Raw genomic sequence first — 144179 nt, 5'->3', positions numbered from 1 at the left:
ATGCAATTAAATTACATGAAATCTACACTCCATATAGGGTTATTGCAAATGTGATTTTCTAATCAAAGAATCCAACACTTTTTATCGACATTTATTTAGATGTAGTAATTAGCATGTGTAAGTGTCAACGACGACTGGTAGGCATAGTTATTTCCACGCTCCTAGAAAAATAATGTTGGGGCAAGGTCTTGGATGTATGTGAGCTTGGAAATTTTTTAGCATGTCCTTGAGACTTAGAAGCAAGGTCACACTCCTACATGTGTGATTTCTTGCTAGTTATTATTTGGTGTATCCTTGGTATTGTGAGGCCATTTGTCGGTGTTGAGAAAATACTTGTTACTAAAGGGGGTTATAGGTATCAACTTTGTTTTAGTATCATCTTCCCAACAAAGAATTGTTGCTTTTCCTTGAGGAATTGTAAGATTTTCATGTTATTGATTGCATTGATTATGCATTAGGCTTTCCCTATCCACCAACTCCCTCCAAGGATGACTGTTAGACCTATAGGGACTACATGGAGCTTACAACTAAAGGGTTAGCTACAATGTGAATGACTTGAGTGAACACCCTAAGCTTTTAACTTTTTACAACTAAAGGTTTAGCTACAATGTGAATGACTTAAGTGAACACCCTAAGATTTTATTTTTTTACAACTAAAGGGTTAGCGTAAATGGCTTGAGTGAAACACCCTAAGCTTTTAAATTTTTCTTATCGAATATTTGGACATTGGTGTATACAAAAGAGGGACTCCATGTCTCCCATGGAAAGATGTTGTGGCTAGATTTTGTGATATATGCAACTCGTCCTCTTTTCACATTTTTGCCAAATGAAAAGTTCGTAATGCGTGGGCCCTTGGAAAAATGTTAGGGTTTTAATGTGGGAGGAAGGGAACTCAATGTGTATAACAAGGCAAAGGATTTTCCATCGATATTAGCATTCAAGTAAAAGGGCATCAAATTACCCCTAAAATGCACATCTAGTATCTCTATTCTTTTGGATTAGATATAAAACACAATTCGTCCTCTTGATAGCACATCCCTACCATGGGCGATGTGTTTTTCTTATGATTAGTTGGTCCCATTACATTTAATTGGTGTTCCAATCATCTGAGTATGGTATGGTAAGATCTTGCCTGTTGAAATGCCTATTGAAAATCTATAATAAAAAAATTATTATACGAAATTCATCCCATATGTTTTGATTTTGACATCTTATAGAATTCCCTTTTATTTGTTCATGTGTCATTTAGATTAATCATTGTGTTTTTTTTAAAGGAGGGTAGTGTTTCCCATGTCTCCTAGAAACCTTTTATGATAACACTAACATTGGTACCACCAATGTTAGTGTTAACATCGGTGGTTGTTTATTTTTTAAGGGTAGTGTTTCCCATGTCTCCTAGAAACCTTTTCTGATAATACTAACATTGGTACCACCATCTAAGATTATAATGATCTTTTTTCCTTTGTATATGAGAGGCACATGAGAGGTATTACAACATTCATATCCTCACCCTTGAAGTGTTCCAGTTTGATTAGAACTTTGGGTAGTCCGCAGTGGCATCCCGAATAGGAGCTAGAGAGTCTTCAATATCTCCATGAAGGTTTTCATCCATCCAATCTTTAAGAGCTTGTCACAGATAGGGGTTGCCTTATAACAGAGATTGTATGGAGATGTACACTTCTGAGGGACAAGAAATCTAATCCCATGATGTCACTATTTGTTAAATATTTAGAATTATTTGTGTGCATATGAAATATATATTAAATTTACCAAATTATTTGTTGGATACTTTATAAATGATGAGGACTTGACAGATTGAGAAGGGTACATTTAAAATAGTTATTTTAGAAGGCATTCACAATTTTGAGCAAGCTTTGTATGTATGTGCAAGATTATGCACATTATTTTGTTCATTTTCTTAATCTTAGACTTAAAGCATAGACTTTGACAATATTTATTTTTTGATATTTTGTAAGTCTTAAAATTTTCCCTCTAGCCTCAAGTGATTTTATAAAAATAGAGCTCTCTGTTTTGAGGAAAAAAAGAGCGATGTGCAAAGTAAAAGCACCACTTTTATATTTTTTCGAGGTTACGGCCTATTTCTGGCATTGAATATATATAAATTCTCATGTATGGAGATAGGCCACACACATGAGGGGAAAAGATTGTACTACCCACTACGGGTGTTGTGTGAGAGCTAAGTATTTTTATGTGTTTTCATGTGTTTATTCACAAGCTTGATTTTTGTTGAATATTATGCAATTGCTTATGTTGAATGTTGATTAAATAATTTGCTGAGAATTTGATTTCACAAATACTTGATGAAGATTCTTGTGTCCTTGGTATCAAAGCATGAGCTAGGTCAATTTGTGAAATAGATTGAAAGAGATGGAAGTAAAGTGAAGGTTTAAAGCTAAAGAATTGAAGACTATGTTATTTTAACCATAGTCAAAGGAAAAAAGAAAAACAAGGGTGCAAAACCATCTCTGTGCATTCAAAATCACCTTCTTCCACAAAACACTTTCTTCTTCTCTTACCCTCTTCTTTAAAGCTAAAGAATTAAAGACTATGGCATTTTAAGTATTAGCCAAAGAGAAAAAGGGTGAAAAACCATCTCTGTGTACTCAAAATCGCCTTCTTCCCCAAACCACTTTCCTCTTCTCTTACCCTCTTCTTTAAAGCTAAATAATTTAAGACTATGGTATTTTAGGTATTAGCCAAAGGGAAAAGAAGGATGGAAAACATCTCTGTGCATTCAAAAACACCTTCTTTCCCAAACCACTTTCCTCTTCTCTTACTCTCTTCAAAAGCTGAAGCTATGGATGTGATTTATAAGATTTAATGATTGCTAAACCACTCACCAAGCCCCAGAATGATCTACTTTATAACACGGATCCACTTCTAGAAAAATAGAGAAAATAAATACTTGCAAGAAAATACATTATTCAATCCGATCAACTCATCAAAAACCACAAATTCAATATATTCAAAAAATTACTTAGCTCATAAAAAATGACTCAAAATTGGGTACAATATTCCCCCTTGTGTGTGACCTCCCTCCACACATGAGTATTTACGTAGTTTTCATTCCAAGAATAGGGCATAGCCTCCAAAAATACAAAAAGGTGTGTTTTCTTACATGGCACATATGCTCAAAATAGAGTACCCATAAATTGAGGCTAGAGTATATCACGCTTTACAAAAGTATTAAAGTTCACATCTAAGCTTTATAAATCTAAGCTTTCAAAATAAATCAAAATGTGCATAGCTAGCTGTAACAAAGTATTCTTAGGATGCATATGTACATAGGATGGACCTAGGCACATTGACTTAAGGTCATTTACATGTGGGATTAGGGCACATGGACCTTGGGACTATAGAAGGCATGTGCTCTAAGAGTATTGTATCTTTGAACCTTTTGACCTTTTGATAATCATGAATACACGTCTCTTGCTCTCTCTTCTCTTTCTAAACCTAAGCTAATCATCTTAATCTAGACTGATCCAAGACTAATTAGACTAATTCCAAGTTAATCTAGATGCTACGTTCTTTCATTCAAAGCTCTAGGCTAAGATCATGCTTTGATTCATTTTCGGATTACTATTAACTCAATTTTTTAAAATGCATTTTCTTGATCAAGATTAATGTTAATCATTTTCAAATTTGATTTTTACATAATTTTTCAGACTTGCTAATTTCTTGTTTTGATAAGATTAGTAATAAAACTTATGTTAATTATTTTTAAATTTATATTAATCACTATTTTTAAAATCTTAATCCACTTTCTTGCTTAATTTCTTCAACTTCTTGATCTTCTTAATCTTGATTTTCTTGATTTTTGAAATTAAGATTTGCAAAGATTATAGAATTCAATATTGAGAGATTTTCTTGCATTATCTTGCTTAGAGAGCCTACAGTTTCAAATACTTATTCTTTAAGCTCTTATTTCTTCAAGATCAAACCCTAAATTGTCAAATCTTTGAATTCTTGAAGAAAGAATTGCAAATTTTAAGATTTTATATGCAGTTGATATAGAGTTTCAAGAAGTGTGGAGAATACCAATTGCTATTATGTAGAATATTTAGTAAGTCCATTGATATACGTTTCTAAGTATCATTAGGGATTGATAGAGGTGTAAGAAGTCCTAACTTCTTACCTTTATAGCTTTTCATTTTTTCACAAATAGAACATTCAGCCATAAATTTTACATAATCTTGTTTAAGATAAAGCCAAAAGCCAAAAGAATTCTCTAGAGACTAATTATAAAGTAGCTGAAATACCTCGATGACCCATGTATCACCAATAGAATTTCAGTTATTATCTCTAAGCTCAGTCCAAACCTCAGAGAATTTTGGATCATTCTCTTAAGACTCTCTCGTAGACTCAAAGATTTTCACTCTAAATCATAAACATATTATGGACACTCGGATCTAATTAAAGCATCTGTCACAACGTTCTCTTTCCTTGGTTGATATTGGATCATGGGTTACAAACTCTAGATAAATGAAGCCCATTTGAAATGTCGATCAAAAATCAAGGATTGTGTCAATAAATGACGAATACTATGTTGGTCGGTTTTGAATAAAAAAACATATCCCATTCAATAATGTTTCCAAATTCTCAAGGCATGAATGACAATAACTAATTTATTGTCATAAGTACTATAATTTTTTTCTATTGGTTTAAGCTTACGACTTTCATACACAATGGAATGTCCATCTTGCATGAGAGCCATCACCAAAACCATGACCACTTACATCAATAACTACAACAAAGAATGGTCATAGAAAATCTAGTAATGTAAGAACTGGTGCATAAGTCAAAGCTTTCTTAAGCTCAAAAAAAGAATAGTCATGTCTACTAGTCTAATCAAAGTGTCTAGCTTTCTTAAGGAGTTTAGTAGAAGAATGTACAATATATGCAAAATTTCTAACAAACTTTCTATAGTAGCTACACAATCCAAGAGATCGGAGTTCTTGAATATCATATGATTTACGCAAGTTAGCAATGCTTTCGATCTTTTCAAGATTTACTCGAATCCTATTAATAGAAACATTATGTCCTAAGCATTCAATTTGCTCTTAAAAGAATTCTCTTATTAAGGTTGACAGAGTTTTTTTTTTTTAAGTGAACACTTTTTTCAAATGTTGTTCATGTTCTTGACGATTCTTACTGAAAAGTAAGATATCATTAAAAAACACATGTTTCAAAAATATTATATTCATCACTCTGTTGAAAGTAGCTGAGGCATTAGTTAAACCAAATGGCATAACTAAAAACTCATTAATAAATGACCGGTTTGGATTCTAAAAGCAGTCTTGAAATGTCCTCTTCATCCATTCGAATCTGATGGTAACCGAATTTGAGGTCAATTTTGCTAAAAATTTATGCTCCCTTGAGTTGTCTAGCAAGTCATCCACTCGGGATATCAGATATCGGTTCTTGATATTAATCTTGTTTAAAGCACGATAATTGCTACACATTCGATATGTCCCATTCTTCTTTTTAACGAGAAGAATTAGAGCACCAAATGAAGAACTGTTGGGTCTAATCAATCCTTTAACAATTCTTCTATTTTTCTCTAAATGACTTCTACTCAAGCATCTTAACTAGATAAAGAGCTTTATATGACAAAGAGCTTTACGATCTTCAGGAAAAGGTTTAGGTAAACCAGGAGGTAAGTCATTTAGAAAGCAGTTAGAGAACTTAAAAATGAAAGAATCATGAGACACATTTGGTTTAGAGTGAGCCTGAGGACTAAGCTGGTTGACAAGAATAAAAATTATCTTCTCCTTCTTTCTTATAGCTCTTTTAGCTTGGGTATGAGTTAAAAGTGGACCTAAGTCACCCTTACATTAGAGATAAATTTTTTTGTCATCTTTCATTAACTATATTGTATGGGTGTCATATTCAATCTAAGAATTATGCTCATATCTCCATAGCATTCGTAAAATGACATCAACACCTTGCAAATGAGCAACTAAACAATGAATCCATTTCGAGGTCTAAACTTAGATCCTTGAAATACAACTTTCACTTTCTAACTAGAGTACGATGCATCTAAGTTAAGCCACTACAATGCCTTCTCGAAAATGAAATCATGAGAACTACTATCATGCAAAATAAAAATTAGTTTTCCTTTTATTTTTCCTTGAATTCTCAAGAAAGCATAAATAAAAATCTTATCTTTATCCGAATAGTCAGGATCAGAATTATCCTCCTGCTTAAATGATTCCTCTTCAACCATGTTGAGACGAGCCACAGGTACGGAATTCTTTTTCTTCTCTAAAATTCTTTGGTATAAGGTGACCTTCCTTGTAACATTTAAAACACTTGACAATATGATTCTTCAACTGATCATTTGAGAGTTTGTTATTATTATCTTTGCGAACATATCTCCTTTGACTACATCTTTACCCTATCACATCTTGGGTTTATCAAAATTGCTCAAAGAAAAAGATGGTTTAAAAAACTTTATATAAGACATTTCCTACATTCTGGAATCTCTAGAAATGGAAGTTTTGCGTTGAGAATTGATACCAAGATCCATAGCAGAACTAAGACTACGAGGATGAAACATATTAACATCAACCCTAATAGTAGGCTTGACACCGACAATGAATTTTCTTCTTTGCTCTCTTTCTTTGACCTTCTGGACATTCTTTTTTTGGACTTGGCATAGAGTATCCCATCGTCGATGAGATTTAGTCTTGTATTACGAAGAAAGAAAATATTTATTTAAAAGTTTATAGAACTCTCTCCATGTAGTAGGTTGATATTTGCTCTTCTTGATCACATTCCACCACAAAGTAACACTTTCAATCAAATGGTTACAAGCACATTTAATCTTGTCCTTTTCTAAGAATTAAATAGTCATCCAGTTGACTGAGCCATGTAATAAGCACTTGTGTATCTTTCTTGCAATTATAATTCTAAAAAGTGAGCACCTTTCAACTAGTCAGTGAGTCTTTCTAAGAACTATGGGCACGCAAAGTAGCTTTAGTGGTTCACCTAGCATGATCACTTTCCTCCTCGTCAAAGTCGAAAGAGTCACCCTTAATGCTTAGAACGCTTCATATATCGCTTTAGCTCGAGTCAAAGTTCACGCTCACTTGCAATTTCCTCTTGAAGTGTAAAAATTTACTCTCGCATAGTGGGTTGTGCAGGTAAATTAGCCATTGCAAATAAATAAATGTAAATTTTATGATGCGAATAAAAAAATAAAGATGAAAAACTTAGCTTTTGAACCGTGTTGAATTCGGGTTTGAAATTGTCAAACGTTGATCTTAGCACCATCCTTTACTTCAATTCCAAATGAATCTGGAGCATGGTCAAGAGTCTAAAGTTTTAGTTGACTTTGGTAAGATCTTTAAAGGCACTTCAAATCCGAGAGTATCCAAAAATTGTGCATAAAGCTTGATGTGATGAGAAACTTACAAAGAGCATCTTCAAAAAAAATTGGTTGATCCGCTTTGGTATTACCCAAAAATTTGATTACAAGAGGCTTTCTAATTTTCAAAAGGAGGACATAGACTTTCTCTGTAATTTTTCTACACTAAGCTGAAATTGGTGTAGAGCTCTCTCCCTTTTTCGTTTTAGCTAATGAGGGACTTGAAGCTTAAATAAATATGAGATTTTTTCTACGCCTATGGTAAACATAAGCTTTTTAAAGCTTATAAAGCTTTGTAGTTAAGTTTTTAAAAGAAAAGCTTCCTCGCAACAACAAGTGAAAGAGAAGAAGAAATCGCCAATGCCAGAATTTTCGCTGCAGCCCTTTGATGAAGGAAGAGAAATAAATTCAATCAATTTTTTTCTTTTAATCCATTTGAGAAATTGCCTCCCAAAAGACTTGATTAATGAAGAAAATTACAACTTGTAAAAGAAATCACTTTTTTCCCTCTGGATTGATTTATGGACTAACAACTACCGATTATGAAGAATCACTCGTGCTCTTGCTTTGTACTAGTCACTTTTGCTTATTCTCTTGTTAATCAAGTCAAGAACTTACCTTAGCCTTGATGAAGCATGTGTTGTTGGGTCTTGCCTTCAAGCCGTAAATGCAACTTTCCATTGAGGATGTGCTAGCTCGTCCGTCATGTTCACACTGTTGTCACACCAAAATGCTTCTTGCTAAAGGAGTGAAGGGAGAGCTCTCAATGTTGTTGTCACACCAGAATTCTCCTTCTTCTCTCATAAAAGGCAGGGCAAGAAGAAGTTATTGCAAGAAAAAAACCTACAATCAAACCTATCTAACATGCATCCATCAAGCAATCAAGATTTAAGGGAAGAAGAAGAAGCTATTGCAAGAAGAAAACCTATAAGGTAGAAGGAGAGCTCACAAGAAAACTATCACAAGGGAATTATTGTGTATTGCTTATTGTCAAAATTGACTTATATACAAATGACTAGATTTCACTCTAGGTCCAACCTCTAATACTAGTCTTAACGATAAGAAGTAATGTGCTTACTAGCACCACTGTCAAAATACCATACATATACATCTATAAACAGCCATGCATACATCCTTATGCGAAGGGTCATAACTGCATTGCATAATGAAAGCCCAATCATCATGTGCATAGTTTGTAGATTCTTTGTTTTGTGCATTGGATGTTGATGCATGCTACAGCCATACCTGAGTCTTTCATTTTCTCTGTCTCCTTCTCCAATCGGTTTCTACACTCATTAATGTAGTGACCAGGTTTCCTACTGCAATAGTTGCATTTTTCCTTTTTCTTTGGCTTGTCACCTTCCTTATCTGTAGGCTTGCCCAATGACTCTGATTTTAGCTTGTAACTACCATGCGGAAAGGATTTCCTTTGCCTCTTTATTAACTGGCAGCAAAAGCTTGATCTCCTGTACACATGATAGATTCTTGTAAGAGTACAGAAACCAACTACTCCAACTTCAAGGCATTTGGTATGCCTTTCATCATGAGTCTGATGATAGAAGCAAAACCTTGATACGAGTCCGATAGTGCATTCAAGACAGTAGGCACCAATGAATCATTAGGATATATTTCATCAACAATGGCTAATTGCTCCGTAAAATCCTTGATTTTTGTAAGAAAACTGTCCATGGAGTCTCCATCATCTATATGCTCTGACTCTCATTGCTTGCGTATATAAGCAACACATGCTTCATCTCGCTCAGACGATGCATTAGAGAGGATGAGTTTGTCACCATATTGAAAGAGGCTCATTCAGGGATAGCAGGTGGGCATTTTGCTCGAGAAATCATAGCACGAAAAGTGCTTCGAGTAGGACTATGGTGGCCTACATTATTCGGGGACACCATAGAATTTGTCAAAAGATGCGAAGAATGCCAACGCTTTGCTATCCCCCACAGCAAAAGGACAAGATGCCGCTCACCCCTATTATTGTAAGACAACCATTTGAGAAATGGGGGATAGATTTTGTGGGACCGATTAGTCCAGCAACACATCCATCCCAAGCTTGATACATAATTGTGGCCATGGACTATTTCACAAAGTGGGTAGAAGCTAGAGCCTCAAAGAGAGCTGATGCGCAACAACTACAAAATTCTTATATAAGCAAATCATCTCGAGGTTCGGTTGCACATTAGGATTAGTGAGTGATCACGGTTCACATTTTATCAATTAGGTGATTGATCATTTACTTGTAGGATTCTTAGTGATATATCAAAAATCATCCCCTTATTATTCACAGGCCAATGGTCAAGCAGAGAGTACAAATAAGATTTTGTGTACTATCTTGACAAAAATATTGGAAGTAAGCCAAATAGACTGGGAACACAAGCTAACAGTAGCCCTATGGGCCTATCGAACATCATATAAGGTAGCGACAGGTTACACTCCCTTCCGTCTAGCTTATGGTGTGAAAGCAGTTATGAATCATTGTACAAGAGCAGCTAACGGAGAATGCATTAGCCAAAGGCTAATTGATTTAGAAACGCTTGATGAGACCAGACTGATAGCATCACATGGACTCATGGTTGAAAAATTACGAAGGAAACACTGGTTTGACAAAAACCTTAAGCAAAAAGAACTTGAAATGAGGGACCTTGTCCTCATGTATGGTGTAGGTAGCGCCAAAAAAAAGAAACTTAAATACCGAGGCCTGGAACCTTTCCGAGTATCGAAAATCACACCTCAGGGGTCTGTCCAAATTGAGACAATTGTCCAAATAAACAGTTATGTCAATGGAAGTAAATTAAAAAAATATTTTGGACCACTAACCCAAGAGATGCTGCTGTAGGAACATCTTTTGAAACAATAGAAACAGCTTGCAAAAGAGAAGATATAGTAAGCACAAGAAGAGGCTAAGGCTAGAGAGATCAAAGCCAAACAATTATTACACAAAAGACTACTACATGTTAACATGGCTTCTTTGACCCTTTTGGATGAAGGGGAACTAAACATCAAACCAGCACGACTCAAGGTGGGACTTACTTCAGCTAAAGGCCATGCAACAAGCATTACATTAATAGACACGGGGTGAGTCATAACTTGATCTCATATGAAACCTGGGTAGCATTAGGTAAAATTTTTAAGTGTTCACATTTCCATCAAAAATAATTCCTTGGTCGGGAAGGTGTTTGTCATGCCTACAAGTTCCATGGAGAAAGAGATGATTCTAGGAAGATCTTGGATCTGTGCTAGTAAATGCAACATCCAATGGGAAGAACAAACGGCAATAATAAGCACAGACAAGAAGGTCATGTCCATACCCTTATGGAGCTCGACAAACAAAGGAAAGCACATCATAACTGATGAGAAAACAATGAGTGCAATGGGAACACCTCAGAGGATAGGACCAGCACAACCGTTCCACGACGCTTACCCACACAATACCCTACATCTAAGGGTACATAGAAGTGGGTGCCCAAGAATCAACTAACAGATCAACCAAGCAAGATGGACACCATAAATGATATAAGGAAGCCAAGAGGAGCCTACAAACAATTAAAAAGTCAGACTCTGTGGACTCAAACCAAATTGCATGACTCCAAAAATCCAAAGAGACTTCAAGGAGCACGTGAGCAATGGATCCGAAAGGATCTACTACAGGCACAAGGGTACTACCAAGGCAATGCAACAATATGGGTACCCAAAACAAACTCAATGGCCAATACCACAAATAGATCAAGTCATCAAAAAGAGGGTGGTAAAAGTGTGCAACATCTACTCCCAATCCATGCTAGCCCCACACCAACCCTTGAGTGGAGGAAAAAACAACCTCAGCCAAATGCGTTGGAAACTCCCAAAGCCACGAAAGTACCCACTTTGGCTACATAACTGAGCAGGGAACTTAAGGGTAAAAACAAAGGAATCCAACAAGGAGATGCAGATGGAAGCCCCTACATCAGCAAATGCCCAAAAGTGCCTAGGCGACCCCTCGGTTCTCATGATGGCGACTAACACTTTCACGCCTAAGCGTTTCATGACTAACACTTTCATGCCTAAGCATTTCATGCCAAAGTGTTTCACGACTAAAACTTTCACACTAGTGCATTTCACCGCGTGCCTGAGCGTTTCACGGAACAATTCCTTCACCTTCATAGCCTCACCTTTCATGGCCTACACATTAACTGACTATTAACCAACCAATGGATTGCTCATAAACTAACACTCTCTTCAACTATACTAAATTATTCCCACTGAATTACTTACCCAAAAAAAAGAGAGAATAATATCAACCCCACCAGTCATTCGATTGATCTTATGTGCATGATAAACAGATGTCGGCTTCGTAGTCTAAAGCCCATGAGCACCTATCTACCACTCAGGCAAGCAATGCCACTGGATCCCCAGGCAGCCAGAAACAACGAGGGACACAAAAACCAAAGCTAAATTTCTTGGATCCTTATGCCCAACCGCTCCATGGGACCCTCATCCGAACAGAAGCTGTTTTACAGCCTATGGAAAGGTAGCTCTCCAGTACCATAGCCCGACATGTCTACCGATACTGGAAGATGCTGAAGTGAAGGCCAAATTAGACAAAGTCGGTCTAGAAAAATGGTAGAGATACTCCCCCGGACTATTGACACAGTACTGCGCGGAGTACTTGAAGACATATGACAAGCAGACCAAAAGAGGGAGGATCACCAAGGCAAATGGCACTACTGAAGAGCTTGTTGAAATATACAAGTGAATATGGTGTGTGCGGGAACGAGCCCTTGGTTAGAGGCTGTAAAAGAGAATGTGTAAATGTGAGAGGACCTGTGAAAAGGTGAGAAGAATCTACTGGGAGAGAATAAAGGGTAGCATGAGAAGATTTAGGAAGTGTGGAGATATTCTGGGAGAGGTGGAGAGAATCAAGCAAAAGAGGTGGAGTGAATCAAGGAGAAATCAGTGGGATTAGATGCTTGGATGTAAACTCTATAAATTGAGGGATTGGCCTAATGAGAATTTGCTGGTTTTTTATTATCCATGCCTACATTAAGCTATTTGTTAATTACTCACTAATCACATCTTAATTATCATCTAATCACTTTGTTAATGATGTTGATTCTAGCATTTGATCCACCATAGCTCATCACATTGCTATAATTTTAACATGGTATCAGAGCCAAGCCTAGAATCCATCAAGTTTATGAGCCCATTATCTAGTTAATCAAGATTAGTAGATAATTAGGAAATAATCAAATTTTTCAAGAAGCCTTCTGTACCCCCAGCTGGTGGAGGAGCTTTATCTCCTTGCACACATCAAATTAGCCCCATTGCTCCAGCCAATTGAATCAGAAGCGCAAACCGCCGATGAAATGAGGAGAAATCGTGTTTTTATCAAGCGTCATTTTTCTACAGAGCAAATCAGTGATTTCCACTTCATAAAATCAAATGGGTCTAATTCCTCTTAGCCCCATGTGTTTTCAAGCATGCTCTACAAGCTGGTGAAGTCAGAAATTAATTTGATCAAGTCTACAGTGAGATCCAAGCTCTTCATCAAATCTGCAGGTGACTTTGGTAAAATAGAGATTAAGCATTCAATGTTTGGTCAAATCTTGTGTTTCTTGGCTTAATCCTCTACTAGACTAATTGCTATTAATGGATTTGAAAGGATTTGAGCTCATTTGAACTCTAAGGCCTCAGATCTGGGCTCCCCGCATACTCTATTTTTTGTAAACAAAACAAAGGATTAATTTGCTAATCGATGATTAATCAATGCTAATCACTATATTTTGGTGCAATTGAGGGTTCAAATTAACCATTAGGTATCTGATACAGATTCCTATAACTTCAGATTGCAATTCAGAGTTGGTTTGATACTCCAACCATTCCGTACAAATTGGTTACCCTTGATTTAATGTAATTTCTGGTAAAATTATGCTGATAAATTTGTGGTAATCATCATTTTGCATTTAACCCTTGGTTAATGCCTGCAAATCTCACTCAAATTCAAGATTATTCATAGCCAGAGTTGCATTTGGGAATGTGCATAAGAATGAATTGTTGAAGTATACAAGTGAATAGGGTGTGTGCAAGAACAAGCCCTTGGTTAGAGGCTATAAAAGAGGATGTGTAAATGTGAAAGAACCTGTGAAAAGGTGAGAAGAATCTACTGGGAGAGAATAAAGGGTAGCATGAGAAGATTTAGGAAGTGTGGAGATATTATGGGAAAAGTGAAGAGGTGGAGAGAATCAAGCAAAAGAGGTGGAGATATTCTGGGAGAGGTGGAGTGAATCAAGGAGAAATCAGTGGGATTAGATGCTTGGATGTAAACTCTATAAATTGAGGCATTGGCCTAATGAGAATTTGCTGGTTTTTTATTATCCATGCCTACATTAAGTTATTTGCTAATTACTCACTAATTATATCTTAATTATTTATTAATCACTTTGTTAATGATATTGATTATCCATGAGAAATCAGTGGGATTAGATGCTTGGATGTAAACTCTATAAATTGAGGCATTGGCCTAATGAGAATTTGCTGGTTTTTGATTATCCATGCCTACATTAAGTTATTTGCTAATTACTTACTAATTATATCTTAAGTTATTTGTTAATTACTCACTAATTACATCTTAATTATTTACTAATTACTCACTAATTACATCTTAATTATTTACTAATCACTTTGTTAATGATGTTGATTCTAGTATTTAATCCACCATAGCTCATCACATTGCTCTAATTTCAACATGAATGCTAATGCATTATGTATTGGACACATTACATCAGTGTAAAAATGGGATCAAACACTGCCCTTGTCCAGAATAAGGCAAGAGGTAATACCTCCCACACATAGATTTGGGTTTGCATTGCATAATGATACAAGATAAACATCAAAAGCCCAAAAGAACTATCAACAAAACATTTAAACATGTTGCTCACACATGGAGCAAGAACTGACGGAAAGATCTAGAGGAAGCATTGAAGGAAGACATGGACATGAGAAGAGAAGCTACCACAACAAGAAGACTGAAAGAAGAGACGGACGCATGAAGAGAAGCTGCCACGACAAGAAGATTGAAGACAAGAGAAGATGTGAGGCTCCAAAGAGTGAGGAGCCATGTGAAAATCTCAGAGAGAGAGAGAGAGAGAGACCCCACAACCCAATGTAACCTGCCCCAACAAAGTAAAACCACCTCTGAGCCATCGATGATGTAAGCCATGTGGTAGATGTATGTGTGAGCAATTTAGTCAAGGTCGCGGGCACTTGTAGTAAGCCTTGGACATATAGAGAGAGAGAGTGTGTCAAGGACTATGAGTTTAGGGACTTGAGGCACTAGTCGCGTACTATCAAGTAAGAGAGAAACTTGGTACAAGGTCTAGGTGTGCTAATTACTTGAGGGGAGGTGTGCTAGACACTGGTCAGCGGACTATCAAGTAAGAGGAAAACTTGGTATAGGGTCCAGGTGTTCTAGGAGTATTCACTTGAGGGGAGGTGTTGAAATATACAAGTGGATAGGGTGTGTGTGTGAGAACAAGCCCTTGGTTAGAGGCTGTAAAAGAGAATGTGTAAATGTGAGAGAACCTGTGAAAAGGTGAGAAGAATCTACTGGGAGAGAATAAAGGGTAGCATGAGAAGATTTAGGAAGTGTGGAGATATTCTGGGAGAGGTGGAGAGAATCAAGCAAAAGAGGTGGAGTGAATCAAGGAGAAATTAGTGAGATTAGATGCTTGGATGTAAACTCTATAAATTGAGGCATTGGCCTAATGAGAATTTGCTGGTTTTTTATTATCCATGCCTACATTAAGCTATTTGTTAATTACTCACTAATTATATCTTAATTACTCACTAATCACATCTTAATTATCGTCTAATCACTTTGTTAATGATGTTGATTCTAGCATTTTATCCACCATAGCTCATCACATTGTTGTAATTTTAACAGAGCTCCTCATTTAATAATGCAGATAAAGCTTGTAGACAGATACAACAGGGTGGGTCTCAACAGAATCGCCAAAATACATGAAGAGAAGGAAGAAGATTGGGCATTCTATTTACATAAAGAGATGGAGAATTATTTGAAGGCCCAACAGTCCAGCTTCCTTCACTATGGGAGCCACCACCTGCAACGCTTGAACCACCCAAAAAAAGTACACTATTTTTGGTGCCAAACGGGTTAAGAAACACAAAACACATGTTTTGGAAAAACTTTCGCCAATCCAAAAAAAAATTCTAGAAACAAAAAAAAAAACCAAAAAGTTTAAAAATTCTCAAACTTGTCCAAGGCATATGTAGGACCTTCATGCACCCTATAATCACATGCACCTATGATTTGGACTTGTATTAGAGGCTGAAATAGACGATAGTAGATTAATCAAACTAGGTACGTACCAACGTACAAGCAAAGCATTATTCCTCATATTCGGCAAAGGTACCTTGTTTCATGGCCTATACAAAATGGATGTATTTGAGAAGTTGCAGAGCAGCATGATGCTTGCTCAGTCTCTACGACTCGTGCTATGAGTGATGCAGAATTATGGCATGCACGATTTGGCAATCTGAATTATGGTAGTTTGTTATGCCTTCAAAGACATGATATGGTGTCTGAGTTGCCAACTCTTGAGACCCCTACTAGACATGTATGTGAGGGGTGTATTCTTGGTAAAATGCATTGGGCATCATTTCCAAAGGATGGATCTGTGAGGCATCATTTCCAAAGGATGGATCTGTGAGAGCTATTAAGAAATTACAGCTTATACACAATGATGTACGTGGTCCTATGAGGACACCATCTATTGGGGGATATCTCTACTTTATCACTTTTATTGATGATTACTCCAGATATAGCTAGGCGTATCCATTAAAGTAGAAGTCGGAGGTTTTTATGTGCTTTAGGCACTTTGTATCCATGGCTGAAAATGCATGTGAATGTAAAGTTGGCATTCTTCGTGAAGATTGAGGGGGGGCGTATATGTCCAAGGAATTTCATGCATATATGGCTAAAAAAAGGCATAAGGCATCAATGTATAGTGCCATACACACCTCAGCAAAATGGTGTGGCTAAGAGGAAGAACATGTCTCTCATGGAGATGACATGATTTATAGTGAAAGCCCAAGATTTACCTCATGGTTTTTGGTTAGAGGCAAGTATGTGTTGAACAAATGCTCACTAAGTGTAGACTAGAGTCTACCATCTGGCCTCAAAGCGGCTTTTAGTAAGTAGAGATGTTGTTTTTGTTGAAAACTCAGTTCAACCCATGCTTTCATCCATTTAACAGCAGAATGTATGCTCACAGGACATGTTTGATTTGCTCCTATCTTTGTTTAATGGAGAGCAGCCATATGTAGAACAATTGAATGCTCAACCAAGTGTTGAAATTCAATCTTTGCAGGTGCAAAATCAACTTGCAAATTAGCTTTTTGATGAGGCAATTATAATGTAGTGGATGAGGAGAGAGCAGCCCATAAAAGAATCTAGACATATGCCAAAATGGCTTGTTCAGACATTGAGGGATAGCAAGTTGGCAGCTCCTTTACCTAGCAGAACTCGTGCAGGTTCTCATCATGCAGATTATTCTTATGTGGATCATGTTCTCATTTCTACTTTATGTAATGAGGATGAACCTGTTTCCTTTGAGGAAGCATAGGATGATGATCATTGGATGCATGCTATGTGGGATGAGTATAACTCTATACTCAAGAATGACACCTAGTATTTGACAGATCTACCTCATGGCAAGAAGGCCATTGATACTAAATGGGTTTACAAGTTAAAACGCAAAGTAGATAGTAACATTGATCTCTACAAGGCTAGAATTTTTTTACAAAGGGGTATGTCCAACAAAAGGGCATTGATTATAATGAGACCTTTGAACCCACATCTCGTATGGCAACCATTAGGTGTCTCATTGCTTTGGCAGCACATCATGGGTGGAATGTACATCAGTTGGACATTAAGACGGTATTCTTGAATGATGATTTACATCAGGAGGTGTATGTATCGCAACCTCCTGGTTTTGATGTGAAAAGAGAAGAGTTTTATAGTACGCAGATTGAAAAAGGCTCTTTATGGCCTTAAGCAAGCTCCTAGAGCATGGTATGAGAAGATTCATGCATACTTAGTTGCAAATGATTTTTGCAACAGTCCAACAGAGACTACCCTCTATGTGAAGAGGAGTAAGGATACATTTTTGGTCATCGTTCTATACGGTGATAACATGCTGCTCACGGAACCCGATATAGATCAGATTTTATCCTTTAAGGCTGATTTGCAGTCATCGTTTGAGATGTCATATTCGGGGCCCTTGCATTATTATTTGGGAATTCAGTTTATGCAATGCAATGATGGCATTGTTATGCTACAATCTAAATATATAAAGAAGCTATTGAAGAGGTTTAATCTTGAAGACTGTAAACCTGTGGCTACACCTATGGAGACAGGTACTCGACTTAGTCTTCAAGATGCAAGAGACTCTTTTGATGCTAGTTTGTATCAGTAGGCTGTTGGATCCCTTCTTTATGTATGCAACACGAGGCCAGATATACAATATGCAGGAGACTCTTTTGATGCTAGTTTGTATCAGCAGGCTGTTGGATCCCTTCTTTATGTATGCAACACGAGGCCAGATATACAATATGCAGTCTCACAGTTGAGCAGATTTATACATAGCCTAGGTTACGAAGCATTGGCAGGCTATCAAGCGGGTTTTTCACTATTTACAGGGCACTCAGTATTTTGGATTGTTTTATCCAAAGGGGAGTGAGTCACAACTGTATGCTTTTAGTGATTCAAATTGGGCTGGATGTTATGACACACGAGTGTCCACTAGTGGGTTTTGCTTTTGCCTTGGTGATTCATGTATATCAAGGCTCAGCAAGAAGCAACCTACAGTGGCCACTTCCAGCTACTATGAAGCTGAGTACATGGCAGCTTTTACAGCTATAGTTGAGTGTGTGTGGCTCAGACGTCTTATGGTGGCTGATTTGGGTGTTGAACAGTGGTCTAGCACTATGATTTTCATTGACAGCCAGAGCGCATTAGCAGTTGCAAGAACCCAGTGTTTCATGCTCGCACTAAACACATTGAGGTGCATTACCACGTTATCAAGGAAAGGCTCTCTACAGCAGAGATCAACTTGGTCTATGTGCCTACACATGATAACATGGCAGATTTATTCACGCAGGCTCTTCCTCGTGAAAAGTTTGAAGCTTTTCGTAAAGCTTTGGGCTTATTGCCTTTTCAGGATTGATTGGCCATACCCTGTACATATTCACATTATCACTCCAAGGGGGATTTGTAGCATTATATGGTAGTGATGTGTGTGAACACACTTAGGACCCTTGGGATAATTTTTCCTTCACAACGAGGTTTTTTTCCTCGTGCGTATGTACACCCTCTTATCTACTCATTTTGGGGTGTGTACTTATCTCTTGTATCTGGCACACATTTGTTCATTCTAATCTAGTGAGTTTGTGTGCTCTCAAGCTTCTCTATCTTGTGTGTGTGCATTGTTGCAACCCTAATCCTAATTCCAACAGCTGCAACTGTGACCATCGAACCACCCCCTGTGCAAGTGCTTATGCCAATGGTAGAACATTAGAAGAAGTGCATGTAGGACAGGCATTGATCCAAGTTGCTAGAGCAAAGAAGGAAGAGACCTTGCAATTGGCATAACAACGATTAGCAGCCCAATACGAGTCCCATGCCATGATTGTGCAAGTAGTGTCCGATAGTCTCAATACAAGTAATAACATTGCGTTTACCTCGAGGAAAGAGCTAGGCATGCAAATCATGGATCAACGTCTTCTTATTGAGAAATGTGTGCCAAAGAGCACAAGGAAAATATGGAGTGAGTGTGAGAAGCCACATCACCAAGTGAGAATTATCCCACATGCAAGAGAAAAGCCATGTTGTACTCTCCTCATATAAAAGGAGGACATTTCAAAACAATGAAATACAAGCACAACATCTCAAGTCTTTTTATGAGTACAAGTTTCCATCTTGTAACCTAACGTAACTTGGGTCTAAACTTAATTAGCACACACTCACTACCATGAGTATTGTTCATTTTTATCCAACTTATATTAGTGTTATCATTAGTGTAGGATTAGTTTATGGTTAGGTAAAATTCTTGTTATTAGGAAGTTGTTTAGGAGAGCTTGATCCATGATTTCAACATGGTATCAGAGCTTACGTCTAGCTCTCTTAGTTTAGGTTTAGTTCATTAGGAAGAGATTATAAATTTCATTAGCAAGTGATTAGTGTCCCATTAATATCAAGGTTTCTCCTTTTAGGGTTGTTGCCCTCGTTCATTTATTTGCAGCCAAAATCAAGGAAAGAAAAGTGGTATGGGAGAGGTGCCAACACAACAACAGCAACTAAATGGAAGCATGACAGGGTAAGAAGTGTTGAGTGAAAAAGCATTGCCATCAGCCCGAGTGAAAAGAGGAGAGGCTATCCAAAGGCCAAGATAAGGAAAAGGCACAGAATCTACACAATAGAGTGGAAGAGAGAGAGGCGTTGTGAACTACAGCCGCATCATGAGAAAGAGAAGTGTCACCAGCGTAGGAGAAAGAGCAGCTGCTGCGTAAAGCAACAACAGCTTCAGAACGACACATCAAAGCAAATGCAAGCAGCGTCATGAACAAGGCATAACTAGCATTCAAGTCGACGAACACTATGGGTAACGGTATGAAGGGAAGAGAGCAGAGGAGGCGTTGATATACGTGTAGAGAGAAGGTCAAGAGATGCCGTTTTTGTAGTGTAGTAGAAGTCATCTGCAACACGAGCTCATCAGGCTCGAATCCAAAGCAGCTGCACAGGCGGGCAGCATCAAAAAAAGAAGAAGAAAGAAAGAAAGAAATAAAAAACGTCGACCATAGCCACACATTTACTTTTTCCTTCTTCTTTTTTTTAGGGAAAGAGATAAGGTTATCTATTGGCTTAAAAGAGCCCTTCTTAAGGGTTTGTTTACATGGGCATGTCATGTGTGGCTCATTGGCATCAAAGATCTCATTGACAAAGTCTTCACCGACACAAATATCATCAATCTCAGTAAAATCTTTAACAATCTTCATCAAAAGAATTTGTGCAATCCTACTTAAATAAAAAAATTCTCTTGATAAAAATCTTTGTGAAAGCGGCCAAATGAGCATGCTAGAGTGTGTGAAAATGAAGAGAAAATCCCTCGTAAAAAACCCTTGTTAAAGGCAACACTTTAGCGGAGATGAATTTCACAGATTTCATGAAAGCACTCCAAGAGGGAATGAAGGCCAATAGAGCCCATGACAACGTACATATGTACCCAAGGCAAGAGCTTCAATGGTGCTCAATCTGTCAACAAAGGACATTCAACCAGTGAGTGTTCAATGGTGCTCAATCTGTCAACAAAGGACATTCAACCAGTGAGTGTCCAATTCTAAGGGCACGTTATAATGGTAATTGTACCTTTTGTGGATGTTATGGTCACGAGTCTTCACAGTGCCGCATGCGTTTGCAAACCCTTGCTAATGCTTCTAGAACTCAATAATTGGCTTTACCAGCCCCATCGCAGTCACAAGCCATAATGCCTCCAGCAACATCTTAACCCAATGCAAATCAAATGACACAACAACCCATTACAAGGGGGATTTACAATGCATAAAACGTGTCATTACCTCCACTAGTCCTGGGACCTCAATCACCTCCCCCGAGGATAACACCTCTTCATCAAGTAAACTTTTCGAAGAGCATGTTGATTACCAAGAATATGAGGTAGATGTCGAACCCACCCCCACCTCTTTGAGGACCCCACAGAGCTTCATCCTAACTATTATGTAGTGCATGGTAGAGGGGGAGTCAAGCTAGTTTACCAACTTGCTGCAATGGGCACGGGCCAATACATTAATGCCACAACCAGAAGAATGCCTCTTCAATGCTACAACTATCAAGGTCTCCATCGAGTTTCGGAGTGCCGTCTTAAGTTTCCTCATCTCAACCAAGTCTCCTCAAACATGCCACCAGCTACATGTAACCGTTGTGGCATTGATCATTGGATTAAGGACTGCCCCAGCAAGATTGTGGTGACAAGTCCACAAACATGATCTATCATCACACCCCTAAACATGATTGGGTAAGTAATCAATCTCAAAGGTTGATCCTTAAAAATCTAGATCACACACCGTTGAATGCTATCACCTGGCTACAGGCCCAAAACCAACATGTTCTCAAGCAGTGATCTGTAGCCTCGGTAGTAGAATCTAAGAAGAAGAAAAATAGGAGAAAAAAGTATGTGATGGGGATGGGAAATTAAAGGAAACCAAAAAGACAAATCTTGGGACGCCTCAAGAGCCAGTCTTCATTAGGGACCTAGTGAGGACTCGGACTCCTTGGACACAAGGACTAATTCTAAATAGGGTAGGGAAATACCCTCCAAACCAAGAGCATGGGGAAGAAGACCCCACGGAAACATGCAATTTTTGAGACTAAATCACATATGACAAAACTTGGCTCTTATCCTGACCCTTTGAGGGAAATTGAGCAACTCCAAGAATTTGGTGATTTAGTTACAAAAACCCAAGAGGAGCTTGAACCAAAACCCAAGCAAGTGAGAGTCTCACATATTGTACACCCCACTAGCACCCTGATTCCTACTGCTGAGATTCGCAAATCTCTAGATGTGATAAGTGTCATCATGGAAGAGATTGAGACCTCCACTTCTCGTAGTTTTATCCCTGATCGGTTCAAGAGACAACTACCATACAAAAACGCTAAGACCATCTCAGAAACGGATTTTCTAGTCTCACCAGCACCTACTTATGGAAAGGAGGTCATGAACACATCTCTAAATATCCCCAAATTGTTAGACTTTATGGCCTCACAAACGAGTACGACTATGACAGCCCGATTGAGTGAAGATCTTGAATTGTTTGAAGTGATGAGAGCTCTACTTAATGGAGAACTCAATGTCGAATTACCACCATTTACTGACATGCATAGGGCACGTCCCCAGTATACAATGGAGACACCTCGAGTTGTACGTGAATCGATAGCCCTAGTGGAAGAAGAAAATACCAAATCCATTGTTAAAATTCCACTTAATAAGCTGGGACAATATTTTGAAGGTGATTAATCCAACGCACTATTATTACCAATTATGGCCAAGGGCATCACAATAATGGGAGTCCTAGATGGTGGTGCAAGTGAGAATAATCACCAAATGCTTAGAGAAGATGGTCAAGCCACGTCTAGAAGTCTCAAACATCACTTTCAAGATGGCTGATGGGGCTGTCGCCAAACCTATTGGGGTGCTACGAGATTTGAAGATCAAGGTTCGTAAACATCGAGTAAAACATACCTTCATTGTTATGGACTTTTCCAAACAACAAGAATCATATGAAATGATCTTAGGACGCCCGTTCATGAGAGAAGAAAAGATGGTACACGATTGGTCTAAAAACCATGTCTACCTCCAATTCGATGATTCCATCATCAGGTTGATCATCGCTCCTAAGGACCAAGCCAAAATAGCCTTTGTCACTTAGCATGGTGTATATGCTTACAGAGTTATGCCATTCGGTTTAACCAATGCACAAGCCACGTTCCAAAGGCGTATGAATACCGCTTTTAAGGACTTCTTAAGAAAGTTTCTTCGGGCTTTCTTGGATGATTTGTGCATTCATTTGTCTTGGAAAGAGCACCTAGAGTGCCTAAAAAAGGTGTTTGAAAGGTGTTGATTTTATTGCATATCCTTAAACCGTTACAAATGCTAGTTTTGGGTGAAACACGAAGTTATTCTTGGGCATATAGTGTCCAAAAATGAGATTTCCACTGATGAGAGAAAAATCAAGGTCATCTTAGAATTACCCCCACCAACAAACTACAAGGGAGTCCAAAGATTCATGGGCCATGTCGGCTATTACTGTCGGTTTATTATTTTCTCTACAAAAATAGCTCGTCCTTTGTATAATGTATTGATTCGAGGAGTGTCAACAAGCTTATAATGTCCTGAAGTAAGCCTTAGCTAGTGCTCCAATCTTGCAAGCACCTAACTAGGATCTCATCTTCCATGTGCACATTGATGCCTCTAACTTCACAATTGGATGTGTCCTCGCACAGCCAAGGGAACACAAATTAGACTATCCTATTAGTTTTGCAAGTTGGCAACTAGATGAGGCTGAAATTAACTACATCACCACTGAGCGCGAAGGGTTAGCAATGGTTTATGTTGTAAAGGAATTTTGGCATTACTTTCTTGCTAACAAATTCGTTTTCTATGTTAACCATCAAGCCTTTTTGTATCTAAACAAACCATGCTCTAGGAAGGATCACAAGGTAGTTGTTGATTCTTCTTGAGTCTTCTTGAGTTTGATTTAACAGTAGTTGTGAGGCTTGGTAAGAAACATGTCATGGCGGATCATCTATATACCTGATGGGGCAAAACACCAATCGAGGTTGATGAGGAGTTACCAAACGCCACGCTATTCAAGGTTGAGGCTATTCCAGAATGGAGTGAGAAAATCGTTAACTTTTTGGCTAATGGTTTTCTAGAAGGAAAGGAACTAAGGAAAGATTTAGCAAGAAAGTTGCTAAAAGAGAGTGCACCTTACCAACTTATTGTCGGAACTCTTTATAGAAGAGGCAAGGATGACATACTAAGATGCTTCCCCAGGGAGAATGAATACTTATACATCATCGAACAAGCACACCAAGGGGTAGTTGGTGGACACTTTGCAAGCGACGTTACAGCAAGAAAAATACTCCAATCAGGGTATTGGTGGCCCACACTCTTCAAAGATTGTACACTATTTATCAAGGGATGTGGCAAGTGCCAATGATGTCCAAAGCCACAAAAGAAGGACATGATGCCACCGCATCTTGTTAGACTCAACCACCTTTCAAAAAACGGTGCTTAGATTTCATTGGTCCTATTAGTCTTGCTGTACGTGGCACACAAGCACGTTTCATCATTGTTGCCATATATTATATAACAAAATGGTATAAAGCAAGAGCTTCACAAAAAGTGGATGCCATGGCAACTGCTAAGTTTCTCTATGAGAACATCGTGACACCCTTTGGATGTTTATTTGAGTTGGTGAGTGATCAAGGTAAGCATTTTATCAATGATGTAATGAAAAATCTCACTAGCATATTCATGATCGCTCACACTGTAAGTCAATGCCATATTACCCACAGGCAAATGGCCAAGCAGAGAGCACCAACAAGGTTCTTATTTCAAAATGACAAAGACTATTGAAGCTCAACGCACTGAGACTAGGAAACTAAACTCACAACAGCTTTATGGACCTATCACACATCATACAAAGTTGCAATTAAGTACACGCCTTTTAAGATGGTGTATGGACTTGAGGCAGTAATGCCTTGAGAGTACATGATCCCTAGAATAAGGGTAACTGTGAAAAGCTTGATGGTAATGAATTGGCTGACCGGCTATTTGTTTTAGAACAACTCATCGAGGAGCGACAAATTGCAATGCAAAACATGTTGAGGACAGAAAAGGACCAAAGAAAGAAGTGGTTTGACAAAAATCTTAAGGATAAGGAGATCGAGGTAGGGGATCTTGTACTTATGTATGGCGTCCTTAGTGAGAAGAAAAAGCTTAAATATACCAGAAAGGGACCATTCAAGGTTTGTGAAGTTACTCCACAAGGTACTATACGTGTTGAGACTCTTGACATAGTTGAAACTGTTGGTTTCCTTAATGGAATTAAGTTTAAAAAATACTATGGTTCTCTTACCAAAGAATCCTTACGTGCTTCACATGACAAGAAAGCTGCCAAGAAAAGGGCCACTCAAAAGAAGACACAAGTCCAAGAGGAGGCAAGAGAAAGACAAGCCAAACTACTGTAAAAACAACGAGAAAGAAACCTTATACCTGCTACAGAAGCCTTTGTGGGGGCAAAGTTGAAGGAGACAGAGAGGAGCACATAACGCCCCTATAAACATCCATACAAGTTCCTAGCCCTTATGGTAAAGTGCTTTATAATGCCTTACTTGATACGGGGGCTAGTCACAATCTAATTTCTTTCAATGCATGGAACTAGTTGGAAAAACCCCAACTCAAAAATACATCCTTAAAGGTGAAAGGTATCCATGGTAGAAATACCAAGGTTCTTGGGATATTATAATATATTGTGATGGCAACAAGGAACTGGTGGGGCAAACATCTTGGTTATGCCAGGCAGAACATTACCTGGTTATGCCAAGTAGAACATTACCTGAACCAATAATACTTGGTCACACATGGATGAAGGCTGCGGGATGTATGATTGACTGGTTGATAGGAAGGGTCTCTGTGGGTGATACCACAACTAAACAATCTACTCAGACCCCTGCCACCTCTCACTATTCTCAAGGGTCGCAAAGAGGAGGAAGCTTCAACATCTACAAAATCTATGGAAGCTTCAATCCCCTCCACTTTGGCGTCCAATATCCAATAGACTCTCGATCCTTCTACCTCCACACAGCAGACCGACACCTGTATATGAAAAGAATGAGTAGAGTCGACAAGCTACAAAGTGGCAACCCAAATCTACCTGGAAATGGGTCCCAAAAATTCTCAATCCGTACCACCTCAACCGACCAAGAAAGGAGGACCACAACATAAGAATCAGTGCAGGAAGTCCAAATTACAAGTTACCCCAAAATGGATCCCCAAACGCTTATTGAAAACTCAAGGTTACTATCTACGAGGGTAACCCTTGTATTTGGATACCATAACATAAAAGTATACCCCTAGTCTCACTACTGCCACTTACCAATTCCCAAATCTCCTCATCAATGATGGATAAAGGCTTCAAAAGCTCAAATGCCAACAAACGAAAAGCTATTGTAATAGAACCTTCACCACCAACACCCAAAAAGGTATGGATCCCAAAGAGAAACCCTATCACACAAGACATGGTGGTTGATGTGTGGTGAAGCCTCTACATCGCTAAAGGTTACAAAACCATTGATGGCTATCCAAGCCCTAACCCCATTGGTCTCCCTATATGAACGACCCACTACGCAAGTGTCAACTCCATTGCTCCTCGATATTGGTGAAACCATAAGCTCCATCGAGTCTTATGAGAGCCCTTTACCGCTTATAAAGCTGGAAGTTGACCTGTCACCACACTAAGGAACAAAGAGCACTCCTAGCCAACAAACATTGATGGAGCAAAGTTGTAAGCAATGGTTGCAAAAAACCTACAATACCTTCCGCCGTAAGGTCAAGGTATGATAAACAACAGGAAGGGGGGACTTATGCTAATATCATTACTTTTGCCCTTCATGTTTTGCTCCCCAACAAAGTTTATGTCCATATCAAGAGGGAGCCTATTGAAAAAAAGCTAACCCATGACAATCTAGCTTTAACCAACAGTGTACAACAATATAGCAACTATACACATACTAAAAAATTGTCTAACTATACATTTTTATATATAAAGATGATGAGAAGGGGCACATACCAAGTAAAAGAATGAAATCGACTCTGTTGTGACTACATGCCGTGAGCATAGACTTTTTGTGGACTGACATAAGTGACCCTATCCTGGACCTGGATTGCTAGGAATGGTACTATCAAGGATAGCTAAGTATTCCCTCTTTCTAGACCCACTCATGCTATTTTTATGCACCACTAGGGGAGAGATGTTGCAGAGCCACCTTTGTGGATATGTTCTACCTACAGTTCCATCCCCTTGCACTATGCATTACCTGTAGGCATCGCATGTTCTACACAGCGTCCCACTTATGTTGGTGGTGTAGAACTTGGCTCTACGGGAGAGGACTATTGCAGTCCATGGTAGAAGAGACACCACAACGACACGATCACGAGAGTGTTCGTTACCCAATGGAAGGATCCCAACAAGATAGAACTGCACAAGAAACAGCTTGTAGAGTAGTGGAGGAGGTCGAGAACTTATGGACTTACACCATTAGATATGGCATATGCGTTTTCACTTCCTTATTTCTTCTTGGGTATAGTGGCTAATTTCCTAGACAACTTAGCTCATGGTAGCTACTTAGCTAACTTACCTATAGTACCCATGCCTTATCACAGTGAGGAGGCACTCATACCATTACCTAGTAGACTCGAGGACACATATACATATATATATATGGAACACACCCTAGTGAGGGGGAAAGTCAAAATGATGACGAATCGAAGCATGCTTATGCACTATGGTTATCTAACGATGAGCTTGCTAGTAGATAGTATGATCTACAAGTTATTGAGGTGCCCTTGTGTAGACCAGATCTAGAATTACAAAATGCGGTGGATCTGCAACCTCAATATGGACATAATTTTCCTCGTTGCCAAGGTGTATTCTAACCCATCATTACCTTTTGTTTACTGTTTGTGATTCTCCATTTACTTTTTGTTTAAGTGCTTGCATGCATTGCTAGGTATTTGGTCTATCAAATTTCTAGTTGTTACTTGGTAACATTTAGGCTTTGGTCATAGTTCTATCTATCCTAAGATCAACCTTAGAGTATGCCAAGTACTCCACCTTCCTTAGTGTACCCTCTTTAGTTAGAATAGAGCCTCCTAGGTGAATTGTAAGGTGACATTAGTTTTTTTATTAAAAAACCAAAAACAAAGCAAAAAAAAAAACCTACAAGAAGATAACTGTCGCCATGTGCGATCTAGGTAGGACTTTTGGCTCTTAGTGATGGAGCCTTGAGACTGTAGCCTTGATTTCCATGGGATGGGACCTTGTGGCTAAAATCTATCAATAAAGGACCTTTAAAAAAAACCATCACTGTGGAGGTACTTACCAATTCCTAGATACTCTTGTATGAGGTCTCTGGACCATTGCTTCGGTCTCTACAGGGTGGTGCCCTACTTTTCTATTTTTTCAATAAAAAAGAAACCTTTTAATAATCACTTAGCAGTTCCATTTAGGAGGCTAGAGATGGTTTCACCAAAGGATAGTGTGTCAAGACAGGTCATAACCTGAGGCATGCTTTAGCTCCTTCTTAGCTTAGATTAAATTTGGACCAAGTTTCATAGTACCCTTGTCTTAACTAGAAAAATTGACCAGTCATTAAATATCATTCCTCACTGCGTGATTAGTGTTTGCATTATGCTTAAATGCACCTTACTCGTGGTACCATGTTACTTTACAGACCTTCCAGGACCTCTGACATTTCATGCATCTAACAATAGCCTCAACAAATCTTCATCGACATATTTCGAGGATAGTATTTGCATTAGGAAGGGGGGCATGTTAACCCTCATCTGACACCTCTCCAGCATCATTGTATATTTTATGTGTGCGATCACCGCTTGTCAATGAAAGATCTTTGCTGGCACGCCACATGATTAATAATGAAGATTGTATTCTTAGATTAGGGTTTTGCATAAACCTAGGCGGTTGTGGATAGCCATGGACCTATTTTTTAAGTATGGCCACCCAAGGTGTGAAGGCTATGGACCAAGATAAGGAGTTGAAATAGATAGTACTTCTAGCAGTAGATGGATGCCTACATTTGCTAATTGTTGCTTTAATACTTCATATACATTATCTTTCATTATTTCAATCTCCTCAGCAATAGGAGGACGACCGTGTCTGCTTTAATTAGATCAAACAATATAGAAATAGTTAATACACTTAAAGTAATGCTAACAAAAAAATATATTGACTTAAAAATCTTGCTTTGAATGATTTTACTCCTCCTTTGCCAAAATGATGTGCATGTGTGCATGTGTGACTCTCTCACATAGACGCATATATGTGTGTCTCTCTCACATGCATTCCCCCTTCTCAATGTGTGTGTGGGTGTGTGGGTGTGTGTGTGAATAAGAAGAGGAAAATGGGCTAACCTTTCTATCACCCAAGTGTGGTAGATTGGTTAGCTCATTTCCCTCTTGAATCAAAGGTCTTGAGTTCAAATCTTGTCGGATAGATCAATTTGGTCTCTTGGGATAGTTTCCTACGACGTTAAAAAGTTCTCTTCTCTTCTCTCTCTTCTCTCTTTCTCTCCTCTCTCCCCGAACACGTGGCTCCTCCCCTCCCCCATTACACCCCCTTCTTTCTTTCCTTTAATCCAACCACCATCTGTCTCTTCCCATCCCAAAAACTTGTGCATAATAGATAGTATGAATAGATACATTTACATATATACATATACATATATATGAGTATTTATAAATGTATAAAAAAATACATACACACATGCATACATACATAGACATATATATTGAAATCTACTTTTATTCTCTCTCTCTCTCTCTCTCTCTCACACACACACACACACACACATGCAAATATATATTATATATAATATTATGTTTTATTATATTTAGAGACATATGCCTAAACATACATACATGTGTGTGTGTTTAATTATAAATATAAATAAATTTATATACACACATACATACACGTATAATTTTGATTTAAATTAAATTTTAATGGGTGGGTGGGAAGCCCTTGCACCATAGAAAGTGTGTAGGAACTAGCCAATTTTGTGGGGCCTTGCCTCACCATACTTTGGGAGCATAAACAGCTCAAACCGAGAGGTTAATCTACCATAACCTAGCCTACAATTGCATAAACGAGATGTGTCACTCACCTCATTGATTGCTTGTGCTGAGATTCTCGTAGGAGAGCTTGTTGCTGCGTAGCCACACTCCAAACTCCGCTCCAACACCACCCACCGCACTCCAATGGAAGCTCGACCCTCCTCTCTCACTCAATCACACACTCACTCTCTCTCACACACATGTAAGCAAGCACACAGGAGCTCAAACATGTAAGAGGCAAGCAAGAAAGCAATAGCATAAGAGTATAGAGAAGAAGAGCACTCTCTTGAATTAGCATAAAAGAATTAATGGTCACTATACTCACATATTCACTTTTTGTTTGGTGTGCAAATGTAGCAATATTTACGAGAAGGATATGTTAACCCATGGTTACTTTATTAGAAATATGACTTAGATTACAGTAGGCTCATGGGGCAAACTTTTCCACATATTTACAACTTTTTACACTGAAATTGTGGGGAAAAGATGCATAGACTCCATGCCATTTCCTGGTTTAGGTATTATCCATGATGCAATAGGGTAATACTTCCCAATTCACACCATTTGAAGCAGAGTGTTTTCTAGTGTTACACCAAACTTATTTGGAATGTAATTCTCCACCATGAAGACATATGCATGCTCAGAGATTGACTGGTGATAGATATACATTCTTTTTGAGATTGCCTTGACCATAAAGAGCGTATAGTTGTCGCACCCACGAGTTATTTCTTCACATGAAATGTTGTGGTAGAAAAACTTAAAATGGCTAGTGTGAAGATTCTTCATATACAGTACCCAACCATACCTAAAAAAATATACATACGTATTTGATGTAATGCTCTACACATGACTAATCCTCCTTCACATTTGAAAAAATTCCATTGTATGTATCTTTTTATGAATTTGCCAATATTAGGGTGCCATCGAAGAAACCACCATTTGGAAATGAAGATGATTTAGTGTTCCACCTTTTTCCAATGTAAATATTCCTTTGAGGCATTCCATACAAACAAATTCTTTAAGAGGTTCGGTTCCAAGTTGGATACGTCAATATCTCCATTTCCAATGTAAATATTCCTTTGAGGCATTCCATACAAACAAATTCTTTAAGAGGTTCGGTTCCCAGTTGGATACGTCAATATCTCCATTTCCAATGCCTACTGTAATTGATGCATCAATAAGTTTTGTTTTTTTCAAAGTAGGGAATTTTGGGCAATTACTCACAGAAGGATCTGATTTTGCTGCTTCTTGCCTTTTCTATCAAGAGTTACAAAAGACCCTGATGCAAAGCGTAAGTACATATATCAGAATAGTGTATAAAGCATACAAGCATGGATGGTAATTGTGGTTTAGTGCTAGGATCTTCAGGTGGCATAAGAATCCTTCCTAGTAGGGAATTCGGAGCTACATTTATGGGAATAATGGTTCGACTTGGTTTTGGTTCATGATGACCGAAAAGCACAATTGATATAGGAGCGGGCGCTGAGTTTGTGACATCACAAAGAGGGATCCTTTTAGGTAGCATGATTACAAGTAGACGTGCAATGGCAAGAAGGTGATATTTATAAACAATCTAGCGGAACTGCAGGCTAGAATAAGAAACAAGAAACATGCAGGTATAGTAGCAGGTGCACCCACCATGGAAAAGCATGGAACAACAAAATAGATAGTCTCTTATGAATCATCAATAGGCCATACCCTGGAAACTCGTCGTTGTAGACAAATCCAAGGCAAGAATTGCATGTACAAAGACTCTGCCATTGGAATCTGAGAGTGAGCAACATCCAGGTCGGAAGGCATCGATAGATGTGGAAGAGCGCTGTAAAGACTAGTGTGAATCATTCCCCAGGCCCATGTGATGGAGGAGCCACGAACAACAACAACAACAACAACAATGAAGAGCACATGGATGACCCACAAAGAAGCCTTACAAAGAGCGCACGCGTATGAAAAAAAAACGAAGGTAATTAATGCACGCACGAAAAAAAGAGAGTTTATGTTAACTTTTTGGTTTGTGAATAAGGTTGGCTGGCAATAAGAAATTCCAATGACGCAAAAAAAAACCCTGGAGACCGGTTTTGTTTCAAGGTTTACGGAAGGTTAGTCGGACAGTGAGGGCTATCTGCGAGGATGGGTAGCGTTTCGCCCGAGTCTGCGGAGGACTCCGTTCTGAGCTACCTTCAAACGCACGAGGAGATCTCTAACTCAGAGGATTTTGCCCTCTCGCACGGCATCGACCATGGCGAGCTACTCAACGTCATCAAAAGCCTTCACGGATTTAGCCTCGTAGAAGCAAAGGTATGCCGATGGATGCTTTTATCAGTAGTTCGGACTAATCTTTTGCGCGTTTCTTCTCTTCATCAGTAACTTGGATTCACCATTCTTTTGCGTTCATCTGCTTCGTCAGTAGCTTGGATTCACTGTTTTTTTGCGTTTATCTACCTTTTGCTTTTGAACTCTTGTAACGGACTTACCTATCTAAAGCCTGCTATTTTTGTGCACTACTTTGCTCAAATGGCACGCTCAATGTTGATTTCTGCTTTCTCTTTGGCATTGTTTTTTATTTAAGAGATTAATTATAATTAGGTTCTAAGTTTGAACCCTGAACCTGCACGCCAAGTCGTCACCACTAGCGCTGGCATTTTCTTTGCATGTTTTAAATTGTTCTCTATGTTTTCTTTCGTTAGCCTGCTGAAATGGTCCCTTTTTTTGCATTGCTGAAATGGTCTTTCTGCTTCTTGTGCATACAAAGGGAGCCGTTTTTTTTTTGTGTGCGTGCTTGGTTGCCTTTTTTTTTTTTTTTTGGCTTTCGTCAGGCTTGCTCTAATGGTGCTGAAATGAGTCTTTCTGCTTTTTGATCTGCAACTGCATGTTGGGAGGTCCCTAATGGTGGCTTTGATCTGCCAGTGTGATGGACTTCTTTCTTTATTGTGTATTTTTGGAAGCAAAGCTACGTGGAAAATGTTCCCCACAGGCCTCAAGCTGCCTAATGTTTTTCATTACCAGGATATCAAGAAGGAGATCTGGATTCTCACAGAAGAGGGAGAGAAGTATGCAGATTCTGCGTCTCCTGAGGTCCAAGTCTTTGAAGCTGTTCCACCTGAAGGGATCCGCCAAGATGACTTAGAGGTACCCTTATCACAGAACTTGCAGTATTGTATATTGACAAGGATGGGATTGTAAAGCTTAAGGATGGATGGGAAAGCTGAAGATATTCAAGAAAACATGAGGATAGAGAAGAAAGCCTGAGTGTGCATAAGAATGATCAAGGATCTATTTCACACATTGTGATAGCTGTCTTTGACTACCTGTTTTATGGTGTGTCTGCTGCAGGCAAGAATGGATAAACAGGTCTTTTCTATAGGTAGGAACTATGCCATGAAAAACAAGTGGTTGTCATCGTCCAAGGAAGGAAATGTGCCTCTTTTGAAGAGAAAGGTTAGTACCTATATCCAACTTCTTTCGAAGCCTGAAGATCGAAGTTTTAGAAACGCAGGATCTGAAAAGGCCTATGTTGTCAAATCAATATTATGTTTTGATGCACTGTAAGGTTACTATTTAGTCTTAAAATGAGCAGTCTTGATTATGTACAGATGTTTTCAGTCTCTAACAAAGGTCTCAGTCCAAAGAACATGTTTCAAGTAGATTACCAATGTGCATTATATGGATTAGGTGTGGCATATATGTTGTTTATAAACCGTATGATCCATGTCTTGTTTTAACATTAAGCAAAGGATGTGAATGTAGTAAACTTATTAAGAGAGCCTATCACTTTATAGTGGTTAGTAAATATGCTTGCACTTCAGTTCACTTATTGCCGAGCACAGTTTAGCAAGTGCAAAACTTCTTGGAGTAGTTGATTGTATCGAGAGTCAACATGTAAGGGGATATGACGTGCGGTGTACATACACAACACTGATAAGAAGTGGGATCTTTCACAGCACAAAACCTTAAACTCAAATTACACGATAAGAAGTGCCCATCACCTCTGGAGAGTGATAGAAACTCAGTTTGCTGGTTTTATAAAGCATGTTCTTTTGGACTAACCTTATACAAACCTGCACCTATTCTTAGGCACTGATGACGAGAGTAGGGATGTCATAGCTTATTGTCGACGCTATGCATGATAGAGTTGATGAACCTACACTTCATGTTCGGATAGACATTGGAGTTAGTGGTTGCCCTTTTGAGTTGAAGTCTTTTTTAAAGTTTAGCTTAATGTTTGGTTCTAGCTCTTAGTGCTTTAGGTCTAGAGTTTACAGTTCTCTGTTTTGCTATTTTGTTTTTTTGTTATGTTTTGTTTTTGTTTTTGTTTTTTGTTTTTTTGTTTTTGTTTTTTTGGTTAATGTCTTAATTAAAAGTCTTCGTTTGATATTATCTTTTGATTTCCTCTCCTTAGTAGCTAGGTTTGTTAGTTTATTTATTTTTGATCTTTCAAATGCTTTGTTTTTGTCTTTGTCCTTCTTCACTATTATTTCTTTCTCATATCTCTCAATTCGTAAGTTCAGATTTTTTTGACCTTATGAAGGTATATAACAATACTGTATTACTTATGTGATACGATAGATGGCAAAGCTCCACACCTTGTGAAAGCACCCTTTGAAAGGGGGCTTTGATGGCTGACCTGGAACTATCGAGATGGAGGTTGTATGGTAGCATAAGCTAAGGAGTAAACTCAGAGTGATGATCGTTGAACTTTGTAGAGAAGAGGCTGACTATGTATCTATATGGGAAGGGCCTTTATATACTTGGCCTTGTACTTCATTTTATATCAAGCAATACAATTCTCATTTAGTTGTGCAAACACTTGAGCATTGGAGCATTGTTTTTTTCTTCTCTGCAAACTCCAATATGGAGCTTTACCCTCCTTGAGGTAGTAGCTTCAAGCCTTCACTAGCCACTAGCCCGTCGCTCTCTAGACCTCACACACTGCACTTCTTTGGATCTTCTGTCTCTGCTTACGCCGCCTATCCGCTGCCACTGCCGCCCATTTGTACCACCTTCCTGGTGGACCCCATGATAGGATGCCAGCCGGGTTGAGCTGAGCACCACCGCTCAGCCGGCTTGGGGGGGGGGGGGGGGCAAGGATCCCGGCTGAGCAACCCATTCGACTAGGTGGCGTTGGGTGCCCTTACGCCTTATCGGGCCGGCCCCATTTTTGGCCTCGTCCACGGCTATTTTCCCCCTCACTTGCTCTGGCAGAGGTTTTTCCTTTCGCATCGCTCGTCGCCGGTTTCCCGTCTCCGACCCGGCGGTTTTGTATTGCCGATCGCTTGTCGTTTGCCGTTGCCTGAAAGCTATGAACTCGGTGGCTTCACATCACCGACTTGCTGTTCTCGCATCGGCGGGTCTCGCCATCCGGCGCTGATTGTCCTACTCTTCCGCTGGCGTCTTATGGCCTCGCGCACCCGCTCGTGCCTTCCCGTCGTTTCACACCCGTTGCGCCCTCTTAATGCTTGATGGCGTGATCTACACCAGTTGCCAGATGTCCAGCACCCGGTTGTAGACCAGATACATAGATCACCTGACATCATTTCAGAGGGGGACTGACACTACTTCATGTGCAGGACAATGCACTCTTGATCTCAGATGCATAGAGTGGGACCCTAGCTGACTCGTCTCGGATTGGGCTCACATGGGACCAGTTTCCACTCCAGGTCTTGCACCTTGTTGTTCAGATGTCCACGTGGCATCCAAGTGCAGGATGCACGTGACATCCCCTTCTGCTTAACTTGACGGAAGTTGCATAGCCTCCAAATAGTCCATCAATAAAGCTGGATAGTCGTCGAAGAACTCTTTGTCAAGCCATACTACTACGTGGGTCCCTCGGTCTTGAAACTTCGTGAGGAAGTGTCTTTGTCTTTGGCCGGAGCCATGCTTGAAGTGGTGCAAAAGGATTTGTTCTGAAACCATCGCTTCAGCTTCGTCATTATATCTCGTTCCGCTTCGTCTTTCACTTTTGAAGGGATTGGACTTGCATATGGTTTTAGCCAACTGACATGGAACACATCATGCATAGTCCAGCTCGGAGGTAGCTTCAACTTCATTGAAACCTCGTTAATCTTTCTCTGTATGGGAAAAGGTCCAAAGCTCCTGAATGATAGCTCTGGGCATTGCTTGCCCACCTGTTTCAATCTTTGCTTTATGATCTGAAGATAAACCCAATCTCCTTCCGAGAACTTCATATCCCTTCGGTCTTTGTTGGCCTATTGAGTGTAGGCCTCCTGTGCTTTAGCCAACTTGTCTTTCACTGACTCTAAAATCTCTTGGTAAGACTCTGTCATTCAGTTTGCTTCAGGTACTGAAGACGAGGTTCTGGTCAATAGTAACTGGAATGGTCTTTCAAACGCTAAACGCTGCTTCATATGGAGTCTTGCCAATAGCTGAAGAAAGGGAATCATTCAAAATAGTTTGAACTAAAGGCAAACACGATTCACACTTATCTTGCTGATCGTGGATCTAACACTTCAGCACATCAAAGGCCAACTGGTTGTAGATTTCTGTCTGGCCATCAGTTTGTGCGTGAAATGTAGTGGAAAACTTCAATTTAGTACCAAAGTTATCAAACAATGCCCTTCAAAAATGATTGGTAAACTTGGCATGCCGAATGAACAAATGGGCAACATCCTTGGTGGTCACATTAGCCCTACAAGGGATAAGCATAACAAATTTGCTAAATCTATCAACAATAGTCAAGCATTGAGTATTATGCTTACTCGGACTGGGAGGCAGATTCGTGATAAAATCCATGGATATATCTTGGAAAGGTCCTTCGGGAATCGGTAAAGGCTGTAACAACCCTATCTTCTTTCCACGAGGAGCTTTCACTTTTTGACAAATGTCACACTATTGCACATGTGCAAACACATCTCGTCTCATTCTTGGTCAATAATATTACCTTTCTAACTTCTCGAGAGTCGAATTCATGTCCCGATGACCACCAGTAATGTTCATGGGTGTCATGGACAAGGGGTGCCCTGAACGACTTCATGACACAAAGTCGGCCTTTGTAGAAAAGCCAACCATCGTGTATCAAAAAGTGGCATGGTCCTGTGGCATCCAATGCCTGTTCCCATTGTGTACCGAATTCCTCGGAATCCGTGTACGTGTGCTTTGTGTCATCTAGTCCTGTACTAGTGAGGTCGTGTCAGAATACGCAGCGGAGATGATGACCAGATCTGGGAACACGAGCAAAAAACGCATGCAGAAAAACAGCACAAGAGAGAGAGAGATGTAGGCGTGTAACTCTGCTCTGATATACACAAGAAGATCCTGAATATGATACACTAAGTGGTATGGGGGTGGGGGCCTATTTATATGCCCCCACATGTGCAGGCGGCCTGCTGAAAAAGGCTCCACGACTGCATCTACAGCATGCAGTCAGTCGGCCAGCTTTGAGGGTCCACGACTGCATCAAGTACAGTCGGCCAGCTCCAGTACACACATCTGATGTAGTCGGCCAGCAAATGGATCCTCCTGCCAACTCAGGGCTGCCTCCCAAGCCACAGACAAATGGGAAAAAATAGGGGAAAAATGCAGGGAGTGAGGAAAAATGATAAAACACCTGATAAGGGCGGGCACACCCACAACAAAGGCCCTGGTGTATAAATCTAGACAGGAGATGACTTCTAACACCCCCTCTCAGCTCTTGGCTGTGAAACCAACCACTGGGAGCTGGGGGCCGCCTGAGCAAATCCCGAGAGAGCGTCTTCGTGAAGAGGTCCACCGTACTGTTCTCCGTCGAACAGAACTCTAGCAAGATGTCATCAGCAACGATCTGTTCACGAACAAAGTGCCTCTGGATGACCATGGGTTCCTCCAGTGGAAGCCCAAACCTGCTATGCAACCTCTGCATCCTCACCACCTCACAAACAACATCACAAACAGCTCGGTACTCTGCCTCTGTTCTCGACAAGGCAAAAGATGACTGCCTCTTACTGCTCTGTAAAGTTGCTCTTGGGCTTGAAGTAGATCTCCTCGTGTCCGGATCTCCTCCCCAAACTGAGTCACTCCAACCGTGGAGTCGGACTCCATCCAACAATCCCCCTCCTGTGTACAAGAGTCCCTGATCCTTCGCATGCCGCAAAAACCACAGGAAACGCAATCCTGCCTCCCAAAGAGTCATCCGCAACCATGAGCTCAACCGCCTCATCAGGAAGCTCCCGTCCAATCTGGTGTCCATCAACCAGATCAATGAACCATACAGCTTGTGAGTCAAAAAGGCATCACACTGCTCACAAGGATCAACACCTGTTACGGTGCACAAACAAGTCCTGGAAACCTGATGAAACCTGTCAACCACCCCCTCTGGATCCGAAACCACAAAGCCAAGAGAAACCACCTCCTTCTGCAAGTAATCACCTGCCACCTGCCTGGCTTTCCGAAAGGTCCCCGTGGAAAGAACATCCTCATCTACTGGAGGTTCTTTGTCCCGAATACTACGAGACATCAGAGCATAAGTGACCTGTTCAGCTTCCTCTGACTGACGAACACAAGAACTACCAACATTAGTATTGGAAAGTTCTTGCCAACTGCTGCCATCTACTGGCAAGCTATCCACCACCTGGTCTCGGAAAGCCCGCACCTGCAGCGTATCCACACACAAGTGGCCATTACCAGATTGCCACTCATCACAAACCTGAGGACCTGGGAGAGAGAGTGCTGAAAGCTTGTAAACTCCATTCTTCACTCCGCCTTCCCAAACCACTTGGCCTGTTGCTTTGTCTCGGAGAGCAACAAAATGCTCATCAAACTCCACCCGTACGCCAGTCTTGCAAACCTGATGCACTGACAATAGATGAAAACCAAGTGCCAGAACATACAACACTTGGGAGGAATGCTTCCCCCCTCTGCCATCGGGAACTATCTCCATCCTGCCCTCACTGTGAACTGGGATAGTGGATGTATCACCACTAGAAAGCCTGCAGAGATCCTGTAAACCGGAACGGGAAGGAGTCATGTGCCTGGAAGCACCACTATCGAGAATCCACTCCCGAGTATCCGTTGCGGAGAGTCCTCCAATCTCCTCCCTGCCTGAAGAAAATGAAGCATCGGTTGCTGCTGAGGAGTCTTCACCCTTCTCGGTCTTCCGCTTGGGACACTGCCTCCAATAGTGGCCTTTCTCGCCACAATCATTACAGGTCCTCTCTGCCTTCAGTTTCTCGCGGTCAGCGTCGGACTTTTTCTCAGAAGACTTCTCCGATGAAGCCTTCCCTTTGCCCGAGTTACGGCCTTTCGACCGTTGGCCAGTTAAGGCCTCCGAACCTCCACCCTGAGGAGGGTTCGTGAATCATTCCTCCTGGTCCAGGACCATGGGCACAAGCTCCTCCCACGTGATGGTGCTGAGCCTGCCACTGGTAATCAAAGACGAGTAAAATGCTGAGTACGAAGAGGGCAAGTGTGACAGCAACGTTATGGCCATGTCCTCTGACGATATCTCCTTCCCAGCCTGAAGAACTTCCTGCTTAAGAGCCTGCAGCTTGTTAATATGCTCCCGCATCGTCGACGACTTTGCAGGGCTCATAACCCGCATCTGTACTTCCAAGGAAATCCTCTTCATGGGCGATACCCTGTTGTAAAGTGGGGCCAAATGCTGCCATGTACCTCTGGCCAGCGTCATGTGCTTTACATGATCGATTACCTGTGGTGTGCAATTGAGAAAGATAAACGAACGGACCCTGGCGTTGACACGATCCCACATGTGTGTCTGAGCCTCCCGGTCCTTTCGGGTCGACGGTAACTCCCCTTCCTCTACTTCCGGCCATGGAACACCAACGACGACGAAATCGGCGAGGTCGTAAGACTCCAGAACAGATTCCATCATAACCTTCCATATGCCGTAGTTACTCCCGTCCAACTGACGGTCCACCGGGAACGTGGGGAGTGTCGGGATCTTCACATGTCTCTCGGCCATCTCAAACAGATCTGCCATTGCGGGGATGTCCTCTGAAAAGGGTGGGTGGGTGGGAACAAAGAAGAACTAAAAACTGCAAGTGGCTGTCCAGCAAATCAGCCCGCCTTCCTCTTGCTTCTCCTCTTCCCGATCAGCCCAAAACAGTCCACCAATCAGCCACAAAACAGTCCCCCTCTTGCTCACACAAATCCCAAGACCTATCTAGAGCCTAGGGCTCTGATACCATGTTAGAATACGCAGCGGAGATGATGACCAGATCTGGGAACACAAGAGCAAAAAACGCATGCAGAAAAACAGCACAAGAGAGAGAGAGATGTAGGCGTGTAAGTCTGCTCTGATATACACAAGAAGATCCCGAATATGATACACTAAGTGGTATGGGGGTGGGGGCCTATTTATATGCCCCCACATGTGCAGTCGGCCTGCTGAAAAAGGCTCCACGACTGCATCTACAGTCGGCCAGCAGTATGCAGCTAGTCGGCCAGCTCTGAGGGTCCACGACTGCATCAAGTACAGTCGGCCAGCTCCAGTACACACATATGATGTAGTCGGCCAGCAAATGGATCCTCCTGCCAACTCAGGGCTGCCTCCCAAGCCACAGAAAAATGGAAAAAAATAGGGGAAAAATGCGGGGAGTGAGGAAAAATGATAAAACACCTGATAAGGGCGGGCACACCCACAACAAAGGCCCTGGTGTATAAATCTAGACAGGAGATGACTTCTAACAGTCGAGTCTAGTGGTCTGAATCAAAGTCACTTGTCCCTTCCTGCTTAAAGCATCGGCCACCCACTGGGTTAGCTTTTCGTGGAAGGTACTCGATCATACCACCAAATTGTTGGAAGATCTGGCTCTAGCGGTGCTGTCGGTCACTCTATTGTGCACTTGCCATTGTTTGAATCCAGCGTAATGCCTGATGGTTAGTGCGAACCTCAAACTCACCATAAAGAAAATGTTTCCAATGTTTCAAGGCTTAAATGATTGTTAGGAGTTCTTGATTGTAGACTGAGTAATTCATTTCTACGGGCAATAACTTACGAGACATGTAAGCTACTGGATGGCCATTCTGTTGTAAAACACCTCCAATTGCGATGTTACTTGCATCGATGATCACTTGGAACGGCTCATCGCACAAGGCAAGCGCTAGACAAGGCGCTTCTGTCAAAGCCACCTTGAGGTTCTTGAATGTCTCCAACGCTCGTGGAGTCGTTTGAATCCATTGCCTTCTAGTCTTGACACCCTTTAGTAGATCAGTGAGATTCGCTGAGAGGTCAGAAAACTTGTCTATGTGGGTGGAGTATGCGTGGCATGTAGCCACAAAGGATTTGATGTCAAATGAAGTTTGTGGTACTTCCCAATCGACAATCTCGGTCACCTTGGCCGGATCAAGTCGGATGCCCTCGGCACTGATAATGTATCCAAGGTAGTGAATCTCGAACAAATAAAATCTTCTCATTGATGTAAAGCTCGTTGCTTTCCAGTAACTTGAGGACTTTCTTCACATCAATGTCATGCTCCTCAAGGGTAGCTGAAAATACAAGTATGTCGTCCAAAAAAATAACACATACTTTCCTATTAAGTCCTTGAACACACGCATCATCATGCGGTTGAATGTGGCTGGGGCGTTCGTCAAGCCAAAAGGCATGACAACAAATTCATAGTGGGTCCGCTCCGTACAGAAGATTGTCTTTGGGAATGTCTCCCTCAACAATCGTCACCTGGTGGTACCCACTCTTAAAGTCGAGTTTCGAGAACACCTTAGTCCCATTTAGCCGCTCGAGAATGTAATCTATTCGAGCCATCGAGAACTTACTATTGATAGTTAGCTTATTGAGTGCACGATAATCGACACACAATCGAGAAGATCCATCCTTCTTCTTGACAAATAGGATCGTGGCGACACATTGGGACAAATGAAGCCATATTGCAACATTTCTTGGAGTTGGCGATCCAACTCTGATTCCATTACCTTGGAAAGGCAATATGGAAACTTGCTCGGGGGATCCGAGCTTGGGAGGAGGTCTATTGTGTGGTCCTCCGGTCTAGACGGGGGGAGCTGAGATTGTCCCGAAGAAAAATCTTATGGAACTTGTCATGGAGAACCTTGTACTTCTTTGAAGCCTTGGCCACTGTCTAGGTAGTCTGGATGTAAATCGTCGCACATTGTGCGCCTTTCTTGATTTCTCTTTTAGCCTGTAAATGGCTTATGAGAGGAAAGTTCGGGATTCCTAGCTCACACTTAATAGTCATTGGGGCTTTAAACACATTCCGATTAATCGCGAAAGTGTGCTTGTTCCACTTGATATCTGGCCGGAACTTGTGAAACCATTGAATTTTCAAAATTATGTATGCTCCTACAAGAGGGGCAACCATAAAATCTCGCACAAAGTCTACGCCCTGAATGACTAACTTAGCACTTTGAGCTTCAAACTTGATGCTCTTCGTCATGCCTGTGCTAAATCCCTCAACTTTCTTGTCTACCAAAGTCAAGACGAAATGGGCTTGTCGAGCGGCTTGATCCGTGACCATATCCTCTATGCTGCAGTTGTCAAACAGGATGGCTCTTTGGCCACCTATGTAGCCAAAGGTCTCGAGCAATTCATTGCGTTGATACTCCTGATCATGGGTGCCCTTCTGCTTATCTTCGAGCTCCTGACTAACGATTGCACCAATCGAAGCACTGGGATCCGAAGAACTAGGGATTGCCGCTGGGGTCTGTGTGGGAGATGGGCTCACTACTGAAGCCGTGGAGGTTGGGGTGGTTGTCTGTGGAGCGGTAGTCTTCATAGGGCACTCCCTAGAAGTGTGTCCTTTTGTATTAGAAAAGAAGCACCTACCCTCCTTGTACTGAGCTGTCTCCTCAGCACTCAATTTACCACTGGTCTTACTTGCATGAGCTTTCTATTTTGGAGTAAGCTTGGGCGCATTGGTCGAGTTCTTGGAGCGAGAGGTTCCCGTGCTTTGTCTTGGGGAAGACCCCGTCTGGTTCTGGCCTTTTCTCCCTAAGGCGTTTGCCTTGGGAGTGGCAGGCTGGGAAGTCTTGGGCTTTCCTCCATTGTGCTTCATTTTAGCACTCTACGCAAGCAAGAGTGCGTCTTTGGAGGTGGCTGGCCTAAACATAGGCACCTCCCATTGGATTTGCGTGTCAAGGCCATAAAGGAATTGTCCTTTCTTGTCCTTGTTAGATAAGCCCAACTGCGAACATAAGTTTAAAATCTTATTGGCAAACTGAAGCACTGGTTGCGCGTTTTGATGCTCTTCCCTAAACTTGTCTTCGAGTCGCTCAAGGCAATGGGACGGTAGAAACTGCTGCTTAAGGTCGAGGACAAACTGGTCCCTAACAGAGCTGCCATACCTAATCTGGTGTAGGCATGAGCCCACTAGGTCCACCAAGGAATGGCCTCGCCTTCCAAATACCAACTAGCCAAAATCACTCTGTCAGTATCACTTTTTCTAATTGCGGCAAAATATGCTTCAAACTGATGCAACCAAGAATAAAGAGTTGTGGGATTGAGTTTACCATTATACTTACTAAAGTTCATTTTCTCGGGAAAACGACTCGAGGAAGCCGTTGGTGTCATTCTTGCGTCCAAAGCCGCAAGGTATCTTTTGTGTTCCAAGCGTCGCCTGGCGTCTTCTTGTGCAATAGCATGGGCTATTGCCGCACGGTCTTCCATCTGTCGAATCTCCATTGCACGCATTTGCAACTCGAGCATAGAACTCGGTTGTGGTTGTGAACCTTCAAAAGGGTCATTTTGTAGAGGATCTGGATGTGGAAACAGAAGGAGAGGGAGGAGCTGGAGAACGGGTGCTCTCTTCCAGGGCCAAGATCTATGCCTTCTACTCTTCCAATTTGGTACCCTGTTCTGCGATTGCTTGCATCATCTGTTGGAACATCTCCGGTACACTCATGCCTGATGCCCAAGAATAAAGAGTTGTGGGATCGAGTTTACCATTATACTTACTAAAGTTCATTTTCTCGGGAAAACGACTCGAGGAAGCTGCTGGTGTCATTCTTGCGTCCAAAGCCGCAAGGTATCTTTCGTGTTCCAATCGTCGCCTGGCGTCGCCTTGTGCAGCAGCACGGGCTACTGCCGCACGGTCTTCCATCTCCATTGCACGCATTTGCAACTCGAGCATAGAACTCGGTTGCGGTTGTGAACCTTCAAAAGGGTCATTTTGTAGAGGATATGGAATCTGGAAACAGAAGGAGAGGGAGGAGGAGATGGAAAAAGAGGAGCTGGAGAACGGGTGCTCTCTTCCAAGGCCAAGATCTGCGCCTTCTGCTCTTCCAAATTGGTACCCTGTTTTGCGATTGCTCGCATCATGTGTTGGAACATCTCCGGTACACTCATGCCTGATGCCCTAGATGGACTGCCTAGTGCACTTTGGTCCCAAGGTCGCATCATGTGTTGGAACATCTCCGGTACACTCATGCCTGATGCCCTAGATGGACTGCCTAGTGCACTTTGGTCCCAAGGTTGTCGTTCTCTCTCTTCGTTGTAACTCGCCATAGCAGGAAAATGAACTTCCTTTCCGAAGTGCAATCTGACCATCCACTATGTGTGTCGGAGACTTCCGGAGGCTGAAAACCACCGTCCATGAGTCGCACCGAAAGGGGTGGTCCACCGGAGTCTAGAAACCAACCACACAAGCGAGAAAAAAATTATCTTTTTTTATTTTTTGGGGGTTTTTCTGGCTGAATCTTTAGAAGGCTCTGATACCAATGTAACATGCGGAAGCTTCGTGGTCGAATCGGTAACTTCAATGCTCAGAGTTCAGCAGTCTTTGACGATGAATATAACGCACAAAACTAAAGAAGATGCGTAGAAAATATATAGAGAGAGAGGGAGAGAAAAGGACACATTATTGGGTCCCAAATACTCTCTGTAGGGCCCCCACCACGAATGGTGTACTTGCTTTATTAGAATGAAGCAAATCAGAAAATAAAGACTGAATCTTGACCTTCTTGGCTGAGATAAATCTCTGCCCTTGACCTTCAGTTTTCACCCTTTCGTTAGCTTCTCCTTGGCTGTCCAGGCCCCTTGAGTAGCCTCAGCACTTTGTGAACAATGAGAGAAATGACTGAATTCCAGCATTGGGTTTATATACCCCCTACTGCATCCAGTCAGCCAGTTCTAAAAGCAGCAAATCCTCCACAACTTGCTAAAAGGTATTAAGTGCTATTAACTCCCCGTTTCACACTGGAAGAGGGCCGCTTTGCTTTGGCTGTTTTGCTAAGCCCTGGCCGCCTTGTGGACTGCCCTGTCTACTGCAGGCAGCCACCTTGGCCTGGCCGACTGGCTGGCCATGGCCAACAAGCTGGCCGATAGGCAGCCTAGGCCCAGTAGGCCTGGCCGCCTTGCTGTCCAGGCCTCCTTAGGGTTGGCTGACAGCACATGGGCTGTTCCTTGGGCCTCTGGGTCCTGTCTAGGGTGGCATGCAAGCCTTATGATGAGATATGCAAGGAGTTTTAACTCCTTTCTAGGGGAGCCAAAAGGGCTGCCCCCTCTTCTATATGCAACCTAAATGCACCTACAGATGTCCGGCACCCGGTCGCAGACCAGATACACAGATCACCTAACATCATTCCAGAGGGAGACTCACAGTACGGACTGGCAGTGCTTCATGTGCAGGACAATGTACACCTGACCTTGGATGCATAGAGTGGAACCTTGGCTGACTCGTCCCGGACTAGGGTCACATGGGACTAGTTTCCACTCCAGGTCTTGCACCTTCTTGTTCAGATGTGTCCACGTGGCATCCAAGTGTGGGATGCACGTGACAATTTCTCAACATGGCAAACCAAAGTGAGACTTAACATCATGAGAGATGGCTTGTGGAACATAGTCAAAGGAACAGGTGAGAAGCCCAAGGGAGCTACTGTTAGGATTCATCTCTTGTATGTACCATACTGAGTGAGGGCTTGTGATGTGGGTGTGCCCGCCTGTGGGAGGTGTCCGTAATCATGTCCATGTTTTTTCCATTTTTTTCAGTAGTGGTGGGGGGGCTGTTTTTTTCCTTGTTGGCTTGTGGGAGTTGGTTGGTTAGGAGGGGCCCATTTTTTGGTGCTGGCCGATCGGGCCATATACTGGCCGACTAGGATATACCTAGTCGTGGGCCATTTTTGGGGCTGTCGGCCTGTTTTAGACAGGGCCGACCAGCAGCCCTAGCCCATATATATTGGGGCTCTTGCCCCACCCCCCCACAGTTTGTATCGGATATACTTGTGTATATAGTAGAGTTTACAGCTCTTCTCCTCTCTTGCACTTATGCGGTTTTTTGCTCTCTGTTTTCAGTCTCATTTCCGCTGCACATTCCGACATGGTATCAGAGCCCCAGGTGGCTTGAAGCTTTGGAGACGGTGAGAGCTTGCGGGGTTGCTGTTTTTTGGTGTTGATTGGAGAGTATTTGGGCCATACGAGACGTGGAGAAGGGAGTAGAAGGCGGGTGTCATTGCTGGACAACCATCTTGCAAGAAAGTGTAGCCTCTTCTTCAAAAATTTTTCCCACCTACCCTCCCTTCACAAGACCATGTGAACCGCCGAGATGGTAGGATTGCTCGAGATGGCGGAGAAACCTGCGAAGATCTCCACCCGATGGACCAACAGTTGGACGGGAACAACTATGGCATTCGAAAGGTGATAATGGAATCTGTTTTGGAATCTTATGATTTGGCTGACTTCGTCTCATGATTGGTGTGTCAGGGCCAAATCTGGTGGAGGAGGACTCTTCACTATCAGTCAAAGAGCGGGAGGCCCAGGCATAGTTGTGGGATCGTGTCAATACCTGTGTGCGCTCTTTCATCTTTCTTAACTGCACACCCCAAGTGATCAATCATATCAAACTTATGATGCTGGCTCGAGGGATTTGGCAGCGCTTGGCCTCTTTGTACAATCGGGTATTACCCATGAAGGGTGTTTCCTTGGAAGTGTAGATGCGAGTGATGAATCTTGCAAAGTCTTCGACGATGTGGGAGCACATCAACAAACTCCAGGCTCTTCTGCAAGAGGTTCTTCAGGCTGTAAAGGAGATATCATTAGAGGTGTTCTGAGTTCATTGTTTGAGGTTTTGGAACGTGATGTGTTCACAGTCCATTGTTTGGGGATAATGGGCACGATGTGTCAGGCAGCTCATCATTCTATTCTTGGAGTTCACCACACATTGGTGTGGGAATTTGGAGCCAAGCAAAGCTCTTTGTTATTCGCGGTGGCATTGTGTTTCGAGAAAACAGGTTGGCGGGTGCTTTCTCCTAGGTGATTCCTGTATCCACAGTACTGGAGGGTCCATGTTTGCATCTTCTTCAAACTCTTGCACACTATGAGCTGCAGAGGGGCTGTTAGAATATTGTGCATCTCAGTGTTTTGGGGCCATGCCTATTTATTGGTTTTTATCCATTTATTCTCCTTTTAGTAGGTCATGAGGCTGTCGGCCAGCTCTAGTGCGGTGTATGCAATGAACGGGATACCGGGTGTCTCCTTGTCTGTAGGATCACACCAAGTCCACTTCCCCAAGTTCCACTGGAGCTGCGTCGCCCAATTCCATAAACGCCAGTCTCTCTCTCCGGCTACCTTGGTCGGAGGTGGGTCTATGTGTCCCTCATGTGCATGGAATCGGATCACCCTTACCCTTTGTAACGTGTATCCCTTGAAGTCTTCCAAGAGGGACTTTGATCCCACTAATCTTCCATGGGGTCCAATAAAAGAAGTGAGCAAAGCGGAGCTCTCATCTGCTCCATGAACTACAATGAGAATATCATGCCTGGTAAACACTCCGAGCCGCTGCTAGGAAGAGGGTCTGGGGTCAGGATCGACCACTTTGGAGAAATGGTAGAGTCGATGTCGAGGTAGCAGGTCCCGTGCTCAAAGCTCCCTAGGGTACATGAGGCCGAGCCCCTAGTGTGTGACCACTAGGTAAATGGATCAGGGGGTCCAAATCAAGGGTTGCCGAAGACACTCCTCGGAGGCTACCGGAACTGATTGCTGGAGGGCTGGCTTGAGGTGATCCCAAGCTTGTAATAGGCTAGCTGCAAATGTGTCCTCAAAAGTTGGGCTAAAGCCGAGGGGCCGCATCTCCATGAAGATCCTCTACGGCCAAGGGTCCCCCAAGCTTGGTGTACAGGTGAAATCCTGGCCAGGAGGAAATCCTTCCAAGGCTCTCAGCCTAGAAGTCCTCTAACAATCAACTTGCTCAACAGGGCATGGCCTTGAATGGCGGGGTCGATGATGCCTAGGCCCATAGAAAATTGTGGATCAACCGTTGAACCTGACCGATGTAGGCCCGGGAGAAGGTCCAACAAGAAGTAATATCCCACATGGTGGCAAGAAGAACCTGGTTTGCCACCACCACTCGGCCAGCTAAGGAAAGTCTCGTTGAACTTTAGTATAGAAGCTTCTTGCAAATGCTCACAAGAAGAGGGGCTAACTGTCGCTTTGGGAGATATCGATGTCCACCTTGCATCCAAGATAATGGACTAGAGTGCCTTTGGGATCCACTTGAAAGCCTCATCTGGACGACAAGTAGGGGAGGTGGAGAGCCAACCCAAAATCCACACGACTTGTGCCAGTTGATCTGCTCTCTTGATGCACGACAGAAGATCTCTATCGCCTCTGCAAAACTCTGAAGATGCCCCACATCTCTAGATAAGTATGCTGTTGTGTCATCTGCGAACTTTGAGTCTAGCAACTCCTCCTGAGTACGGATGGGGAGACGCAATCCCTCGAGCCCAATCTCTTGAGTTGAGAGAAAATTGCTCATGGCCTCCATGACAAATAGAAAGAGAGAGGATGCTAGAGGGTAGTCCTGCCAGATCTATCCGAGAAATGTTGGAAATAGGGTTGTAGGAATGCGCATGTGCACACACAGTGGAGAAGCTCAAGGGAGCACACAATGAGATGATAGATAGATAATGAATGTGTGATGTACAAAGATGATAAGTATACCCCAAGATGGGTGTATACTAGTACGGGGAAAAACTCCTAAAGAGGGAAAAAGTGCCCCGGTTGGTTCTAGTGTGTTCACACACATCGCTACCAAATATGGCTACAAATCTCCATGGGGGTGATGATGTGAACAAGGGGTGAGTTGGCACTAAAAGTACAGAGATATGCTAAGCTCTTTGGATTGTGAGAGGGAGCCTAGACTAAACCTTGAAGGGAAGTAAGTTCAAAGCTTTGCAAAAAGCTTCAAACTTATCTCGTGCGAGAGCCTTCGTGAATAAATCTGCCATGTTGTCTTGTGTTGGCATATAAGCCAAGCTGATTTCCCTTGCGGAGTGTCTCTCCCTGACACAAAGAAAATGCACCTCAATGTGCTTTGTGCGAGCATGAAAAAGTGGATACCTTGCAACCGCCATAGCGCTCACTGTTAGTAAAGATGGTAGTGGCTAAGGACTCGTCAATACCTAAATCACCAATAAGGCGTCTGAGCCAAACACACTCAACTGTAGCTGTAAACGCTGCCCTGTACTCAGCTTTACAACTAGAACTGGCCACAATGAGTTGCTTCTTGCTGAGTGATGATATACACGAATCACCAAGGCGAAAGCAAAAACCACTCGCGGACATTGGTTTGTCGTGACATCCATCCTAGTCTGAGTCTGTAAATGCATGCAGTTGTGATTTACCCTTCTTGAGATAAAGCAACCCAAAGTGCTTAGTGCCCTTTAGGTAACGGAACACTTGTTTGACAGACTGTCAATGCTTTGTGCCTGGGCTATGCGTAAATCTGCGCAATATTGAGATCCCATATTGAAGGTCAAGTATGGTGTTGCAAAAGAAGATAAGGCATCCAATAGCTTCTTGATACAGGCCAGCATCAAAAGAGTCACCTGCATCTTCAAGACTAAGTCGCAAACAAGGTTCCATAGGTGTAGCAACATGTTTGCAATCTCCAGGATTGAACCTCTTCAACAACGCCTTCATGTATTGTGTTTGCAGCATAACAATGTCATCATTATGCTGTCGAAACTCGATGCCCATATAATAGTGTAATGGGCCAAGATTTGACATTTCAAAAGTCCTCTGTAAATCAGCTATAAAAGCTGAAATATGATCATCATCAGGGTCTGTGAGCAGCATGTCATCAACGTATAGCATGATGATAAAAATTCTTCTTCAGTTCTCTTAATGTAGAGGGTACTGTTAGTAAGACTTGCAAAAACCTTGTGCAACCAAGTATGCATGTATCTTCTCATACCATGCTTTGGGAGCTTGCTTAAGACCATACAAAGCTTTTTTCAATTTGCATACGTTTCCAAACAAACATGACGGGGGTGCAGGCCTGACTCACCTCCTAACCTTGACAGCCATGGGCAAGCCCACAAGTCTTGGCTGTCCCCACCGAGCCACGAGCTGAGCTAACTAAATGAACGTACCGACCAATCTCTACCTCGTGACGTCCCATACTGCCACGAAGCTACCCTCGCGGGCCTCGAGACTGCTGTGGGCCTCGACTGCATAAAGCAGGTGCACATCTGCACTAGATCCAGGCTCCTGACCATAGAGCTCTCACAAAGACACGCGAGACTCTATATAACTAATGACTAACCTTGGCCACTCTTTTATAGGCTCTTGGCCGGTCATCGAGTATCCACACTTGGGCGCCCGCCCGTCCATACTTGGGTGTCCGCCCGTTAGTCTATCCCTAACTCAGCTCGCCAATCAGCCTGCCTAGCTCCAAGCTTCCCCAACCTCGAAGCTAGTCTTGTGTGCGTATACACACGGTAGAGTACGTTCATCTAGTTAGCTCAGCTCGTGGCTCGGTGGGGACAGCAAAGACTTGTGGCTGTCAAGGTTGGGAGGTGAGTCAGGCATGCACTCCCGTCATGTTTGTTTGGTTTGTTTGCAGGTTTCGAGTCTTGTACCAGGAGCGTTCTATGAGGAGATCCAATGGGGATTTGACATATATACCTCAACAACACGATGTAGCTGAACGCAAAAACAGGTCTCTCATGGAGATGACACGTTGTATGATCAAAAGTCAAGAGTTACCTAGTCGTTTCTGGCTAGAAGCACTCATGTGCAAAATACGTTTTGAGCAAGTGTCTTGCAAAGGCTTTGCATACAATTACACCTTTTGAAGCTTGGAATGGCAGAAAGTGTGATGTTAATATTCTCTACGCTTGTGATTCTAGGTTTGGGCATATAGAAGTATGTGGGCCTATGGAAAACATCTTCAAGTCAAAAGGATTGATGGTATGCATCTTACTCATCAAGACTCATGCATTGTTGCATCTTTTCAACAATAATCTCATGCAAGTTCCCATGACACAAACCTTATTGATGCTTGCAGGTTTCGAGTCTTGTACCAAGAGCGTTCTACGAGGAGATCCTATGGGGATTTGACAGTATAGGGCACAATACATTGGTGTTTTATCCCATGATGAGCCATGTATGCATGAAACTCCTTAGATATATACTTCCCCTTTCTCGATCAGAATGTAGGGTACCAATCTTACACGTAGAAACATTTTCAACCATAGTATTAAAGTGCTTAAAGCACATAAAAACCTTCGATTTCTGTTTCAATGGATATACCCAAGTATGTCTGGAATAATTATCAACGAATGTGACAAAATAGAGGTAGCCTCCAATAGATGGTGTCCTCTTAGGACCACATACATCATTGTGTATAAGCTGCATGGCGAGTAAGGGGAAGGAGGGTGATACGGGTACGCACAGGTCGCCGCGCGGGGGAGGGGGGGGGGACTCATAGCCCACGCTTCAAACTTTGGTGCATACTTAGCTTCATGGCTTTGTTGAGAAAGGGGCAGAAAAAAAAAGTGGCATCCCCTCTTGTTAAACTTAATGACGGGATTCCAACCTTTGACCTTGGCTGACTGTCATCATCCCTTTGTCTCCTTGTGGACTCCCAAACTTGTCAGGTTGGACATGGGCAGCAGCAAGAGTATCTCAAAATCAGCTTGAAGCTTTGATACTCATGGAAGCTCTATGCCTTCTTTCAGAAAGTTGTATTAACGTCTTCAAAAGGTCAAATTGACCTATGAGACCAAAATGTCACATCAACCATCCTTTGTAAGCCTCATGAAAGTATCCATGTAGTACTATTGTTTGTGTGAGAGTGGCTCATGTGTTGTGATCCAGGTATCCTATATGTATAGTCCCAATAAATCATATTTGATCACTTGGTTCCTGTCATCCTGAGAGAGCCTTATGAATAGGGACTCCAGGTCATACTGGAGTGGGGGGAGGCGATCCGTCTCGAGTCCCTGCTTCGTGAACCTGGTGCATACTCGGCTATACCATGACTCGTGCCCATCTGCTGCTAGCTGCTGGGAGGACTGTAGGGCGAGCCTCGGGAGTCTCCAGGGGGTGCATGGCACTGATCCTGTGAATGTATGTGATTGTCTCGAAGAGTGCCTCTACTACCATGGGTGCTGCAACAAACTGTGTGAGGACAATATCATGTGGGAACGATGGTTTGCTACGTATCATACAAGAGAGCATCATGACCTAAGGCCTCTCTATCCTCGACCATTTGGCCGTTGTAAGATCAGGTGCCCAGAAGGGCTCTCCATATATCAATGTTGGAGTGACCAAGGTGTCAAATAGCCACATCTTGGTCCTCGGCTCCTGGAAGTGGGCATGGAAGCACTGTGTCTCCATGAGAGCAAGAGAAGCATACCCTCGCATCGGTCTAGCCTTCGCAACATGGCTCATCGAGAAGACCGGTCCTGTAAAAGTGACTCCCAAGTACACGAGTATGCAATCTCCACTAGGCTGCCCATGTAGGTGAAACTCAGTCGAGATGTGAAAAGAGGGGATGTATCGAAGACCATAACCTTGGTTTTCCCAAGGTTTACTGTGAGATCCCACTGTGCACAAAAGTCCTGTAATGGGTTGGTGGATGGGAATGTGGCTATGGCAGAGGTGTGTAAGATTGTGGTGAGCTGAGAGGTGAGGTCGGCTAGTGGGAGATTGGGGTCTACATATGTTAGATGTCGGTAGAGATGGTCGGAGTAAGTGGAGTCCCCATCATGGTGGAAGTGAATCTGGGTGTAGTGGGAGATGGGCGGTGGTGGCGAGGATGGTCGGGAAAAGCTGAGGTTGAACGAGACAGGCATGGTCGCCTCCAAGTGGGCAGGTGGGAATGGTGAAGGTATGTATGGATGTGGCTAAAGCCGTAGATCCCATCAGATAATCCACTGTACCCGAGCCTCCACCATGTGGGAAGCATGTGAGAGCTCTGGAAGAAGGCCAACGGGACATCCCATTGAAGATGGCTAAGCGATGTGTGGTCCCCAGCATGAGGAACTCTCTCCCTGATGCTGTAATGTCCCCTCTGTCCTGTGATGCTCAATGAATGCCAATCTCCTCCGAGTCTATCTCCTGTATGGTCGGCTCCTCCTGGTCATATACAGATGCCTGCTCGCTCCTCAAGAAGGCCAATAGGACATCTCGTTGGAAGATGGCTAAGCCATGTGTGGTCCCCAGCATGAGTAACTCTCTGTGATGCTGTAATGTCCCCTCTGTCCTGTGATGCTCGCTGAATGTCAATCTCCTCCGAGTCTATCTCCTGCATTGTCAACTCCTCCTGGTCATATACAGATGCCTGCTCGCTCCTCAAGAAGGCCAACAGGACATCTCGTTGGAAGATGGATAAGCCATGTGTGGTCCCCAGCATGAGGAACTCTCTCTGATGCTGTAATGTCCCCTCTGTCCTGTGATGCTCGCTGAATGTCAATCTCCTCCGAGTCTATCTCCTGCATGTCAGCTCCTCCTGGTCATATATATATATATATATATATATATATATATATATATAGAGAGAGAGAGAGAGAGAGAGAGAGAGAGAGAGAGAGAGAGATTTTATTAACGTCTTCCAGAAGACCGAACTCGGCCTATGAGACAAATCGGAGTACCTGTATGGGGTAGAGAGAGAGAGAGAGAGAGAGAGAGAGAGAGAGAGAGAGAGATTAACGTCATCAAAAGACTCAATGGGTCTATGAGACCAAAAGTGATACAATGGTGTCCATGTAATCTCATCATGGTACAAAAGAAAACAAAGACGAGAGCTATGAGCCGAGCCATATGATACAAAATGGGATCAACCTATGGAGCTAACCCGCATGTAGAAGGCTCTGTAGATCCACTAGGTGTGGGAAGGTGGTTTTGTGCCTCTCCAAGATCTCCTCAAGCTGGGTTGATGTCTGTGTTGCAGGTGAGGTCGAGGGAGTCTGGGACGTCGGGCTTGTTGGAGTGCCATGGCCCGATCTATTGTCATAGTAGAGTGGGTTCTAGCGGGTGGTCGGACACTTAAGAATGTGTGGCTCAATGAGGCTGTGTATGTCATCCATGGATGGTGTGGCATCCACTCGTGGTGGGAGGAAGAACCGAGTGATGGGTCGCCTGGAGAGAGAGAGAGAGAGAGAGAGAGAGAGAGAGAGAGAGAGAGAGAGAGAGAGTTGTATTAACGTCTACTAGAGGCCGAACTCGACCTATGAGACAAATCAATGTACAACTGTCAATGTCTTCTGGATGTCCATAAAAAAAAAAGGACAAAATGAACATGAAATAAACTATGAAAGTACTGAGCTAGTGGGGGGGTGTGATGGATGGAGCACTACTGCCAGAGGTTCAGTATGCAACCTATATGCGTAGGGTATACAAGAATGCAATGCAGATCTGTCTAGCTCCCCCCAGTACCATAATGGGGGTGTAATATGTGATACATGGGCGATGGCGAGGCAAAAATACCTCGGAGCATGATCTCCGGGTGTGAGTGTAAGTGAGCTAGCCGCTCCTGGATATGTTGCTGATGTTGAGCCCGTATCTGTGTGATCTCCCTCTGATGTAGTCTGGGAGTCTAGTAGCCTGGTGCTCTCGGCCTCCGTCTGGCTCGAAGGTCTGCAGCGCGCTGAAGTGTAACCCCTCCTGTGTCAGGGTAGGCACTGGGATAGATCTCTAGAAGAAATCAGCGAGCTTGAGCTGTCGCCCACCTCTCCCTATGGTATGAGTCCGTAGCAGTGTCTCTCTGTGGCGTTGTCTCTCTAGCAAGAATTGGCCAAATCTGCGCTGGTCTGCGGACTCCATGATGTGGCGGAGTGAGGGATGTCCACTGAAGATGGTGGTGTATCTCTCTCTAATGACACTATATGCTCTGCATCATATACATAATGTTCCTCACTCTCAACCTCCTCCTGGCATAGTCTGCATATCCTCTCTGCTCTGGGATCCATGCTGCCCTACCTGCCTCAATCTCAAGCTGGTGTGATGACACTCTGAGCTGGCCAATTGCTACTCGTACACTGTGAGACATGTACACATCCATGTATCCAAGTTTCTGTACGAATCCATCCGTTGAGATAGGCATAAACTGATCTCTGTAGTATAGCATCTTCGGCGGTAGAGGCTGACTGGGTGTAATCCAAGTCTCTTGAGTGTATTGCTGCCATAAATCCTGTCGAAGGACACTGTTCCTCTCACTGTGAGAGAGCTGGATGTGTGGTGCATGTATATCATATTGGAAAGGTGGCAGGTGATCTATGTCAAGACCATGCTGAGTGAGCCACTGTATCATATGTGAATACCATGATCTCCTATCTCCACTCTCTGCGAGCTGCCTGGACGCCTCAAAAGCTCTATGTGAGAGTCGATCTGATGGCATATCTCTGATCTTCTGTATGAAGCAGATCGTCTGGAAGAGGGCCTCTACTAGCATAGGAGGTGCAGCAAACTCCGTCCGGACAATGTCATGTGGGACGGAGGGTTTGGTGCGGATCATCCGTGAGAGCATGAGAATCTGAGGCCTCTCTATTTGAGACCATGTGGAGGTGGCGAGCCCAGGTGCCCATACTGCTGTAGCATACATCAAAGCAGGGGTGACTAGTGTGTCAAACAACCACCCCTTCGTGCGGGGCTCCTGGAAGTGTGCCTGGTGACACTGTCTCTCTAGCATGGCCAGAGCTGCATACCCTCGTGTGAGTCTATCCCTGGCTGCCTGTGCCATAGTAAATCTTCCTGGCGGAGTCGTAAATGTAATCCCCAGGTACACATATGAGTCTACCACCTCTACCTGTCCTCCTGCTAGTGTGAAGATGGCCTGTCGTCGAACCGGCCCTGAGGTGTGGAAAATCATGGCCTTGGTTTTCCCAAGGTTCACTGTAAGCCCCCTCTGTGTGCAGAAGTCGTCGAGTGCATGGAGATGGTGCTGTAGTCCCATCTGCGACTCAGAGACTAGAATAATATCATCTGCATATAGCATAGTGTGGACTGTGGTACCTGAGATGTCTACCCTGTCCCCACCACCGTGACCAATGAAGTCAGCCACCTCATCGATGTATAGCCCAAATAGTGTGGGAGAGTGGGCATCCTTGCTTCACACCTATGGTGCTAGCAATAACATCAAATAGCCCCCCGGGGCATCGTATGCACCCGAGGACCTGCTCATATAAAGCATAGATTCGCCAAACCATCTCTGATGGGATCCCAAATGATCGTAGGCGCTGGAAGAGTCTCTCTCGTGGCACCGTGTCAAATGCTTTGCGGAAATCCACAAAGCAGCAGTATAATCTCTTCTCCCGTGCCCTAGCCTGGTCAATCAGACATCTCAGAGTGAATATATGGTCAATAGTGGAGAAAGCTCGTCGGAATCCAGCCTGCCCTGGTGCTCGCAGTCCCTCCTTCTCTGCATATGAGCTCAACTCTGCCTCGAGCACTGCGCCATAAAGTTTGGCCAATGTATGACCAATCATGATAGTCCTGTAATTGCTGGGGTCTAGCATGTCTCCCGCTTTGTGGAGAGGCACGATGGTGTGCATAGTCCACTCAGCTGGTAGGCCCTCCACTAGTGCCCTATTAAAGAGGTGAGCAACAAAGGGTCCCAGTGTGTCAGCTGCATGAATAAGATGCTCACTCTTATACCTGTGTGGTCAGTCGATCTCCCATGCTGTTACCGGCGGATAGCTCTCTCTATTATCGAGGCGGTAAAGAAAGTAGAGGTGGTAGGGCGGGACTCCTGTGGCTGTGGTATGGGCGGTTGCTGAGGGATATGGTAGAGGCTCTTTGCATATGTGTGCCATGTGTGTGGATCCTCAATCGAGAGAGAGAGAGAGAGAGAGAGAGAGAGAGAGAGAGAGAGAGAGAGAGGGAGGGAGAGAACCATTTTTTTTTCTGTTGCAGGTTGCAAAAGTGGAGGATAAAATTAGGCAGCAACTTCTGGCCATCAAAGGTGGCGAGGTAGGGTGCACAGTTCTGTGGGATGTTTTTCGAATGTGTGCTTTTGTGCTTTTAAGCAATGCATACACATGTATAAAGAAGATGTATTACATCTCACCTCATGAGACTTTTGGCACAAGACAAAGATATCGTCACAACACATGAGTTATATCGCAACTCTCTTGGTAAGGTTGTCCTTACTACTCAAATCTTACGTAGTGTATTGTAGTCATTTATAGGGGATGGTCTGAAGTTTCTCGAATAGACTGTATAGCTTGTTTTGAATCAGAAGAATTAATAAAAATTTACTGTGAACTCCATAGTTATAGCCATTTTTACATCTCGGTTATTTTTTCACCATTGGCTGCTCTGGTTCCACTAGTGTGGTGACAGATCATCTTGGTTTGTTAATGTGGTGCATCAAATGTTGTGAAAATTTATTCTCAAGTAAGGCCATGCTGTAGATAGTTGTAAGCCCATTTGCATGCTCCCATACAGCTTTTGCAAGCTTTTATAATGTGTAGCTGATCGCTTAGATTTTTGATTGGTTGTGGGGCTGTATTGTAATGGCAGGAAATACAAGACACGGAGGCATTGAAAAAAAGGACGTTGATTAAGCTCCAGTATGTTTTTTGTTACAAGTCTTTTGCTGCAATGCATAGTACACATAGGACTGTTAGTTCCAGAAAATGGGTTTTGTTTTTTGAATTTTGTACATTCGTAAACTGTGTCGCTTAATGCAGCCTCAGGATATTTTTGAGGATATAAAATCTTGCAACATTCTTGAACTAATTTGATTAGCAAACAAAAACCTTCGCTCTATATTAATCAGGATACAATGCCTTAACCATGATTCTGCGTTGACACCCTTTTGATGACATCTCTAAGGCCATGAAAGATGTTTATTACCCTTTTTTTTGTTGTTTTGCCTTGATTATGGGCATATGCCTGTATCTATGGCTGATTTTCAAACTCGAACATGAAAAGTGTCCATGCCGAACCATCCCATTTCACTGCTAGATTTAATTCCTGTACCTTAGAAAAGATCCTATATGCTGCTTTCCAAACTGTAGATCTAAAGCTTTGTCTGTGTCACAAAGCGTAGCCTAGGCCACACTTAAGCCAGAGGTAGCTGTTTGTATGTGCAATGGGAGAATGCAAGGTGCAACACTCAGATGAAAGGGGTCATGACTGTGCCTATTTGGTTGATGCAGAAATCATTCCAAGAAAGAAAGCACTAACATGGTGATGACTTCCATCTGTAAATTATGTATGATTAAGCTAAGAATGACAACCTTATTTCATTGGCATTGCAAAGCAAGTGCCTCTTCCTGGGAATATTTTGCTTTAATACCAGTATTACTGTGGGCATGGGCCTGTAGAAACCTTGAGGTACTTCTTACTTGCTTGTATGCTGCAATTGAAATCCTCAACAGATAAATTCTTTATCTGTTCAAGTCTTGAGAGCCTTTGGGATGATGGGGTTGCAAAGTATTGATGGGTACCTATTACCCTTCTTAATGGATGGAGGCCATGAGAGCAAGCTATCATGCAAAAACAAGAGGCATTCTTACCTTTCTTTGGGATGTTGCTTAATGATTGTGGCATGTGCAATCCTAGATAGAGTCATAGACTCACATTCCAAAAAGACTTGTTAGTGAGAAAGATAGAATAGTTACTCATTGCAATTATTGATCATGATTCCTAACTAAGAATGCAATGATGATAACAAAGCAGAGATCTCATCCTGCCACAACCGAACATGCATACATAGATTGTGTGTGAACATTGTGGCTGGAAAATGGGGACACTGAAATTAATTTAATGGATTTCAACAAAAGCCAAGAGGACCTTGTGATTACTCAAGATACAGGAGGGAGAAAGCGTAAAGGTCAGGCTGAAATTTTAAACATGTCTCACAATTTTTATAGTTTGTCTTATTTTTCCACCATCGGATGAAACATCCAAAAAACAACGAGAATGCAAAGATTGCATTTCTAAAAGTGTGAATTTTGAAGAAATTGGATGATTGTATAGCTGGAATATTACCAAATGGGTAAGGAAGTGTATCTGAGAAGACTACTACTTTGTGCCTACAGCACATAACTAGGCTGGCTTTACTAAGAAATAAGCTTGTGTTTTTATAGGGCTCAATGCAAACTGACTTATGAGTGTTTTTTTTTTCTTGGGAAAAGATCCTTCTATTAGTCAAAAAATGTTTGCATGAAGTAGACTACAACCTTCAAAGAGGTAAACACAACCACCCTCCGAGTAGATCGATATACAAAGGAAAAAGAGGGGAGGCTCCCTCCTTGGCCGGTGGCTCTTGGAGGAAGGCTACGTTGGAAAAGGGGAAAAAGGGGGGGAGGGGGGGGGGTTTGGGTGGGGAATGCCTCTCTAGAGGCCGGAAGCAAAAAAACACCACCATCCCCACTGCGATGTGCGGAGATTGGCTATGGCAGAGAGCATTTACTAGGCAATGACAGGTCTAGAGGTGGATCAAATGCCTAGGGAAAAAGGTTGTTGGATCTACCCAAGTTCCCCTCTTGAGGTTTTGGGAGCTGGTTCGGACGGGGAGTAGCGGCAGTTTGTCTTAACACAGAGATGCTTCATGTGGGAGCGAATCTGTGATCCAGGTAGAACCACTCGACACTTACCTGATTTCGGGCGACCGTTGCATGGTTGCGCTCGTTTCTCTGCGGAAAACCTGACGTGAAAGAAGGTGAGCCACCCACTCCTTCGCATCAAACAAGCTGTTTTGATCTCTGTAGTTGGAGCAGTTAAAGTTTAACTTGGTTGCTGGCGTGGTTTGGGTGATAGCGTTTGTGCTTGAATTGAGTTTACATCCAAAAATCCACAGGGGACAGCACCCCGGATTGCATATAGTTCACCTTCATGAACAAAGGAGAGCCTATGAGACGATCTAATAGTATTGTCTCGCTCTTATCAAAAAATGAGGACGTTCCTAAGATCACGTCCATCTTGTCAAGGTTCATGATGTGGAAGTCTGAAGCCTCCCAATAGTCTTGGATTTGGATCTTCAGCCTAGGTAGCGTTCGATCCCACACTTCCACGTCTGTACCCTTGACAAGATTCGCCACATAACGGTGATCACTTGTTATCATGGGTAGCTAGAGTGTCTGCACCAAACGTGAAGAATACAATTGTGTGTAGAGCCGTTGTCAAACAGAATCTGCACTCGATGGCTTCCCATAGATCTCTCAACTTGGAGGAGATCATGTTGACCAAAGGCATACTCACTAATCTGACACCCTTGGCTATCCGGATGATGACTTTCAACACAAGAGATCAAAGAGTTACCTTGTAGTTCCGTAATACGTACCAAGGTCTTACCCTACTTCTTTGGACAATCCTTCTTGGGATGATTGACCCCATAGTTGTTTCTCGTACTGGTAGAATAGGTTCGTATGGTAGGATTGAAGGAACTCAGCTGTTAGGGTTAGGGTTTGGAGGGTACTTTAGCAAGAAACGTGAGAAGCAGAGAGAGGAACACGACTGCTCATGTATTTAGTAGTGATAAAATGAAGTACAATAGCCACATAAAGAAGTGACCTAAAAGATGTGTTCACATGGTCCGGCCATAAAGTGTGCCAGGTGGACCAAATCACTTATAAACTATTATAAGTGAAACTAAGCTAAAACTGGGGGAAAATACCTCCACTAACTGAAGTAAAAAGTGCCCCAGTAACCTACTGATGATCACTAGCACTCCTCTGGGTGCATACACAGCATAAAACCCAACAAACCCCCCATGGAGTGATATGTGATCACCGTACATCATCCACCAAAAGGAAACAAATTCAAAGCAGTGCGGAATGCTTCGAATTTCGGACGTGGTAATGCCTTGGTGAAGATGTCTGCCACATTCTGATCTGTAGGACAGTAGATCAGACTGATATCACCTGCCTGGAGTCTCTCCCGAACAAAATGATAGTGAATCTCAATGTGTTTCGTGCGAGCATGAAACACAGGATTCCTGGCCACAGCAATGGCACTCTGACTATCAGTATAGATAGGTGTAGGCTTCTCCTCTGAAATATACATATCAGTCATGAGACGACGCAGCCAGACACACTCAACGGTAGTAGTGTAGGCTGCTCTGTACTCTGCCTCACAAGACGAAGTGGCCATTGTGGTCTGTTTCTTGCTTAGCCAAGAAATACACGAAGAGCCAAGGAAGAAACAATTGCCACTAGTGGAATGTCTGGTATCAAAATCACCAGCCCAATCTGAATCGCTGTAAGCATATAACTGCATGTCACCCCCCTCAGGATAAAGCAATCCAAGAGACAAGGTACCCTGCAAATACCGAAATACATGCTTCACAGCTTGCCAATGTGACAATCGTGGGCTGTGCATGAATCTGCTCAACTGAGATACGGCATACTGAATATCTGGCCGTGTAGTACACAAGTAAATAAGGCACCCAACAGCTTGAGCATATGTAGTGGCATCAAAAGAAATACTGTCATCTTGTAGTGACAGTTTCATCCCAGGTTCCATAGGAGTGCTAATAGGCTTGCAATCCTGAAATTTAAACTTCTCCAGAAGTTTAGCAACATACCGAGATTGCAACAACCCAATGCCTCTGTTATCCTGCACAAACTGTATGTCCAAATAGTAGTGTACGAGCCCCAAATCAGACATGTCAAATGTCTGTTGCAGTATCTCTTTAAAAGCTGCAATTTTGTCATCATTTGATCCCATGAGAAAAAGATAATCTACATAAAGACTGATGACCAGAAGATCTTTCTCTTCTTTCTTTACATACAAAGTGGCTTCGCCTTGAGTGAGCAGGAAAGCATCTATTTTTGCATACCAAGCTCGTGGAGCTTGTTTCAAACCATACAAGGCCTTTTTCAGCCTGCATACTTTCCCTTCATGACCATGTTCTGCAAAACCTATGGGCTGATATACATAAACTTCCTCATCGAGGTCCCCATGTAGGAAAGTAGTCTTGATGTCCAACTGGTGAACCACGATGTGCAGCCAATGCAATGACACACCTAAATGTCGACATATGGGATGTAGGAGCAAATGTCTCCTCATAATCAATGCCCTTCTTCTGTGCATAGCCCTTTGCAACTAGACGGGCTTTGTACCTGTCAATGGATCCATCTGCATGTCTTTTCAACTTATAGACCTACTTAGTACCAATTGTTTTCTTGCCTTTGGGCAAATCAACCAAATCCCATGTTTGATTCCTTTTAATAGAATCAAGCTCATCCTGCATGGCTTTATTCCAATGCACATTGTCTCGTGCATCCACAAATGAATCAGGCTCATCATCATCCTGTAAACTGGCTGCCATAACCATATTCAAATCCATGATGTGTGCATGCTCGTTGGTCCGTGTCTCCCTACGAGTACGACCAGCAAGAGGACCCTCTAGATGGCTGTCCTGTAATGTCCTCAAATACCATCTAGGTATGTGTCTGACCTGTGGAGCCTGCTGCCCCATATTTGGTTCAACTTCTGGCTCAATTTGCTGCTGAATTTCTGCACCACCTTCATGATTGGCTGGTTGTCCTGTACCCTCATGGGTTGGATCACCAACTGTGGAATGAAACTCCATAGGTAGTAGACCTTCAAACACATCATTTTCAGCCTGATTTGCATCATAACCAGCCATGGATATTTCTGATTTTTCATCAAAAATCACATCCCGACTAGTGAATATCTTCTTGGATAGTGGGTCATATAACCGGTAGCCCTTGCTCTCATGGCTATACCCAACAAAAATGCATCTTGTGGCTTTATCATCCAACTTCCTCCTCAACTCTTTGGGTATGTGTGCATATGCAAGACACCCAAAAGTACGAAAATGTGATACCGAAGACTTGCGGCCATGCCAAGCCTCAAAAGGAGTAATCGAAACCAATGCCTTTGTGGGACATCGATTCAAAATATGACAAGCACACATAACAACTTCCACCCAAAAGATATGTGGTAGCTTCTTTGCCTTTAACATACATCTGGCTATCTCCATGAGTGACCGATTCTTCCTTTCTGCAACCCCATTCTGCTGTGGAGTATAAGGAGTAGTATACTGATGTTTGATACCTCTACTCTCAAGAAAGGAATTCAACATGTGTGACATATATTCCCCCCCTTGGTCAGAACGGAGAGTCTTAACCTTGCATCCTGACTCTGTTTTAGCAAGTGCTACAAAGGCCAAAAATGCATCTTATACCTGTGATTTCTGTGTCAACGGATAGACCCAGCATATACGAGAGAAGTCATCAATAAATGTAGCAAAATAGAAGCAACCTCCTAATGACTTCGTCTGCATGGGACCACAAAGATCACTGTGTATAAGCTGCAACTTTGCAGTTGCTCGTAGAGCCTGATCACGTGGGAAGAAAAATCGATGCATTTTTCTCAAAATACATCCTTCACATATGTGATCTGGAGGCTTCTCCATAAGAGGTAGGTCTGTGAACATGTTATGTCGCTGCATAAGCATAAGACTACCAAAATTTACATGCCCCATGCGAGCATGCCATAACTCCGCATCAACCATAGCTGGAGTAAGAGTGAATGCATTATAAGCACACTGATCCACTGGCTGAAATGCATCCAATTGATAGAGTCCATGACATAATGTACCAGTAAGCATCAACGTCAAAGCATTAGCTTTGTCTCTGACCATGCATTTGTCATCATCAAAGTGGACTTGCATACCATAGTGTGCTAAAGAAGAAATGGACAACAAATTCTTCTTTATCCCTGGTACATATAAGGCATCTGTAAGGCGAAGAATAGAGCCATCAATGGCTGTGAGCTGAATCTCCCCAATGCCACGAACTGGATATGAAGCATTATTGGCACACTGAACAGTTTTGCCAACAGGGGCAGGGCCTACATGACAAAACAAATCCCTGCGAGATGTGATATGCTTTGAAGCACCACTATCAAAATACCAAGTACATGCATGCTCTGTCACACTGAGTGCCTGTGAAGACCAAGAGGCATCATAGCTGCATGCGTAGAAACAGTAATCCCTGTCCTCAACAAAAGAAGCAATCTCCGGAGGAGCTTTAGAGGCATCATTTACAGACATCCCAGATTCCTTTGCCTTCTCTTTGGCAATCCTCTTTCTACACTCTGTGATGTAGTGACCTGGCTTCTTACAGTAATGGCATTTGCCCTTCTTCTTGGGCTGTCTATCACCTTTCTTGGTATCCTGAGATGAACCACCATCACCTGAATTCTGATTTGAACTCTTTGGCTGAGATTTGCCTTTCCCTTTTTGACCTGTAGTAAATGCTTGTTCAGCACTTGTGTTCATATTCATGTTCTTCCTGATTTGCTCTTCTTGTAGCAAGAGAGCAACAAGTTCCTGATACTTAAGGGGTTCAACTGCATTCCTCATGCTGAGGTTCAAAGAGGTATGAAAAGCCAAGTAAGATCTTGGCAAAGAGTTCAAGATGGTGGACACAAGCTGTGTCTCAGGAATAATCTCATCCACATTGATGAGTTGCTCTCTCAAATCCTGCAGCTTGTTCAAGTGGCTAGACATATCATCTCCTTCATGCATTTTCTGATTTTCCAGCTCTCTTTTCAAAAACGAGATCCGTGCCTCATTACGAGCAGCATACATCTGCTCCAAAGTCACCCATGCATTCCGTGAAGAGCCAGCTGAACGAATATGAGGTATAATAGACCTCTGTACTGACAATGCAATAAGTGACAAGGCTTGTGCATCTCTGGCATCCCATGTCTTCTGAGCATTTGTTCTTTGAACAGGCAATGGCTGACCTGGTGCTTGTACCTGTTGTCCTCATCCACGAGCACCCCCTTGGGGAGGAGTCTCTGGAGCCAATGGACCTGGAAGTGGTTCATCACCGCTAACAAAATCCCAAAGACGTTTTGCCACGAGCACATTTCTCAGCATAAAACTCCACAAGGGAAAACCAATGATTGGACCCACGATCTGCACTTACGTTGCTTGACTTGATACCACCCATGATTTTATTGACCCACATCTATTAATCAATGCTTCTTACATCTCTATATTATGTTAAGGAAGAGTTTCACAAAGCTGCCCACATGGCAAGAGTTTGGAGGTTTGGGAAGGGGATAAAGAGGTTTAAGGAGGTTTGGGGAACAGCTGTACGGAAGCAGGTCGGCTATACGGCGACTGTACGGAGCAGGTACACGCAGCAGTTACTGCTCTGTTGTACGGAACTGTTGTTGGCGTCTGACTGTACGAGCAGCTGTAGAGTTCTGAATAGAACTGGTCGCCTGCAAGTGCTGTATGGAGCTGCAGGTACTAGGCGTGACTGTACTGAGCTACAGGTACTGTACGGGGTGACTGTACGGAGCAGACTGCTATACGGAGCAGTGTACGGAGCAGAAGAGGTTGCTGGTCGACTGTAGACTGTACGGAACAGCAGCAGGTACAGGTCGACTGCAGGTTGTACAGAACAGCAGTACGAAAACAGTCGGCTGGCTGCGCAGGACTGTACGGGCAGTTGACGGCGAGGGCAGCTGGTGGCGTGGAACAGTACGGGCAGGGCAGGCCAACCTGGAGGCTCTGATACCAAATGAAGGAACTCAGCTGTTAGGGTTAGGGTTTGGAGGGTACTTCAGCAAGAAACGTGAGAAGCAGAGAGAGGAACACGACTGCTCATGTATTCAGTAGTGATAAAATGAAGTACAATAGCCACATAAAGAAGTGACCTAAAAGATGTGTTCACATGGTCCGGCCATAAAGTGTGCCAGGTGGACCAAATCACTTATAAACTATTATAAGTGAAACTAAGCTAAAACTGGGGGAAAAAAACCTCCACTAATTGAAGTAAAAAGTGCCCCAGTAACCTACTGATGATCACTAGCACTCCTCTGGGTGCATACACAGCATAAAACCCAACAAGGATACCGTAAGGTACGAAATGGCCGTTTCTAGCTGTTGGAGCTGCCCGTTTGCGACCGTTTCCTGCGCTGTTTTCTAGCTGTTTTATGGCCGTTTTTGGCTTGCCTTGTGGCCCTTGTGACATGTGTTTTGGCATTTGCTATGCCCATTGCCATGGGCCATGGGCCATGGCCCATTCCTATAAAATGCCCACCCCCTAAGCTTCCCTCAAGGCTCTCATTGCTCAAGTGACTATCAAGCCCCCCCCCCCCCCCTCCTCTCTCTCTCTCTCTCTCTCTCTCTCTCTCTGTTAACTCTCAACTTTCAAACCACTCTCTCCCCCGTGGGTTGTCTCTCAAGCCTCTCTCTCTCTCAAGAGTCAAGACTCAAGCCTCACTCTCTCATTTTCTCAAGCTTCTCTCTCTCTCTCTCTCTCTCTCTCTCTCTCTCTCAAGCCTATCCATCTCTTGAATCTTCTAACTTCTCTCTCTCTATTACAATGACGAGGGAGAAGAATGAAGCCTTCAATGTGCATGCTATCCATGTAGAGAAGGCCGATGGAAAGTCCGATGGAAAGTCCAAGTCATATAGGTGGACTTGTAAGTATTGTGGGAAACAATACACAAGTGGAGTTACTAGGCTTCTCCAACATCTTGGAAAGGTGGGGGGGGCAAGTTGCGCCATGCAAGGAAGTCCCCCTTGTTATATCCGATGAGATCTTCAGCAAGATCAAGGGTGGATTGGGTGCTCACCGTGTTAGTGGTAGAAGATCAAGGGCGGATGATGAGGTCATTTCCCCACCTTGTGATACATCCTCCCCCCGCCGCCTCCGTCGGTGCCGCTTTTGCTGGTGCCGCCTCCGCCTCCTCAAAGAGACAAAGGCTTGAGTCTCCCATGAGACGAGCCACTCTAGCCCAAGCCACCGGGGGGTTCTCTTCTTCTCTATCACATCTCCGAGAACAGCAATGGTTAGCGGATATAGAGATTGCACGCACCATTATTGATTGCAATCTCTCATTCCATGTGCTCAAGGTAGATCGATGGAAGTCAATGGTGAAAGCCATTGCAAATGTGGGCCCATGTGAAGGATGGACCGGCGTCTCCTATCATGACATGCGCACGAAGAGGCTCGTGGATGAGAGGGAGAGAATCGATAGATCTCTCAATTCGGTGTGGGCGGCATGGTCCAAGTATGGATGGATGGAGTAACTGGAAGAAGAGAGGCATCATCAACATACTTGTCTCTTGCCCTCTTGGCACATACTTTGTGCGGGGCGTGGATTCCGGAAAGGCGGGGAGGAAAACATCGGGTGCATTCATATATTGCCATATTAAGCAAGCCATCATGGAGGTAAGTTTCAAATTGCACTCAAGTCCTTAAAGTTTAAAGTTTAGGCTTTAGTATATGTGATATGTGGCTATGTCATGACTCAAGTCTCATACCGCATACGCTCATTGTATCCATTCATGTGCATTGTGACATGTAGGCCGGATCGGAGAACGGGGTGCAAGTCATCACCGACAACGCTTCAAATTGCCGTCGGATGGGGAAATTGCTCGAGGAAGACTATCCCTCCATAGTATGGACGCCTTGTGCCTCCAATTGCATTGACTTGCTCATGGAGGATATGGGCAAGTTAGTGTGGATAAAGGAAGTAATGACCGAAGCTATCTCTATTGTCACCTTCTTCACCACAAAGGTGAAGGTGCTTGCCATGTTCCGCGAACATAGCAAGTTGGAATTGAAGAAGCCTTCATCTACACGCTTCTCCTACATGTGGCTCCTCTTGGAGCGCCTCCATGATGTGAAATCCTCCCTTCGCCAAACAGTGGTCTCCACAAGGAATGAGTGGGATGAGCGAGAATTGGCGGAGGCCAAAGCCATGCAACGGCTTTGCCTACAGGAGGAGTTTTGGCAGTTGGTCCGCACTATTGTCATCGCGGTCATGCCCTTCTATAGGATATTGCGGATGACTGACATGGAGGGAGCCACCATGGGCCTTCTCGTTCACTTCATGAGAGAGGCCATAGCAGAGTTGCGCACTTCTCCTTCCATCGATGAGGAGAAGCGCGATGGTATGTTGGTCATTGTGGAGAAGAGATGGAAGTGGATGCGAAGACCTATCCATGGTCTTGCCGCATTATTGCATCTGGCTTACAAATCACCCGCCCTCTTCACCAACGTGGAGCTACTTGAAGCCCGAGGTGCTTACGTGCCCAAACCACTCCACACTCACTCTTGCAGATGAGGATGCTCCCTTTGGCTTCTCACACCCGAGTTCAATGATGAGGGCAACCTTCTTAGCGATGGCGACTTCGGCGAGGCCACTGATGTGTCCTCTTCTCATGAGGATGATTTCAGCGAGAGCTCTGGTAGTGATGCCTTTGTCTAGTCTCTCCTTGGGCCTTGGCTCTCTTTTTGTACTCACTTTTTTTGTACTCGCGCTTAGCGCGCATGATCGCATCGCACCTCTATGCTTTATGTACTTTTGTTTGTCACTTCAAACTTGTTTTTTATGAAATTTTGGTTTGAAACACCTTCTCTAGACTCTACCCTTCTAAATTGAAAATGTCTATGTTTGTAGGTGTTCTTTAATTAAAAAACCATATTTTATCGTACGGTATCCCAAATTTTAATATCATACCGAAAATTCCCGTACGGTATTGTACCGTATGGTATCGTATTTTCGTACCGTGACAACTATGATTGACCCTCTTGGGATACTATAGGTTCACCACCCCTTTTGACTTAAAGAGTATCATTAGAATTTATGGCATATCCCTGGATGCCATCCATGAGATAAATGTGCTCTTCTTCTTTCCCATCTCCAACTTAAAACAACCTTTGGAATCTCTCTATCTTGTTAATATGGATAAACTGTCTTAAACACAAGCTGAAAATCAGTCCATGTTGTTGGCTTTACACGGACGTCCTTCCACCAAGTGAATGCCTTATGTTCGTTGAAATAATACACCAAAATATCATGTGACATTGGGGATATGGGCATATGGTTCTATGGTCTAAAGGCGTTAATTGGCACAAGGTTTTTGGGCATGACCACATCTCTAGGATAGCCATAGTGTGTGTGGAAGGGATCTTAGGTTGCACTTCATTCTAGGCAATGGGTGCTCTTTGTGATGCAACTTTTGGATTATGTGGATGTGATTATCTCTTCATCACTTTTTAATAACTTTTGTACCGAGCCTGTAAATAGGCTATCATCCAATGAATATTTACACGAGTCTTTCTCCACTCTCTACATTGTCATTATGTTGAGCTCTTGATTAATCATGTGTGCTTAACCCTAATCACTCTTCATCTTCATTCACCATGCTTAATCCTCTTGATTAGGATCTTGTTTAAGCAACCATGGAATCTAGCATGGTATGAGAGCCTTGTTCCTCATTCCTAAACTTTAGTCTAATCATTTCTCAGCACTATTTATAGGTTTGATTAGTGTTTGATTACCAAAACCCTAATCTTAAGCCTTGTGCATTTTCTTCTCCTCTACCTCCTCTTAGTGGAGGACAAGATCCTCTCCACACACGTCTTTGGCCAAGTCAACACTTGGGGCTTCTTTACCACTCAACGGGCTACTACATCAATGGCGGAAAAACGCCAAGGATGAAGGTGAGTTGTGCGGATTAGATGACTCCAGTGTTTTTTGGGCAAAGCAGTCTTGCGCTTCAATGAGGAAGAATTGGCTCAATTTCAAACAACCGTGGGGATTTTCAAACATGGCGAATCGAATTGTGTTGTCTTGATTAACACTTGATTAGTTAGGTTAATCACACATGCTTATGGGCTTGTGCCTTATCTAGACACATAGTAATCAGTGGCTTGAAGGATTTGACTCATGTTTTGTTGAAGGGCTTCAATTTGATGCTCTAAAGAGCCTTCATTTTTTGCCTCCAAAAACACGGAGTTTTTCTCACTAATCTGTGATTAATGGTGGATTAATCACTAAAGCTCTTATATAATCAGTGCATATTAATCATGCCTTCATCATGTGAGTCATCCAATGCAAAATATATCAAACCAAGGAAAAAGGTAAGAAAATCCAAATTCTTATGCAAAGAAAATGGGATTTTCAGATTTTTTTGCTAGTAGCTACACACATGCATTTGTATAGAGAAGGTGGTTTCTAAACTTGTGTTTTGATCTCTTTGCAAGGGTTTTAGACATTGCCCTTGAACAAATTTTCCAAGTGGTAAGATCTACCTACATCATGTCTAACTCATTCAAGACTGATAAATTTGAGGGAAATGGTTTCCACACAGGGCAAACTAAAATCAAGTTTACTCTAATGAGAAATGGACTATGGGGTGTCACAAATGGAAAAGATAGAATGCCTACCACCGGAGAAGAAAAGAGAATTTGAGTAAGCCAGCATGAAAAGGCGCTGGCAATCATTGCCTTAAGGCCTTTGTGACACTTACATCCATCATATAGATGCAAAAGAAATTTCTCAAGAGGTTTGGACTCTTGACACTTTGTTTGGAGTCCAATTAAAAAACTCAAAAATAAGTTTGGCCATTAAATTCTTTGAACTTACGATGAATTCTGTCACCGAAGCATCAAAATACAGGTTGTTGACATGCAAAACCGCAACACAACGCAACCAAAAAAAAAAAGTTTTGGAAAAAATAGTAGTTTTGTAAAAAAGGAATGAAAGTGACATGGCAATGTTGACGTGGCAGGATAGTAGTGGAGGGCAACCTTACAGGCTTGGAATGATGCGACCAGCTTTTGGAAAGAAAAAGATTAAAAGCTTAAAAAGAGAAGAGCTTTTATTATTAAAAAGATGCCTTTTGGGCTATAAGTGAGTTTGAAAGTGCTTTTCGCAAGTGCTTTTGGGCAAGAACTATAAGTTCGTCTATTCTCTCATTGTTAAGACATGTAAAAAGACAGGAGAGCTCTCTAGCTCTAAGATCTTGTACTCAAGACTCCTCTAAGGGATTTTATCTAATATAACTTGGAGGGGGGGTCGGCCCAATGCTATTGCGATCTCTAGTGTGGTGTCTTCTCTCTCTACTCTCTCTTTTGTTTATTCTCAAGGTTACTTTCTTGACGATAAGATAAGTACCTGTGCGACAACCCTTATGAAGGCGTGTTTCAGTGGTATTGGTCACTTGTGTGTTTGTGCGTGTGTGTGTGTGAACCACCTCTTAGAGGGGTCACAATAATATCTAGAAACGTTTGAGCAGGGGTAGTATGTTACATACTTGATGCTAATCTTGGGTTAGCGGACCCTCAAGATTAGTGCAGTAGGCTGATTACATGGGCTAGGGTGTTGATTAGTGTTATTCCATAAGTTATAGCTATTTATAAGTCTGTAGTGGCTATATAATTGGGTTGAGTCTATTGAGTGGACCATAGTTGCAAACATACGGCGCATATGGCCATTCGTCATGGAGTATGATACGTCGCAAAAAGTACGATTCAATCCCTGGTGAAGTTTCATATGCGACCCTATGTTTTATGCATAAAAAGTTCATACTACAATGAGTCACATGAATATTAAAAGCGAGTTATGACACTAACAAATGTTAAAGACCTATACTCCAAAAATTCAAACTGTGTACATTGTAGAGACCAAAGAGTCACATATAACAACTTGCAATATTGAGACTTTCATAGATGGTAGCTCTCAGTAGAGGATTTTATCAGTGGGGGTGTGTTTCGAACACGATCCTGAATAGGGTTGTGAGAGGTTAATACATGATGAGAGTATTGAGATACCTCTTAGTTATATGATTCGCTGAGAGGGAAGTATGTTTTGTATCCCCTAGCTACGGAAAATTACCTAATCGTGATACGGATAGGTGATATGATGTGACTAGCTCCACGATTTTAGGTCATCCGATTCCTTGTGAGTTGAATAGAGGAGTTGTTTGTGTTCCTCATGACCTTGATTTTTTTTTTCGATTTTGTCTTTTGTTCCATTGAGATAGTCTTGTAGGAACAATTGGGCTGGTTCTTGTTTATGTAACTATGTGGAAAGTCTAGACGTTTGCGAATGTGACTTCAGAGTCAGTTGTTTGATGTGGCTAGACTTTTCCAGGCTCATTTCTAAGAGGAAACGTTTGAGGAGGGGTAGTATGTTACATACCTGATGCTAATCTTGGGTTAGGGGACCCTCAAGATTAGTGCAACAGGCTGATTACATGGGCTAGGGTGTTAGTTAGTGTTATCCCATAAGTTATTGCTATTTATAAGTTTGTAGTAGCTATATAAGTGGGTTGAGTCTATAGAGTGGACCATAGTTGCAAACATACGGCGCATATGGCTATTCGTCACCGAGTATGATACGTCGCAAAAAGCATGATTCAATCCTTGGTGAAGTTTCATACGGTGCATATGGCCATTCGTCATCGAGTATGATACGTCGCAAAAAGTATGATTCAATCCTTGGTGAAGTTTCATACGTCAAAAAGTATGATTCAATCCTTGGTGAAGTTTCATACGTGACCCTATGTTTTATGCATAAAAAGTTCATACTACAATGGGTCACATGCAGGGTTGTTTCTCGTACCGATACGCACCTATTTGAACCGTATGGTTCGTACGGTATAGTTTCGTACAGTACGCGTCCCCCCTCCACACCTTGAGAAAAAAATTCCAAATGCTTTAAAAAAAAAAGAAATCCTGCTCGACAAAGATCCCAAATGCCGGCAATACTTCGCAACTTTCGTGTCTACTCAGTATTCCATATGGGGTTGCTGAGAGATCTAAAAAATCTGGCAAGATAGACTGGTAGTGTACACTTGATTGGTAGGATGAGAGAATCTTGCTACATCACTTGGAGATCCTTGGTATAGGTAGGCTAGATAGTTAGATCCTCAAATTATGTACAAGGGAGAAGATTTGGACAGGGCCATTTTGATCTACAGTGGAGTTTCTAAACCTATCACCCTAGACGCACTGCCCGTATCTGTGCAAGGACAGTCCTTTAGTCATCATAAACACTCCATTGGGAGACCTTTGGTGTCGCATTACCCATGTAGGCCTTTTTTTTGGAGACAATTGGGAGATCCAACTAGGAGAGACACATCTCTATGCACTGTGGAGTCCTCCCCCTTCAGCCTTCCCTCACATTCAAGCTTGAAGCTCCATAGTTTGTAAGTGTTAGAAAAACCGTATTTTATCGTACGGTATCCCAAAATTTCATATCGTACCAAAAATTCCTGTACGGTATTGTATTTTCGTACCGTGACAACTATGGTCACATGAATATTAAAAGTGAGTCATGACACTAACTAATGTTAAAGACCTATACTCCAAATTCAAATTGGGTACATTGTAGAGACCAAAGAGTCACATATCACAACTTGCAATATTGAGACTTTCATAGATGATTAAAAAGAGACATTCATAATGCATATGATAGAAGTGCAAACACAAAGTTGAAAGTCTTAACGCTTGGAAGTTGGAACTTGGGATCAAATGCTACACGAGACAACCATAGAGAAGATAAATCATAAGAGATGCTAGAGAGTGGGCACTCAAAACTAGAGTCTAGAGGGTTGAGATAAGTCATAGGAGTAAGGACTCATAGAGAAGATAAATCAGTGGGCACTCAAAACTAGAGTCTAGAGGGTTGAGGTAAATCATAAGAGATGCTAAAGAGTGGGCACTCAAAACTAGAGTCTAGAGGGTTGAGATAAATCATAGGAGTAAGGACTCATGAGTCTTTCTTCCCTCCTCTGCATCGGAGCCAAAGGACAATGAAGCATCCTCCTCATCCTCATTTTCCTTGCAATCATGCTCATTACCATCTTGAGCTTTGTGAACAAAGCATCCTACACGGGTTATTCTCTATACTCATATCTTCCACAATCTCTTGAGTTCCCGTAAGGCAATCAACCTCTCATCATCTTTCTCCTTGTTGACCATCTCCCAAGTCACCTCCATCTTGTCATATCCTCCTTTTCATGATGTTTTTGACCTTATAAGCTCAGGAGAAAACCCAAATTTTTTAACAAAAAGAAAGGCAAGTATGAAACGTGTATAACAAATGTGTTTGCTTCCAACATTTCCAAGGTTTGCTTGAGCCTGCATACGCGTTTGTTTGCAACTATGGAGTGGACTATTGTATTCTATTGTGTTGTCGGATGACAGAGGCCTGTGCCTAGACCTGAGACAATCCACTCCAAGTACAAGCCCTTGTGCATTAGGGGTGAGTTAGCCTGCAGGACCCCTGGGCCCTTATTTGGAAACTAATCCTATTTGTCGGATGTCCCGTGCTCAGGAGATCTAGGGGGGTGGTTCTCTCTCTCTCTCTCTCTCTCTCTCTCTCTCTCTCTCTCTCTACAGAAAACAAGCTTTCATTCTAGCATGGTTCTGTGCAATTCTGGACATCACAACATCAAAGGATTAAAATTTAGAATATCGTGAAGAATTTTAGTAATAAATTATTTACTTGCTAATTAAACCTTTTTACCTTGTCTTTTTAAAGATTAGAAGGTGGAATTACTGTAAACCTAGGTATTTCTCTTTCTCTCTTTTTATTTCGATCCTAGCATCGCTTTACTTTATTCCTAGTGTCCATAGTGAAAAGCATCGCCACTTTTTTCCTGGTCAATTTCACCACATTTTTAATGTTTATGCTCTGCATATTGTTAGCTCTACCTTATAGGCAGAATACAACATGCTATTGATAGCCAGTCACATGTGTGTTGTTGGCCCATTGATGCTTGTAGGAGGTGAAATTGATGTGCTATGGGTAAGTGTTTTCTCTTCATGTAGTGACTGGTTTCTAAGAAAATGGAAGTTAATGAAGTCTGCTTTGGTAGGACTTGTAAAGATTGATGACCTTTATGAGCTTAAGTAGCTGAATGTAGTTTGGTTTCTTTCTTTTTATAATATCAGTGTCTTAGGTTAAGACAGAAACAGCCAGATATACTTGATTATCATAGCCTGTGTCTGTGTGTGTATACTTGCCAGAGTATGGAAGGGTTTTTCTGTGAGAAAAGGCTCAAAGTACGCTCCCCAAAGGATTAAACCTGCTACAGATCTAACTCGCGATTTGTTACAAAAGTAAGTTGATTACACTCTGTTATGCTCAACAGGACATGTTTTCTTGCTAGCTACTTAGGCTTTTTAACACAGTGTTCAAGCATAGAACAGCAACCATCCTTCGGCATTCGCCTCCATCATTCAGCATCTTGCCTTGGGCAGTATGCAACCTACATATCAACTGATCTGGTTTTTGCTGTGGTTGCTTGATCTGTGCAAGTATTTTTCTATTAGTCTTTTTAATTGTTAAATATTATGTGCAAATCACTTATATTTGATATCACACCTTTAGTTTGACTTCTAGCCATTTGGTATTCTTGACTTCCAGCTATTGTAGTTACTAGTGCCTTGTGTTAGCTCTGCTAGGCAGCCCTTACTTATGTGAGAGAGATTCCATTGGGTGGGGAAAAGGGTCTTTTTATCAAATTAGAAGCTGTGGAGGTTTCAAATTCTCTTTTTTCTCAGCTCTTTTTTATCACGGCAAGATGAGTATTTTCCAGCTTTAGAAATGGTGCTACAAGATTATCTCTCTTTAGTGCCAACATTTATCATGGTTGAGTCCACCTTTTGGCTTTGGAGATGTCATATGAACTCAACATGTGTCTTTATTAAAGACAGATGTCCACTAAGACGGGCATATCTCTATGCGTGAGCCTGCACCTACGCAAGGTCAGTGGGGATGTCATAGCACATAGTCTATGCTATGCATGATTGAGTTGAATCTTTGTTCACACTTCGGTTTTTGTTAAGTTTTAGAAATAACCTGAACTCTCTATAGTTAGAAATTACAAGCCAGTATTGATTAATATTTAGGTGAGGCTTTGACGAGTTTCAAATTGCCTCCATGTTGCCCCAGCACCCCTGAGGTGGTGTCAGATCAAAATGGCTAAAAATGGGGAAAGGTGTTCGGATCCCTGGACCCCCAGAAATGGATGAAACGGCACAATAACCTGGTGTTTTGGAGGTTTCTAGTAACTATGATTCAGATAATTGTCAGTGTTCACTGGTCGTCGTGCTTTCCACCCTAATCATGTACCTTTTGCTTAATGGGTCAGCAAGTGAACGGGACAACTGCTGGAAACAAACAATAGAATGGAAAATTTGATCCCACATAGGAAGCAATCAGGGCCGATGGTGGTAAGAGCATTTCTAGCAGTAAGGAAGAGTTGTGTTCATGCCTCTCCAAATAAGAGCACTAGGCTGAGATTCTCACAAGGTCATGTTTCATACAAACGCTAGATATTTTCCAATAAGCTGAAGGAACAATTGAAGGAGGATGCATTGTTAGAGCCCAAGTTGGAGCATGGAGTATACGTAGTAATTTCAATCTTTTCACTTCTAGGATAGTGCTTAAGGTTTCAAACTTGTAGTCCATAGATGAAGGTTCTATGGAATAATGCTCTGGTTTGTTATCACAAGCTGACTAATTTTGAACGAAATTGCCATCTAGCCTATTCAAAGATACCTGTGAATTGGAAGAGGAGTGGAAGTGTGAAGTGGGGGGTTTAAAGGAAGGTCAAAGCAAGAATTGACTCTAGACGATGTGACTTCAAGAGCAGATTTGGTCACAAATGATTTTGACGAATGAATGCAATTGTGCTGCCTTGTGTGTTCACAGGGTTTATTTATTTGATTATAGCCTACAAGAGTGTCTTTAGGGGGAGAATCAGATCCTGTGGACTATAGGGAGAATCAGATAATGGGAACCACATCCAATCTTTTAGACCAGCATGGACTGAAACCACCAATTAGCTCCAGAGTAGTTTCTGCAACAAACCAACACATTCAAGTGGTCTGCAGGCTCATCTCCCAATCAAGCTCCATCCAGAGCACCCTTGGTGTTGAGGCTAGACCTACACCGAGCCATGCTTGTATTACTCATATTGGGACATCCCATACGATCTTGGCAGGGGTGTAAACCCGCACTGTGCCAATATATCAAGAATCACTTTTCTGTGTTGATTTTCATGTCAACTTAAACCTGCACTATGCCAATATATCAAGAATCACTTTTCTGTGTCGATTTTTGTGTCAATTTAATAAACATGCCCTAAATATCTATTTGGATTCTGGCATTGGTCCCAAAACGATGCAATATGTTTCTAGAAGTCTAGTTTCCACTTATGAACTAGCCAATTAGAGAGGTTCTTCAGGATAGACCTAGCAAGTGTCATCCCTCAAACATGTATATCCAAACTTGAAGAAGCATTTGTTCCTCACAATATATCCTAGTTCTCCTCTTAGATTCGGAGGGGGAGTAGTCGTCATTTGTAAGGCGCTGAAGCCGAGCAAGGTCGGCCTTGATCTTGCCTTCCATGAAGGCCCACTCCGTGCTTGCCCTGCTATATGTATACTCCGGGCTCCAGCCATCACATTAGAGGTAGCAGTCTACGGACGTGAGGTGCATTGCCACACTGCCACATGGAGAAAAACAAAGAGGCTGAGGGCACTCTATGCGTATGTGTAATGCTACATGTGAACAGGCACTTACCAAGGGCACTTTTTATCCTACGAGTTTTTTCCCCTGGACATTTGGTGTGACAGGACACCTAGACTAACTAGGTTTATTATTATCACTTGTACTCTACTTGTTTTATTATTGAGTGAACATACGTGCAAGCTCTTCCGCCGCTCTCTCTCCAGCTCGTTTTTGCTTCTTGTGTGAGTGTGTGAGCTTTCTTTGCCTTGCAAACCCTAACATTAGCTTCCTGAGAGCCAACATTTGGTATTAGAGCCCTTGAGGCTTGGTTTCTACCATTTTAGGGTTTCTACAGATTTTAGGTTTTCAGCCTGTTTTAGGGTTTTTGCTTTGAATCTGTTCATACAGGGGACACTACAGGACATCTCGGAACTGCCAATCTGGTCAAAATTTGGAAACCCTAATTTCATGTGTGTACAACCAACCATAATTAGGGTCTTGCTTGCAGATCTGTGTTCACCCAGCCCTGTACAATTGTCTTGGACCCTGTCGTACAGCTTTTGTTTCTTCCGTACAGTCGTACAACAGATTGGGTGTACCTGCAACTTGCTGATGTGGCATTTCTTGCAATAGTGTAGTGTTGAATACTTATTTGCATCTGTAGAAGCTCCTGTACAAGCAGTACTGTGGTTACATATTGATAAGGGTAATTTTCATACTTTACAGTTTGAAAATTTTGGGGCTTTTCTATTTGGGAGCCACATTAGTGCTCCATTGCAGGCATTTAATACAGGGTTGTAAGCTTGGTGTCATTTGGGCACAAAATCAGCACATTGGGAGGAGGTTACAACCCTCTATTTGCATTTTTGTGGGCAAATCTTTGCACAGGAACTTCCAGGTTGCTTGGCATAGCACAACAATGCTTTTGGTTTTTGCCTACAGGTGTTTTTGGTCTACTTGCAGCTTGTGCATACAATCATTATGGCAGAGAATGCAACTAATGTATTTGGTGTACTCACTTAGGAGGATATGTTGGATGGCACCAACTATTCACTTTGGAGCTTTATGGTCAAAAATCTTTTTGTGGCTAAAAGTCTGTGGGGATATGTGAGCAGGGATGAACCTCGTCCTGTAGACTTCGCACCTGCCACTCCAGGGCGAGGTGCTCAGCAGGCTGCACAGCCTATTTTTGCCACTCTGGAGCAAGAAAGGTGGGGTACACGTAATGCCCAGGCCATGGCAGTGATCTCTTTATAAGTGAAGAGATCAATTATCCCACACATTTGGTCATGTAAAACGTCACAACAAGCGAGCATGGGAAGTCTTGGAGACCATGTATCATGCCAAGAATGAGGCCAAAGTTACCTTTTTGAAGAAAGAGCTTGAAAACTTGGACATGAAAGAACATCACAATATGGCTGATAACCTAACTAAGATCCAGGATCTTAGAGTGCAATTGCTCAATATAGATGAAGTTGTATTGGAAAAAGAACTTGTATCCAGGACATTGAATTCATTGCCAGAGTCGTACCTCAACTTCCATACTTCTATCACCTTGTCATTGAGGGGCAACCCTCAACCCCTATTGTTGGAGGAGTTGGTTGGTTTGCTATTACAGGAGGAACAAATGCGGAAGAATAAGTCTTCCACGGCACATGGCAGTGATCAAGCTTTAGTTGCCCATGATAAGGGCAAGGGAAAAGCAAAGAGTGGCTATCAGCCCAAGCTTGATTCTGGACAGCCATCAAACAAAGGCAAAAGTGATGCAGATCAGCTCAAGAAGAAGGGCAAGTGTCACTACTGCAAGAAACCAGGGCGCTGCATTAGTGAGAGCAGGAAGAGACAGTCTAAAGAGAAGAAAAAGGAATCAGGTTTGTCAGAGGACTCTTTAGTATGCTTGTAGCAAGGGCTGAGGATTCAGCTCACTTTGTGCAGGATGGTTGGGCATTCTTGGTATGTAGTTATGATGCATCATAGGAGCAGGCATTTGGTACTTTGACAATGGGGCTTCTAGACACATTACATCAAAGAAGGATTTGTTCATGTCATTGAGGGCTCACAGTTGGAGATGGTTGAGACCTACGCATTTCAGATGTGTTGTATGTGCCTGGAATCAAGAAGAATTTGTTGTCAGTGTTCTCTTTTTCTCAAAGAGGCTATGCTGGGAACTTTGAGGATGATAGAGCGGAAAACTATGCTATGGTCACTCCTGGCACATTGTACCAAGGCTTGTATCATTTGGACACATATGAGAAGAATGGACAGGATGCATGCTTGGCCACCACTTATACTTGTGCCATGCAAGAGGCAGAGTTATGGCATGCCAGGTTTGGGCATGTAAATTTTGGGATTTTGATGTCGCTCTAGAGGCATAAAATGGTGCAAAGTATGCCGCATGTCGAGCTACTACCTAAACATGTATGTGAAGTACCTAAACATGTATGTGAAGGGCGCGTTTTGGGCAAGATGCATAGAAATGCCTTCCCCAAGGATGGATCTGTAAGGGTTGTTCCGAAATTATAGCTTATACACAGAAATGTGTGTGGTTCCTTGGGGACGTCATCATTTGGGAAGCATCTATACTTTGTAACATTCATTGATGACTATTCGAGATTTGCTTGGGTTTACCCTTTGAGGGCAAAGTCTGAAGTCTTCATGTGTTTTCAGCATTTTGTTGCTAAAGCTGAAAATGAGATAGGTTGCAAAGTACAAACTCTCCGCCCAGATTGAAGGGGGGGGGGGTTATATATAATATGTCAGATGCATTTAAGGCATATTTGGCAGAAAGAGGCATAAAGCATCAATGTACTTTGCCTTACACACCACAGCAAAATGGTGTAGCAGAAAGGAAGAACAGGTCATTGATGGAGATGGCAAGATGTATGGTTAAGGGCAAGAATCTACCTCACAAATTCTAGATGGAGGCAATTATGTGTGCTACACATGTTTTGAACAGGTGTCCTACGAAGTCTTTAAAGACCATCTCTCCTTTTGAGGCTTGGTATGATAGGAAACCTACGGTTGACTATCTCATAAATTTTGGTTGCCTTGCATATGCTCATGTGCCTTCACAACTTAGAGGCAAGTTAGATGACAAGGCAGTCAAATGCATATTTGTGGGCTACAACTGTGGTAGCAAGGGATATCGTCTCTACAATCCATGCAGTCAAAGGATTTTTGAAAGTAGAGATGTTGTATTTTCTGAAAATTCAGCACAGCTACTGTAGAGTTTAGCAAACACTTTGAAAATGGTCCACATGATATGTTTGAGGGGTTGATTCCATTGGGCAGAGATGGAACATCAGACCAACCGCAAGAAATGCATATTGGACAGCCTATGGGTACTGAAAACCAGCCCCCAAATCAGCCTATTACTCCTCATGTTGTACAAGAAGTTGTTTAGGAAGAGCGGACAGCCATGCAAGAAGCTAGAATAGTGCCTCGTTAATTGGTTCGTACTTTGCAAGAGAGCAAAATTTCAGCTCCTCTACCTGGGAGGACATGGGCTAGCTCTAGAAGTACTCAAGAATAGGCATATGTATTATGCATGAGTACTATTTGTGATGAAGATGAGCCATATTCATTTGAAGAGGCTGAAGAGAATGAGATTGGATGGAAGCCATGCAATCCGAGATGGATGCTATCCATAAGAACAACACTTGGGATTTGGTTGACTTGCCTCCATGCAAGAAACCCATTGGCACAAAATGGGTGTACAAAGTCAAACGGAAATCTAATGGTACTATTGACAGGTACAAGGCCCGTCTTGTGGCCAAAGGTTATGCCCAACAAAAAGACATAGACTATGATGAGACTTTTGCACGTACTTCGCTTACAACTATGAGATGTGTTGTTGCATTGGTTGTCCATCATGGATGGAAAGTGCATCAATTAGACATAAAAACATCTTTTCTCAATGGGGACTTACAGGAAGAAGGTTATGTAAGTCAGCCTATTAGATTTTTGATGCATGGTCAAGAAGGCAAAGTGTGCAAGCTCCGCAAAGCACTTTATGGTCTCAAACAAGCTCCAAGAGCTTGGTATGAGAAAATTCATGCATACTTGACTAGCCAGGGATTCAACAGTAGTCCAATTGAGAGCAACCTCTATGTCAAAGAGGATCATGGTATTTTGATTATGCTCATACCCTACGTGGATGACATGCTTTTGATTGGAAATAATGAGGATGCAATTTCAGCTTTTAAAGCTACATTAAGGACCTCATTTGAAATGTCAGATTTGGGTTTATTGCACTATTACTTGGGCACATTTGTGCAGATGGATGAAGGCATTTGTATGCTTCAATCCAAATACATACAGAAACTCTTGCATAAGTTTGGCTTCTAGGATTGTAAGCCTATTTCTACACCTATAGAACCCGGGCTTGAATTGAGCATGTATGACGAGGAGAGCCTTAGGATATGAGCCTGCATAGCGAGGCAGTGGGCTGTCTCATATACTTTTTTTTTCTGGGAGGCTGCCTCATATACTCGTGCAATATACGCCTAGATATTCAGTTTGTGTCCCAGTCAAGCAAATTCATGCACAGCCTAGGAACAAAGCATTGGCACGATTGATAGAGAATAATGCAAACTCTAAGGGGGGTTGATGCCCCCTGGAACTCACTTGCATCCATTGGAAGGCACCTAAAGAAGCTTTATCCATTGACGCTCCCATGACAAGGGGCTGGCTGTGAAGGGACTTTGGAGATAGGGTAGCCATTGGAAAAGCTGCAATCGTCATCTCCACTAGATTCAAGAAGTGATGCACTAGTCGGCGTACAAGGTCATATGTAAGCATGACGCAACATGAGTGCTTCTGTTAATAAGTTAGCTTTTTGTTGTAGCCTCCCTATGTTTATGTGTGGATTCTAGAAAAAGGATGGAGAGTACAAAATGTTAGATTTTTCTCCCAAGGGCAAAACTTAGCTCTCCAACAAATTATTAGCTTCTCGTGGCTCATAAATCAAACTGTCTCTTCTACAAAGAAAGATTACCCAAAAAAACACGTCTACCATCGTTCCTTTGCAGAAGTAAGATCAAACTACCGGCATGCATGCTATGGCCCTAGAGGTCATAACATATATGACAATTATATGCATCCACACATCCAACAACTCTTGTCCTAATGGAGCTTCCAAAGGGAAACATACCTTGCAATGTGTCCAATCCTGAGACCAACAGGCAAGAGTAAAGGAATTTAATTTTGGATGTCCATGTTTGAAACACTTATTTGCTGAGACATTTTATTTAGATTTGAATGGCCTGTTCATTTATAACTAGGTAGTATCTTACATTATCTTTCTGTGCAATGAGCTTCATATTTTTGTTCGCTTACATCTCAGGAGAATGTTGTAGAGCAGTTGTTTCCTCAAGTGGTTTTACATCTTAGCACATTGCTCTTCTAGTTTTTATATCTTGGCTTCAAAGGCAGCTGCTTACTATACAATTTTGTTGCTCCATACAGGGGAAATTGGCATGACATCGAATTTAAGGATTATAATTTCAGTGCTCTAGGACAACCTCTAGAGTGCGGTCATCTTCATCCTTTGCTGAAGGTCAAAATCTCAGAATTTCTATTTATATGCCATTTTGATCTTTAAATCTTGGACATATCTTCATGCTTGTGAATGTTTGCGAGGGCATTTTCACTTGGTTTTGATGAGCTAAAATCAAACTGTGGACTTTCTCTTGTTTTTTTCATGTAAAACATTTATTGCTGAGACTTATGCTGAGAGAGGGGATAAATTGTTATATCTAGGAGATACCCTTCTCCCGAACACCCTCTAAGGTGTTGCATGTGCATGTTATCATGTTCTCGCCTCCTATCCTCGGCACACTTGATTTTCATAGTTTGACTAACTCATGTTTCTAGTATTTCAGGTGGTCCCAAAGTTTGGAGGAGAAAAGAATTTCATTAATGTTTAACTAGACCACTGATGAAGCCTTTGTTGAGTTTATAGAGCTACCCCTGCTCGTGCACCTTCTGCCTGCCTGGTTTTTCCTCCCCCTTCTTGGTGATTTTGAAGACAGTGTGTCATTTTGATGGTAATTTGGATAAGCACAAGGCCGACTTGTAGCCTAGGGCTATGCCCAAAGAGCTAGGGTTGACTTTGATGAGACCTTCGGTCGTATAGCACTCACGAGGACAATCAGGTAAGTGATTGCTTTAGCAGCTCATGTTGGATGGCCCATTTAGGAGATGGATGTTTAGTCAACCTTTTGGAAAGGAGATATGTGTAGAGTATCCACCTGGTTTGGAGGTTTGGGGACATGAGGACAAAGTCTATTGAGTTTGGAAGGCTTTGTACAGGCTCCAGGTGCTGGATATCATGGTACAAGATTGTTCAGGAGTCCTTTGGAGGCTAACCTCTTTGTCTTGTCACTTATGCTTGGTTTGGGGCTCATTTCCTAGACAAGCACATAGCAACCAATTGCGGCTTTATCATCAATGTAGGCAGACTGCATGGTGCTACTTGCGTGGCTACAGAGGTGGAGCAGCTGGCCGAGGAGCCAAGATAGCGGGTGGCGTTGCAGACCTCTGCACTAGTGCGGACAGAGAGCTGGCTGGCGATGGTGCACTATCCAGTAGCACTGTCCAAAATGATGGTGTAAATGGGCAGCTAGCAGCTCTGAAGTGGTGGTAGGTGGCTCTGAAGTGCCAGAAGGTGGTGGTGACCAGCATAGGATTATCAGCATGATTAATAGAGAATTAACAAAGGGATTAAGGGGATTTATACCATAGTTTTTCCATACGGCAACCATACGGCAAACACACATGGGTATGGAAGTACGGAAAAAGTACGGTTTAGACCCCCAAGAAATTCCATACGTCGGATACCATACAGCACCCTAAATTTAAGGAAAAACATGCTACATATGACATTAAAAACCAAAGAAACTTGAAAAAACCAAAGAAACTTGAAATTGCAAAGATTTTGGGATTAGAAAAAACATAAATGATGTAGTGCCAGAATCTAACTCCAGACTTTATATTACATATATGATCAATGATGTAACATGTTACATAAGTAGGGAGTGTGGAGTGGGCAAATGCCAAAACCTGTCACTTGTAGGTTGTGGACAAACATGAGCAGCAAGCCTCAAGAAACTAAATAAAACATTAGTGGAAGCGAGCAGAAACATGGATGATGGAGTGCTCATTGCTCAGTGGGCAAGCCTACAAAACTTGTAGACTGACTCCTAAGCAGGGATGAAAAACATAAGGTAGGAAGTGCACAAAACATAAGTAGAGAGTGGAAGAATACTAAGTAGCCCTGAGCCTCATCAAAGCTCCCCTCATCCTCAGCATGATCAATGGGCTCCTCATCCTCATCTGCAAATTCCTCCTCCTCCTCATCATACTCATAAGCCTTGGTAACAACCGAGCATGATGTCCCAACATGGCTAGAGGATGGCTGGCCATCTTTAGAGGGTGGAGGAATCGAAAGAGGCTCCAAAGCCTCATCTGCCTCAACAATAGCCTCTTGCAAATCTTGCAAGGCAATCAAGTGCTCCTCATCTTTTTCTTTGTTAAGCATTTCCAATGTGATCTCCTTTCTCTCATAGCCTCTTTCTTTGATCTTAGAGATGAGCCTCAAGTTTGTGTGTATGAAAACAAGCTTCTTCGTATGAGAAGGGAGAAGCTTGTTTCTTCTCTTCGATGAGAGAAATTGTGCTCCAATTTCTTTCACATGGGGAGACACCATAGTCACAAGGGACGGGGGACGGGGACGGGGGACGGCCATAAGTAGGGAACGGGGACGGGGGAGGAAACGGCACTCAAAAAATACTTTTTTTTAAATTTTTCTACTCTACACTTATTCTACTTTGGAAGTACATCAAAATGAGCACAAATTTACACTAAAATGGTAAGCTTTTGAGTCATATTAATACTTAAGTAGATACAAAATGAGTCATGACTCAAGAGTCAGGACTAAGCCTTAAGGAGGCAAAATACATGTACGGACTCAAATGAGTATTGGGGTACAAGCCCATAAGTTATAGTACATAGTACACTTAGTACTTTTAATGTACTAAGTGCACTATGTGTACTAGTGCAATATACATGTGTGATAGGGGAGTCACACACTCTCACTTGGTGAGTTGACTCCCCACAACTCTCTCTCTCTCTCCCTTACACTTAGTACTTTTAATGTACTATGTGTACTATGTGTACTAGTGCAATATACATGTGTGATAGGGGAGTCACACACTCTCACTTGGTGAGTTGACTTATCCCCACAACTCTCTCTCTCTCTCTCTCGCTTCTTCTCTCTGTAAGTCTCCCACATGAAAACCTAACCCTAATTCTCCCATTCAACTGGAATCAGAGCCACGGTTGTGTCCGTGTGTGTGCGGGTGTGCGGAGTCATCTTCATTGCGAAGAAGAAGCTCGGCTATGGAGCCTTGAGCTTAGCACAGGGCAGATGTGCGTATGCAGGCAGAGCCGATAGCCTGGAGTAGAAGCGCAAGGAGTCAACGTTAGCAGGTTGACTAGGTGTTGACGGGCAGAGCTGCATCGCCTTATTTGCAAAGCAGCGCACAGCAGGAGTAGTCGGGCGTCGAGCGGGAGAAACAAGGAACTTTCTGGCCAGCGCTGCAAAGCAACGTGGTGAGGCAAGCGAGCGAGGAGGAAGAGCAACGGCGCTTCACCATCGCGCGCAGCTGAGGAGTCGGGCGCCGTGCGTCGCCGACTCGATAACGTAAGCGTGCCCGCCCAGTCTAGCTTCGACGGTTCGCTAACGGACGAGGAGCAGACGACGACGGTATTGACGGCTGCCATGCTATGAAGTGTGTTGTGCGTAGCGTAGAGATCGGAGTGCGGGCGCCTCTGCAATCGGATTCATCCCGTTGTTTTTCGTGTGCCTACCTCCAAGCGCCTGCATCTTAGGCGCCTACAGCAGCAGCAGCAGCAGCAGCACAGCTGCCCAGCAGCAGCCACGCTGCCCAACCAGGCAGCGCAGAGGGCTGCCCAGCCATCCGTACAGCATCAGCATCAGCATCAGCATCAGCATCAGCATCAGCATCAGCACATCAGAAGTGCCCCCCCTCTCCTGCAACAACAAAATTCAATCTGCAAATCTTAGAGAAATTCAAAAATTAAGAGGTATTTGCTTCAATTCTTTGGGAATTTCTTATCAATTCAATCAATTGAGCAGGTACAGGTGCCAAAATTGCTCAAATTTTGAGCAAAATTGGCAAAATTGGGTGACATTGGTCACAATCAGGATCAATTTGCAAGAAATTGGATGTCGAAATTTGGGGTTTTTGATGTAATTGTGCAATTAAGCATTCATACATGCTGTATGATGTGAGAAATCGCACATTCGGGCAAAATTGCAGCAAATTGCAGTGCAAATCAAGGGGCTTTTGTGCTGATTGGATTGATTTGCATGCAGGCACTCGCATTTGATGCTTTGGGCAATGTGTTGATGCCTGTCAAGCACTCAATGTGCCTGTAAATCAAGGGGCTTTCATGTATTGGATGTATATGTGGCCAAGGGGAAGCATCGCGAAGATTCTGGATGCCTTCATGTGCGTTAATGTACCATGTATGATCGAAATTGATCTTAAATCAAGGGGCTTTTCAAGATTTTATGCTTGTTGAGCTTGGCAAAGCAGCAGGCAAGACTTTTATGCCTTGAATCCTCAGAAATCAGCTTGCAGTCAAGGGGCTTTTGCCCAATTTCTGTTCGGGACTGTTGTATGCAGTGTTCGGGACTGTAAAAGTCTGATTTTCACTCATTTGGACAGCCAGGAGAGCATTTATTGCTACTGTACCTGTTGGTACAGATTTGGTACAGCTTTGTACAAGTTTTGGCATGGCTGCACATTGATTTGAGTGAACAAAAGGCTCAATTTCAGTTGCTGTACTTGCCGGTACAGGTTTGGTACATCATTGGTGAGCACTTGGAAGTTGGTACTGTTGTACAGTACTTTGGAAGGGCAACAGAGCACATTTAAGGTGCTGTCCTAAATCTGCAGCAACCAGATTTTGGTGATTTCATCACATACAGTGGGAGAAAAGTTGCATTCGTGCTTCCGCAGTGGGAGATAAACTTTGGGAGAACAATTGTGAGCACTCTGTGTGCTTTTGGTGCAGTGTCTGCACATTTTGCAGGGAGTCAGGCATTGACAGGTTGCATATTGCTATGGCAACCACAGGTGAGAGCTCTTCATTGCTTCACATCAAGAAGCTTGAAGGCTCACATAACTATGATATTTGGCAAACCCTGTGCTATAATGTGTTGCTCCAGAAGAAGCAGCACAAGCCTATCAAAGAAAGGGGTGTAATGCCCGCTTCTCTTACTGCTGAAGAGTGGGAAGATATGGATGAGCTGGCAAGATCTGCTATCATGTTGTCTGTGTCAGACTCTTTACTTTTCAGCATTCGTGAAGAGAAGACAGCTTGGGGAATGTGGCAGAGATTGCAGGACTTGTATGCCCAGCAAAGTGTATTGGTTGAAGAAACTCATAGGTCTTCAGATGAAGGAAGGGGCGTCTATGACAGCCCATCTAAATGAGTTGTATGGTATATACTGCTGGCAATGAAGGAGTAGTTTATTTGGGTGATAACCATGCATGCAAGATTCTTGGCAGAGGTGATGTGAGGCTTGTGTTTTCAGATGGCTCACAGCTTATGCTCCATGATGTCAGGCATGTGCCTGAGATCAAGAAGAACCTGCTTTCTACTGGATAGCTTGATGATGCTGATTATGTTACCACATTTGGTCGTGGAAAGTGGAAGATTAGTAAGGGCTCACTGGTTGTTGCCAGAGGCTCTAAGGTGGACACTCTTTACTTCATGCATGCAGGTGTTTGTCACCATGCTAATGTAAATGCAATCGAGCTGCCGGAAATTTCTATGTGGCATAGCCGGTTGGGACACATGAGTGTCAAAGGAATGGAGCAATTGTCTCGTTTTGGTTACTTGGCTTCTCTAAAGTTTTCAAGTTTTCAGTTTTGTGAGCATTGTATATATGGCAGGCAACCGCAGTGCCCCCACAAGAAAGCTCTTGGACAGAAAGATGCTCAGTTAGAGCTTGTGCATACAGATGTATGTGAGATGCCTCAGCTTTCTTTGGGAGGGGCAAAATATTTTGTGTCATTTATTGATGATGCCACACGTAAGGTGTGGGTTTATCCTCTTCGTTTGAAGAGTGATACATTCTCAGTGTTTGAGAAGTTTGTTGCTCTTGTTGAGAATCAAACTGGCAAAACACTGAAGGCTTTGCGTTCCGACAATGGTGGAGAGTATATGTCCAAACAGTTTAAGGACTTTTGTGATGCTAAAGGCATCAAGAGGGAGTTGTCTACTCCTTATGATCCTCCACAAAACGGGACAGCAGAGAGGATGAACAGGACCATACAGGAGAAGGTCCGTTCTATGTTGTCACATGCTGCATTACCTCATGGTTTTTGGGCTGAAGCTGTTATGACAGCCGTTCATCTTATAAACAGGTCACCTAACACGAGGCTTGGTGGGAAAGTGCCAGAGGAAGTATGGACAGGGAAGCCTCCGTCATACAAGCACTTGAGAGTGTTTGGTTGCGTTGCGTACGTGTACATACGCAGGGAAATGCGCACCAAACTTGATCCTAAGTCTCACAAATGCATATTCCTAGGATATGGTGACAGAGGTGAAATGGGGTATAGACTTTGGGATCCCGTGAATAGAAAGATTATACGCAGCAATGATGTCATTTTTGATGAAACATGCATGTATAAGGAGCCTGCAAGGCAACAGGAGCCTGGCAGAGTCATCTTTGATGATGATGGACATCATGGACAACAACCAAGGGCTGTAAATCAGCCATTACAGCAGCAAAACCAGCCCTTAAATGGTGCTGAAAATGGTCCAAATGGACAGCCAGAGATGGCAGAAGATATCCCTACGGATATGCCACAGTTAGAGGAGATACCGGGCATGATTTTTCAGCCTTATGGCATGGAACAGGAGCCACCAATAGGTGATATGCAGGCTGGACAGCAACCTGCAAATGATGGTCATTGGGTACGGAGGTCCACTAGACCCTCGAGAGCCCCTGACAGGTTTGTTCCAGGGGTTTTGACTACATGATGCTCACTGACTGTGGGGAGCCCTCATGTTATAAGGAGGCTTTACAGAGGGCAGACAAGGCTCTTTGGGAGCGTGCCATGAAGTCAGAGATGGATTCTCTGCACAAAAATGGAACATGGAAGTTGGTGCATTTACCTGCTGGCAAAAAGGTTTTGCCATGCAAGTGGGTTTACAGGCTCAAAGTTGCACCTGATGCAAAGCCAAGATACAAAGCCAGGTTAGTGGCTAAGGGCTTCAAGCAGGAATATGGTGTGGACTTTGATGAGATCTTCTCTCCAGTGGTCAAAATGACCACACTTAGAGCTGTATTAGCTTTGGTTGCTCATGATGATCTGGACTTGATTCAGATGGATGTGAAGACTGCTTTTCTTCACGGTGATCTCCATGAGGAGATATATATGCAACAGCCAGAGGGTTCTGCAGTAAATGGAAAGGAGAAGCTTGTATGCAAGCTGAAAAAGAGTCTTTATGGGCTCAAACAGGCACCAAGGGAATGGTATCATAAATTTGATACATTCATGAAATCCCAAGATTTCAGGAGAAGTGACATAGATCATTGCTTATACACCAAGAAAGCTTTGGATGGCAGTCTATTGATCCTCATCTTGTATGTTGATGATATGTTGATTGCCGGGAAATCTCGTAAAGAGATGGATGCCTTGAAGAAGAGGCTGCATCAAACCTTTGATATGATGCAAATCACATTTTGGGTATGCGGATACTTCGGGACAGAAATCAGCATGTGTTGTATTTGTCTCAGAAGGAATACATTGGCAAAGTTTTGCAGAGGTTCAATATGGACGGGGGGAAGAAGACTAGTACTCCTTTGCCTCCATATGTGAAACTCAGTGCTATGGACAGCCCACAGTCAGATAGTGGCAGGGCTGATATGGCCAAGATTCCGTATGCTTCAGCTTGTGGCAGTCTCATGTATGCCATGGTTGCTACTAGGCCGGACATTGCATTTGCAGTGGGAGTGGTTTCTAGATACATGGCCAACCCTGGCAAGAAGCATTGGGAAGCAGTGAAAGGTGTCATGAGATACCTGAAGGGCACACAGGATATGTGCATTTGTTTTGGCAAACAGGATGCATTAGTGCATGGTTACACAGATTCGGATTATGCCGGTCATCCAGATAACCGGAAGTCTACTACCGGTTATGTGTTTACATTCACAAGAGGTGCTGTGTCATGGATATCCAGGATGCAGAAGTGCACTGCCTTATCTACTACAGAGGCCGAGTATATTGCAGCCACAGAGGCTTGCAAGGAGGCATTATGGCTATCTCGGTTAGTGGTTGATTTGGGTTATACAGGGGATATTCCATTGTTGCATTGTGACAGTCAGAGTGCCATCCAGTTGGCAAAGAACCCTGTCTTTCATGCAAAGACGAAGCATGTGGATGTGAAGTATCACTTCATCAGAGAGGTGATAGAGAACAAGCAAATTCAGCTTGTTAAGATTCATACGGATGACAACCCGGCTGATCTGTTGACAAAGAGTTTGCCTCCGGAGCGGTTTGCTCATTGCAGACACTTGATGGGCATTGGATGAGGCCAGTTTCAGCCTTGATATGGCCTTGTATATTATCATGTACATGCTGATTTTTTTTCTTTTCCTTCATTTAAGGGCACCTTGCCTTAAAGTGGGAGGTTGTTGGGGTAAAGGCATTATGCCCACCGTTGTAGTGTGTACAAGCCCATAAGTTATAGTACATAGTACACTTAGTACTTTTAATGTACTAAGTGCACTATGTGTACTAGTGCAATATACATGTGTGATAGGGGAGTCACACACTCTCACTTGGTGAGTTGACTTATCCCCACAACTCTCTCTCTCTCTCTCTCTCCCTTCTTCTCTCTGTAAGTCTCCCACATGAAAACCTAACCCTAATTCTCCCATTCAATGAGTCAATGACAAAAAAGTGCTGAAGGCTGGAGGCTAGAGGCTAGAGCTAAGTAGTAAGGCCCATGAATCATGATCCATGAATGATCATCCACGTGAAGTGCTCGCCTCATGGTCATGGGTAGCTTGTGCCAAAGAAGCATCAAGCTCATCCTCAGTCTCATCCTCATTGGCATGCTACTCCTGCACCTCATCCTCTTGTTGCTCTTCTTGTTGACTCATCTCCCACTCGGTGAAGGAATCTGCCTTCTTGGTCACGCTCTTGCAAAGCATTCGCAAGTTCGCGCTGACGAAGACAAGGTCATTGGCACGCTCTACCCCAAGTCGGTTCCTCTTCCTAGAGGCAATGTGGCTGTAGGTACTCCAAAGTTGCTCCAAGCAAGAGGAGCTGACGGCCTGGCTAAGTATGCGGATGGCAAGCTGCTGCAGCTCCGGTCCATATGAACCAAAGTCCTCCCACCATAGAGCAGCACCAACTTTGGAGTGGTCAACCTGTGCATCATGACAGCCATAGGAGCCATGAAATGACCTGTACATCGAAAGCTGGTCCTTGATCTTGCGCCTAACCAATGCATCAGGCACAAGACGATCCAAGATGATCCTCCATCCAGCGCTCACCTCCCGGTCGCTCTCCTGCTTGTTGCCTTGGAATTCTGGGTCCACCACATAAGCTGCTGCATGCAATGGAGAGTAGTAGGAATTCCACCTTCCTAGACACAAGGCATGGATCTCCTCGTATCTGTCTTCGTCAGGCATGAAGTCTTTCAACTTCTCTATCATGCGATCCATGGCCTCGTAGACCTTGCCTATGCATGGTTGCATAGCGTCTACAATCCTCAATAGGTGGACTATGGGCCTCACCATAGCATCTGTGGTCTTCACACGCTCCCACCAAGAGGCGTCATCCGCCCGTAGCCTACACTCTTGGCCAGTGTTTGTATGGGACTCTTGCATGGCGACAAACTCGTCGCTAAGAAAAAGCCCCCTCAAAGCACCGCTACAATCCTTCAACCGGCCCAACATGAGAAAGTTGTAGGCAAACCGGGTGTCGGAATATTTGAGGAGAGAGAGACAGGACCTCTTGTTTAACTCATGCCGAAGTCTTTGGTGGTTGAGGACAAAGGAGACCATGGTGTTGGCCTCCTCAATGAGCGGGCTGATCCATGGTAATGCCCCGATGTCCTTGAGGAGGTTGTTTAGGCAATGAGCCATACAAAAGGACACCGTGACATGTCCATACATACTTTGGAGAATAGCTCCCGCCGCCCTATTGGAAGGCTCCCCATCCGCAACAAAGCCCACTACATGCTCGGGGCCAACGATCTCCATGGTGGTAGCCCACTCCGCCGCAAGCACATCCGCGCTCTTCCCAGTGCCGGATGCATCATGAGATGAGATGAAGTACATCTCTCCGCGGGAATATGCAACCATGCCGTGAATACTCCTCTTGCGGGTGTCACTCCATCCATCCACAATGAGGGAGACTCCATTCCTCTGCCATTGCTGCTTTGTGTTGTCGGCGGCTTGCTCTACAATGCGCTTCTCCTTGTCGAGCAATGTAGTGCGCAAGCTCTCGGATGAGGGGGGCGTATAGGTTGAGCCATACTCCCCAATCTTCTTAACCATGACCTTGAAGTATTCCGACCTATTCAAGAAAGTAATTTACTAATGAGAAGGGGACTAGGATGATGAAAACATGAATGATGAATTGGCAATGATTGATTGCACTTACCTAGCCGCTTGAAAGGCAATGTGGTCGTGGAAGAAGAAGCGGGCCACCGCCATATCCACCTCCTCCTTCAACTTGGGGTTCCAATTCTCCCCAAGTGTAGATTGTCGCCTTGGGCCACGTAATGATTGAGAGGCCGTGGAGATGGAGGGTGCCGGTGTCGTGGATGGAGTAACATTCCGACTTGATGGTAAAGGTGATGGTGTGCATGATCCCGATCTACCACATGACTCCATTGTAGAGGCTTGAGTTCCTCTCCCCATCGTCGCGGGATCCACGGCCACTCGTGGTGTCCTTCTTGTCGCTTCGACCGCTTCGTAGACGCTAAGCTTGTCAAGAAGTTCCCGTCTCTTCTCGGGCGTGACATTCGTGCAAAACCTCACCTCATGCCCACTCTCATGCAAGAGGTGGGCTCGCACTTTGTCGGCGCCACCCGTTCGCTGGTACGGGCAAAGCTTGCATACCCATGGCCGAGAACCGCCTACATGAATGGATGTGGTGTAGTTAACCTCCTCCCACCATGTCCATCCCGTTGTCCTTCTACGAGAAGCCCCGGCACGTGAGGAGGATGCCATGGTTGAAGATGGCTTGACTCTTGAGCCTTGAGGAATGAGAGAGAGAGAGAGAGAGAGAGAGAGAGAGAGAGAGCCTTGAGGAATGAGAGAGAAATGAAATGAAATGATATATTAACGTCTTCAGAAGGCCAAAATGACCTATGAGACCAAAAAGGTTACAACAATTGGTGGATCTGATACAATGTCTGTGTAAGAAAAGCTAAAAACAACTAACTGAAACTGAAATAACTATGAGGAAAAGTACGGTACTAGGAGCTCCTAATGGATAACATCTGGGAGGAAAACTCCAGCAACAAAGGTAAGCCTCATACACATCAATATCCAAAGAAAGAGAGAGAGAGAGAGAGAGAGAGCCTAGAGGCTTGGAAGTTGGAAGACTCGAAGAGTCAAGACTCAAGAGGCTTGAGGGAGAGGTGAGAGCCTAGGCCCTAGAGCTTGGAACTTGGAAGTTGGAAGAGAGAAGATTCAAGAAGCTTGAGCAATGAGCCTTAAAAGCTTGAGCAATGAGCCTTGAGAGTTGTGAACTTGTGTGTGCTTGTAGCCTTGTAGAGGCTTGTTCTTATATAGATAAGCAAGAGAGAGAGAGGGCCAAGCTCTCAAAGAGCCAAGGCCCAACAGCCATAAACGGCTCGAAAGGGGTAGGCAGGCGGCAGGCAGGCGCAACGGCCAAAAACGCAGCAACGGCAGGCGCAACGGCTCTCTGCCGTCCCCGCACAGCGCCGTCCTCGATAGGCGTCCCCCGTCCCTGCGCCGTCCCCGTCGCCGCCCCTTGTGAGAAACGTCTGTCGGGGGACGTCCGTCCGTCCCCGTCCTTGCGCCGTCCCGTTTCGCGATCCCGGCGTTCCAAGGCTCCGTCCCCTCCGTCCCCTGTGACTATGGGAGACACATGTGCCTTGAGAAAGCACCCTAAGTGTAAGAGCTTGTGCTCCCACCATTCCACACCCTCTTGCATTCTTTTCTCATCTTTTGCAATGGGACGAGCAAATGTACCGCTTTCTCGCTTATACTTGTACAGCTCATCAATGAGATCTCCTTGCAAGGCCAAAGCACCCTTCTCCAACAATGTCATCCATCCATCATGCACCTTTGAGTCACTATTTTGCACTTTTCCTTTCCATATAGGGTGCAACATATAGCCCACAACATGGAATGGTGTGTGCATCATTTCCCATCTACCAATGCATAGGTTTTTGATCTCTTTCATCTTATTGGCCTCAATGCCTTGCATGTTTTGCACTAGCTCTACCATACAATATGTAAGCTCATACATGAGGCCCATGGTGGCTCCTTCCCTGTCAGCCAAGCAGAGAATCTTCAAAATGGGAGTGCATATCTTGACAATGATTCTTGCCTCTTGCCAAAAAGATGCAGAGAACACAATGTCTGACACCTCAATTGCCTAAGGGGTCTTTGATGCCTTCATTTTTACAAATTTATCTTCAATCATCAGCTTGCGCACACCTTGCATACATCTCATATAAGAGAGTAACCAACATAATAAAAAAGTATGCAAACCGAGTTGCAGAAGGCTTCACGAAGTCCTTGTTGAGTTTTCTAAGCAATGCCAACACTGTGGACTTCCTTGTGACAAATGAGACAACTTGAGTTGCTTGGTTTAGCACTTTCGCAACCCAAGAAATTTTGCCAATATCCTCAAACAAAAGGTCCAAGCAATGGCATGCACATCTAGTGTAGAAATTGGTCGACCACTCCTGTTCAACCAGTTCCCCAACCCGAACGTAATTCGATGCGTTATCCATGCATACGTGTACAACATTTGCTGGCCAACCTCAATGATAATCTGCTTTAAATGTTAGAAATAAACTCCCCAGACTTGAACTCCCTAGATGTGTCAACAGATTTCAAGAATACAGTGCCATGAATGGAGCATGCACGAAAATTTATGATAGGCCTGCTCCTAGTGTCTGACCATCCACGAGAGACAATGGTGCATCCATATTTTTTCCATTTCTCGCGCACACCCATGATCTCATGATCAATGCGTTTGACCTCATCCACTAACTCAGTGGTGCGCAAGCAATGGTAAGATGGAGGCACATAAGAATGACCGGCATGTCTAATTGACTTCACCATCTCCAAAAAGTAAGGACTCCTCACTTTTTGATGGGGAATGTTCTCTGCGTAAAAGAATCTGCGCACTGCAAGGGTTGCTTGCTTGCGTGCTTGTACATTCCATACATTTGCCAGATCCCCCTTCCCTTTAGACATCTTTTTCTTCTTACATGATGTGTACTTGTGTGCCCATTGATGCGGACCTTGCACCTTGAGATACATCACCACCCAAATCATCCACCTAAGCATCCACAAAAGCCTCTCGGCCATGAACATTACCACGATTGTTTGCATGCAACCTCCTGCAAACATCTTTAACCTCTTCTGATACATTTGCGCAAGACCGCACACCATGGACCAAGCCCAACATGTGTGCCCGAATGCGTAGTGGGCCTCCATCCCATTGATGAGGGCAATAATTGCATTTACAGGTGAATTGCCCTTTTCGAAGGGCCTTCACTTGGATCACATATTGCCACTCCGGACGCTTGGATTGGCCCATTTGTAAAAAGGGCGATTTAGATAGAACTTCGTTAGAGGTTTAAGAGGCCGACATTGGGCACAAAATTTAACAAACTTGAGTGACGAGTCTTGAAGTATGAAGAGGGCTTAGGGGGAAGGCACACACTTGACAAAGTTCAAAGTTCAAACCGTGTACACAGTGGCCACGGCTTGCTGGCAAGCACGCACGTGCGCGCGCGCGCGCGCACGCACACACACACACACACACACAAGGTGGAAACTTTCAACTTCAAGACTCACGAGAGGGGGAAGGGGGAGCGCAGGTAGAAAAAAGGGGGGCATAGGCCGTAGGTAGAAAAAGGGAGGGCAAAATGTGCACTCTGCAGAGGCCATCCTACAAGCTACAGGCTACAGTCATGGGCTTCAAAATTCAGCTTTTTAATTTTCTTACCCTAAGGCTTAGCTAGCTGCCACTTAAGTGCTTGGTAGCTTGCTTTGCTTGGGGGCCTCAACATAGTCGTGTGCAGCAGTCGTGCAACGCAACAACACGCACGTCAATTTGGCATCCCAGAAACCAAAAGTTTCGAAAAAGCCCCAAATTTTAGGGCACTTTATGGAAAAGCATTTCGGACGTTGGTGGACGCAGACGTGGACGAACGTACAGAATTCCAAGCAAATGCGTACGAAAAAAACTATGATTTATACATGAGTTGTGGAAAAGCATATTTGCATCATGGAAATTTGTCCTTTTTATAGGAGAGGCTCCCTTTACAAGGTGTGTGCATATGTTGCCACCATACTTGCCACATATCAAGTCATGATGCCAAGCATAGTTGTCACGTTACGAAAATACGATACCGTACGGGAATTTTTGGTACGATATGAAATTTTCAGATACCGTACGATAAAGTATGTAAAAAAAAAAACACTTACAAACTATAGAGCTTCAAGCTTGAATGTGAGAGAAGGTTTTTGGGGGGGGGGGAGTCTACAGTGCTTGAGGAACCAGAACATGGAGATGTGTCTCTCCCAGTTGGATCTCCCAATTGTCTCCAAAAAAGAACCTGCATGGGGAATGCAATACCAAACGTCTCCTAGTGTAGCGTTTATGACTAAGGGACGGTCCTTGCACAAATACGAGCAGTGCATCTAGGGTGATAGGTTTGGGGACTCCTCTCTAGATCAAAATGGCCATGTCCAAATCTTCTCCCTCGTACATAACTTGAGGATCTGATTGTCTAGCCTACCTATACCAGGGATCTCCAAGTGATGTAGCAAGATTCTCATCATACCAATCAAGTGTACACTACCAGTCTACCTTGCTAGATTTTTTAGGTCTCTCATCAACCCCATATGGAATACTGAGTGGACATGAAAGTTACGAAGTATTGCGGCCATTTGGGATCTTCTTAAAGCAGGATTTCTATATTTTTTTTAGTATTTGGAATTTTTTTCTCAAGGGGGGGGGACTTGTACCATACGATATCGTATGGTACCGTACCGTACGAACCATACCGTACGAATGGGTTCGTACCGGTACAAGAAACAACTATGATGCCAAGTGTCTGTAAGAGGTGGCACCTTTATACATCATTGCTTACATAAGATCCTTCTAAGAGGTTGTTCCGGTTCGCTTTGCTTGGGGGCCTCAAGACGGTCGCGTACAGTAGCTGTGCAGTGCAATAGCACCAGCACGCCCGTAATCGGCATCCCAAAAACCAAAAGTTTTGAAAACGCCGCAAATTTTAGGGCACCGTACGGAAAGAACATTTCGGACATTGGCGGACGCGGACGTGGGCAGACGTACGGAATTCCAAGCAAACGTGTACAAAAAAAACAATGATTTATACATGAGTCGTGGAAAAGCATATTTGCATCATGGAAATTTGTACTTTTTATAGGAGAGGCCCCCTTTACAAGGTGTGTGCATATGCTGCCACCATACTTGCCACATATCAAGTCATGATGCCAAGTGTCTGTAAGAGGTGTCACCTTTACACATCATTGCTTACATAAGATCCTTCTAAGAGGTTGTTCCTACACACAAATGAACCTACACACTAGCGGTTCACACACACTAGAACCGCTTTATTTAAGCCATATGACGTAAGCATGCTTTCCGAATGGTATATTCAAGTACGACGAGATACAAATCAACACTCCCTTGATAGGGAGAAAAAGTGATAAGGTTGGTGGTGGTGGAGGTGATCCCTTGAAATATTGAATGTAGATTTACAAGAGGGCTTAGCCCATATAAATATACAAAGTGTTTTTTTATGGAGATAAAAGTGTAAGTGAGCTTTTCTTTTACTAATAAAATCGTTATCCTCATGTTTACAATGAATAAAAGGTTTCTAACTTACAAAATATCAACAAAGGGAGGCCACACAAGTAGAATGGCATGGGCGACCATTTTAATAAAGTGCCCGCCCATGTCTCTCACAAAGTGGGATTCAAGGTTAAAAAGGGTTTACATCATTTTTAATGTAGTTTTCGTGTCCAAAGCCAACACATAGCACACATGCTGAAGCATAAATCTGGTGTCACACTTATGCTCAAAACACGCATGCAAGAAATCTTCGTTCACAATGATTGCACCACCGGGAACTTGTCGTAACAGTGGTATGGGAGTCATACCACTTGACCACGGGGTCCAAGAATCGTGTCCCTTGACCGAAGGTTTTGGGAATTGTTCTTGATCCTAAAGACTCGAGAATTGTAACATTGTCTTCTACCTGATGAGGTTCCGGGAATCGTACCACTTGATCCTGAAGACTTGGGAATTTTGTACTACTTGGTCTTCTACTTGATGTGTCTTTTTTTTGCCTAGTGAGAGATTGTGCATGAGTGATTTTTTTATCTGCCCGTAGGTGCCCCCACCCATAGGTGGTCTAGAAACCCAACTTGATGTATCTTGTCAAACTTGGCTCTGGGAATAGTACTACTTGTGCCACAAGCTCAACACTAGAGCTAATACACCTGGACTCCAAGGATCTTTCCACTAATGTAAACACATCCATGGATATAATTGGCCATTAAATAACTTTTACTAACCCAAACAGCCTTGAAAGTTGGCACTTAGCGGATGAAGGACTCGCAACTCTACCCTTGGGTGACCATTTGCGGTACTTCATGATCTTATCCTTTGTGTTGTGTGTATGCCCCAACAATTACCAATGGAAATTATTCTCTCAATCTGTACATTATGGTTGTTTTCCAATCTCATTAAGGGGTGTGTGTGTGTGTGTGTGTGTGCACGCGTGTCTCCTTTTGGTGGTGGTTTGGCACCCTTCAGTTCAGTCCCGCACCAAATGTTTTGGCTCCCTTCAGTTTGTTTAGTCCCTCACCAAATGTGGACTATCCTTTGTGTTGGAGGAGGTACGAGTAGAGATTCTTTTATTTTGTTAGTACAGGGAAAGTCTTTCTTTTGAAAGTTAAAATCCTTAAGGTGTTTGAACACTAGGGAAAACCTTCTCACGGTTTTACAAAAAAAGAAACACACTCTCTGTTATCTTGCATTCTGGTGGCCTCACCTTGACACACACTCTACATACTAGAACTTTTTTATGGGATGCCTTTGACTTTTAAAAATTCAAGGACCAGAAGAGGATTTTAGGTCTTGGAAAGAAATTTTTTTTTTTGGGGGGCGTATTGCCTCTTATTTTTACTGTGTCATTGACTCTTAAAAACTCAAGACCAGCTGGGGATTTTAGGTCTTGGAAAGATTTTTTGCGTATGGTCTTTGTAACTTTGCATGACACAATTGGCCTTCCTACTGCATATTTCCACTAAGTTTATGTAGTCTTTTGGGGGTAATCTGGACGTTTGAGGCAAACTATTTTCTGTGTACTATTGTAGTGAATCATATTTTAGAATTGGTGTTAGTTTTTTAATTTTAAAGCTTTAATATGTATATCAAAATGTAAGGCATTTATCTAAGCGCTTCTGAGGCTATTCTGATCTTAAGCCATTTAATTGGTGACTGAGTCTCCACCATTCTGTGTATCTTGATGCTTAGGTGCGAGCACAATTTCGGAAAATATTCGTGGAAATGGGGTAATGTAGAGCAATTTTGAAATACTGATTTTTTGCAATTTCTTTTCCATTTAGGCATGCTTGGGTTTGCTGATTTCTTATAGTTCTCATTTCCATCTAAGGATCCTCAAAGTGTTTGTTTTCTTACTGTCTTGAATCTTGATAGTCTTCTCCAATTCTAAGTTGTTAATTGAGGATGCAAGGTAGCTTAGAAACAAATTTCCTTGTACCAAATAGCAAAAATATCAGGTTAGGACTAAGGACCCTTTATCAACGAGTGCAAGTTCAACATGGCATTTTTAATCAAACGTGCACACAACACGTTTCAAATGACAACAACTCAAAATATAGTGTAGTTTGCACCTTGCTTAAGAAGTTCACGAAGCAGGATAGGGCACGTATTGGTGCCTAGCTCCTAGTTCATAAGTGATAACATATAAGTTTGTGCAATTCATGACCATAGGTAAGTTATGGTCATTTTCTTGTTGGACATAGAAAACTCGAGTCAATTCATGGTGATTCCGCTGTTGGTTGGACCACACAGCCCCCCCACCCTCCCACAGAACGCTCCAACTCCCGGCCAGCCCAAAGAAGAGTTCCTTCTATAAGTAAAGGAAGTACTGAATGATAGAAGATTTCAGCCCTCTAGAGAGTAGAGGTATTAAAAAGTAGGAGGGGGGTGGATCCCTCCATGGTTGGCCAGCTCTAGGAAGGAGGGGACATCCTGGGAGGAGGACGTGGAAACTGCTCCACAGGCCCTTCTAGAAGTTCAGGAGTTACAATACTATGAGCTGTTCAGTGCCACATGGTGGCGAGGATGGTACTGGTCCCATCAAAATGAATCAGCTGTCCCAGTTGAACTGAGTAGGAAAAGAAGGGGTAGCCTTGCAACTATGTTGCCACCTCCAGTGTTTCTTCCTCTTGCTCATGCACTCATTCCGATGATTGTATTGCGCTGGAAGGGAGAGGAGATAATTTTTTGTCACAAGTGGTTGTTTCCTTTCTCTTTGCACTACTTTTGAGAGAGTTTCAAGATCTATTTTGTGAAGCCTGAAAAGAAAATGCTTGCTTACTCTCCCTTCTACTTTTTTATTTTTGTGTAGGTTCATTGTCTTTATCTTAGTAATGCTTCTGTTTATAAACAATCAGCATATGTTTGAGCTTTATGAGGTAGTCCATTGTCTCCGGTTTTACAGGTTTGAGGAAATGCCCACAAACAATTTTGTAGAGAGCAGGTGATCGTGTAATCTTTGGCCTAATCTTTTCGGACATATAGATTCATGGGTTTGCTAAAAGAAAAGTGTTTTGCGTTATCAGTTTTTGGAATTTCGACGTGCTTTTTCAGCCACAGCAGCACCCAGCTCGTGACTCGCATGATACCTTTTTCTTGAAAGGTAGAAATAGTGACTTCACTTGAGTTTGAGAAATTCTAGTTGTTCTTACTCTGAGAATTTGAAGACTAAAAAACTGGGGCTTTCATAGGATTTCACATAATAGTTCTTGTGGATTCCAGTGCCAGCATTAACTCAAAGCCTGCCAGAGGATTATGTAAAGCGGGTGAAGGATGTTCATGAAGTTGGTGGCTATGACTCTATAGGGTATGAGCCATAGTACTCTCTGTGTTTTTGTAGACATAGAGCTCACAGTATAATGTAAGATGACAATTAAGGGGCACAAGCAAAATTAGGTCTGCATGTCTCAGGCAATTGACAATACATGATTATTAACTGCTACATGTAAGGTAGATTTATTATGACTGGAAGCAGATTATTGGTATTTTTTTTCGTAATTTAGATATGCATATGATTGGAAGCGGGAAGAAGCAGAGAAAAATCTGCTACGAACTCACACCACAGCAGTCTCCTCCAGAATGCTCTATGCATTGGCACAGGTTAGAGGGGAATGTTTTTTAAAGCATGCATCCATGCATCAATCATCTTGTGGTTCTTTTTTTTTTTCTAGCATCACACGTGATAAGTATGAATGATTGATGATATTAATGAGAATGATTTTTCTTTTGTTGTGTAAGGGAGGATTTGCTCCCAAAAAGTATTTTTCCATTGATCGAGTCTTCCGGAACGAGGCTGTTGACAGGACACATCTGGCAGAATTTCATCAGATTGAAGGTATGATATCTAGATCGTGTTCCATGTAAAAGTTTGTAGTACCTATCAAGCAGAAGGATCTATAAACAGCTATCTTGGTTCTAAGTTAATGATTGGAGACAGAAAATGTATGTTATTTTCTTGAAAAAGTCCAAAAAGTAAGCAGCCAGCTTGAAAGGGACTTCTATGGACCTTTTATGAACCTTGAGCATCACCGGTAATTTTTTCAGCGACAGAGAGAAGGAAAAGAGGGTTCCTAGCGTGGATGTGCTTGGAACAGGGTGGAAGGGAGAAAGGCCACAAGTAAGGGTTCCTAACATGGATGCGCTTGGAACAAGGTGAAAAGCACACGTGTTATACGGGTCTCCTTGCACGGATGTGCAATGATAAGCCAAGTCTGGATACTGTCTATGCCTAGCAGCAAGAATATAGATATCTGTTTTTTGGCAAGGGATGTCTGGTGACTATTGCCCTACCACCATTATATATCCACTCCAGTAGGTGGGCTCAGGCTGCTGTGAAGAAAAACTCCATTGAGCTGCACTCGAAGTATCACAAGAAAGCCTGAGACTGGGCCGTAGAGTTCTCCGCGCGTCTTTTCCTCTTATTCTGAAGAACAAGCTGGAAGTGATGTACCACATGGTGCCTGGGAGAACCTAGTTGGCCACCACAACCTGGCCCGCCAGAGAGAACCTGGATGTACTCCAATGCAAGAGGATGCTCAACAAAAAGGGGTAAATCTGCTGCTCTTTAGAGATACCGTTGCCCGCCTAACACCCAAGGTTGCACACTGGTGTTCCCCTGGATATCCACTGAAGTGCCCCCTCTGAACGCCAAGTGATGGGGGTAGCACCCACCCAGAAATCATAGGACTTGCACTAGTTCATTGTCGTGAAGCACTGCAGGTTCCCCTTTGGTACCGGCACGGTAAGCTGATATGTCATCCAAGAGCTCCTGACTCCAGGAGCTCCTCCAAGCTGCAGATGGAAAGCCTGAAGCCCTGTAAATTTGTATCCTATGCCCCCAGGTCCCTTCGGTTTCCCTCTCTTATCACTTTGCAGCCTGTCCCTCTATAAATAGGTAATCCGACATGCATCATGTACCCAGCCATTTGTCAGCATCATTTCACTGCTGACAAATGGCTGGGTTTTCTGTTAAACCCAAACCCTTGTCATGGCCCATAGTCATGACACAAGATTGAGTCTATCTGGGTTTCACAATCTTGGTCCTGCAGTCAGGCTACCAAAAAAATTCCTAGTTAATGTAAATGCAGCTAGAAAATTGACCTAAATAGATAATATTCTCTGCCAGGATGCAATTCACATCCATACCTGCTGGTGCAAGGAGACCATGGCTTCCACACCATGGGTATCATGGTAAAACACTTGTGCTGTCCCCACGACAAACTTTCAATCCACGGGTTCTAGCCTTGTCAGATCTAGGCTCTGATACCAATGTAATCTGCCGTAGCCACTGTAGATCAAGGCAGAGGACATACCTTTGAAACCATAGCAAGGTTTCCATAGACCTGAACGTCGAACACATCACGTGTGTGTGATAGAATGCGGCTAGCAACTCACCATACTACCGTAGGTTCGGTACTTCTTGATCTTCAAATAAATCAAATATCCCTCTTCGAAGGTACTATCCCGATGCTTGTCAGCCTTTTGGAATTGATTGATCTGTGCCTTCTGTATTTCTTCCCGAGCATCTGGTCCAAGTCTTGAACCACCTTATCTGCATGACAGTACCATGTGGAAGTTTCAAGAGCTCGGATCATCAGGTCAATAACCAGACGATCATATACCACCTCAAAGGGAGTCTTATTTGTTGACGCATGTATGTTTTCATTGAGGGAACTATTGATGAACTCTCGGGTAGTCCTAGTGACCAAATGGCCTTGAGCGAACTCACGGTCAGTCATAGTGACCAGATGGCCTTGAGTGATAGTCTAAGCGGTTTCCTTCGGGAGCTAGATAGCTCAGCACGGTTTTCGATGAAACTAGACAGGACAATCCATGAAAAGGAGGATCATTACTTGTGCATTACATACTGATGTATGTATGAACTTCTTTGACTTTGTGTGCTGTTTTTGATGTGTGGACAATGCTTGGATTTATGGCATGCGATAGTCCACTGGGCTCCAGACTACCTGGCGAGTACCTGGAACACCCAATACACGTGAATGATGCATACTTGTTTGTTGACTAGCTTCTGTCTAGTTTTTACAAGAGGTAAGTATGCAATTATTTTAACTAACGCATGTGACAGGCCATGAAGACGTACCATCAAGAACAAAGACATTGGTCAAAGATAAGGGATAGAGATGTTGTTCGATGAGATGTGGGGGAAGACCAAATGCACAAGCTCACCCAACAGGGCTAATACTAGGAAATATTTGAAACATATGGATGTACTTGATGTACTTGAAACACATGGATATACATGGAACATATGGATATGCTTGGAACACTTGCAGTCTGTAGTTGAGGGCAACTGTGATATATGAGGGAGGGAATGTATCTAGACATTGTTCAAAGATAAGGCATAGAGATGTTGCCATATGAGCAGATGACACCACAGATATGAGGAAAGACTAGATGCACAAGCTCACCCGACAGGGCTAGTACTGGGAAATATTTGAAACATACGGATGTACTTGATGTACTTGGACCACATGGATATACATGGAACATATGAGAGGAAGGGAATGTAACTATTTGGCCCTCCTAGCTTTATTTCACATGATGGAACACATGCCCAGACACATGGATAGGTTGATGAAAGCATGGGAACATGGATCATGAAGTTGGCTCAGGAAAAAGTTGGGTTGATCGCGCAGCTAGGAGCATCATTGGCAAGGGGAGAGTGAGTGGGATCAAAAAGCTAAAAGCCACTTTTTCAAAAAGCACCTTTAGGGCCAAAAAGCAAGGCCCTGAAGCTAGAAAGGCAATAAATCAAGAACTTTGGCAAAAGATATGTAATATTTTATTATTATTAAAATACAAAATTAAAAAGACAAGCAAAGCAATATAGCTTTTCAGGCAAAAAGCGGGGCTCTCCTTAAGTATAAAAAAAGTACTTTGAGCTCCTCCATGAAGTTATTGGAGATTATCATCAATATCTCTGTCATCATCTCTACCATCTAGCGTCGCCCTACCACCGCCCGTCGCCCTATGTAGCGTCGCCGTGGATGCCGCCCATGTGCAGCGTTGCCGTCGCCGCCACCACCCCTCCGCTGGCTCGCGGCCGTTGATACCTATGCAGAGCCGCTCGCCGCCAGCACTGCCAGCGGCGTTCTTCTCCAGAACCTCAATAGGGAGATTGACAGTCGGGCATGAAGTTTGTGGAGATCATCATCATCACCATCATCATCTTTGCTATCTAGTGCCGCCTTGCCGCCAACCGCCGCTTAGTACCGTTGTCCTTGTGCGGTGCTGCTGCTACTGTGTAGCCCCGCCGTTGCCGACATTGCCTCTATGTTGTGCTGCTGCCGTTGCCGCCTATGCAGGGCCTCCCGCCATAAGTGTTCTTCCCAGAACCTTAGTAGGGAGATTGGCAGTCGAGTACTCATATCCACCACTTGGGTGTTTACTTTTTCGAAAAGCTCCTTGAGGGTCTTCCTACAGATTTGGACTTGGACTTGGATTTGGATATGGACTTTGACTTGGATTTGGATTTGCACTTGGATTGAATGTAGACTTGGATTTGGGTATTGGATTTGGTACTAGCTCGATGAGAGATTCTTGTGGGTCATCCCCGTGGTGTGCTCGGCATTGGCGATCTCGTGCCTCGACATCCACCTTGACTTGGATATTCTACATTGACATATCTGTTTGTTTTGTATTCATTGATTGTATTGATCTTAGCCAGGGTGTCCTTGGATTGTTTCTGAATGAATTTTTGAAAGAGGGCGGGCCTTGTTCTCCACTCAATGTGGTGTACTGTGCAAGATCCCTTTACCCTCCTCTCTTTCCCCCCCCCCCCCTCTCTCTCTCTCTCTCTCTCTCTCTCTCTTGGACAAGTGGTTGAATCTGTCACGGCACTCCCCAGTGGGCTTACACAAGGTATGTGAACATGGAGTCTAGCTCCTCCCTCTTGCTACATGCTTCCATAATTAAGCGTTAAATTTTACCAATTGCAAGTAGGGTCAATGACAGCGGAAGTCTTTGCGATGGAAGCGTCTGGAGTGTTGAAATCTTCAATTTGTCGCGATCCTTCACAACAAAAGTCTTCAAGAGAATGAATGTAACCCTAGGAAAGCTTCGCCTATGGTTCAACTTGAGAAAGGAATGCTGAAATTAGGGTTTTCAGCCAAAACACCAGAAATTACAGCAAATATAAGAGCTGTTTTATTGAATTTCAGTCATTGGGAGTATATAGGAGAGTTAATGTCACTTGGAAACACTCTTGGAAGCTTGGAAAACACACTAGCAAGCTTGGATATGAAGTTGGGAAGAAAAAAGTGCAACCAAAAAGGCTCATGATGGGGGGCGCCAACTTCTAGAGAGAGAGGGAAGAGAGATTATTGGATGTCCACCTTGGATGTTAGATAGAGAGGACAAGTGACTTGTGGAAAGTTGTGGTGTAAGCTGGGATGGACACATGGCTGGTTGCTCCCTTTGTACAAAGGAGATAAGGTATGGGCGGTGGTTGTCGACCTAGAGACATCAGTGTGTGTGAACACATGGTTGGTCATCATTTATAAGTGAGTTTTGGTCGCCCAGAACTTAATGAAGTGTGTACACACTAACTTATAAATTAATGCTAATTCCTAAGGCTAAGTTTTTGACCAATACTTACCACCTGTCACATAGCCATGTCAGCAGATAATTTCTCATGAACGGTTCACAGGTAGGTATCTCGAAACTACACATTTGTCAAGAAAGCATGAAAACGGCATGCAAATTCAATTGCAAGTGAGCACATAAAGATGCTATGCAATGCAGCATTGGTATGACCATATCAAAATAGACGTGCTTCAAGCAAGTACACGAGGTACCAGACCCAATGGAACACCAATTCTCCAGGCATGTACACATGGGCACAAGTCCGAGTGGAAAGCCAAGTCCACAATATCACATGAGTGGCATCAATCCCCGGCATATGCAACTACCATGGTAGCCTTTTTCTGTGTGAAGTCATGCAAAGGAGAAGCAATCCACGCAAAGTGCCGAATGAACCTGCGGTAGTAAGAGCATAATCCAAGAAAACTACGGATCTCATGCATTGATCTCAATTCAGGTCAATTTCGAATTGCATCAATCTTTGCAGGATCCATCCGCACTCCATCTTTGGACACAATATGCCCAAGATAGTGTGTGTATGCGCAACTTGCCAATAATAGGCATGACGTGCACTTCTCTATTAACAAGGGCAGTCCGTGCTTTAATTTGAGGACCCATGTCTCCCACTTCAATACCCAAAGCAGTTGTAATGTGTGTAGACATGAAGTTCTCCGTTGCACAATCATCAAACATGAACAAAGCGGGCTGATTCTTAAGCTGTCAGTAAGCTTTACATACAACTCTGTCTTTGCTATCATGTGAAGTGTTGTGTTGCACATTCGGAACTATATGCACATTGGGCTTTGACGCATTCGCTTTATCACGCTTCTTCTTGTTTGGGCATGCATTTGCAATATGCTCAGTGTTACCACAAGTAAAGCATTTCTCCTCACTCATATATGGTTTTGCTGCTCCGTAGTGAGACCATAGTCTTTCAATTGGAAGGGACGCTTCTTCGTAGGCTTATTTTCAGCCTTTGGTCCTTTTTAGGTGATTGTCCACTATTTTACAGGTTTTGGACAGCCCTCTCTTTGCCGTGGAATGAGAGTTTAGCCTTATTGGATCAACTCAACTTGAGTTCCAATTGCTTGGTGGCAGTGGCAGTTGCAATTAATTGTTGTAAGGTGTGACCAAGATACATTTGTAGTCCTGCTTTGTACACAGTTTGCAATCGCGATTGAAACCTTCTCTTCCTTTCCGCCTCTGGAACATGCATAAATGGAGACACCTCCAAAAGCACTTTCCAAAACTTTTGCACATATGCATTCTGAAGGTACTGAAGGATTAGGGGTACTGAAGGATTAGGGTTAGGGTTTACAGAAAGCAATCAGGCGTGGAAAACAAGGAGGAGGAGTGAACACGACTGTTGTATGCTTCAAATGAATAAAATCAAGTACAAGCCACATGATAGTGACCCCTAAAGGATAAGTGTTCACATGTCCGGCCATAAATGTGCCGGGTGGACCAAAACACTTATAAACTGCATATAAGTGAAACTGAACTAAACTGGGGGAAAAAACCTCCACTAACTGAAGTAAAAAGTGCCCCAGTAACCTACTGATGATCACTAGCACTCCTCTGGGTGCATACACAGCATAAAACCCAACAAACCCCCCTGGAGTGATATGTGATCACTGTACATCATCCACCAAAAGGAAACAAATTCAAAGCATTGCGGAATGCTTCAAATTTCGGACGTGGTAATGCCTTGGTGAAGATGTCTGCCACATTCTGATCTGTAGGACAGTAGATCAGACTGATATCTCCTGCCTGGAGTCTCTCCCGAACAAAATGATAGTGAATCTCAATGTGTTTCGTGCGAGCATGAAACACAGGATTCCTGGCCACAGCAATGGCACTCTGACTATCAGTGTAGATAGGTGTAGGCTCCTCCACTGAAATATCCATATCAGTCATAAGACGACGCAGCCAAACACACTCAACAGTAGTAGTGTAGGCTGCTCTGTACTCTGCCTCACAAGACGAAGTGGCCACTGTGGTCTGTTTCTTGCTTAGCCAAGAAATGCATGAAGCGCCAAGGAAGAAACAATTCCCACTAGTGGAATGTCTGGTATCAAAATCACCAGCCCAATCTGAATCACTGTAAGCGTGTAACTGCATGTCACCCCCCTCAAGATAAAGCAACCCAAGAGACAAGGTACCCTGCAAATAACGGAATACACGCTTCACAGCTTGCCAATGTGACGATCGTGGGCTGTGCATGAATCTGCTCAACTGAGAGACTGCATACTGAATGTCTGGCCTTGTATTACACAAGTAAATGAGGCACCCAACAGCCTGAGCATATGTAGTGGCATCAAAGGAAACACTGTCATCTTGTAGTGACAGTTTCATCCCAAGCTCCATAGGAGTACTAATAGGCTTGCAATCCTGAAATTTAAACTTCTCCAGAAGTTTAGCAACATAACGTGATTGCAACAACCCAATGCCTCTGTTATCCTGCACAAACTGTATGCCCAAATAGTAATGTACAAGGCCCAAGTCAGACATGTCAAATGTCTGTTGCAGTATCTCCTTAAAAGCTGCAATTTTGTCATCATTTGATCCCATGAGCAAGAGATCATCCACATAAAGACTGATGACCAGCAGATCTGTCTCTTCTTTCTTCACATACAAAGTGGCCTCTGATGGACTGTTCACAAATCCCTGAGTGAGTAGAAAAGCATCTATTTTTGCATACCAAGCTCGTGGAGCTTGTTTCAAACCATACAAGGCCTTTTTCAGCCTGCATACTTTCCCCTCATGACCATGTTCTGCAAATCCCATGGGCTGAAATACATAAACTTCCTCCTCGAGGTCCCCATGTAGGAATGCAGTCTTTATGTCCAACTGGTGAACAACCCAACCACGATGTGCAGCCAATGCAATGACACACCTAAGTGTCGACATACGGGATGTAGGAGCAAATGTCTCCTCATAATCAATGCCCTTCTTCTGTGCATAGCCCTTTGCAACTAGACGGGCTTTGTACCTGTCAATGGATCCATCTGCATGTCTTTTCAACTTATAGACCCATTTAGTACCAATGGCTTTCTTGCCTTTGGGCAGATCAACCAAATCCCATGTTTCATTCTTTTTAATAGAATCAATCTCATCCTGCATGGCTTTGTTCCAATGCACATTATCTCGTGCATCCACAAATGAATCAGGCTCATCATCATCCTGTAAACTGGCTGCCATAACCAGATTCAAATCCGTGATGTGTGCATGCTCATTGGTCCTTGTCTCCCTACGAGTACGACCAGCAAGAGGACCCTTTAAATGGCTGTCCTGTAATGTCCTCAAATACCATCTAGGTATATGTCTGACCTGTGGTGCCTGCTGTCCCATATTTGGTTCAGCTTCTGGCTCATTTGGCTGCTGAATTTCTGCACCACCTACATCATTTGCTGGCTGTTCAGTACCCTCATGAGTTGGATCACCAACTGTGGAATGAAACTCCATGGGTAGTAGACCTTCAAACACATCATTTTCAGCCTGATTTGCCTCATAACCAGCCATGGATATTTCTGATTTTTCATCAAAAATCACATCCCGACTGATGAATATCTTCCTGGATAGTGGGTCATATAACCTGTAGCCCTTGCTCTCACGGCTATACCCAACAAAAATGCATTTTGTGGCTTTATCATCAAGCTTCCTCCTCAACTCTTTGGGTATGTGTGCATATGCAAGACACCCAAAGATACGAAAATGCGATACAGAAGGCTTGCGGCCATGCCAAGCCTCAAAAGGAGTAATAGAAACCAATGCCTTTGTGGGACATCGATTCAAAATATGACAAGCACACATTACTGCTTCCACCCAAAAGATATGTGGTAGTCTTTTTGCCTTTAGCATACATCTGGCCATCTCCATGAGTGACCGATTTTTCCTTTCGGCAACCCCATTCTGTTGTGGAGTGTAAGGAGTAGTATACTGATGTTTTATACCTCTACTCCCAAGAAAGGAATTCAGCACATGTGACATATATTCCCCCCCTGGGTCAGAACGGAGAGTCTTCACCTTGCATCCTGACTCTGTCTCAGCAAGTGCTACAAAGGCCAAAAATGCATCATATACTTGTGATTTCTGTGTCAAAGGATAGACCCAGCATATACGAGAGAAGTCATCAATAAATGTTGCAAAATAAAAGCAACCACCTAATGACTTCGTCTGCATGGGACCACAAAGATCACTGTGTATAAGTTGCAACTTTGCAGTTGCTCTTAGAGCCTGATCACGTGGGAAGGAAAACCTGTGCATTTTTCCCAAAATACATCCTTCACAAATGTGATCTGGAGGCTTCTCCATGAGAGGTAGATCTGTAAACATATTATGCCGCTGCATAAGCATAAGACTACCAAAATTTACATGCCCCATGCGAGCATGCCATAACTCCGCATCAACCATAGTTGGAGTAAGAGTGAATGCATGATAAGCAGACTGATCTACTGGCTGAAATGCATCCAACTCATAAAGTCCATGACATAATGTACCAGGAAGCATCAAGGTCAAGGCATTTGCTTTGTCTCTGACCATGCATTTATCATCATCAAAGTGGACTTGCATTCCACAATGTGCTAAAGAAGAAATGGACAACAAATTCTTCTTTATCCCTGGTACATATAAGGCATCTGTAAGTCGGAGAATGGAGCCATCAATGGCTGTAAGCTGAATCTCCCCAATGCCACAAACTGGATATGAAGCATTGTTGGCACACTGAACAGTTTTGCCAACAGGGGCAGGGCCAACATGACTAAACAAATCCCTGCGAGATGTGATATGCTTTGAGGCACCACTATCAAAATACCAAGTACATGCATGCTCTGTCAAACTGAGTGCCTGTGAAGACCAAGAGGCATCATAGTTGCATGTAAAAAAACAGTAATCCCTGTCCTCAACAAAAGAAGCAGTCTCTGGAGGAGCTTTAGGAGCATCATTAACAGACATCCCAGCTTCCTTTGCCTTCTCTTTGGCAATCCTCTTCCTACATTCCGTGATGTAGTGACCTGGCTTCTTACAGTAATGACATTTGCCCTTCTTCTTGGGCTGTCCATCACCTTTCTTGGTATCCTGTGAAGAACCACCATCACCTGAATTTTGATTTGCACTCTTTGGCTGAGATTTCCCTTTCCCCTTTTGACCTGTAGTAAATGCTTGTTCAGCATTTGTGTTCATATTCATATTCTTCCTCATTTGCTCCTCTTGTAGTAAGAGAGCAACAAGTTCCTGATACTTGAGGGGTTCAACAGCATTCCTCATGCTGAGGTTCAAAGAGGTATGGAAAGCCAAGTAGGATCTTGGCAAAGAGTGCAAGATGGTGGACACAAGCTGTGTCTCAGGAATAATCTCATCCACATTGATGAGTTGCTCTCTCAAATCCTGCAGCTTGTTTAAGTGGCTAGACATATCATCTCCTTCATTCATTTTCTGATTTTCCAGCTCTCTTTTCAAAAATGAGATCCTAGCCTCATTACGAGCAGCATACATCTGCTCCAAAGTCACCCATGCATTCTGTGAAGAGCCAGCTGAACGAATATGAGGTATAATGGACCTCTGTACTGACAATGCAATGAGTGACAAAGCTTGTGCATCCCTGGCATCCCATGTCTTTTGAGCATTTGTTCTCTGAACAGGCAATGGCTGTCCTGGAGCCTGTACCTGTTGTCCTCGTCCACGAGCACCCCCTTGGGGAGGAGTCTCTGGAGCCAATGGACCTGGACGTGGTTCATCACCACTAACAAAATCCCAAAGACCTTTTGCCACAAGCACATTTTTCAGCATAAAACTCCACAAGGAGTAGTTCGTGCCATCCAATTTGTCTTCCTTAGACAAATATGTGAATACATCACTTTGCTGTTGATTTGCCATTATGCTTTACGCACAATGTTGTACCTGTTTACCAAAAAACCCAATAGCAAAAACCCTGATAACAACTGTACTCCACTGAATACAGTTCACCCAAATCTGCCTGCACTCTCAATCCTCTGAATGTGCAGCTCAATGCACCAATGACTGAGTAGAGCAGCAAATGGCGTACACAATGCCAAAATGCCCCAAAAATGCCCAAATTTGCCGCACCCAAACTGTGCAAAAAAACCTGTATATTTTCTTGCTAGAAAATCTGCCTGTTGTGCCTGTATATTTTCACAGAGAAAATTAAAGTGCCCAATATTCAAAACTTGTAATGCTTACCAGGTGAGATTTCAACAGGTCTGAGTTGACTGAAGTGTGCAGATACGTAGACTGTTGTACAGTCGCCAGGTGCAGTCGCCAAGTACACAACACTTTAAAGCTGCACTTTTCTCTGTGCAGGTGACGATTAGCGCTGGCTGGGGCTGCAGGCGGCGTCTTGCAGGTGGCGCATAGGTACACGGGCTGAATAGCAGACTGAAGGCGACCAGGCACAGTTGGTACAGGTGTTGACAAGTGCAGTACAGTACTGCGCTGTCTTGTACAGTTGGCGCAGGCAGGTGACAGTCGGCCCTTACAGGCACGTAGGCTGCAGTACGGCGGCGCTGTCAGGTACGGAGGCTACAGTACGGCGACGTTGACAGGAACAGAAGCTGCAGTACGGCGGCACTGTCAGGTACGGAAGCAGCAGTACGGCGGACTGGTACGGACAGACGTACGGGCAGATGTACGGGCAGTTGATAAAGGTGAATGTGTACAGCAATGGGCAAAGGCAAAGCTTCAATGGCTCTGATACCAATTGAAGGTACTGAAGGATTAGGGTTAGGGTTTACAGAAAGCAATCAGGCGTGGAAAACAAGGAGGAGGAGTGAACACGACTGTTGTATGCTTCAAATGAATAAAATCAAGTACAAGCCACATGATAGTGACCCCTAAAGGATAAGTGTTCACATGTCCGGCCATAAATGTGCCGGGTGGACCAAAACACTTATAAACTGCATATAAGTGAAACTGAACTAAACTGGGGGAAAAAACCTCCACTAACTGAAGTAAAAAGTGCCCCAGTAACCTACTGATGATCATTAGCACTCCTTTGGGTGCATACACAGCATAAAACCCAACACATTCACCGTTTCTCCTCTCTCCCTCGTTCTGCTTCACCCCTTCATTGTTATCTCATTTAATGCGTAGGGAGGCAAGAACTGGGCATAGAATCTTTCCTTGAACTCTCCCATGATCTAACAAGATTTGGCGAGAGCTTCTCTGTAAGCCACCAATGAGTAGCAGTAGCTTTCATGAACATGCTTACATGCCGGATCATGGATTTTGAGTGAAATCCTCATCACTAAAATCAATATTAAACTGGGCAATAAAAGCAAGTACCTCGATGCATCATACGCTGCATGTGTTGTGCATCCACATTTTCAACCGGCAATGGCATTTGACATACATTTTGACTATTGTCATAAACATTGTATCCTTCCAAGGTGGTTCCAAACGTAGTGAACGATACGTTTAGTACGTTTGGAAAATGTTTGAAAAACGTGCTGAAAAGATTCCAAATGTAGTGAACATTGTCCCCGATATATATACTTGTAAACTTTTGAAATATGAAGTTTGAAGATTTATCAATGAACATTGAAGCACTTACTAATACTATACAACCTTTAATTTCAATTTTGCACAACTTACAACTTACAAGTTACAAGTGACAATGGCAAATGCAAATATCAATAATCAAATAAAATAATTAAACAATGAACATAAATGAAAGTGAGATGGATCATGGATAAATGATAAATCTGACATCATAAGATTGTAGACATATGTCATACATGAATGATGATACTACAGAGAATATGATCTCAATTCTGATTCCTAGAGGCTAGGCACCTGAGCCCCTCAAACTAAGAGGCTGGGCCTAACAAGCAAAGCAAAGTCTATACTTGTCACCAAAAAAAAAAACTAGTAACTATAAACTATAATAGCATCTAGCTACTCATCTAAACCAGATGAGGACTCTGAAGAAACATCTCCATCCGTCAACATGTTGCCATCCGAGTCATAGTCAGGCTCTCTGACCACCGGGTACTGTAGGAATGGTGTCACTCGTATCTATGGGTCCCTCGTCTAAGGGATCATCATCATCATGTGCAAGAGACTCGTGCTACTCATGACTCATGAGGTTACACATACGAAGTTTAATAATAAACATTTCGAGTTGGCAAGTAATTTACCTCCTTCACACCAGTGGCTGTCCTGAGTTTGCGTAAAAGACAGAGGTCGGATCGACAAAACACCAACCTCTCTAACTGTTGAGTACTCAAGCGATTACGGATCTTGGTGTACACAAGAGAGTATGCACTCCAATTCCATTCGCATGCACCAGTAGAGCTACAAACTTGAGATAGCAATCTAAAGGCGGACAGTTTTGGCCTGGTATCCATGGATGTCCCACCACGTAAGTGGTTTCGCCTGTCCTTGAACTGCTGAGGCACTTAACTTGCCAAAGACAACTCCCCCGATTGCGGTAGACGACCAACTCCTCATCGAAGGTCACCATGTCATCGTAGCTAAGCACTCGAGACACATAAGCATCCTTGAGCAAATTGAGTTGTGTGTCTGTTTGGAGCTCGATCTCCCCTGCCTTGCTTGCATCCACTGCACACAAGAAATATGTGCCCATGCAATTAGAAACAAGGATGTTGATGATATGTCTTCTCCGCACATCACTCCATGCATCTGAAACGATACTACAACCATGCTTCTTCCAAGATAATCTTATTGGGTCTAGGGCATTCTCTATGCGCTGTTTCTCATCCTCTAGCATGGTTGTCCACATCTTCTGGTAGTCTAATCCAGTCCAATTCTCACATGGACCTACATCGGAGACGGCTTTAATCATTCTCTTCCACTAATCTGTGCAAAGGACATTGGAAGAGATATTGCACTCAATGAGAGTGCGCTCTATCTCTATCTCTGCTTTCCGCTACCTCTCCTTCACCCATGAGGATTGGTTCAATGTACCACGTAGAGTGGTCTGATGGTGTCGTCCTGCACTACCACCTGCAATATTCTCCACATGAGACTGTCCATCATCTACTCTAGCGAGAGCCTTGCGGGAGAGAGAGAGAGAGAGAGAGAGAGAGAGAGAGTTGTATTAACGTCTTCAAAAGGCCAAAATAACCTATGAGACCAAAAGGTTACATCATATCCATGAGGTACATAATCCTGGGTACAAAATAGTAATAAAGAAAGATAACAAAAATCTATAACTTTAAAATCTGATCTAGGCGCATGAGCAGAGAGCTCTCATATCACCCTAATACATCCCTCATGGGCCTCTGTGACATGGTGCTCAAGGTGGTAAAACTGAGCTGGCGCGAGAAGGTCCTGCGATGATGGGAGATGATGGCCCGGATCTTCATGTGGTGGCGTGGCCGTGGGTGAGGGCCATGGGGTCTGGGGCGTCGAGCTCTGCATAACTCAGTGGCTCTGTCGAGTGTCACACCTCTCGGCGGAGCTCCTACACTAGCTTGTGGTCTGGGTATGATGGGTGGATCAGCCCTCGGAGTGCTAGTATGGAAGAAGTCAGTGAGAGCTCTCTGTGGTGCTGGTCCTTGAGCAAGTACAGCTGATCTGGATCTCACTAAGGACTCCCTGTGTCTACGGAGCTCTAGAAGAAAAAGTCCCCGGGAACTCCATGATACTAGAAAGTGGTCCTAACCCAACTCGGAAGAGGCAGTGGAACCTCCCCTGAATCTCATAGTACACGAGGCATCGGCATATGTAATGGTCCTCTGTCTCGAGCTCTGTGTGACAGAGAGTCTCTTGATCAGTCTGGCCCGTGGGACAGTGTCAAAAGCTTTGCGGAAATCCACAAAGCAGCAGTATATCCATTGCTTGTGAGCTCTCCCCTCCTCAATGATCCCCCGTAGTGTAAAGATATGATCTAGTGTGGAGTGCCCTCTCCTGAAGCCTGCGTGCCCCGGTGCTCTGAGTCTCTGCTCCTCGGACCATCTACTAAGCTCATGCTCCAAAATCGAACCATAAATCTTGGCCAAGGTGTGACCAATCATGATAGTCCTATAGTTGTTGGGGTCCATGGGGTCACCTCCTTTCAAGATAGGTACAATAGTATTCGATGACCAGCTGACGGGGAAACTTTCACATAAAGCCTTGTTAAACATGTGAACCAGTAAAGGGACTAGCGTGTCTCTAGCATGGGAGAAATGCTTGGTGAGGAGTCCATCATGATCCTGTGCTCTCCCGAGCTGCATCTTGTCAATAGCATCTCTCACCATGCTGAGGTGAAAGAAGGAAGAGTGTGGGGGACGAGGTTCGGGTGGATGGGTGAGAGGTGGCTACTCGGGGACATGGTAGAGAGAGGTGGCATAGGTGTGCCAGGTGCTGGGTGAAGTAATCGGAGTTGGAAGGCGATGATCCTGGAAGATCCTCCCGGTTTCCTTACAGTCCCTTGCAAGAAATAGCTGGTATAGCTCCTGCTCAAGCCTTGCTAGGTAGGCTTTCTTCTTTCTTCGTGTGAGACGTCGAAAGATCACTCGTGCCTGTTGGTGAGTGGTGGATCCTAGTGCCATCTCCCGATGTAAACGGCTCGGGTATCACGACATTCCTCGTCGTACCAGCTATTCCGTGGAACAATCCCTCCTGGTGATGTAGGGGTGGCTCTGGAGTGTGGGAAGGCGGCTGCAGCGGACATATGGAGGGTGGCTGAGAGGTGTGTAGTAAGCTCATCAAGTGGGATGTGGGGGTCGAGGTCGGAGAGAGAGAGAGAGAGAGAGAGAGAGAGAGTTGAGCGTGGACAGGAGGGAGAAAGAGAGAGAGAGAGTGGAGTCATGGACTCTTGAGCCTGATGAGAGAGAGAGTTGCATGCACGTAAGAAAGAGAAGAAAAAAAAATGTGATGTTGACATGCGTTCATTTTTTAACCTACAGTAATCAAAATCCCACGTTCACTAACGTTTCCAAACGTTAGTGAACGTTTCAATCGTTCCAAACGTTTGGATCATATCCAAATTGCGTTTGGATGCAACCTTGTATCCTTCACAGGCTACATAAGGTACACCTGCATGACGTAAAGTCGCTGATGGTTCCTCTCTAATAGCATGAGGATTTATCCTCTTAGATATATGTCCTATTCAACCACATGTGGGGATACCAAGACATGCGGGATGGTTGCTTGTTTTACATAGGCATCCTTGGTACGACTCGGTACGAGGCTCGAGCCAAATATACACGTGCTATATCTCTCGGTTGCATGTGCAACTCTTGAGAATCATTGCCATGACATGATACATAAAAGATTTAGCTTTCTTGGCCTTCAAACGATCATGTACCAATGGATCCTCACAGTAGAGCTTTAATTCTTCTTGTGCATAAAAAAGAGCTTGCATAGAGTAAGTTCAGCCCTTAAGGCTATGGACTCTTCTTTTTGCAGTTTCTCTTTGCCACGAGATGGCTGTCCCACATGTTCTTGTTCCTTGGTATACACCACACATGAGTTGCTCTTCTTGTAAAGCATAGGAAGCATGCATTTCATTGTCACTGTCTCTTCTGTTGGCATCTCCAACATTCATTGTACGGCTGTCCACAGTGTTCTAAGTATAGAGATAGCTAGTGTTTGTAGTGATCGTCTTTCACGATAGAAGGGAAAGAGAACCCTATGCTCTAATACCTATGTAATTCTAGTGATTGGTGTGGAATGCTTGGATGAACACAATGCTAATCAATACACTTAAATACACCAAGATTTAATGGGCAACAAGCACAATACAAGGTGTAATTTTTTGAATTGACATGAGACGCACAATGATCCGCAACGGCCAATCCCTCCCTCAAATAATGTTTATTGATCTCGAGAGAATCAAGTACATTAGTTTCATGGGCATTTCTAACCAAATTTCCATACCAATGCATATGAATATAATATTGCAAACAATATGGTTGTCGGTGAAGATATGCAACTCACGTTACCCTCTCAAGTGCCCATGTTCCCTACCATCTGCTCTCTATTGTTCCACCAACACATGGTAGCACCAATTTGCAAGAGAGCACGCAGGACAAGAGAACACTACACAGGGTATGTGGATATGGAGTCCCGTCTCCTCTGCTACTTGCTTCCATAATTAAGCATTAAAGCTTACCAATTGCAAGTAGAGCCGATGACAACGGAAGTCTTCATGGTGGAAGCATCTGGAGTGTTGAAATCTTCAAACTGTCGTGACAAAAGTCTTCAAGAAGATGAAGGGAACCTTGGAAAAGCTGTCCTTTTGGTTTAACTTGAGAAAGCAATGCTGGAATTAGGGTTTTCAGCCAAAAGACCAGAAATTACAACAAATATAAGAGTTGTTTTGCTGAATTCTAGTCATTGGGAGTGTGTAGGAGAGTGAATACCACTTGGAAACACTCTTGGAAGCTTGGAAAACACACTAGCAAGCATGGATATGGAGTTGGAAAAGAGAAAGTGCAAAAAATACAGCCAAAAAGGCTCATGAAGGGGGGGCGCCTATTGCTAGAGAGAGAGGAAAGAGAGATGATGAGATGTCCACCTTGGGTGTTAGGTAGAGAGGACAAGTGACTTTTGGTGCAAGCTGGGATGGACACATGGCTGGTTGATCCCTTTGTACAAAGGAGATAAGGTTTGGGCGGTGGGCATTGAGCTTTGTCCGGCTTGGGACATCATTGTGTGCGAACACAGGGTTGGTCATAATTTATAAATGAGTTTTGGTTGTCGAAAACTTAATGTAGTGTGTATACACTCACTTATAAATTAATGCTAGTTTCTAAGGCTAGGTTTTGACAATACTTACCACATGCCACATAACCATGTCAAAAGACAGATTCACACGTACGGTTCACGGGCGGGCCGCGGGCCTCCCCTTACCCGGAACTATACATTGGTCAAGCAAGCACGACAATAGCATGCGAATTCAATTGCAGGTAAGCACATAAAGATGCTATGCAATGCAGCATTGGTATGGACAATCCCCATTCACGAGACTACCAAAATAGACTAGACCCAATGGAACACCAATCCTCCAGGTATTTCCGAGCATGAACACACAAGCACAAGTCCCAACGGAAAGCCAAGTCCACAGTATCACATGAGTGGCATCAATCCCCGGCATATGCAACTGCCATGGATGCCAGTCCAATGTACATACATAATGAGAAGGCACGGGTGGACCGTGACATTTAGAAGGACTACATATAACATTAAGCATCCTCGATGAATCATAGAGGGACTACATGTAACAAGCTACGACAATTGTCTTCGCAATTTCAGGGTGTTCGATTATGGGTGAGCTGGATTAACAAGTTGTGTATTCCTTACGACCTTGATTTGGTTCTGGTTTTGTCTTTTGTTCCATCGAAACGATAAGTGATTGGCTATGATTGTCCTGCTTTGGAGAAAGCATTTGTTTGGCCCTGAGCTTGAGCTGATAGAATAGTGAATGCTTTTTCTTGTTTGTTTTTAGCACTGTCAAGTGATTACTAGGAAAAAAAAATTCATGCTGTGGGAACAAATCTCCTTCTCTGACAATGCTTTGAGTTCCAGAGCTGTCTGTAAATTTCTCTATGCATAAATGCTAATAAGTGTGACAATAAGATAAACATTTTGATTACATGTTGCTTATGCTAGGGTTTCATTCGCTTACCTTGCTGTTCCTTTTTCTCTATATTTTTCATGGTATCAACACCACTTTTTTGCATTCGTTTATTTAAAGCCATGGTCAGGTATGATTTTCATTTTTCTCAGAAAACCCATCCACGGTCTATATAGATGTCACATAACTATATTTTCTTATTGCCATCTAGCTTCAAGCATCTCTCAAAGTGCGGCTCATATGCTAAAATCTAGCCTCTCATACTGTGAGACCCTGTGCTCAACATAATCTTCTCCTATAGTATGGGAGACTATTGATGCTTATCTCAAATCAGCCCAGGGTTTTGTAAATGCCAGATGGGTGTGGGTGTTCTGCCATCTAACGACTGCGGTTAAGTCATGTGCCCTTACCAGGTTGGCCTTTCTCACTTCAATATAGCCCAGGGGTGCTCACTTAGTATATGTTTGAGACTTGAGTGCACATAGTTAAATCTCTAAGTGGTTTGGTTTTCTCCAAGATGGTTCGCCCGAGTCAGCAAGTGTCCAAGGTTCTGTAATTGCTAATTTTCTTGGATTTTCTGTTGGCGTTCTCTCTTGCTGAACCTGGATTGGATCTGTGATCAATCCTCACCCTTGGTTTTGAAAGTGAAGTTGTTTTCTGCTTTTAATCTCAAATGTATGTTTTTCGAGTTCTAGTCATGATTTGATCTCGTGAACTTGAAGTTGTCTTTTACTTCCAAACTGCAGTTTATTGTTTATAACTCATCAGCATAAGAGTAAGGTGGAGTTATAATTGCAGGCTTGATATGCGACAGAGGTTTGACGCTAGGTGATCTCATGGGTGTTCTAAATGAGTTCTTCAGTCGATTAGGTGGGATTTTCTAATTGAGAAGATATCACTGGTTTTCAAACCTATATTCATAATTCTCAATTGTACACCATCAATAGTATATAACATGCACTTTTAGTGGCTCTTTGCTGTTGTTTTAGGTATCAAAAAACTCCGGTTCAAGCCAGCATACAATCCCTACACAGAACCAAGTATGGAGATCTTCAGGTGCTTTGTTTTTCCTTGACCTGTCATGTCTGGAGTGTTGTCATACGTGTGCAAGGTTCCTTATCGAGTCAAAGGCTTGCTGGTATTTCAGTGCAAGAGCTTGCGATAAAACTTTGGATTTTTGCTGTAAGTAGTATATGCCTAGTCTGTTTCAGCAAGATCTCATGGGACATCTAATGTCTTCCATTGCTCGTATGTGCAGCTATCATGACATGTTGAAAAAATGGGTAGAAGTAGGAAATTCGGGCGTGTTTCGGCCTGAGATGCTTTTACCAATGGGCTTGCCCAATGATGTATCAGTGATTGCTTGGGGCTTATCTTTGGAAAGGTAACAGACTTCCCCCTGCTTTGTGCTTTACATAGTCTCCATTTTGTTTCTTTTAGAACAACCAGTTGGTGTAGCCTGTTGATGAGAAGAGAATGCACATTCAATCATTTTCTGAGGACAACATGAAAGAGCAGTTCTGGAGGAGCACATTAATGGGCATGTGCGCATGGATGTTGACCAGTCATGCCTGCCCATACAGGCATGCACTCACGTGCAAACCCATGCTTGCTTGCCAGCTCGGATGCCGAACAATCGTGTATCCCAGGCTGATGTCCCCCTTGCTGCTCCCATTACTTCTCCCTAGCAGTGTATCATATTTAGGGGAAACAGCTTGATATGTGAGGTCTCTATGCCGCCCTGAGCCTGAAATGCATAACGGCAGTTGTAGACATTATCCATTCCTGAATCAGTGTGTTTGTGTTTTTGCCGTTTTACCATTTTGACGGTGATGAAGTATGTTCCTTGGCACAAATATGTTTGCCTTAGGCTCTGTGCTTGTGTGGATAATTTTGCATGTTTTGAAACTGGTCCCGCATGGCCATTTTGCATCATTAATATATTTTTCTATTCACTTCAGGCCGACGATGATTCTATATGGGATAGATAACATCCGGGATCTTTTTGGCCACAAGGTGAACTCTTCTAATTCTAGCTTCTTTGTACACCAGTTTCATGTTGATTTTTTTCAGCTATTGACAAAAGCAGGAGTTTATGATTTTTGAGCTAATCTATTTGTACTGACAGGTTGATTTGAGATTGATAGAAGCCAATCCAATATGCCGCCTTGGATTGCATGTTTAATGGCTGCTAGAAGCTGAATCTCTGGATTTTCCTAATGCTTTGTCTCATTTACCAGTACTCTGCCATATGCCATTGAAGCATGGGAAACTTACTAGCTTTTGTTGGGAGCCTGACTAGTACATTCATATCATTAGTGATCTATGGTGATATATAACACCCCCTCCCCCATCGTTTTTTCACCTTTTCTTCTGCGCCTCTCCCCCCCAAAGTTTTGACATCTAGTGTGTTTGTTCTCCAGCGGCAGCATTATGGAGCCATATACATGTTAAATTATACTTATGTTGCATTAAACTTAGTTGCATCACAAGGTCATAAAATTGTCAACTCATTTGGTCACATTGTATTAAGTGGCACTACACATTGCTTTAGAAATGTGAAGAGCTTTTGTAACTTGTTCCCTGCATGGAAACATCGAGTTGTCCTTAATAAAATGCAGAGTATAATATCTCGCAGCAAATGTTTAACATGGCTGCTGTTGGGTTAACCTCTAGTATATGACATGGAATTTGCTTTGATACATTTACTGAGGCGGAGGCTGACTATCTTAGAAGAAAGCGCATGTAAACGATTTCAACTTTGAAAAGCGAAGTGTAAATGTAAGTAAGTGCAATTTATTGGAAAGGCATCTTTAATTTGGTGGATATTTGGTCTTCCAGCGCCCCCTTCCTTGTGTGCTGGTTTCAAGGTGGAAAGCAAGTTTTACGAACATCAAAGGTAGGAGTAGAAGTTCCTGGCTAATAGTAAACCTATGAGACCATTATTAATAGCCCTCGATGACCATAGCAGAACATGAAACGCAAGAGACTATAAGGTCTGCAACAGGGAGTGGCATCTATAAAATTTACAGATTGTTGAAATTAGCAACGGGTTGACATTTGAGCTCTATAGACAATTGCATTCTGCCATGTCACTCAGTACAACTTGTGGAACTCTACGGATCGTTGTGGGGCATTGTTGGTGGTGCTTGAGTTGCATAGAAGTTGAGAAATTGCACCATTGAAGATCTCGGTTGAGTATCTGGGATTATGGGCAAGAGGCACTGCTCGTGGCTGTGAGAAAAACAGGGCTACAAAGGTCCTGGTATAGTATTTATGCAACCTACGAAGGCACGATACATTGGTAGTTGAGGAAAAGTGGAGCTACAAAGATGGTGTACCCATGGACCCTGAGTTCGGTTAGCAAGACCCTTGAACTCACGGACTTTTGAGTTGGGGCTATGAGACCACGATAGATTTACGGATCGTTGTGGGGCATTGTTGGTGGTGCTTGAGTTGCATAGAAGATGAGAAATTGCACCATTGAAGGTCTGTTGAGTATCTGCGGTTATGGGCAAGGCTCGTGGCTGTGAGACAAACAGAGCTACAAAGATCCTGGTGTAGTACTCATGCAACTGACAAAGGCACAATGCATTGGTAGTTGAGGAAAAGTAGAGCTACAAAGATGGTGTACACATGGACCTTGAGTTGGGTTAGCAAGACCCTTGAACTCACGGATCTTTGAGTTGGGGCCATGAGCTCACGATAGATTTGGTTTGTTTAAAAATAAAAATAAAAATGTTTGTGTAGAAATTTGGCAATGTGACTTTGGAAGAAAGAAAACAGAGAAAGGAAAGGGTTGGATGTGTGCATGTGGGAGTCCTCATCCCCTTTCATAGGGAATCAAGATCTTCACGATGCTACTATGATACTCCTCTCTAATTGACCATCTAATTGAATAGGGTTTTGTACTTGCCCATGCTTACTTCTTGCCCAGTAATCGACAAGGGTTTTACCCTCAAGAGTTTGGCTTAATTTGGCAAGGGTTGATGAGGTATGTGAGGGGCCTTGGATTGTGGTTGGTTGTGGTTTAGTTCAATTCATGAGACAATTACCTCTGTTTGAGTGACTTTATGGCAATTCTACAATGGATAGCTTGGGTAACATGCATGGGACATTTGGGTGCATGGTTGAAGTGAAGGGGATATTCATCTCTTCACGGCTACTCAATAGGGCATTCTTAATCATCCATTTTCGCTGTCTTTAGTGGTTAAGGTTCAAGATGGTGTTTTCGGGATTTTGGTCTCAGTTGCTACCTTGTAGATTATGGTTTCAGTGTGACTTACTTTGTTGATAGAGGTCGACTTAAGTACTACCCTCAAAATATTCTTGAGCTAGATATGGGCACCTTTGCTTCATAGCTTGGTCATACATCAATATTTTGATGTGCATGTCTTTGCTCTATGGTGTAGAATATTAGTGGTGTGACATCTTCTTTGCTATTAACCCCAAAAATAGGTCATACTAAAGGCCACCACCTAAATGATAATTCCTAAGGATGACATCAATTAGTTTGATTCGATCTCCATCTCCCTCTTTGTTGATAGTGGCCACCACACCCAACTAATGGTAACTACATTGATGGTTGGCAATGTGGATAATCTCCTCACTATGACCACCAACTCACACACATACTTATCTAAGTTCAAGAGTCTAATGAACAATAGACAATCAAACACGGGATACTAAATACAATTCTCCATACAATGTTCGAAGATATCTATCTAGTTGCACATGCCTTCCTACTTACATCCGACTCCAACTAAATGTCGTTACAAAGGTGATTACAAGAATCAAGAATCAAGAATCAAGGTCCATTTGTTATAAGAAGAGAATGGTAGAATCTTCTGAAAGGTGGCCGTTTGATGTTGCCCACCTCATAATAAACATGTTGCTCCAACTTGGTAGTCCACCTGGTTCTCGAAGTCCACCAAGTCTACTAAGTCCACCTGGTCAAGTCCACATGGTTCACTAAGTCTACCAAGTTCACCAATTCTACCATCTACAAATATTTGGGGGTCTTCATTTCACCGCTTGCGGTGGGTGAAATAAAAATGATGAAAACTAGCAATGTCCTAGCCACCTAGAGTGGCATCCATACATAAATGAAAGAAAACACCGATAAGCCAAATATACTACCTACTATTCACGGTGTCATGAAAAATAGTGGAACAACTAAAGAAAATAAGTCAATGGTCACCCATAATGGTAAAAAAAAATATTGAAGCAATTGAAGATACCAAAATAACTACTTGGCCACCTCCACAGTTGACAAGAATTAAAAATGATAAAAAGTAGCAATGTCCTGGCCACCTAGAGTGGCATCTAAAATAGTGGAATAACTAAAGAAAATAATTACATGGCCACTCGTAATGGCAAAAAAAAATAATGGCAAAAAAATAATAATTGAAGCAATTGAAGATACCAAAACAACATGATGACCACCCATAGTTGGCAAGAAGAAAACAACTACATAGCCACCTAGAGTGTGGCTACACCAATGAGGAAGTGAGTTGTCCATTAGGAATTTTTTGGACCCAAAAAGGGCCTCCTAAAGGATTCTTAATTTTAAGGGATTGGAGCTTAAAAAGCTGGGCTTAAGGGAGAGAAAGGCTATGATGATCCTTATTTTTTGCCTTGTCACATCAGCCATACCCTCTTAGTTTTACTTTTTAAAGAGAATATTCTCACTCTCTCTTACTTTGACTTTTCTCATACTTTTTGTCTTACTTTTTGAATTTTTTTATCTTCACTCTATAAATTGAATATTTCTTGTCAGTTTAAAATCTCCTTTCTCATTAACTCCCACCATATCTCCCTTCCACATCAGCAAAACATTCTCGTATTTAGGTGGGTCTCAAAAAGTAAATTTTTTATTTTTTTATTTTTTTATATTTTGAGGTAAAAAAAACACCACCCAACCAATATGTATGATGAAAATAAAATTTTCCTCCAAAAAACTTGTAATTCACGGGTCACGTGTGAGAAGCCTGTTAGTCCATCCATAACTAGTTAACTGTTAGGTCCCCATAATCCCATAAACATAACTAACTGTCAGATCCCGAAATTGTGGGGATCCCAAAGATTATTATTTTTAATTTTTTTCATAAATGTAATTTATTGATGAAAAACTTCATGTTAGTATATTTGTATATCAAAAATATCATTTTTTTACTTAGAAAAACAGATTTGTGATAAACCTGCAACAACAAAGTTTTAATAGTCTCTCTCTCTCTCTCTCTCTCTCTCTCCCTATGAGGATCTCTCTGCTTTAGCTTCTTCCTCTGCTTAGCTATGGAGCCTTTGCAAGGTGTGTGTGTAGCTCCTTTTGTGAAGCTAGAAAACGGAAGGTTGATTTACACATTCGTATTCCTGAAGAGTATGGCAGCTCTAAAAAAACCCATCCTACTGATGCACAATCTGTCCAAGCTCGTAGGATAGCTAAGGAAAAAAATATAGATCTTTGGGTTGATGGGCATCTCTATCCAATTGACCCTCCATTAAGAGCAAACCCTCCTTTCTGTAATTTATCATGTTTTATGCAATTTGTTGGTGAAGGAGAGCTTGGCTTGTTAGGATACTGCAGAAGATTGACTATAAGTGGAGCTTGGCAAACCCATATTCTTCAATCTCAATTGCAAGCATCATAATTCAGTCTTTTACAATGTCAAGAACTTAAAACATCATTAGATAAAATGAAAGAGATCCTCACAGAGAATGTGGAGAAGGATGCAAAGATTCAAAGGCTAGAGAAACTTATCAAACGACTCAAAGCAATGCCAAATGGTGCTCGTGAACGCAAAAAGACATTGGCTGGTATAGAATCTCTTGTGTTTAAAGGTGGAGCACGGAAGAAAATGATTCGTACAACAAAGTAAGTAACATAAACTTTCATTATGCACTGAGTGGTTTAAACAAAATAGTCATGATTTGTGTTCTGCCAGGAATTTTCTGCAACAAGAGATGTATGGTTCTAATGAAGAGGGATGGAAGGATTTGGTCAAAGTCATTCTGATACCAAGGATATTCTCTCAATTATTACTGACCCTCTAAAATACGCTAAGCTGTTGTCAGTAATGTAGTGAGCGAGATTACCACCTCCATCGATTCTTCATTAATTTAACATGCTTGTGATGCGGTTGGAATCAACATAAAAGGGTATCAAGCAATCCGTTAGGTCGTAAAAGATACATTTCTAAGACAAGGAATCACTGGCACTTTATTTCCTACACTCAAGGTGATTCACAATGTCAAGCGTATCAATAATGATGATGTGCAACAAGCTATAGGACAGTTTTATCACGTTGAGGGCACACCAACATTAGACACAGGGTCAAGCAGAAAGAAAATCAAGACAACAAGTACAGAATTTCACTATGATGTTTACAATAACATCTTTGTTCATATTGAGAGACTACAACAAGCTATGGTGAAGTTCTATGGTCTTTTACCAGAAGCTGAGAACTTGCAATTGCTACTATTCATGTTTTTCAGTAGAAAATGAAGATGATTATTTTGTTTTTGAATATTGTAAATTATCGTTTATTTGTAGTTTTGGGGAGCACACTTTCATTTGTGCTCAAGCTAGATGAGTGCCAAATTGTGAAAGATCGAAAGTTGGAACGTATGAGCATTACGCTTATGAATGAGGCCATGATCTGTGCATGGGAAAAGACTACCAAACCAAGTTTTAGTGTGCAATCTGAGAAAGAGGTCTGGTGGCTTGGCGCATTCGAGGTACCGAAGGAGACACATGAGGTATTGACATGGATGTTTGAAAGGACTCCTTGGATAATAGATGTAATCAAAAAGCAAATTGATGGTGGTCAACTTTTAGATGTAGAAAATAGACGAAAGTTCAAGGTGGATTAGCATCTTGGGGGAGATTTGAAAACAATTAAATGCATGATGGGTTGTGCTCAAGGTGCGACATCAAGATGGCCTTGTCCATACTGCAATGCTCAGATTGATATTCCTAGGCAGAAAAAGATAAATGGAAAAGGTATACAGAAGGTTGGTTCTGTTGGAAAGGATGCCTCGAAAGGTCCCAAGAATGGAAAGAAGCAACAAGAAGATGCAGTATATCCAACCGAGTCAACTGATGATGAAGATGAGGAACAACCAAATGCAAGATGGGTGGAAGGTGTCATGTCTCGTGATATGCTAGGAGAACCAAACAGGAATTCAAATTGGAGCCCCATCATTAATTTTTCACTAAAGAATATTCACTTTTGCACACTTCATGCATTCATGAGAATCTTTGATCGATTGCTTAAGTGCCATATTGATTATGCATTCACAATGCCTACACAAGAGAGGAAAGTTGCAGCCCTTGGTAAATTAGAGCATCTTTTGAATTCTCTGGGCTGCCATGGCAGAAACGTAAAAATTGAAGTGAATACGCAGGCCTCTGGTATGTCATACAAGGTTGCTCAAAAGGTCTCCATGATTGGATCAAAGGCAAGGAGATTTTTGGAGAAGCCAGCAAACACATAGAGAATTCAAAGAAGACTTGGGGACTCTGGAGAGACCTGTGTGCAATCACCAAAATGTAGATTGTCCAATGCCAGCTCTTGTAAATATGCGCACACAACTTTAGATAAATTTCAATAACATCGTTCGCATTATGAATCAAAGTAGCACAACTGCCCAAGAACGAGCATCACTCCAACAACATATCATAGAATTCACCAAAAGTGTGCTAGGTGCTTGGGGAGAGAGTAAAGTAACACACTATATGGTAAGTTATACAGTAAAAAAATAAACTGGTGTTTTAACCTTGACTTTTTCTAATTAAATTCTATTGTCATGTGTACAGCACATAGTTTATGCACATGGTGCGTATTTCATGGAACAAGTATGGATCGCTCGACATGTGGAGTACCCAAGGGATGGAGAAATCACATTATAAAGCAAGAGGGGTTTATTTCAAAAATACAAGACATGGAGGTGGAGCTTCTGCAGAAGGAACACGTACAAAAGAGATGCTCAATTGGTTTTATCGCACAACCTTTGGAAGGGTATTGGTTAGGGAGCAGGCCCAACAATCTAAGCTTGCGCAAGAGACATGCAAGGCTGCAAAAAGTCATGCTCTGCTTGAATGGTTGCAGACCAAATGCTCCCCATAGGCATGGTGCTTGGCGTGCACGAATGAGGAGATAAGGGTGGCGTTGGGTTGTGCACGCAGCACCAGCATAAATCTAGATGTAATAAGGCTAAGAAAATAAGTTTAGTTAGGTTTTTTTTTCCTCTTAAAAAAAACTATTAATAGTTCCTTCTCACTTCATTTTCATTTCACTTTTTTAGAGAGCTTGAGCTCAAGATCTACGTAGACACCCACGTAAGGACACCAGCACATCACCACGTTAGCATAGTCGTACCTACATGGATATGGCACGCACCAAGAACACCGCACGTGTTACCATGCCTTCACAAAACACAGTGCAAGGCACAGGTACCATAGCAACAGGAGGAGGAGGATTCAGACTATGAGAGAGACCAAGAGGAGGTTTCTGCAAGTGCGCGCAAACGTAGAAAGGTCAAGCTCTTCAAAGCCAAGGAAGTCCCAACCTCGCCAACGCACTAACACAACACAGAGAGCTCCAAGGAGAAGGATGCGCCAAGGACATAGGGCTCTACAAGAAATCAAGTTTTATCAGAGGAACACTGAGTTGCTGATAAAAAGAGCCCCTTTCGCTCACACAGTGAGGAAGATTCTCCAACGATATAGAACAAAGTTTCGTGTGCAGGGGATTGCCCTTGAAGCATTGCAAGAAGCCTCCGCGAGGCTTACCTTGTTGGGCTTTTTGAAGACACCAACCTCCTTGCAATACATGCAAAGAATACATGCAAAGAGGATTACCATATCTGCCAAGGACATGCAACTAGCTCGGCGTATTCGAGGCGAGCGAGACACGATCTTGAGATCTTAGATGTTAACCTTTTTTTTGAAGCAACTCTTTTGTTTCAAACCCCCCTTTGTAACAAGCCTATCTAGCTTTCATTTGTAACCTTCTGATAATTAAAATTTTAAGTTTCTATTACAATGTCTTGTTGGTGTCATCATGCTTGTTTAACATGGAGTGTCTATCATGTGCCAATTTGTCACCCAAGACATCAGAAATGCTCCTGGAGGACTGAGGAAGCTGTGCGCCAAAACAGTGCGAATTTGGTCCTCTGCAACGGTGATGTAGGCTTAAAATTCGCACTGTTCTGGCACTTCTCCCCTAGCCACTCAGGATCATTTCTGATGTATTTATAATGAAGTTGAGCACACTAATTGTGAGAAACAGTAGTTTATACGATAAAAACACCTTTAATCATGTGTAAAAATATAGTGTTTATCATCCGATGCATCAGAATTGCTTCTGGAGGACTGAGGAAGCTATGCCAGAACAGTGCGAATTTAGGCTCTGCAAAACGGCGATGCAGGCTTAAAATTTGCACTGTTTTGGCACTGCTCCCCCAGCCACTCAGGATCATTTCTGATGCATTTATAATAAAGTTGAGCACACTAATTGTGAGAAACAGTAGTTTATAAGATAAAAACACCTTTAATCATGTGTAAAAATATAGTGTTTATCATTCAATGCATTAGAATTTCTCTTGGAGGACTGGGGAAGCTATGCCAAAGTGTGAATTTGGGCTCTACAACGGCGGTGCAGGCTCAAAATTCGCACTGTTCTGGCACTGCTCCCCCAACCACTCAGGATCATTTTTGATGCATTTATAATGAAGTTGAGCACACTATTTGTGAGAAATAGTAGTTTATAAGATAAAAACACCTTTAATCATGTGTAAAAATATAGTGTTTATCATCCAATGCATAAGAATTGCTCCTGGAGGACTAAGGAAGCTATGCCAGAACAGTGCGAATTCAGGCTCTGCAGCGGTGTAGGCTCAAAATTCGCACTATTCTGACACTGCTCCCGCAACCACTCTCAGGATCATTTTTGATGTATTTATAATGAAGTTGAGTATATTAATTGTAAGAAACAATAGTTTATAAGATAAAAACAGCTTTAATAATGTGTAAAATTACATTGTTTGTCATCCAATGCATCAGAATTGCTCCTGGAGGACTGGGAAAGCTATGCCAGAACAGTGCGAATTTAGACTCTGCAGCAGCGGTGCAGGCTCAAAATTTGCACTATTCTGGCACTGCTCTCTCAGCCACTCAGGATCATTTCTGATGCATTTATAATAAAGTTAAGTACACTAATTGTGAGAAACAATAGTTTGTAAGATAAAAACAGCTTTAATCATGTGTAAAATTACATTGTTTGTCATCCAATGCATCAGAATTTCTCCTGGAGGACTAGGGAAGCTATGCCAGAACAGTGCGAATTTGGGCTCTACAACAGCGGTGCAGGCTCAAAATTCGCACTGTTCTGGCACTGTTCCCCCAACCACTTAAGATCATTTTTGATGCATTTATAAAGTTAAGAATACTAATTGTGAGAAACAATAGTTTATAAGATAAAAATAGCTTTAATCATGTGTAAAATTACATTGTTTGTCATCCAATGCATCAAAATTTCTCTTGGAGGACTGGGGAAGCTATGCTAGAACAGTGCGAATTCGGGCTCCACAGCAGCGGTGCAGGCTCAAAATTCGCACTGTTCTGGCACTGCTCCCCCAGCCACTCAGAATCATTTTTGATGCATTTATAATCAAGTTGAGTACATTGATTATGAGAAACAGTAATTTACAAGATAAAAATACCTTTAATTATGTGTAAAAATACATTATTTGTCATCCAATGTATCAGAATTGCTCCTGAAGGGCTGGGAAAGCTGTGCCAAAACAGTGTGAATTTGGGCTCTACAACAGCGGTGTAGGCTCAAAATTTGCAATGTTCTGGCACTACTCCCCCAGGCTCCCAAGGTCATTTTTGATGCATTCACAAAAACATTGATGGTACAAACTAGAAAAAACAATGATATACTCGATGAAAATAAGTTTGCAAAAATTGTATTGTATTCATAATAAGAAGTGATACATCATCTTTACAAAAGCTTTCTTACAATATTGAGCTTCCTAATAAGTTTGTAAAAATTGTATTGTATTCATAATAAGAAGTGATACATCATCTTTAGAAAAGCTTTCTTACAATATTGAGCTTCCTTCTCTTGTTATTATTGGGACAGAGTGTGCTCAAGGAGTGATTGGGCTATTTCTTGAGGATCCTCTATGCCCGTGCATTTGGCTATACCTATACGAGCAAGAAGCTTACCCCTAAATCCAGAACCAAAAACATCGAAGGCAAGGGATTTTTTAATCAGAACTATACATTTGGTGCTCTGTGCCATAGAGGCTACACAGAGCACCTTAGAGAGGGCTTTCAAAAAGAAAAGAGTGAAGGCAGATTGAGGGGTGTAGTCCCTGTGGATAATGGCGATGCCATCCACAGGAAGTTGACCAAGATAGTGCGCCAACGCAGCATCATGTCCATGGACCTTGGCGTGGTCTTTGCTGTCGTCCCCTCTCCCAGAGCAAATGCGTCAATTTCAACCACCCTCTGCAATCAAAGAAAAAATCAAAATATTTTCCTATACATAATTACAAATGTTTCTAGGTTGTAAAAGGTCGATTATTACCTCTTGCTCAATGTCTTCTTTTGCCAAAGTACTGGTGGGGGCGGAGAGGTCAATCGAGGACTTAGCCTCATTCTTTTTGGTGCTTTGGTCTCCTCCATTACTCCAGCAGCAAGGGTATTCTTTTCAGCCTCTAGCTTGTCTTGTAAGGTTGTGAATTCCTCCTCTGGAACTAAGGCTTGTTCCACGGTCTAAACCACAGTTTCCTTGACCAAAGCAACTGTCTCAGCGATAGATTCTCCAAGGGGTAATATAGAACTATCTAGGTGAGGACTGAGGTTGGACATATCAAGGTCCACCTCACATCGCGTGCATATAATGCCCAAGCATTCATCCATTCTCAAGCCAGCTGTCTTTTCAAGGTCATGAAGAAATAAGTATTCTTCCCCTTCCACCACAATGCTCAAGAGATTGATCTCAAGCTCTGGCAGCACCTTGCTCTCCTCGTGTAGGGAAGATGGTCCCACATCTTCTACTATAGTGGGCTATTCAACTGCAGATTGTGCACCCTCTGGAAAGTGCTCTTCTACACCAGCACCCTCTGGAAAGTGCTCTTCTACACCAGCACCCTCTGGAAAGTGCTCTGATGCAAGCTGCTCTTCTACACCAGCACTCATTCCTACTGCCTTCACTTCCTTGTCATCCCTTAAATACCCTGCCAACTACAATGCAGGCATCTCTACCTCCTCATCCGAATCCTCATCGCGCTGATGAGGAATGCAAAAGTGGCGAGCCACGAGAGGAACCTAGTTCCTAAATTGCCCTTCCCCAACCTCTTCACATCCTGCTTATTGAAGGTACAATAAGCTCCTGCTCTGCGGGGATGCAGATGTCGATGAAGCGTTCAAGGCACTAGATGTAGGGGCGGGCATATTCTTGAATGTACTTAAGCAGTTCAAGCGATGTGAGCTAAGTGTCAATGTTAAGGCTAAGAGATAGCTTTGAGGAAACCCTCACCTTAATGTATCACGGGGATCTTTCTAATGGCCGAGCTCGTAACCCTTGAGGCCTCCAAGCTCAACACTACTGTGGGTAGCCCACCATTTGCCTTCTCCCATGTGAGTGTTAACACATCTTTGCATTGCACTATATGCACTACTCCCTCCTCTCACCTCAAATCACTCACACACACTCACTAGCATGCATTAGAGAGAAGAACATAGGGAGTTTTATAGCAAGAGGGAAAACTCAATTGCACAATGGGAGAGTGTACTTGGATTATGAGAGAAATTGTCTTATATACATAGCCATAAGTGTTTACACACTTAAAACTATGGCCGAGCATGTGTCCAAATCTTCTATTTGGCATATTGCTTGTACGCTTCTTTATCTCATAATACATTAATGCATCACAACACTAGGAAGCACATCCTAGCTCGCTACTACCACATGCTCTTTTGGAGTGAGAAATGCCATTAATTATCCATTGACCTTTATGGGTGCCCACCCAAGTTTGAGATTTGGACACCATTAAGTCATGGCTTCTTTTGTAAATGAGTTTGATGTGACCATCTTTGAAAGATTACTCATGCTTTGGCATACAATTGTGTGACAATCTTGCTAAGCATAAAATGGGTTAACATCCCCCTTCCTGATGTGGATCATGTCCTCGTGATCGGATTAAAGACTTTGTCAAGGAGATGTTTGCTTGGTGTTGAGAAGGAAATGGTGCATGTCTTTGATTCTCCAGAGGGATGAAGAATCTAGTTAGTAAATGAAAATGTTAATAGTAGATGTGATCCTAATTAGGGTGGAGGCCATTGCATGTGATTACTCTTTTTTTATTGTTTTATTTTGTTCTGGCAATCATATACAAGGTTAAAATATTTATAGAGGTTAGTAGGGATTCTATGACTGTTAGTAATGGAAGAAGTAGAGATCTAGAGGAGCATTTACAACTAAACCCTATAAGCACTTCTTTTTGGTGTAATGTGTCTCTTTGCAAGCTATCAAAGGATCTTGTTAGTGACTTGACTTGATTTACTTTTCGTGTGCTTTTTTATCTATTAAGAAAAATTAGGTAACCATTGGTCAAACTGATATACCATGAAGTACAAAAGGGGCATGTCAAACTCTTGTTGGAGCTATGTAGTCGAAACAGTTGGAGAGGATTGAAAAGATTTAGCATGACTTGCAAGGTTGTGGAGCCATTTGTTGTAAAGGGTCAAGATCATTGGCTATTGTGTGAGGCTAAACTCTTAAGGAATTCTAGGTGATAGATCATACCAATGGTCAAGCATGCTATTAGAAAACATAGATCTAGCCTTAGGCCATGGATCTAGGCTAGGCTATGGAGGATCGAAAATAATCAACCCCATAATCAAGTGATTATAAACTAGGAGCTTAATAAATGATGTAAATTAATAAAGGATTAGCTCAAGGCAAAAGACATAATAATCATCTTGCATTATAATTGATCCAAGTACATCCTTTTATAGTTCTCATGGAGCTCCCAAATCACAAGCTATGTGTACCCTTGTGCCATCCATGTGTTAATAAATGCTCACACTCCATGTGCCACCTTGTGCTTTCCATGTGCTACCTTTTTGACCATTGACTTCACCTTTTACAAGTGACCATATAAATCAACCTTTGATCTAGGACCCTTAGTTTTTCTTCTTCCTTTTTAATTTGCATGCTCTCCCCCTTGCTCTACAGTTGTTACACTATGGCATCACATTTCTCAATACCCCCTTAGTGCCATATTCTTAGGCTACTGCAAAGGTGGTTAGATGTAAGGTGTTACAAAATGTCATCATCCCCCCTTAGTGCCAATGTAGCTACTTAAGGTGGTAAGATATGATTGCCTACACCCCCTAGGTGCTACTTTGTCTACTCTCAGGTGGTTAGATGTGGTTCGTTTTTACTCTTCCTATCTCCGCCTATGTGCTAGATATAATGTGCTACTTTGGCACTTTAAATAGCTTCTTTGACTATAGCTCTTAGCTTGAGAGCATCATATGGCCTTAGAGGCTCATTACAACAATTTTTGTAGAGATAAGAGGGGTGAAGAATACATGCTACTCATGTTCTTTGCTACCTTTATAGCAGCTTTCAATTGCTGGGTTTATTGGCTTGTTCTTTGCTTAGACTCAGAGGCTTTCAGCTTGGTCTTCTTGTTTGTGAACATCTCAGTGGTGGCTATGTCCCAGATTTTCATGAGAGCTCTTTCTTTACTCTCACATACACACATTTATCCCACATGTGCTCATTTGGCTGCATAATTACAACACTTTTGACTCAGGGTTGATTCTCTGCCTACTTACATTGGTAGCATTTACAAAGGTCACAAATTTTTGGTGAAAATATTTTCTCGATGACTTTGTTGCCAAAGTCGGTGAAGACTTTGGCAACAAGGGAGTCGGTGAAGACTCCCTTGATGAAGCCCACATTATATGAAAACACTTGGAAATGATGAGAACATATGAACTACACCTTATTAAAGACTATTTAAACCACATTGTTTTTTAAATACTAAGGGTTTCAACCCTTAGGCTTTTTATCACACTCGCACAATAGTCAACAAATCATTATCGTTTTACAACAAACCACCGATTGTTCTGAAGTTGCAAACTCCATCATCAAATTGTTCTCTTTCTTTTCTACTAGTTGATGAGCTATAAGGGTGCTAGAGATGTCTTCCTTGTAGTTGTGTTCTGCTCTCGGGAGCTTTGTCTCTATGCTCAATTGTGTGGACTATAGTTTCTTGTGGGGACGCTATGCTCAGAAAATTGGCTTTGGTGCTCACATCTACCTTGCTAATAATCCTTGAATATTTGGTAGCCAAGGTGCTTGAGCTGGCTGGTAATTCTACCCAACATGCACTACATGCTCTTGCCTAAGAAGTGTGCAAAAAGTCTGAGAAGTTGTGCTCTTGCTATGGTTGCTTTGTGGAAACCACTCTTATGTGTTACTATCTTACTATGTTCCCCTAATATCGGTTGCATTATTGGATAGAGATGATGTAGGTCTGCAAAAGGAGTGAGATTTTGTGAATGTGAAAGCCACTATTGAGAGAATCTACTTAAAGCTATAATGTGCATGCTCTCCCCCTTGCTCTACACTTGTTGCACTATGGCATCACATTTCTCAAAACCATGGTCCCCCCTCATCCAAAGATGTACCTAGAAGGTGATTTCACCAGTGGGGGGTGAGTTATTAGGTACTCATCACAGCGAGCAATTGCTTGTTTGTTGGCTAGTGATGACTGTGCTGGCATAATTTTGAAAATCATGATGACAAGCATGCATGGATGGCTCTATGAGTGTAGGGGTGATGAGAAAATGCCAAAATATCATGCATTTATGCATTTGGAAGAGGATTGACTGACATGATTTTCTAACACGATGTGATTGTTTTTGGAAAATAATAGTGATAAAGATCAATGCAACACATGAAATGATTGTAGAATATGTATGTGGAGTGCAATTTGAAAGCAATGGGCATGATTTGAATGCATTTGGACATATCTTTGTAACTGTGGTTCTACAACATGATTTTAACAAATCACAATGATATTGGCATGATTTTTGATGACATGACATACATCATGATTTCTGATGATGTGATAAAAAATCACGGTGAGGGAAACCTTTGAATCATCTGATGTGTTGCTTTTTTGTTAATGTAGGAGTCTTTCTAAGGCACCAAGGGAAACCTTTGAATCATCTGATGTGTTGCTTTTTTGTTAATGTAGGAGTCTTTCTAGGCTTGATTTGAAAAGCTTGGCAGATTAGCCTTATGTTTTTCTTTGTTCTGATGATGGATGTAGCATGTGCAACATCCTTGTGTCTACAAATTATTGAGTTGGGTGATCCTTTGATGGTGTGATTTATCCATCACGATCATGACTACTATAAATCCTGGCGTGATTCTAATGGTGTGACTATAAAATCATGACATGATTCCTGTGGTGTGACTGCAAAATCATGGTGATCAAAGTTTATGTTTTTGGTGATGTTACTTCATCCTTTGCACTCCTTGATGCCTATGCTTCATCATTGACATACCATCCTTTAACTGTTGTTAAGCTTTGAATGGCACGACTTTGGAATTATGATCGTGATTTTAAAATCATGATAGGCTAGTTTCTTGATTTTACTATGTTCTAGGCCTTTCCCAATAATGTAGAGCCATTTTCTATGCATTTCTAGTGGTGTTATTTTGCAGGTTGAAGAATCACGGTCCATGATTTTTATAGTCATGACATGAGAACTGCTTGATTGTTGTACTTTTAGCCTTTAGAAATGTACTTGCCTGTATTTGAGAGTAAAATCATACCTTTTCCTTGAAGCTCTCTCATTATTCTTGTTTGTGGGAGCTTCTTTCACATTTTGCCTTTTTAGGCAATGGTTATTGATTGTGATTTTGCAATCCTATGAGTAGTGGGTTCTTGTGGCATTATACCTTTCTCGCGGTAGTGGTTCTTGTGGCATTATACCTTTGTATAGGTAATGGTCTTTGTGGCTCCGTGGCTTTTTTTTTACCGTTATCAATAGGTTTTTGTATCTGTTGTTATGTGAGCAACAAGTTCTTGTGTCTACCATTATGCGAGCATTTGTTTTATCGTTATGTGAGCATTTGTTATACAGTTATGTGAGCTATAGGTTCTTGTGTCTACCTTTATTTTTAGGAGAGTAGGTTCTTTTGTCTACCACTGAACTTCTACAATAGCTCTATTGCTATTGATTCAAAGAGTGGGTTCATGTAGATGATATGTGGGGACATCTCCAATTGCATCCCTTTATTGGATGAAGTTATGGGTAAGTCATCTTGGACTAGGCAATTGGAGTCCTCCATGGGTTGGGTTTGTGGTTGCTTTGGTCTCCAAATCATAGAAATCTGGTAGCTGAAATTGATGATAAAGATTGATTATATATGGCAGTTTTAGGAACCCACAGGAGGTTATTAGCAGTATAATATCCTTGATCTTGAAGGGGATTTATGGCTATCCACCTTTGATGAATACTTTGATTTCAGGCATTATACCTTAAGTAGCTCATTAAGCATATTATCAAATTGCAAGTTAATTCCATAAAGACATCTAGTTTTTTTTGTCATACCTTCGAAGAGGTGGTGTTGACGGGCCTTTTGCTTCCATCTAGACAACCAACCTTATAGTTTGTTCATCCTTTATATCTAACATTTTAGTTATTATCAAATCCTTTTGCTTACATACTATTGATGCTAGTTTCCATCTTCTTGCTTCCTACTTCCTACAGTTAATTGGGCAACTAGTTTCCATCTTCCTACTTCCTACAGTTAATTGGGCAACTAGTTGGTTGTATCTCTAGCATGAAACATAACCTCTTTGCATTGGCTAGGCCACAAAAGTCAAGGATTAGGTTACCCCTAAAGTTTTTATGAAGGCAATCCCCAATTTTGTCTTCCAAAGGCATCCTTGCAACCTCATGCACACAACAAGCCACCAAGAATTCAAAGACAAAATAAAGCAAGGCTAGGAGACCTCGCCACCAAAGAACCCTTATGATATGCCAACAATCGTTTCCCAAACATCTCTTCCATTCCAACATGTTAATAGAGAGGTAGGATGATCTACAATGCTAGCATGCTCTCTAGTTTATCTTAATCATGTGTTATAGGTGCCCCTATTAAACCTCTTCTTTGACTTTACACAATGTGACATGGTGCCATGGACTCCATATATATCTCTTAGAAATCTCCACCAAAGTTTAACTGTAATATGATGTATTACCATGTCAGTTATAGAAGTAACTAAAACCCTCACTCTACAAATATCCTCTCTAGTTTACTTACAACCATTGCTTCATGAAAGGTAACACAACCCTATTAAACCTCTTCTTTGACTTTGCTCCATGTGACATGGGGCCATGTATTCCATGTACATCTCCTTGCAATGGCTAACTACAATATGATGTACTGACATGCCATTTGGAAGTACCTAAAGCCCTCGCTACACAAGTAACCTCTCAAGAAGTCTACTTATAGCGATCCTCATTATTACCAGTTTTGACAACTGCACCTATCTCCTCTAATAGATCAATTTAGACCTTTCCACTAATCACACAATCCTTAATAATAAAAGTACACAAGTACACAATACAACTTCTACATGATAAATAAGAACAAAATTTTTCAAAAAAGAGAGCATTAGCAATAAAAAATACCTCAACTTCACTAGAGTAGAAGATACCAAGTATTCGTGTATTCAACATGTAGAAGCCAGCATTAACAAAGCAAGTGGAACATGTAATTCACTTCCATGGTTGCATCTTTATTCTTTCAGATTCTTAGCTTGCTTATTGCTAATTATTTGACTAACTCTTCAATTTCACCATTCTATAGGTATATCGAAATTAGGTGTTTACATTCTAGTCTGCTATACTCTAATTCCTTGAAGAAGAGAATAAAATATCTCCAAAGGCCAAATGAACAAGAAAAATAAATAAAAAGAGAATTCAAATAATGAGTATAATGGCCTAAAGCACAAACCATTCTATTCAAAGGCCTACCCACTATATAGACTATGTGATTATTTGATTCACCAATACTCCACTAACTTATTTTCCTCATACTAACACCCCCATCCCATCTATTCTAAAGAAACAGTGACCTCATCATGTCACATTGTTTGACTACATGCAACCCCCTCATTACTACATGTGCAACAACCTCCCAGTTTCTATCAACTTACTTCTTTATTTTATCTTGAGGACGTGATCGACATTAGGAAGGAAGTGATCGACATTAGGAAGGAAGTATGTTAACCAAATGGTTAATATTGATCTTCACCTACTATGCTTGCACTTTCATTACTTGGAACATATTTTCTCTATTGTAATGCCATATTTTCTACATTTCATCATTTATACATTATAAATGATGGTAAGGATTCTCCCAAAACATGAAACCTCAGCCAAGAAGACCAAACAATTGTAAAATTCTTGTAATTGGTCATGGGTGCCTGGGTCACTTACTCCACAAAACGAGTGGCCTAGTGCAGTGCTTGAAAAAACGAGTGGCCTAGTGCAGTGCTTGAAAAAACAACCCAAGTTTAGTGTAATATCACCTTTAAATTTTAAAAAATACCTGCAAAATTTATAGCTTGAAGGTGCAATACTTGCAAATTTGAGGGAATATAGTACAAATACCTTCAAAATTTTAAAAAAACTATTGTTGATAATTTCTTAATTTTATATATGAAAGTTTTCAAATTTTTGAGAAAACAGTTTTTTTTCGAGCACTGGCCTAGTGGCAAGAAAGGCTAAAGTAAAAAAACAGCACCGAGACCTTCTCGTCAAACCTAGGCATCGGGCACAAGTGGACTTTTCTAGAGGGCTAGCGTGCTGGAGTGGATCAACGAGCACCCAACTAGTCGACTTCTTATTGGATTCCATGGCAATCAACTTTGCATTCTTTGTGAAACCTTACAGGAAGCATGGTCTTCACTTACCATTTCTTCCCAGGAAGCTGCCTTGCTCGAGCAAACTGCTTAGGGTACCGGCCAGTGGCAGCCACCTTGCTCAAGCAGACTATATCGGGTAGGATACTTACTCCGCTGTCATTCTCGCGAGGCCATCTCTTGTCTTTTTTCTAGAGTTTCCAGCATGCTTGCATCCTCCGGGCTCTCGAATGCTACAGTGACTTCTTTGAGTTCTCCGCAGGTTCCTAACAATGCCTTTCTTAAGTGCTCCACAGGCTATCGTGGTAGCAGATTCTTTCCTAGCTACCACTACTACTAAGTGTGAACACACGTGTCATAGGTGTCAGGTCACAAGTCTCACTTCCCAGGTGGCTCGTGTGTATTATGGTCATACAATTGTTGTTGAGTCTTCTTTGGATAGCTCACTTCCTCATTGGTGTAGCCACTCTAGGTAGTGTCCAATTATTTATTTATTTTTTGGATAGGTCACTTCCTCATTGGTGTAGCCACTTGGGGTGGCTGTACAATTGTTTTCTTCTTTGGATATCTCACTTCCTCATTGGTGTAGCCACTCTAGGTAGCCATGCAATTGTTTTCTTCTTTGGATAGCTCACTTCCACTCTAAGTGGCCATGGAGTTGTTTTCTTCTTTGAATAGCTCACTTCCTCATTAGTGTAGCCACTTCGAGTTGTTTTCTCCTTTGGATAGCTCACTTCCTCATTAGTGTAGCCACGGCCATGCAGTTGTTTTCTTCTTTGGATCACTCACTTCCTCGTTAATGTAGCCACTCTAGGTGTCATGCGCTTATTTTCTTCTTTGGTATTAGGAATTTTTTAGACCCAAAAAGGACCTCTTGGATTAACTTTTGATTGAAAATGGATCAATAGGAAGAGAGTTGGGTGCATATTTTTGACTTCTTGACCCTAGGGGACCTAGGATTTGGTTTGCTAATAGGGCCTAATTACTACTCTTGTCCTCCTACCGTTTGGGCCCAAACTTAGAGGTCCCCCCACCTAGAATCGCACAGATTAAAAACCTTAAAAATTAAAAAAAAATTTAATTTTTTTCCGAAAGTGTGTTTTCTCTCTCAAACTTCCCCCCAACATACTATAGGTTTGGAAAGCTCATTTTGAACCTCTTTCTTCCTCTTCTAAGCTCTCCATTGCTGCAGAAACTCTATACCTCTCAAGCTCTCCCTCCTTGTCAAGCTCCCTCAGTCTCAAGCTCCCTTTCCCTCTTTCTTCCTTTTCTAAGCTCTCCATTGCTGCAGAAACTCCATCTCTCTCAAGCTCTCCCTCCTTCTCAAGCTCCCTCTCTCTCAATCTCCCTCTCTCTCTCTCTCTCTCTCTCTCTCTCTCAAGCTCCCTCCCTCTCCATTGCTGCAAAAACTTTATCCCTCTTTAGTCTACTCTAGGTTCAAGAAGCCTATTCTCAAACTCTAACCCTCTTTTAAGCTTTCCATTGCTGCATTGAAAACCCTGAACTTTCTCTCCTCTCCACTCTTCTGTTGTAAAACAAGCTTTTCTTTTTCCTTCTTCTCTTTTCTTACCACCATGGCCTTGTCCAGTAATGTGAGAAGACTAGGGGAGAAGGTGAAAGAGCTTGTGCTACATAACACAAGAGATGAGAATGGAGTTTGGGCTCCAACAAGATTCAGGGTTGGGGCTTGGGTCTACATGCAGCCAAGCTCTAAGGGACCACATCGAGTGCGTCAACTGGGGAATATACTACATCTCATTGGAAGAGGCAGCTACAAGGCTTCAAGCATACTAAGAAGAAAGGACTGGTTGCCATAGTGCAACATATGTATATCCTTGGAGACCTATACATTCAAGGCCAACGACCAAAGTTTCCTTCAAATTGTTAGTGTAACATAAACACAGCTTTAACAACATGCTAATATTGGATTTTTTGTTTCAAATTTTCTTATGATTCTCCATTTTCTTATGTCTCTCTGCAAATATTTTTCCCTCTAATTATGTTGAGAAACAACCACTCCAAAGCCTCACTGGAGTTTTCTATGATGTGCATGCATCCATTGGAGAGGCAATGTTTGTATCTCAAAGCCTAAGTGATCTTGTACAGAACAATATCTTTTTCTTTTCTCACTCATATTTTGTAGATAAAAAACCAGGTTTATTTGGCAAGCTAGAAGAGATCCCCAACCCCCCTCTTAACAATCCCGAATGGCCCAAACCTGATGCTTGGACCATCTTATGCTTAAGGTTTAAGATGGTAAGTGATATCAAGACGTCACTCAAGTTTTCAAAGGCATCTAGGTCAGTAGGGCTAAATTGGTTTTGTCCTTTACATGTTTTTGTACACATGTTCAATTCCATGCCAATGCACCAAACAAAAATAATGTATATTTGTAAGGAGGTACGATCTGACCTCATTCAAGGATTACTAGGAGAGGGTTGGGAGGTTAATGAGGGGTCACATCAAGGTGATGTGTACAAGTGCAATGTAGTAGATTCTACAGTGTCTTTCAGGTTCTTGAAGACCTCTCTATTTTGTACATGTGTCTGCACTACCAAAGATGGATGCAAAAGCACGGGACATGGATCCCACTTCAAGCCTCAGAAGAAGAAAT

At 42.6% G+C, this 144179-nt stretch overlaps 1 protein-coding gene across 3 annotated transcripts; it reads left to right on the top strand.

The window, feature by feature from the left end:
* The first annotated feature begins 31929 nt into the window (after positions 1-31929).
* On the top strand, positions 31930-123161 carry LOC147613563 (phenylalanyl-tRNA synthetase, putative / phenylalanine-tRNA ligase). Of its 3 annotated transcripts, none has more exons than XM_086781559.1 (18): positions 31930-32184; positions 32893-33015; positions 33220-33324; positions 56939-56995; positions 57548-57597; positions 74800-74892; positions 82757-82847; positions 100135-100172; positions 101348-101386; positions 101469-101545; positions 101665-101749; positions 101946-102042; positions 102181-102277; positions 121385-121456; positions 121576-121642; positions 121845-121970; positions 122548-122602; positions 122715-123161. In XM_086781559.1, exons 1-18 carry the CDS (start codon positions 32017-32019, stop codon positions 122769-122771), a joined length of 1497 nt encoding a protein of 498 aa, XP_086637685.1. In that variant the 5' UTR covers positions 31930-32016; the 3' UTR covers positions 122772-123161. The 3 variants fall into 3 exon arrangements, with proteins under 3 accessions (XP_086637685.1, XP_086637687.1, XP_086637686.1); XM_086781561.1 differs by lacking the exons at positions 31930-32184; positions 32893-33015 and adding exons at positions 50932-50992; positions 51090-51188 and having other exon boundaries at positions 33247-33324; XM_086781560.1 differs by lacking the exons at positions 31930-32184; positions 32893-33015; positions 33220-33324 and adding exons at positions 50659-50741; positions 50932-50992; positions 51090-51188.
* The last annotated feature ends 21018 nt before the right edge of the window (positions 123162-144179 follow it).

This window comes from Cibotium barometz, chromosome 43, assembly GCF_041138505.1.
Source record: "Cibotium barometz isolate CiBa-2024 chromosome 43, ASM4113850v1, whole genome shotgun sequence".
Classification (NCBI taxonomy): domain Eukaryota; kingdom Viridiplantae; phylum Streptophyta; class Polypodiopsida; order Cyatheales; family Cibotiaceae; genus Cibotium; species Cibotium barometz.
Note: the sequence above shows the minus strand (reverse complement) of the source record. Positions and strands in the feature narration are given on the sequence as shown.

Bases quoted from the DNA above. Each gene is read 5' to 3' on its own strand.
- LOC147613563 (XM_086781559.1), top strand. From the start codon at position 32,017: ATGGGTAGCGTTTCGCCCGAGTCTGCGGAGGACTCCGTTCTGAGCTAC. The intron at 33,016-33,219 runs GTACCCTTATCA...TGTCTGCTGCAG, and splicing joins TCCGCCAAGATGACTTAGAG to GCAAGAATGGATAAACAGGT. The intron at 82,848-100,134 runs GTCAAAATCTCA...CTTGATGCTTAG, and splicing joins ATCTTCATCCTTTGCTGAAG to GTGCGAGCACAATTTCGGAA.